The sequence below is a fragment of the Brassica rapa genome, chromosome A09 (genome assembly GCF_000309985.2).
Source record: "Brassica rapa cultivar Chiifu-401-42 chromosome A09, CAAS_Brap_v3.01, whole genome shotgun sequence".
Taxonomy (NCBI): Eukaryota; Viridiplantae; Streptophyta; class Magnoliopsida; order Brassicales; family Brassicaceae; genus Brassica; species Brassica rapa.
Window position 1 is genome coordinate 13,518,538 of NC_024803.2, and position 144,179 is coordinate 13,662,716.

At 33.9% G+C, this 144,179-nt stretch overlaps 14 protein-coding genes, 1 long non-coding RNA gene and 1 pseudogene across 20 annotated transcripts; 11 read left to right on the forward strand and 5 right to left on the reverse strand.

Annotated features, from left to right (window-relative positions):
• Nucleotides 1-2,644: 2,644 nt before the first annotated feature.
• Nucleotides 2,645-7,437, reverse strand: LOC103839152 (ankyrin repeat-containing protein At5g02620). The gene is made up of 5 exons (XM_009115639.3): nt 7,275-7,437; nt 6,444-7,114; nt 6,091-6,240; nt 5,550-5,989; nt 2,645-5,420 (listed from the first exon to the last, which is right to left on the reverse strand). The coding sequence occupies exons 2-5, from the start codon at nt 7,075-7,077 to the stop codon at nt 4,803-4,805; spliced, it is 1,842 nt and encodes a 613-aa protein (XP_009113887.2). The 5' UTR covers nt 7,078-7,114; nt 7,275-7,437; the 3' UTR covers nt 2,645-4,802.
• A 3,078-nt stretch (nt 7,438-10,515) lies between these two features.
• On the forward strand, nt 10,516-11,769 carry LOC103839151. Its single transcript, XR_627285.3, has 2 exons — nt 10,516-10,714; nt 11,464-11,769. It is a non-coding gene; the product is annotated as an uncharacterized LOC103839151 (long non-coding RNA).
• A 6,076-nt stretch (nt 11,770-17,845) lies between these two features.
• LOC103839150 (nucleoside diphosphate kinase 1-like) lies at nt 17,846-18,644 on the forward strand. Its single transcript, NM_001302008.1, has 3 exons — nt 17,846-17,925; nt 18,016-18,064; nt 18,167-18,644. The coding sequence occupies exons 1-3, from the start codon at nt 17,875-17,877 to the stop codon at nt 18,511-18,513; spliced, it is 447 nt and encodes a 148-aa protein (NP_001288937.1). The 5' UTR covers nt 17,846-17,874; the 3' UTR covers nt 18,514-18,644.
• A 311-nt stretch (nt 18,645-18,955) lies between these two features.
• Nucleotides 18,956-25,379, forward strand: LOC103839148 (TIR domain-containing protein). Its single transcript, XM_009115637.3, has 2 exons — nt 18,956-21,653; nt 23,377-25,379. Exons 1-2 carry the CDS (start codon nt 21,172-21,174, stop codon nt 23,687-23,689), a joined length of 795 nt encoding a protein of 264 aa, XP_009113885.1. The 5' UTR covers nt 18,956-21,171; the 3' UTR covers nt 23,690-25,379.
• A 5,283-nt stretch (nt 25,380-30,662) lies between these two features.
• LOC103839146 (F-box/FBD/LRR-repeat protein At2g26030-like) lies at nt 30,663-32,572 on the forward strand. The gene has a single exon (XM_033280968.1). It carries the CDS (start codon nt 31,547-31,549, stop codon nt 32,513-32,515), a length of 969 nt encoding a protein of 322 aa, XP_033136859.1. The 5' UTR covers nt 30,663-31,546; the 3' UTR covers nt 32,516-32,572.
• A 1,764-nt stretch (nt 32,573-34,336) lies between these two features.
• On the forward strand, nt 34,337-37,219 carry LOC103839145 (cysteine-rich receptor-like protein kinase 41). Its single transcript, XM_018654113.2, has 7 exons — nt 34,337-35,215; nt 35,337-35,483; nt 35,579-35,712; nt 35,794-36,004; nt 36,076-36,319; nt 36,399-36,549; nt 36,657-37,219. The coding sequence occupies exons 1-7, from the start codon at nt 34,393-34,395 to the stop codon at nt 36,954-36,956; spliced, it is 2,010 nt and encodes a 669-aa protein (XP_018509629.1). The 5' UTR covers nt 34,337-34,392; the 3' UTR covers nt 36,957-37,219.
• A 2,823-nt stretch (nt 37,220-40,042) lies between these two features.
• LOC103839144 (2-oxoglutarate dehydrogenase, mitochondrial) lies at nt 40,043-44,566 on the reverse strand. Its single transcript, XM_009115634.3, has 8 exons — nt 44,347-44,566; nt 42,377-44,197; nt 41,967-42,299; nt 41,634-41,880; nt 41,003-41,131; nt 40,722-40,937; nt 40,529-40,652; nt 40,043-40,454 (listed from the first exon to the last, which is right to left on the reverse strand). Exons 2-8 carry the CDS (start codon nt 44,155-44,157, stop codon nt 40,225-40,227), a joined length of 3,060 nt encoding a protein of 1,019 aa, XP_009113882.2. The 5' UTR covers nt 44,158-44,197; nt 44,347-44,566; the 3' UTR covers nt 40,043-40,224.
• Nucleotides 44,567-44,819: 253 nt separating this feature from the next.
• LOC103839143 lies at nt 44,820-48,680 on the forward strand (annotated as a pseudogene).
• Nucleotides 48,681-48,935: 255 nt separating this feature from the next.
• LOC103839142 (disease resistance protein RLM3) lies at nt 48,936-52,575 on the forward strand. Its single transcript, XM_009115633.3, is given in 5 exon segments — nt 48,936-49,466; nt 51,303-51,379; nt 51,524-52,061; nt 52,154-52,212; nt 52,215-52,575. Coding segments are annotated over 5 exon segments (1,257 nt in total). The 5' UTR covers nt 48,936-48,993; the 3' UTR covers nt 52,325-52,575.
• Nucleotides 52,576-53,708: 1,133 nt separating this feature from the next.
• Nucleotides 53,709-56,693, forward strand: LOC103839313 (protein LUTEIN DEFICIENT 5, chloroplastic-like). 6 transcript variants are annotated; one of them, XM_033280983.1, is made up of 10 exons: nt 53,752-53,809; nt 53,868-54,176; nt 54,581-54,862; nt 54,940-55,198; nt 55,271-55,357; nt 55,576-55,622; nt 55,785-55,866; nt 55,953-56,090; nt 56,210-56,296; nt 56,397-56,693. In XM_033280983.1, the coding sequence occupies exons 2-4, from the start codon at nt 53,907-53,909 to the stop codon at nt 55,030-55,032; spliced, it is 645 nt and encodes a 214-aa protein (XP_033136874.1). In that variant the 5' UTR covers nt 53,752-53,809; nt 53,868-53,906; the 3' UTR covers nt 55,033-55,198; nt 55,271-55,357; nt 55,576-55,622; nt 55,785-55,866; nt 55,953-56,090; nt 56,210-56,296; nt 56,397-56,693. The 6 variants fall into 6 exon arrangements, with proteins under 6 accessions (XP_033136876.1, XP_018509858.2, XP_033136877.1 ...); XM_033280982.1 differs by having other exon boundaries at nt 53,774-53,813; nt 53,866-54,176; XM_033280985.1 differs by having other exon boundaries at nt 53,709-53,813; nt 53,864-54,176; nt 54,940-55,357.
• A 10,199-nt stretch (nt 56,694-66,892) lies between these two features.
• Nucleotides 66,893-69,195, reverse strand: LOC103839140 (protein PHLOEM PROTEIN 2-LIKE A6-like). Its single transcript, XM_033281009.1, has 4 exons — nt 68,290-69,195; nt 67,778-67,847; nt 67,484-67,704; nt 66,893-67,419 (listed from the first exon to the last, which is right to left on the reverse strand). The coding sequence occupies exons 1-4, from the start codon at nt 68,763-68,765 to the stop codon at nt 67,029-67,031; spliced, it is 1,158 nt and encodes a 385-aa protein (XP_033136900.1). The 5' UTR covers nt 68,766-69,195; the 3' UTR covers nt 66,893-67,028.
• A 42,563-nt stretch (nt 69,196-111,758) lies between these two features.
• Nucleotides 111,759-112,835, forward strand: LOC103839139 (BOI-related E3 ubiquitin-protein ligase 1-like). Its single transcript, XM_009115630.3, has one exon. The coding sequence runs from the start codon at nt 111,763-111,765 to the stop codon at nt 112,735-112,737; it is 975 nt and encodes a 324-aa protein (XP_009113878.2). The 5' UTR covers nt 111,759-111,762; the 3' UTR covers nt 112,738-112,835.
• A 351-nt stretch (nt 112,836-113,186) lies between these two features.
• LOC117128480 (uncharacterized protein At3g43530-like) lies at nt 113,187-114,906 on the forward strand. Its single transcript, XM_033280955.1, has 3 exons — nt 113,187-113,778; nt 113,869-114,057; nt 114,140-114,906. The coding sequence occupies exons 1-3, from the start codon at nt 113,641-113,643 to the stop codon at nt 114,854-114,856; spliced, it is 1,044 nt and encodes a 347-aa protein (XP_033136846.1). The 5' UTR covers nt 113,187-113,640; the 3' UTR covers nt 114,857-114,906.
• On the forward strand, nt 114,851-117,680 carry LOC103833488 (DNA ligase 1). The gene is made up of 2 exons (XM_033280937.1): nt 114,851-115,082; nt 115,157-117,680. Exons 1-2 carry the CDS (start codon nt 115,002-115,004, stop codon nt 117,053-117,055), a joined length of 1,980 nt encoding a protein of 659 aa, XP_033136828.1. The 5' UTR covers nt 114,851-115,001; the 3' UTR covers nt 117,056-117,680.
• A 749-nt stretch (nt 117,681-118,429) lies between these two features.
• Nucleotides 118,430-122,316, reverse strand: LOC103839310. The gene is made up of 2 exons (XM_033280928.1): nt 122,004-122,316; nt 118,430-121,348 (listed from the first exon to the last, which is right to left on the reverse strand). The coding sequence occupies exon 2, from the start codon at nt 121,342-121,344 to the stop codon at nt 118,846-118,848; it is 2,499 nt and encodes an 832-aa protein (XP_033136819.1). The 5' UTR covers nt 121,345-121,348; nt 122,004-122,316; the 3' UTR covers nt 118,430-118,845.
• An 11,345-nt stretch (nt 122,317-133,661) lies between these two features.
• LOC103839309 (otolith matrix protein OMM-64-like) lies at nt 133,662-138,821 on the reverse strand. Its single transcript, XM_009115817.2, has 7 exons — nt 138,618-138,821; nt 138,450-138,533; nt 138,256-138,296; nt 135,884-136,128; nt 135,530-135,790; nt 135,352-135,427; nt 133,662-134,271 (listed from the first exon to the last, which is right to left on the reverse strand). Exons 1-7 carry the CDS (start codon nt 138,819-138,821, stop codon nt 133,662-133,664), a joined length of 1,521 nt encoding a protein of 506 aa, XP_009114065.2.
• Between the last annotated feature and the right edge of the window lie 5,358 nt (nt 138,822-144,179).

Consider the following 144,179-nt stretch of genomic DNA (forward strand, 5'->3'; position numbering starts at 1 on the left):
AAAAAAAAAAGAAAAAAAAAACTACTCAAAGACATTATCCAAATACAGCATTGAATTTCCAGATGAGCGAACAACCAGAGGCTTAATGTCTTCATATGTTAGTGCAAACATTTCTAAGTCCGCGATCTCTCCTAATAGTTCCTGGAGCTGAATTTTGCGGAGGGAATGTTGATTCAATTGATTGTGGAGAAGAGGGGAATTGACGGAAGCTGTCTTCTGTCAATCCATTTGCAGTTACATAGATAACTGATGCTGAATCTCCATATTCAATGAAATCATATCCTTCATAAGCAGGGGTTGGAATGTTTCCTCTGTTCTGTTCTGAAACTGTTTCAACTAAACTCAGTTCATCTGCCGTTACATAGCCTTGTGATGTTGAATCTTCACTTTCTGTGGTATCAGATTCTTCAGAACCGGGACCTGATATGTTTTCTGAAACTGTATCGCCTAAACTCAGTTCATATGAGGTTACATAGCTTTGTGATGTTAAATCTTCACTTTGCATCGAATCAGATCCTTCAGAAGCATGGCTTTGAATGTTTCTTCTGTCTTGATCTAAAATTGTTTCACGCTCATTTGAGAGTACAGATCTCTGTTGTGTTGAGTCTTCACTTTGCATGAAATCAGATCCTTCAGAGTCAGGGTAATGAAGGCTACTTTTGTCTTGTTCTAAAATTGTTTCATCGAAACTCGACTTATCTGCGGGTTTATAACTCTGTGGTGTTGAGTCTTCAGCTTGTATGGAATCAGACCCTTTAGAAGCGGGGATTTGAATGCTTCTTTTGTCTTGCTCTGAAATTGATTCACCAGATGCTGACAAGTACAATTCGTCACTGAGAGAAATAACACTTATTGGACCTACCTGGGCATTAGGGCTGGATTCATTTGATGGTGGGGAAGACGACTCAGAATGAACAATTTGGATACTGCACCTCCTCGACATGGACATCGTGGTAGCACTGCAGCAGAAAAAAGCAAGGAACCTCCGAAACAATGATGCTCTACGTCTACGTGATACGTTTCTGGAAGTATTTCCTCCCGAAGGAAGAGATGGATCATGATCTGATGTGTTTTCATTGATTTCTTCAAGAACTTCAACGATGGTAGCCAAGTTACTTTCCATTCTTTACCTTGTTCTGACTTTGTTAAGAGTTGCCTGAGTATAAATATAACTACATGATTTATTTATTTATTTAGTGACAGACATTAAAAGAGACGAGAGAACATGGAAATTATGTCCAAGAGAAAAGAAATACAAAACAAAAAAAAAACTGAACCAGTCCCGATGCCATAGGCAAATCCATAACCAGGTCTTGTATGACACCACGTCTTAATAGACTTTTAACTTGTCTATCTTATTAGAGGTCAGAGCTTGAACACATTCATGTTCAAGCGTTGAATATCTATCTTATTAATTTAGAGTACTAATTTTATCTCTATAAAAGTTGTCATTTAAATATGAAATGGTTCAATTTATTCTATTAATTAATTTTTGTTTTAGTCTTTTAGACCTAAAATTTATTCTACTATGTTATATTACATTTTTGGACTTATTCAAAATATCTCCTATATATTAAAAGAGAAATATTTTTAAGTTATGATTTTGTAATCAGTGCAGAGGTGTCATCTCCACAGAGCTTCTCACAGACTGAAACTAAAAAATTTATACCTTACTAGAGAAACTAGGATAAGATTTGTGCCTTACGCGGGATAAATTTATATGAAAATTATTTAAGAAATATCGTATGGAAAAAAAATCATATTATTGATCAAAATAATATATTTGGCTCTTAAACAATTTTTTGAAACCTTTTTTGTTAATTACATAATTTGTATATCAATGAACTGATCCCATTTTTAAAAATATTTTAGGTCAAAACATTATTTATCGCATAAAAACCTAACGTTTAGGCCGAAGAATCTCATGCCTACTATTTGGTTACAATGAAACTATATCAGCTCGGTTTTATATCATGATTTAGCAATTTAAAAGTTAATTATAGTTATGAGAAGTTTACGTTCACGTGCCAATCCTATCTATCTTCGATAGTTTTCTCCTTTTTGTATCATTTTGGTTATTGCTCGATATAAATATTGACTTTTGAGTTTATTCTCATTTCTTTCTTTTATTTTGGCATGAGATTTAGAAAATGTTTAAGATTCAAAATTATTAAAGAGATACATACTTAGGTTAAGATCTGCACCTTGTGCAGAGTAAATACTTATTTATATTTTTCTGTATATTATGAAATAATAAAATAATAATTATATATTAAATAACTAAGAAATCAGTTACTATTATGTAATAAATTGGCTTGCACATATAAATCAAATGACCGCTCTTGTTTATTCGCAATCATTTTAGAATAAATAAATCAAAACAATCATTCTTATCTATCGTATATGATATATAATTAAATTTAAACGATATGAAGTATATATATATATATTAACATAAACACCTATTAAAATAAAATTATTTATTTATATGATTTTATTATCATTGTATCTTATTATAGAAAATAATTTAAACATTGATCACAAAATTTTATGTGAGACTTTTAACAGTTTTAGTAATTTATACTCGCTTTGAAAAATTCAAAATATAACATATACAAAAGAATAAAAAATTTTAATATATGATTAATGTAATTTTGTAATTTATTTTAATAATCAAGAATTAAACAAAAATGATAGAATGCATACAAATTATTAGCAAATCTTCATTATTTAAAATTATTAATTACTATATATATATCATAATCACATTAGATAATTATGTAACTTTTATATATAATAAATAAACACATTTCTTTAGTTAATATCATATAATATCATATAGTTGGTATTAAATGTTTATAGTGAGATATAAAAATTGAATTGGACCAACATGTTTTTCAATTTCAATGTGCGGCTGACACGTATGACTAATTAACTACCTAATTGATTGACAAATAAGCAAGAGGTATTTTTTAATTATTACAAAATTGAGGTTACATCTTTTCAAATGTTCATCAATTAATATTTAGAGGATTACATTTTTTGTTACAATGGACCTCTCTTGTCATTATTAAGCTTTCTATAACATAATTAAAAATTAAAAACGCCGAGAAATAAATAACGTGCATCCCCTAATCGTCCAGCAATAAATAACGTCGAGCAATAACTGATTTACCAAATCATCTTGAGAAAATAATATTACAGTTTAAAGTTGAAGGCATTTATAGTACAGTAGAACCTCTATAAATTAATAATATTGAGACTCTATAAATTAATAATGTTGAGACTTTGAAATTTTATAAATTTATAGAGATATTAATTTATAAAAGTTTCTTTATTTAGATTTTTTATTTTAAGATATGTTTATTCTAAGATAAGAAAAATATTTGATTTTAGTGTGTAGAAATTAATTGTTATTTTTTGAAATTGGACATTTATATTAATTTTATTATATTATTTGGAGTATATAATATATATTGCATAGATCTTAAATGTGGTTTTAGATATAATACTACTAAATCTTATCAAAAATATATTAAGTGTTAAGAGAATATAAAAAATACTTCCATTGTGGATATAAAAAATAATAATATAATAATTGGTTTTTACTATATAAAATATGTATACATATAATTATTAATTTATATTTTTAATGAGACCATATATTTACATAGAATTTTTATAAAAATTATTATCTTATTATTTTATCGATTTGTGTTAAATCTTGAACCAGCTCAAGTTTGGACCAGTAAAATTTATTAATTTATAGAAATTATTAATTTATCGAGTATTAATTTATAGATGTTCTACTGTAATAAGATTATTTTCTAAGTATACTCATATATCGTTATTAGTGGCATTTATTTTACTTGGATTATTGTCCAAGTATACCCATTAATTAGATTTTCCATTACTACATGACATTAAATGGGTAAATTATATGGTTATTACATTTAGAAAGGAGAGGAAGTTTTAGTGTGAACACATTTATTATAATGTTTATCTTTTAATATATAAGGGATGACTAGGAAAATATTGGAAAGAGAAAATAGAGAGAGAAACTTAATTCCCCTCATGTTTATAACTGTGGTTCCAATAGTTTATAAAATAGTTTTAACTTTATAGGAAAGCCAAAGACTACTAGGGGATCAGCTATAAAATAACTGTGACTTAATAAACTTCATGGTGTTAATTCTTTTGAAATTTCCCGTGGGAAAGACTTCTAGGGGATCAGCTTACATAATAAAAAAAAAGTAAATATTTTACTTTTCATCTCCTCTACTGTTCATACATGTTATTATTCATCCAAAGACATGCTTTTTTCTTCATTGATACTGCACCTTGACAACGAGTCAAGGACGAACACATCCGAGTAGTGCGTTGCAACAGAAAAAAAAAGCAAGGAACCTTCGATACATTGATGATTGATGCTCTATTTAGTCAAAAAAAAAAAAGCATTGATGCTCTATGTAATACATTGATGTGTTTTTATTATTTTCATCAAGATGGGAGCCAAGTTACTTTCCATTCTTTAGCTTGTTCTGACTTTGTTAAGAGTTGCCGTCCAGGGACGAGTATAAGTTTAAGAACATGATTTATTTATTAGAGACGAGAGAACATGGAAATTACGTCCAAGAGAAGAAAAGCAAAACAGAAAATGAATCAGTCAAGTTGCCATATTCATAATCAGGACCAGGTCTTGTATGGAACCACGTCTTAATAGACTTTTATCTTGAACCAAATAAAACTGAAATTCTAGAAAGCCATATATGCCCTTTCAAGGAAAGTAAAGGCAAGACCTTTCAAAGATATAATCTCCGGCTTCGTGACTGAAAAAGGTACTTGGACCAATAGGCGGAGCGAAGAGTGTCGAACCAAAGCTTAACGTGTAGCAGAGCAAATGACAGAGAGATGATGAAAGCAAGGCAGATGAGGAGAGTAAGGTTCCATGCAAAACTCCAGTCTGGGATCAAGAACAGTGTAGCACTGAAGGATATGACCATACTGTTTATGGAGACAAACAAGGCTAACAGCCCTAACATTAGTCTCGAGGGTAGCGATACCAGAAAATCATCTTCAGCGTACCTTGAAGTGAGGATAGAGAGGAAAATCACTATTGAAATTGATGAAGAAAAAAGAGCAACTGCATCTGACAATAGGAAAACATTGAACCACAGCTTATTCTTAAAGATGGGGAACCCGGTTGTGTCATTAATCCCGCCTGGTACTGTAAAAGGCGCAGCAAAAACCACAGTGGCTATCAAAGTTGAGACGAGCATGCATGAGGTTGCAGTATCTTTCATCCATTTCTCTCCTTCTTTTCGCAGTTCTTTGTGTTGCTCTGTAAAGAGATCTTGTGCCACTTCTCCTTTGCTGTTTTTAGCCTTGATGTATGAATGAGGGACAATCTTTTTCACAGCCTACAATGCAAGAGAGAAGATACCTTTATTTGTTTTGTAAGATACGCTAAACCAAAACTTGAGATATTCTGTATTTTTTTTATTATTATTTTTTTGTTTGAAACATGAAATTCTGTATATTAATATTACCTTGAACCAAAGAAGTTCTCTTTGCATTTGAAGTGCTGCCCCGGACACTATTTGCAAACGACCTGGAGGAGGCAAGCTAGCTACGAGGTGCAACATATTGTTTCTAGTTGAAACCTCCTTATATGCCGCTATCAAATCCTTGATGGAACCAAGTTCGTAAATGATATTAAAGATGCTTTCATGACGGTTTAGTGCAGCAATGTGAAACAGGCTCTGGTTCTTCTCATCTACTTTCCATAGAAGATCAGGATATGCACGGATTAGAATCACTAGAAACTCAACGTTCCCTGATGATGCAGCATCGAAGAGTAACCTCGTTGGTGTCCTAAGTAATTCTGAGACTATGGGCTCAGGTTCCTTCACAACCAATTTCCACATTCTCTCGACCAGTTGATGAGCTAAAGCCATCATTTTATCCTCAAAGAAGAGACCTTCAAAAACTAGATAAGTGAAATGTGAGCAGTTCAAAAGAGCATGTGTGATTATTTCCTATACTAAATGTGTTTATATCGGCAGGGGTATTACAAATTTATGTACTTACTGGAGTTTGCTAGTCTCTTAAAGATATTGAGCTGTCTCTCACGGCCAATTGCTGTAGGTTTCCGGGCCATTAAGTGCAAAGCAATCTCTCTACTACTATTTTGCGAAGTGGCTAACGACTGCTTCCACTCAAACATCCTCAGAGCAACATCTGTTTAAGAGAAATCACACATGTGTCATATATCTCACAGGACAGTAAAAAGGGATTAGAAGTATTGAACAAAAATATCTTTAAATGCTAATACTCTAAGCCTAATACTGCATGATACGAACAGAGGTTGTTTAACAAAAAGACAAGATAAAATAAAATAAATCAACACAATGAGAAAAAAGAAAAAGAAAAAAAAGAGTTACCATAGATATCAGCTCCTATGATTGCATGAAAGAGATCAACAAGCTCGGAAGCACCTAGTCTTTCAAAGTCTGTCTTGTCATAAAGGTACAAAACCATCTCCCTATGTCCAAACAAAGCAGCCATGTAAAGTGGAGTCACTTTTCCATTGCCTCGAATCATTGGAAGATCTTCATTTTTATCGACCATCATTTCAGCAATCTTCTTAGTTCCCGCGGCAGCGGCAAAACAAATCGCTGTGTTGTCATCTTTGTTCTTCAGGGCCAAATCACTTTTACTCATTTCTTTAAGCAGATGTTTCACAAATGTCTTGTGCTTTGTAGCAGCAGCAATGTGAAGAGTCGTCTCCTGATTACGAGTAACTGCTGCACGTACAATATGGTTGTTCTTATCAATTATTACTTTGGCATCTTTCCATTTACCTTTCAGAGCAGCTTGATACAGAGGAACACAGAGATTCAGATAATCCTCTCTTCCAGGGGTGAAAATTTGACTGGGTGATGATGTGTTTGGTAGTGCAATGTGAATGTCCACTCTCACAGCTCCCTGAATGTTCGTTGTTATAGGTTCAGTTGAGTCACCTGGACGTGGTCCTTCAATTTCTTGAGATGGATCGATTCTTTCCAAATTGTTCATCTCTAATGGCCGAACTCAGTAAGGATCTACAAGTGTTCTGGCAGCACCAAAAAAAAAAAAAAAAGAAGTCAAGAAACTCACCAATCAAAAATCAGAAGTCTAGAATTAGCCAAGTTAGAACATAGAATTCTTCAGCTCTCCCTATTAATTGAGTGTCAAGCTAAAGATAAAATGCATAATACTCACTGGCTACCTACCTTCAAAAACCGTCTCAGGCTATCTCCTCCATGGTTGCTAAATAAGCAACTAAGTCAACAATGAGGGAGTGGGACGCTCGTTACTTACATTGACACTGTAGGAAATTAATAATCATACACTATAAAGGAATAATTCCATTCCACAACCTGGCGCATGCTAGCTAGCTGACTTTTTCTTTAGGAATTTCTAAGAAAGATAATAATATGGCTCCAGAAAGATCAGGTACCATGGAATATAAAACCAGAAAGTAGTAAGGCAGGAAGAAAGTCAATGGTTTCTTGTCTACCAGAAATATCGTGTAACAAGAACAAGTCTAAAGCAATTTAATCCCATTTGAACTCGAAATATAATATCCTAGAGAAACCCGTTTCAGAAAAAAAAAACTACAGTTGTTTCTCCAAAGGATCATATTCAGATGCAATGCAAAATAAGTAATAAAGTTAAAGGAATTGTCTAGTAACAATTTTTATTTCATTACTACCAATTTGGAACAAAACACTATGGACTTACAAGGAAAAGAAACATTTGCAATATCAGCCTATTCCCCAAATTAATTAAGATGTGCAAAGCTATATAACAAAGAAACAAAAAATTACAAAAATTACAATGACAAACTGCAAAACCCGTTTATTCTTCTTCTCCTTTGAACAACTAACTAATGATTCAAATGTCATTGTTGTCCATCTGAATGCTGCTCTTTAAAGGCACATAGTCGAAGTGAGTGAGAGCCTGAGAGGAGACGGGAGTTGGTTGGATAATGAGGTATATATGATAACGGCGTCTTAATATTGCTTCAGGTATGGGAAAGGTTCAGGGGCAACATCGATTTTAGAAGCAGATGATGTTTGATCCAAAAATGGTGTTTATCTTTGTGATGTTTGTTGGAATCAATCAAATAAAGAATCTAAAGATAAAAACTTAGATTCTTGAGGTTTAGGAGAAATCTCAAGTGTAAATAAATCTAAGAATCTATAAACTCTTTGTAAGAAGTGTTCTCAGTCTAAAATGAAGAAGGAGAGAATCTTTTGATAAAGAGAGGTATCTCTTTATTTATACAAGGAAGAAGTTAGGGCTTTATAGTAAAATGGGTCTAATTTATTGTCTAATGGGCTTGAGGTAGGATGTAAATCTATTTTTTGATTAAACAATTGGCGCTAGAAAGAGAGGGAAAGGAAAATTTTCTTCAAAATATATCAAATTTGAGAGAATCCTAGATCTAATTTCATCATCTCAAGATAAAGGATGAAGCTTTCTCATGAAAGCTTTGTTTTTGTGGGGGACGGGACTCTCATCAAGAGCCGAGTATTGAAATCATCTTTGAAAAGATAAGTTTCACAATCTCATCTCATTATTAAATCTCGATTTATAATCATAGCAATAACATACACATGCTTAATCTGTGAGAGGAATGAGAATAATAAAAAAAAAATTATATTTTTGACTTTAGGAGAAGAGATGGTCGGCTACGACTCGGGACTCGCCGTCTCTGCTTTCTCGCATCGGTCAAGTGATGATCGGCTACGACTCCGGAGACGGAGGAAGACGTCTAGATAACGACCTGTCTTTCAAAAGCTTGCTCGAGTTGAATTCAGCAGGTCCACGCTTGATGTCTGTCCCAAGACGTGTCTTAACTTGTGATTGAGTACACTCGGAGGTAAAGAGCTTAGCTTCTGATCATCACTCGGATGGAAACGAGACGCATCAACTGTCGCGAGTTAAGATTGCAACGAGCTCAAGACATGATCTCACCATTTCCATCTCACTACCGAGTTCTACATGTTTTGGGAGTTAAGTGAAGCACAGTTCACACCAAGATAAGCTCGGGGACAGCAAGACTTTGTTACTTGCGAGCATGCCGCAACCGGCGCAATCTTCACAAGAACAAAAACGAGATGGAAATGGTGAGACATTGCCGACAAGGAAGCTCGTGCCCAGTAATGGAAGAGGCTTTGATGGAGGATTCCGAGATGGCTTCTATCTACGTCCAGTACTCGGGACGGTCATCACTTGCTTGGCACGAGCGATAGAATAGGAGGAGAGTTCCTCCATGACGAGGAGAAGCATCAATTGGTCATGATCATGCCGACACCAAGCTCCCCGCAAGTTACAACAGAGACCATAGTGGTTTTTGGATAAAGGCGAAGCTTTGCTGTTCATACCATAACGAGATTGAACAAGAACATGATTGTCTTTGGATCCTGATAGATTGCAACAAAGCTCAAGACTTGTTCTTGGCGAAGCTCACGAGCTTGACCTTGCGACCTCGTGATGCTTCAGTCTCCACCGCCACATCTCGAGTTTAATCACCCGCCGAACTCAGCCTGTGCTTGATCTCGGATTCATACGATCTCCTCCTCCTTGGAACATTTATGGCCTCATCTTGCGACCAAGCTTGCGACCTGCTGGGATCAAGGCGTGATATGAGAAAGCCCCAACGTCATCACGTCTCCATCACAAGAAGCTGAGCACTTGAGCTTTCTGTTTACACTCGGGCTCCTGCTTTGCTCTCAAAGTTTCTACTCTGCTCAGATCATAGCATCAGTATCTCAACTGATACAAAGGCGTTTTATTCAAACACAAGAATAAGCTCAGGGGATGATGGGAGTCATGAGGAAAGAAACAACGAGATGCGCAGTCAAACATTGAGCTTCACGTTGCCTCACATACAGCATGACGTCTTGAGCATGACGTGATTCCAACAAGGCTAGTCAATTCATCTCCAACGTCACGATGCTATCTTCTTCAAAGTTGCCAACACATTAAAAAAAAAACGAAGATAAGTTTTCGAACCTTAAAAACCTACATATATTATGTAGAAGTTACGTTGCTAAATAATCACTGGATCATCATCCTCTTATTATGAGCTCCGCCTTGTCTCATAACGTGTTAATTGTCTAGCTTTTTCTTCTCGTGAATATACATGTTAAACATCACTTTACATATGTATATCACGCTTTGACCATATTATATTTATGGTCACAGGAAATCTGATGATCTCATGATGAGCTCGTTGTCACTATGGAGCGTGAAAGACTGAGCCTTCTTGTGGACAAGCCACCGTGAGCAAGCATAAGTTGAGATCAATCTCGGCAGTTACGTGATCCTTACCTCAGATGCTTGTTTCTTCTCCACCTCAAAGACGAGCTCATAGGCTCCGAAGTGGCACGAGATATACGTTCGGTCACAGCAACATACAAGCCAACAACTTGCTCGGCACACTCAACACGAGACTTCGGAGCCAAAGAGAAAAACAGAGCCAACAAACGGTTGCCACCACCATATGTCCTCATGCTTCGGAAGATGGCTCTCAACTACGAGTTTGTCGGAAGCAGCACAAGCCGGCGCTTTCTCACGTCATCATAGCCTGACAAACACACAAGCCAACAACTTGCTCGGCACACACTATCTCAACATGAGACTTCGGGTCGGCAATAGTTCGGTAAACTTATTTTTTACTAGGCACGAGTTTAAATTCAACTTGCTTTTTATTAGGCACGAATTTGCATTAGACTCACTTATTGTTAGACACGAGTTTACAAAAACTCCTCTTTGACTAGGCATGAGTTTACAGAAACTCTCCTTCTACTAGGCACGAGTACTCAGTAAGTTCGCCTCTGTCTCAGCATGAGTCAAGTAAACTTGTCTTTCACTAAGCACAGGTTTAAAGCAAACTCGCCTTTTACTAGGCACAAGTTCGAAGTAAACTCGCCTAAACCATCATAGGCATGAATGTGTCTAGTTTATTGTCTAATAAACCCTATTCGTAAAATTCACAGAGATCGACTTCATCTCTCTCTACGAACTTGGGGGGACTTATTGTTGGGGGTGGATTTACATCCTACCTCAAGCCCATTAGACAATAAATTAGACCCATTTTACTATGAAGCCCTAGCTTCTTCCTTGTATAAATAGAGAAGATACCTCTCTTTATCAAAAGATTCTCTTCTTCTCCATTTTAGACTTAGAACACTTCTTACAAAGAGTTTATAGATTCTTAGATTTATTTACACTTGTAATCCTACATGTAATACAATCTTAAATCAATAAACTCTTTTGATGTTCATTTCTTATTTGATTCTTTTGAGATTTCTCCTAAACTTCAAGAATCTAAGCTTTTATCTTTAGATTCTTTATTTGATTGATTCCAACAAACATCACAAAGATAAACACCATTTTTGGATCAAACAGATGGGTTGGGTTTCTTATATGCTCTCCAACAGAGAGTTTGACCATGGAATGGCGCCATGTTTGGTTACAAGAATCATAAACATTTCAGAAAAGAGTATCGAGCTTGCCAGCTTGGGAACAATCTGTTTGATATAAAATACTGGAGGTCTCTACCTCCTGACCTATGGACATGTCAATCGATAGAAAAATATCAGTTACTGGATATTTTATCGAAAAAATGTCTACTATTAAAAAAAAAACAGAACTAATGTCTACTCTTTTTATTTTATGTATTTGATGTTCCGCAGGCTTAGCTAATTTTGGTTATTTGTACTCCCTTTTTATAGTGTAAATAATATTTCCACTTTGCAAAAATAAAACTGTAGTTTAATTTTATAAAAACGAGAAATTGGCATCAATAATCATAAAAAATATAATTAGAAAATTAATTATAACTATTGGCTAGACTATAATGCGTATATCATGTATTCATTGTTTTTCTGTCCTTTACGCGTCATCTCCTATCACTCCATTTCTTGATTCGCCTTTTTTTTTTTTGCTAAAAGGTAAATATCATTAAAATGAAGGTTCAGATTTTACAAAATAAGATCTAAGATTTGTTACACCTTGGCAAAAAAAAGAAAAAACAAGGTAGTAACAAGGAAGGATTGCCAAAATTTCATCTCATCTCAACGCATCCATTTTGCCATTAGATCGAGAAAATGCTTCCTCCCTCTTCTAGCCGTAATTGTATTTCGCATCTCCTTATCTATGATTCTGAAGATCGCTTCTGGCGGTAATACAATGTGGTTGTGCAGGACATTATTCCTTTGCTTCCAGAGATGATATAAGATGGATTGAGCCGCTAACTTCCTTAGCAAAGAAGGAGCCGATGGAGAATTGCCTCTGATCCAGGAGAGTAGCTCAGACCAGGTGCTAAACATCCTAGGTGGAGGATTTAGCGTCCCAATGCATAGCCCCCAAACTGAAGTACTGTAGCTACAAGACAAGAACAAGTGCTCTCTTGTTTCCATATAGGCAGAGCAAAGGCAGCAAGCAGTAGGGACAGGAAGGCCCCATGAAGCAAGTCTTGCTCTAGTTGGTAATCTATTCATGTTGGCTACCCACATGTTGAAACTGTTTCTCGGAATTGCTCCCTTGAACCATATGAGGTCTGATGCAGTCTGAATCGGCTCCCTTGGCCGGAGATCCTGCCAAGTATTTGATGCATTAAACTTCGGCTCCTCCCTAGAAGTTGTACACCACGTGTATGAATCAGGCACCTCAGAGAAAGTCGGGCAAGGGATGGTAGTGAGATAGGTATGAAGTTCTAGAGCCCTGTTTGATCTCGGCGAGGCGATATTCCAACCAGATGAACTACACGCTTCAGACACAGTACTATGGAGAGGGACTCGGAGCTGACGCGGCGCGTGCTGACCTAAGAAATTAATAAGACTTCCGAAAGGGGTCCAAGCATCATACCAAAAGCTCACACTGTGGCCATTTCCAAGGATTGGTTTAACAAATTGCATCCCAAGCTCCCTCAACTTTAGCAAGTGATTCCAAGTCCAAGAGTTCGAAGTGGAAATCTCTAAAGTCCAGAGACTCTTACCTTGTAAATTGTAACGTCTATTCCATACTGCCCACAACGATTCACTGTCCGAAAAAAGCAGCCAAAGAAATCTGAGGCAGAGCACTTTGTTCCACATTGTTAAACTTCGAATGCCTAGTCCCCCCTCAGCCTTTGGGAGACAGACAGTAGTCCAAGCGATCTTAGCTTTGCCACTAGTATCAGTGTTACCGGACTACAGGAATCTGGAGCAGAGCGACTCAATCCTTTTGATACAACCCTTAGGAAGGATGAAAACCGACATCCAGAAATTGACCGTTCCATAGATGACAGTGGCAATTAATTGCAGCCTTCCAGCGAAAGATAGAGCTTTAACAGACCATGACCGGAAGCGAGCAAGGAGTTTATTGATTAGCGGTTCATACTCTGCAATACGGAGTTTCCTGCTCATGAGGGGAAGCCCCAAATATCTAACCGGAAGAGACCCAGCAGTGAATCCATACGCCGAGATATCATTTGTTTCAGCAACTGTTAGACCCGAGTGATACAACTCTGTTTTGCTAATATTCATGGAGAGGCCGGACCAGGAGGCAAAATCAGAGAGACATTCCGTAATACCATGAAGTGAATCCGCTTTGCCATCGAAAAGCACCATAACATCATCGGCAAACATCAAGTGCGAGATTTTGACTTCAGAAGTTCTAGGGTGGTAACCAATTGAGCCAGATTCATACCTTGAGTAGAGTAGTCGAGAGAGGCCTTCCATGGTAAGAACAAACAGGTAAGGAGACATCGGATCTCCTTGCCTTATACCTCTTGTGCTATTAAAAAAAATCCCGCAGAAGCACCATTGATGGAGACCGAAAACGTAGCCGTCGAGATAGATTGGTAAATCCAGTTGATGAACGTTTCCGGAATTGATAAGGCTCTGAGGATGCCAATAATAAAATCCCACCTTACTGAGTCAAAAGCCTTTTTAAGATCCACTTTTAGCATGGCTTTTGGCTCAGAATTCGAATTACTATACCCTTTAACCAAGTCTGTAGCCAGAAGAACATTCTCAGCCAGCAGACGTGAAGGCATGAAAGCTGATTGAGCCTGAGAGATCACTCTAGGGAGAACGGCCATAAGTCTGATGGAGATCAATTTCGAGATGACTTTATAGACGGTATTCAGACAAGAGATAGGACGAAATTCAGTGGCCGAAGATGCGTTGTTCACCTTTGGAATGAGAATTAAGGTAGTTGCATTCCATTGTCTAAGCATCTGCCCTGATCTAAAAAATTCCCTCACAGCAGCAGTGACCTCCGGGCCAATGACTTGCCAACAGGCGGTGAAGAACTCGGCTGAGTAGCCATCCGGGCCACTGGTTTTATTTCTAGGGAGAGAGAAGAAGACATCCTTGATTTCCTGAGTGGAGAACTCAACTGTAAAGCTAAGTCGATCCTCTGGAGAGCAGCGAAAGTCAAATAGGAGGTTCAAGTCATCTTGCTGAAACATTCGCTGATCAATGTCGCTACCCATAATATTCGAGAAGTAATCCACACAATGATTCTCAATCTCCGAATGATTCTCATATCTGACGCCATTATCATCAGTGAGGAAGTGGATGTGATTAATAGCTTTACGAGCATTGACCATACGATGATAATAAGACGTAGGGGCATCACCATTGCCCAGCCATAAAATTCTTGATCGCTGTAGGAGGAAAGACGCCTCGGCCGCTGCCAAGTCCTGCCACTTTAACTGTGCATCGAGTTCCAAAACAGCATTAGAAGGTGAAGGGTCGTGTAGGGTTGCAGCTTGCCTGAGCAGAAGCCGAGCATGAGCCTCACTGACCCTTTTTTCCAGCTCTGAGTAATTTGCCTTACTGAAGTCTCTGATAAACTTTTTCAGCAGTCTAAGCTTTTCAGACAGAATAAACATTGCAGAGCCTCTAACATTAAAAGAGTACCACATCTCTGTCATAGAGGGAACGAAATCCGGGTTTTGAAGCAAGAAATTATAAAACTTGAAAGGCTTTTTCTTTCTCAGCAGGTTCGGCTTGAGAGAGATGGTTGAGCAAGCATGATCAGAGAAGTCTGGGTTATCAAAGTGAGCCAAGGAGTCCGAAAAAGACTCATACCAAAGATCATTCACCAAAATTCTATCAAGCTTTTTAGCAATCGGGGATGTCTTCCTTTTGTTCCACCAAGTGAAAACCTCACCTCTGAAATGAAGATCTTCCAAGTCGGAGTGAATTAAGCATTGGCTAAGAAGACGCATGTGCTTGTCGATGTTGAGGGACCTCGGGGCGGAGTGTTCCTGTGGTGACAGCGTCTGGTTGAAATCCCCTAAAACAGACCACGGCTTACCCTCAATCAAAGGAGACACAGCGAGCAATTCAATTTCAGCCCAGAGCACAACCCTAAGAGAGGAACTATTTGCTGCATAGATAATAGTGACAATAAGAGGTTCGGGCAGGTCTGGGAGATGGACCTCACAAGTGATCTGTTGCAGAGATTTTGCAAGAACCACAACCTTCACACTTGAGTGCCATAAAATCCAGATCTTCCCAAGCTCCGAGAAAGAGTAGTTATCCGCATAAGACCAGCCAGGGAGCACCGAAGCTACAAGTTTCCCAATCTTAGGTTGCTTGACTCTGGTCTCTATAATACCTCCGAATAATGGTTTATTTTTACGAATCCATTTCTTGAAACCGTTGCGGTGACTAAACTTGTTAAACCCTCGCACGTTCCAACAAAAAAGGTCTGTACACATACTTAAAGATTTGATGGGGCCTTGCCCCGAGATTTATTTCTACCCGAATGTCGATTCTTCATTTTGAAGCTTGGGTCCTTTACATACTCCAGAATCTCTCCCTCCTCCTCGTCAGACCCCGACGAATCAGTATCCGAGGAGTCAGGTTCAGCATCAGAGCAAACAGAGGATGCCCGAGACGCCGGATCACGCGGATGAGTAGTATTTGTAACATCTGTAACATCACCACTCACGCCTTAATCACTTGCATCTGTAACATCACCACCACTGCCGCCATATCAATTGTTTCATTCATCGCCACCATCTTACTTCTATCACCGTCGTCACTGATTGTTTCACTGATCGCCACTATCATGCTTCCATCATTATCGCCATCTTCTTTTACCACCACCGTCACTACCATTTTCTTTCCACCACCACCATTCGTCATCTCTTTACCTTCTCCCATCTTTTTTTTTCTTCTTCCATCTTACGCGGTGGTTTATTTTTTGTGACTAAACCATCTTCTCTACTAATCATATCTCTTTTTTCATTTCGTGATTCTTCTTCTTCTACGATGTAATATTTGTGGTGTTCTATTCTATTTAGTGATGTAGAAATATAATACGATTTTACTATAAGGAACATGTATTATATTTTGATGTTCTAATTCATTTTTATGAATCAATTAATTTATATTTATTGATCAAGACTAAGAAATTACAAGAAAAAACATATCAATACTAGATTATTGATAATCGACAATGGTCATGAATGTGTTAAACACCGTTAACCAGTAATACAAAAGACTATGGGTATGAATGGTGACTAGAGAACGGTGAGGAATAATGCATTCTCTAACATTCTTAAAAACAGTCACCATTTACAAGGAATAATAATTTCTTCTCATTCTCTTTCATTCCTTTTTTTTGTAGAGAATTAAAAAACAAAATTATTTCTTGTTAAAATTAATAAGGAACAACTATTCATTTTTATTCATGTTATTTTATTCGTGAACATTTTTTTTTTATTTGTTTCTCTTGTTTCCCGAATGGTCACCAGTCAGATCCTATACTGTTTAGATAAACATTGTGGTATAGTATTATAGAATATGGATATGGTATTAATTTTCAGAGTTTGGAAAATGAATAATTACAGCGACAACGTCACTAACTCCTCCACAAATCATATGTTCTCCTAGGCCTAATGATTATTATCCTTCGCCTAAGAAAGTGAACAGTTCAAACTAGGCCTGGGCGTTTTTAACTCAACCTGAAGTATACCGACTTTAACCCGAATCGGAAAAATCAAAACTGAACCCGAACTGTTTTACAAAAATATCCGAATGGAACTTATGAACTTAATACTTTTGGACTTTTGTTATAACCCGAACCGAAATCCGAATTAGAATCCGAAGATATCCGAAATTAGTTAAATATGTTAATGTTTTTATATATATTAAGGTGATTTAGATATTTTAGATTATTCAAAATATTTAAGTAGTTTGTTTTATTTGTTATTTTGAATACTTTTAGTTACTTTAGATAGTTTAAATAATTTTTAATTAAATTTGTAAATAATTTATATAATTTGAATTTTTTTGGGTTGATTTTCGAAGTTTTTAAAAATATATTTCTGTACGATTTTAAACATTGGTTAAATCCGGTCTGAACCGAATCCGGAAGAAACGAAACCGAACCCGATCCGATAATTAATAAAAACTGAATGGTACTTATGAGCATAACACTGAAAATTCAAAAATCTAAATCATATGGACCGAAACCGAACGGACCACCGAACGCCTATGTCTAATTCAAACTGAAATATAATATTTTGTTTTGTTATGAATTTGCATTTTTGATTGATAATTTTCTCTAATGGCGTTTGGTTTAAAGGCCCAAACATGTTAACGTTCTAGTTTCAAGTTCGGCTTTATGGGCCTTTGAATAAATGATTGATGAAGTTGTAGAAAATAAACAATATCTTTAGGCCCCCATCAGGCTCAACCCTCTGCATCGAGAGCGCATATTCTCTGCATTTAGGGTTCCTCCTATATAAATCTCTGTCTTCTCTTCACTGCGTCTAGGTATCGCCGACGAGTTTACTGCTACAAAGATCTGACAATGGAGCAAACTTTCATCATGATCAAGCCCGACGGCGTCCAGAGGGGTCTGGTACGTTTCTACTAATCTTCTTCATTGTTTCTGCTATGTAACTTGAGAAACTTGTTTTACCTTTTGACATTATGTCTGCTCCATCTTCAGGTCGGTGAAATCATCTGCAGATTCGAGAAGAAGGGTTTTACTTTGAAAGGTAAATAACTTTCTATAGCTCTGCTTAGTAATGGAATAGATAATATATCTTCTGGCTAGGTTTGTATTCGATGATAGCTGTTTTGATTGGTGGCATGGTCAGGTCTAAAGCTGATCACTGTGGACCGTCCTTTTGCTGAGAAACACTACCAAGATTTGTCTGCCAAGCCTTTCTTCAGTAGCCTTGTTGATTACATCATCTCTGGTCCAGTCGTTGCAATGATCTGGGAGGGGAAGAACGTTGTTTTGACAGGAAGGAAGATCATTGGAGCAACTAACCCTGCTGCTTCTGAACCAGGAACCATCCGGGGCGATTATGCTATTGACATTGGCAGGAACGTGATCCATGGGAGCGACTCAGTGGAGAGTGCTAACAAGGAAGCTGCGTTGTGGTTCCCTGACGGACCTGTCAACTGGCAGAGCAGCCTTCATTCTTGGATCTACGAATGATTCTACCCTTTGTGGTTGTTTGTTACCCTTTTTATCCTTTGGTTATGAATCGAAACATGTCTCTCCGTTCTTTTTGTTAGCTTTGTTACTTGTCTTCTTCCGTGGCAATCTATGAAAACCTATCTTGAATCTTTGTTTTTAAGTTTGAAAATCTCATTTATTCTCTTTCTCTTCGACCAAGAAAGCCTATCTATTTTCATTTTCAGTTGTATCATCGATATCTGAGCTGACATCTTTTATTTTGCACTAGGAATTGTGTACTTGGAACATAAGTTACTCTGTTTTAGGTGAATATCATATACCAACCAACAACAAATTATATTTATCAATATTTGTAACCGATAAGTAGCCTGATCTTCCCTTAATCCCTTTGAACAAATAAAAAAGTAGCTTGATATGCCCGTCAGAATTATGGAGAGCCTTCTTGTATGTATCTTTTTTGGTGCAATCTGGTATTTATTTAGAGAAATTGGTAAAAATACACTTAAAAGCCCATATAATTTGTCATATACTCTTGTTTCCTTTTAATATTTTTTATAACTGTAATACTCTTATCTCTCTCTCTCTTTTTCTTCTAATGTGTTCTAATCTCTTTATCTCTCGTATAGATTCTTCAAATCATCTTCTAATTCACAAATCTTTATTTTTTTTATTCTGATTTTTTTGACACCCATAATGCTAATCTTATTATCTCACCCCAATTTCAATGTTTTCAATTTCGACTCACAATTAACTTTTAGATAATATATACGTTAGTAGGTATTTTATTACTTACCTGATATTATTTAAATTTTAATAGATTCTTAATCGATACATGTATATTTGGGGCTATTTGATAGATAACTAATTAATTGTTAATAGTTTCATTAACTGATATATGATTTATTAGTCAATATTTTTTTTTGATACATAGATTGTTAGATGATACTGAAATTATTAGTTGATATGTTAGTTGGTATGTAGATTGTTACCTGTTATGTAAATATTTAGCTGATAAATCTAGAGTTACTTGTTTTCGATAAAGTATGAGGGTATTTTTGTCCGTACAGTGTCAAAAAATTACTCTTTTTTGGGTTATCTATAATTATGAACATTCAGCTAATTTGGACTTTAATTGGATATATTCCACGCATTTTCCCATTTATTTATCTTGTTGTAAAACTACGACAGCTATCAGAGTAGGTTCGTAAGTTGAATCATGAAAGGAGGTTAAGAAACCTTTATAAGATATCTCCAAGAGTGGAAAAACTTGCGCTGAAGTAAAACGCAATCATTTGGAGGCGATAACCGAAGGACTGGTTACATATGTTGTACATTCCCTCAGTCTGATTTGCCTTCTTACAGTAGTTCTTGGTGAGGTCGTGTTTCCCCTAGTTCTTTTCTGTTGGGTCGTTCAGTCATTGCAAAATCAGCCAAGCTGCGGAAAGCGAGTGGTGAATGGTAAACAATAGATTTAGGATATGATTGTCTATCTTGCATTTGCTTTTACGTTTCTATGTTATAATGACACTAAACAAACGTAAACGCAAAGAATCAGAGACAATTTTTTTTTTCTTTTTTTGCATTTCTATATTTTTTTGGAACTCTCTTTTCAGTCATAGAGATAATGTTTTGAAATTTTTTTTGGGTCAATTTGCTGAATGACTATATTGGAGGAAAATATTAGTTTTGTAGTAGTAAGAAGATAAAAAGAGATAGGAAGAAGGAAGAGTGAGAGTGAAAGGGTTATTGGGTGAAATATAGTTTGTTTTTGGTTATACATTCAAATTTTCCTTTTTTTAGAAGATATTTTTTGATGTTTTATCTAATCTTACTAATTAATAATTATAATTTTCAAAATATAATTGAGTTTAAATTATATAGCTTTTTGGAACAATTAAATTACCTTTTTTTTAAACCTTATCGGCTACCTGGTCGGTCTCGGGAGGAACGCACTTAGTGTTACATAGTGGACTGGATACCACACTGTCTGGCCCGAGCTTGAAATACCTTCCGACTAATGCCAGGGGGTGAACCGAACATCTATTATGATCCACCATGTAAACCTCTTGAACCGAAGCCCAAGTCCAGACTGGCCAAATGACAATAATTTAGTTTCGTGTGGGAATCGAACCCAGAACTGATGTGGGTAACACCAAACCCCAAGAGATTGCCAATAAACTACCACCACTTGGTTAGTTAAATTACTTTTTTTTTTATAATTTTGACCGAAGAACAAATAAATTACTATAGTTTCAATTTGTCAAATAATGTTATTCACAAAAAAAATTATATATAATAAAAAATTAATGTACTTTTAATATATGTTATAAAATGAAAACAAGTTTAAAAATAAATCACAGAAATTAAGTATCATTTTGTTAGTTAATTTGATAACAACTGGCTCATACAGAGAAATCACTTAAAGACGTGGAGCGTAGACCCTGCCAGCAGTGAATGGTTTTACAATATACCAACATTTACGATATTTTATTGCTAATGAGCTGGAAATTACAAAAAGGAATTATAATCGGAAAAAAATATTTGATGTATTATTTTCAGGTGCACATAAGTTCCCAAAGTCTTCGTGTACTATATTTATTAGTTTTGTTTTCCGTTTAATTCAGAAGCAATTCCAAAACACAATTAACATCGTCTCATTTCCTTGACCAACGCTCAATGGTGGATCCAGCACGACCACGACCACCTCAAGTGTTTCTCAATTCAGGCGCAACCGAGTTGCCTGATGATTTCATCAAACATCTCGTGTCGGGCTTGACCGATCTAGGGATACTCAACATTTTCATGGACAGAGACGACTGGTGGGGAAGAGACCTAGACCGTATATTTACCTGCATCGAGGAGTCAACAATCGCGCTCGTTATCTTCTCACCGTCTTATCCAGAGACAGAGTGGTGCTTGGACGAGCTTGTTAAAATGAAGGAACGAGCAAACAACAACAAACTATTGGTAATTCCTATCTTCTTTAACGTGAGCAAGAACGACGTGAGAAACTTTGAGGGAGAGTTTGGAGATCGATTCATGGAGCTGAGAAAAAGATATACGAAATACAAATACGATCCTTTTAGGGTTCAAAGATGGGAAACGTCGGTGATGACTATTTCAAGAATGGAGGCCAGTTTGACGTGGGAAACACAAAGGTATACAACTAATCTATAATTAACCATCGTTTCTTTGCTGGAAAACCGACACAATGAATCATCACTTATAATGCTTATCAGCTTTTTCATTGACCAATTGATTGCTCTTAAAACCAATCTTTTGCTCAACTCTATAATGATTTGTAATTCTATTATAATTTATAAAAAGCTTCATAATAATCAGTGTAATACGTTTTATAATTTCATGTATTCAAAAACAGATTATGCTATTTTTTTTTCAAACAGATTATGCTATTATTAATCATTCACATTTATGATTTTTTAAATATATATATATATATGTACAAATTTAAAAATAAAATAAATAAATTCGCTTATTTGCTATTTTATTATTCAATTATTCTAATATGAGCAATTCTCTCAAATAGTCATTTTTAAATTTTTGTCACAAAAATAGCCTTCAAAAAGGAAAATGATCAAAATAACATCTTTTTATTTTAATTTTTTTTTTTAAAAAATTTGAATCCTTATCCCGAAAAACCAATCTCTTAACTCTAAACTCTAAGTCTAGATTAGTTAACCCTAAGTTAAAAATATATTTTTATATTTTAATAAAACTTATTTTCGTCATTTTCTTCGTTGAAAGTTATTTTTGTGACAAAAACTTAAAAATGACTATCATAGAGAATTTCTATTCTAATATTCATGTGACACTTTAGTCAATATCTCTAATATGATTATTATTGGCTATCAGTACGTTTAATCTATGATGAAAGTTATATCCACATGAAGATCGTATGCATGTAATATAATAATATATATCTTCCTAAGAAACTCAAAAGTATATATAATGATAGATTAAATTTTGGGCAATTCTCTGAAATAGCTATTTTTAAGTTTTTGTCACAAAAATAGTCTTAAAAAAAATGACCTAAATAACCTTTTTTAGTTTGAAATTTTTAATATTTATTTTTTATTTTTAAAAATTTGAAATCCTATCTCCAAAACTCCACCACTTAACTCTAAACTCTAAGTCTAGATTAGTTAACCCTAGGATAAAAATACATTTTTATTCTTTAATAAAACTTATATTGGTCATTTTTTTCATTGATGACTATTTTTTTGACAAAAACCTAAAAAAAGCTTTCCTATAAAATTTCTCTTAATTTTTTTGTTACAAAATAAATATTATTTTATAATTTCAATGCAGTTTTTCATTAGTTGAACTCTTTTACCCTATTTAAATTAAGAAAATAATAAATTATATATAATTTTTATAATTAAATAAAACCAAAACTGAACATTTATCTATTTTTAATTTGTGTGACAAAACAAATGGAATAGTAAAAACATTAATGTGACAAAGTACTAAACTCCAAATCAGTTCTAGTACTAGCATCATCTACTAGTTACCTAACAAATTTCTAAGCTAATATTTTTTCCGTTTTCTAATAGATGATGTTTTAGAATTAAACACAAAAATTAAGAAAATATTTAATTTTAATATTTTTAAACAATAATATCATTAGTTATTCACCTAACTACAATTTAACATATAATAAAAAAGATTGACCATTGGTCATATAATATATCTGTTAAAAAATTTACATTAAAAGTTAAAAAAACATCATTTAATTTGGAACAAAAAGTTTCCCCTAAAATGTTGAGTATTAAAAACCGGAGGAGTATATATCATTAAAATATTTGTTGTCTAATAATGCATACATGTGTACTCATCGGTTTCTTTGACTTGTTTGTGCAGCTCGAGTATCTCTATTGCCATGGATATCATTAGGGAGGTTAACAAGGAGCTAAACATAGCCTCGGATGCGGGATTCTCCTTGCCCTTAGGGTTCCACAAAGATATGCATTCAAAATTGACGAATGGAGAAGTGTTTGTTTCTGCTTTTCTTGTGGCTTTTCTCTTTAGACTCTTCATAGCTCGTCTTCTTTTCACAGATATGACCTTTTTCGGCACTGCAAAGTGGTTAGTAGGTTTCCCAATTGCGATTGTTGTATTATACCAGTTACATTGTGCATTGACACAACAAAACAGACGAGCACCTGATCCTTGATTACTAGAGATCATGAGGTTGGCTGTTTTGTTGTACATCGGTGTGTTATTCTCTACTTTGTTACATTTTCATTGGTTTGTGTGATTTTGAGCATTAGGGAAATTAAGAGATGCGTGCATGTTGCCCTGTTGTTTTGATTTTCTCTTGATAAAGTGTTTATTCGGTTTATGATCGTGTTGAAAAAAACAAAAGCTAGATAGGATTTTACCAGTTTCACTATGGGAGCTCTTGCATCTATCTTGGACCTCTTTGGTCAACATACGCAGGGCTAGCTTTACAAAATTCCACGGCCCTTGGGCAATTTTTTTGTTTATGGGCTTTGTATATGTTTAATTAAAAATTATAGTTAACATAAGTCTTTTTTAAATGAGAAATACCCTAAAAATAGGATAGCAAAAAAAAATATCTCACAAAAGAGCATGAAAATAAAAATAACTAAAATAAGTTTTATTAAAAAGATAATTGACAATTATGTTCTACACTAGGAATGTTTAATCTAGATTTCGGTACGGTTTCAGTTCGGTTTTACAAGATTTAATACCCCTATCCTACTTTATAAATATATTTAATTAAATAAATTTAATTTAAATAATTAAATAAATAAATAAATATATTCGAGTCGCCGGGAACAGCTGAATTTTAAGTGTTCAAAAAACTAATTAAATAAATTAACTAGAAAAAAATTCACATTTTTTTAAAGATCTGTTTTTTTTTTCTTAAAAAAAAGTGTAGGAAGAATTTTTTGAATATGTCCTCAATTTGAGTTTAGGAAGATTTTCATGAATAAATATTATATATTCCAAAATTTATGAAGATATTGATATATATATGTATAATATCTTCATAGATTTCGTAAAATTTTTATAAATGTGAATTTAAAAATACATTAACGTATTAGGAAAACCTTCATGTTTATCCGATTGGACCTAATTACACAAAATGTCACTCACAAATATAGACCAACATATTAGCATTAGTACTCCTACACTTACCCAAAAAAATTGGACGAGCTGCATACAAAAAACCGATTGGAGTTTTGGACTTATATATATATGTTATGTAAAAATGTATAACCTATTTGTCTGATAAATTTTAATATTCTTATGTAGACATATATGTGTACATACGACGACACTAACAAACATATATTTTAGAATGATTATAGTTAGTGTACAAGTAAAAAAAAAAAGTATTAACGATAAAGAGCTCCTCATATTTATTTTCTTGGACGGCCTACAAGAGAACACATAACTCAAGATAATGCATTACAACACTGAAGTGGAATTTTATACATATTTATAACATTTGTTTTTTATACTCTCATCTTAACATGTTACATCAGTATTCAAACATTCATACGTCAAGTATACAAATGTTGCGGTTATGGTTGTTTTAGGGTTATTCCGGTTAGGGATGACGATATTAAAATTCAAAGGGAAAAGTAATGCAGTAATCTTCCCTTGACTTTGTGTTTAAATTGAACTAGAGCCCGTGTCCGCGCTTCGCACGGATTACATGTTTAATTAAAGAACAGTTTAATTAAAATTGGAAGTTTTAAAGTTTCTGAAAGTGTAAGTTAAGTTTTGTTTCTTTTATAATGCGAAGACGTTGGAAGCGGTGATCACTTTTTTTTATAAACTAAAGTAAGTTTGAATAATAAATTATGTTGATGAATTTAATATTCGTAAGAGAAAATAGTATTTGAGTGTGCCTATTTAATTGACGTAGAAAGCTGTAACGTAAATTTTAAAAAAGTTGACTGGTGTCGTTTGCTATGAGGCTTAGGATAGCAATTTATTCCTCTTTTGGAAGCGTTGCATGATATTAATATCGTTGTCAAAGTAGAAGCGCGATCCAGGCGTGGTTGTGAGTGATAGTTTCCCTAAAAAAGTGAAATATTTGTAAGCATTTAGTTTGACATAAACTTTATGTTTAGTTTATTACCTTCATGTAACCGTAGAATGATACTTGTGATGATTACGATTTGGTTTTTCCTGGTAAATATGCAATTTAACTCCCTGAAATTAGACGTCTCCTTGTCCCATAAAGTTAAACGTACCAGTTATCTACAAATAATTATTGTATTATATTTCAATTTTTTTATATTTTCTATATATCTAAGGTATTAGGGTCATTTTGGGCATTTTGCTACATGTCATCTCTACAATTAAAAAAATAAACATGAGACGGATAATTTTATTTAATGTTGGTAATATCTTATGCATCATCTATAAAATAAATATATATTCATATATAACATTCTAGATTTAGTAATATTATTATTTTTATATAATTATACAATTTGTATTACTAAAGCTTTTAAAAATAGGTAATTTTTAAACATCTAAATATCTAATCGTATGATATTTAGTTTCTTATATATCTATAAAATTTTAAAAATATTGTTTAGGCCAAATGTTTGATAATTATACAATTTTATATCATTTTTATTAGTTTTATACAATTTGATATAATATATATCAAATCTATATTAAATTTTATTAAGATAATAGTAAAATCTATAACATTTAATAAAATTTATTTTTAAATATAAGTTAGAACAACATTAAGAGCCTCAATTGAAATAGCATAATAATGGGATGCGTGAGAAGCTTTGTGATTCAACACGCATCCGATCACTGTGGCGAAAGACTAAACAAAAGCATGTAATTTCATAAAATAGAATGAGCTTCTTAGTTTCTTGGTATCATATATCGTAAACGGATATTGGGCTGACTTTAGTATTGACTGAGATTTAAATAAATTGTTTGGGCTTCGTAATTGACATGGATATCAGTCCAGTCTGAGATGAGCTGGTAGATTTATTGGCCAGGAATTTTCTGTCTATGTGGCACACTTTAGAAGCCTCCAAAATAGCTCCTTTTATATAGTAGGATTTCAATGTGAAAACTGTAGTAAAGGAATGTTAAATACTTACAAAAGACAACTTCAATCAAGTAATTTATTTTTTAGTAATTTGTGTTATTATTGATTATATTCAAACAAGTAAATAAGTTAATTTGTATTAATCAAGCCGATATTTACCCCTAAATATAAGACTTATTCTTGGGTTCACCCCCTAGGGTGAACCTAGAACCAACCAATAGAATTATGTTATTTCAAATTTGATATCTTTTATAGAAGGAAACAAAATATTGTCAAGTTATATTATGTTTTAAAAATAAAAAGATAAAAAAATAAAAATAGTAATAATTACAAAAAAAATATTTTTAAGAAAACACTAAACCCTAAATCCTAATCTCTAAACCCTAAACCCGAAACCCTAAACCCTTGGGTAAATACTAAACCCTTGGGTAAATCATAAACTCTAAATCAAAAATACTAAACACTAAAACACTCAAGGTTTTAGGATTTTAGTGTTTTTGATTTAGAGTTTATGATTTATCCAAGTGTTTAGGGTTTACCCAAGAGTTTAGGATTTACCCAAGGGTTTAGGGTTTCGAATTTAGGGTTTAGGGATTATGATTTAGGGTTTAGTGTTTTACTGACGACGTTAACAATATTTTTAAAAAAAAATCTTTTCTTTTGTAACAACTATTTTTTTTACCTTTATATTTTAAAAACATAATATAATTTGACAATATTTTGTTTCCTTTTTTAAAAGATATCAAATTTAAAATAATGAAATCCTATTGGTTGGTGAACCTAGAGATTCACCTTAGGGGGTGAACCCAAGAATAACTCTAAATATAATTCATATTAACATTGCTTCTTTGTGAATCACATTTATATGGCAAACTAGGTGACCGGGCATAAGAAAATTTAAAATATGGAATAAATATTATATAGTTTTTAGAAGTAACAGATTTTACAACATAATACCACCGTTTTTGGGAGAATTCATCAGTCATGGAAAAAAGCTGGTAGTCAATATTTGAGATGGACGAGAGGGAACACAGTAACGTCAGTATGAAGAGGCAGATATTGTGTGTATGTATAATTGCAACATCACAAAATATTTTGTGTGATTAAGAAGATACTTTCATTAAAAAAATGGAATAAATAGTGTATAGTTTTAGAAGTAACATATTTTATATTATCATTAATTAGAATTGTATTGTATATGTGTCGTAATTCTTTATTTAGGTGAATAATATTATTTTTCCATAAATAATAAACAAATATTTATGTAGACATATTAAAAGAAAATATAAAAAAATCAAAATATTATCCATAAATAATATAAATTATGAAGTAAATTTCTCGATAAAGAAAGCAAATTCAATTAGAAACCTGCAAAAAATTAAATAAATTTTGTAAGCAATTTGACGGGTTAACATTATTTGATAGATTTATAAATTTCTAAATTTTATTGAACATGAAATAATATTAAATTGACATACCGTCATCGGTCTCCTAACTTATCTCAACCCATATGACAAATACAAAAAATAAATAATTGTAACAATTTATATATTTTAAAATTTGTATTTGAAAAAAGTAGATTAAAATTACGTACTGTGACTATGGAATATTCTGAAAAATTTGTTTGTAGACAACATTCAATTTTTTTGTCTTCGGCTTCCCTTCTTTACGAGTTATTAGGATTTTTAATCCAGATCTCGACTTAACTCTTGAAAGTGCAACTTTGCCTTGTATTTTGTAAGCATTTTATAAATTATTTTAAAATTATGATAAATTTATTCTTTAAACAACGATAAATAATTTAAAAATAATATTAATAAACATTTTTGGATTTTGTAATATTTAAAATAGTTATTATATAATTATATTCGAACACAATTCATCAAGTAGAGGATAAAACTATTATAATTATTTTATATAAAATTTCGTTCATTTTATTTTATAGGTTATACATATCAAAAGTAATAAATAAAACATTATTAGTCTTTCAATAATTTCGAGAATAGTTTCCATAAATTGTTATTTGTAATATTCGTTAGATTATATGGCAAGTGATGTTAAACATATATATATATAACAATGGCAAATTAAATGGTAGAGTATGTAAACACCTGTTTTCTACCAGCGTGAGTTAGATCACCGCTGTATTTAAGAATCATAAGGGCCTCTACAGGTCTTTCTTCTTCGCCTTCACCATCCCACTTCAGCGGCTTCAGTTGAACCTTCCTGTATATCCCTGAGAAATTTTTTCCCTGCGTCATTCCAAAAGGTTCTCTGCTGTGAGAAAATGATCTCATGAATTAAATAAAAAATGCATAATGCTAGCTTACTTATAAGATAGTATAATCAACAAAAAATGATATAAGATAGTATTACTAAATGATACTATGTAATACTTTACCCGGACAATATTCAAGAAAAAGAGAAAAAGTACTAAAGAACCTCTTCGAGAACTGCTTTAACTTGACGAAGCTTCTCAGCATGATCAATCAAGGTTTTCTGGATCACTATCACTCTCACGACCTGGTCTACATATAAAAAAAAGGAAGACCATATTGTCGTTATCAGTATTCAACACATGGAAAAGATAGACCAGACATGCTTTTTGGAGACAAGACACAAAGAGTTGAGTTCAGGGTTCTAAAGATGAGGAGCCTTTGCGTCTAAACACATTTTTCTTAGCACACAAGCAGCATCGTCGTAATACCTTAATATTATGAGAGGAGAAATTTGTGAATAATACTTTAAAGAATGAAAAGAGAATGTTTGTATTTTAAGATCTTGGGTGTCTCCTATATATATACAGTCGTTTAAAGACACACAATATTTTGCACAATAAATAATAAAATCGTTTAAAGAAGGATATTAAATGTGTATTGTTAAAAAAATGATTTGCATATGATATGATTTTTACTTGCGCAAGTAATCCATATTAGAAAGGTAAGTTATTAAAAACAAACAACCTAATTAGAAACATTAAAATATTTTGTAAGCAATGTTATAAATATGATATCAACATGCGCAAGTTTACCGTTTGAATAATAAGGAAAGTTTTTAATATTTTTCTTAATTCTAAATCTTGCTCAAGGGTAAACTAAATCGATAAAATTTAATGATTTCAACTTGTGCAAGTAATCCATATTGTGAACAAGTGATTTGCATATTTAATGATTTCAACTTGCGCAAGTAATCTATATTAGAAAGGTAAGTTATTAAAAACAAATTTTGTAAATAAGTTATTTGCATATTTAATGATTTCAACTTGCGCAAGTAATCTATATTAGAAATGTAAGTTATTAAAAACAAACAACCTAATTAGTAGGGGTGAGCACTTTACCCGATATCCGAAGTGGCACCCGAACCCGATCCAAAAAACCCGAACTGAAATCCGAACCGAAGTAGCAAAATACCCGAACGGGTATTGAATAAGGAGAGATTGGATACCCGAACCCGAACGGATAATATCCGAACCCGAATGGATATCCGAAGATAACTGAACATATGTAAAATTAACCTTATATTTCTAGTTTACATCTCTCATTTTATATAAAATATTTATATTGATACTACACATACTTTAAGTTCATATGATATACATACAATTACGAAAAAAAATGATTTGCTACTCACTTAAAATGCATGTCAAGTTTTTTATTTCAAAAATTAACAAAAAGTTACATCCGAAATTTAAAAAAAAATAACTAAATTAATGTCTTTTTAGTTTTAAAATGTTATGTCCAAATCTATTAACTATTCAATCTATTAAAAATAAAAAATTAGTTAACTGAAAGTTATATTTTTAAATATAAGAAACTTGAGAAATGAAAATTTTAATTTTTTTTTCAAAATCTAAATATCCGAACCAGATCCGAAATAACCGAATCCGAACTAAAAATACCCGAACCCGACCCGAAGTACAAAAATACCCGAACGGGTTCTACACCTCTATACCGAAATACCCGAAAAATCCGAAATACCCGACCCGAACCCGAACGGATACCCAAGGCTAAACTAAATCGATAATTATTATCCCCTAGCTATATATGGGCTTAACGAAATCGACAATAGTTTTGGGCTTGTCTATATAAGCGATTGATTAAAATAAATGAAAAATAAAATTCAAAAAAATCGACCAATAGATATAATAATTTTTCTGAGAAGCTCTATATTAATCTCATGTCAGCAGAAATCATTAAAGTGACTTCTCTTTTAATATATAGGGGATATTAATTACATATGGGTTAATGACCAAGTGATTGGCAAATTGTTGGCCGTCGAAGATTAAGCAACAAACAGGTCTAAATATTTTTCCCTTAAAACTTTTAAACCTTTTTAGTAATGGTCAGATCACATGAATAATCCAAGTTATCCAACACACTGTCATTATTTTCAAACTAAATGGTTAATATTATCATATAGTTCAATTATTTTAAAATTATCAAAATGAATAAGTATATTCGGTTTGTTTTATGTTTACATAATACATATAATATTTGACAATTACAAACTAATGTGTAATCCAATTTTAATATATACACAAAAATATACAATATAATATATTATATTTTTATTAACACCACAAACTCACCCGCGCATAGCATTTTTAGCACCAAAAATATACATTATAATATATTATATATTAGCTTCAAAAATATACAATATAATAATATTATGCAATATTTATATTTATCAAGTTACTAATTATATGTAATGTACAATTATTTGAAATTGACTATCTAATACTAATTTTATTCCGTGCAAGGCAAAAATCTTATCCTAGTAAATAGTAAAAGGATGAAAATATTGTTTTCTTAAAAAATCTCCAATTGATAGTGTTACAAAAAAAAATATAATTTACCAAAAACTAAAATCTACTTTAGAATCTACAAACAACCAACTTTTTAAGGTTTTGTCTAGGTCAAACATACTTGCGAGACCGGCTATAACGCTAGAATTTAGTTGAGTCTTTTGATGGGTTGCGATAGAATCAGTGCCCTGCCGGATTGTTTGATAACTGAGATACTCTTATGGCTTCCGACCATGGATTCTGTTAAGACAAGCGTTTTATCGACCCGGTGGAGAAACCTATGGCTTGATGTTCCAGGGCTAGACATTAAATTCCTTTCTAGCAATGCTAATACAATCACTAGCTTCATTAAAAGATTTCTGGAATTTAACAGCGATGCACGCCTGCGAAAGTTCAAGATAACGTATGACACGTCCAAGGGTCATGATCCCTTTGGAATCAGAGAGTGGATCGCCACAGCTATAAATCGAGGAGCTCAGCATTTAGATGTGGTTTACACATTTGTTAGGTATATGTCTTTCAAAGAGTTCATGCCTCTAGACATTTATAAGAGCAAGACATTGGTGTCTTTAAAGCTTGTAGAAGTAGGGATGTCTAATCCCGACTTTGTTGTTTCTCTACCTTGTCTGAAGAACATGCATCTTGAAAAAGTTACGTACAGTGGTAAGGATCCTTCATTCATGGAGAAGCTCATCTCAGGCTGTCCGGTTCTTGAAGATCTAACAGTGTTCAGGTCGTCTGATGATAACGTACTGGCTCTTCGTGTGAGATCTAAGAGTCTTAAGAGGTTTAGTGTAAGGTCTAACCGCTGGAGTAGAATCCATAGTAGGGAGTTCGCGCTGGAGATTGATGCTCCGGGACTCAAATATATGAAGTTAGGAGATCAAAAGTCTGAAAGAATCGTGGTGAAGAATCTAAGATCTTTGTTTATGGTCGACATTGATTCCATATTCAATGTTGGACGTAACACTAATTTGGAAATGAAGAAAGATACTATCCGTGATTTTCTCAATGGTATTTCTTGCGTAAGGCATATGATCGTCTCTCAGCTTACTCTGGAGGTATGCACACCTACTCTTGATGCATATATAATAATTAGTCTTCGGATTATTCTTACACTGACAAAAATTTAGTTTAGTTCTTTATGGGCTTCTGACAAAAAAAAAGTTGTGACCTGAAACCGTTATTTTTTTCTTGTTCCGGCAGGTTCTTTATCGTTACCTGGGATCCAATATTCCCATGTTTAACAACTTATATCGTTTAGAAGTGTCTCGCATTGCCCGCTTAGAACACATGTTACCCGATTTTCTTGAGAGTTTCCCGAATCTAAAACACCTCACACTGGTAATTCTAGTTCAAACTTATGATTTTGGCTTACAAATTGTGGAAGTGCACCTGATTTGTCCTTGTCTTTTTGGCAGTGCGTAGTGTATTTGCCCTCGTCTTTTTGGCAGTGCATAATGTATTTGAACCATCTAAACGTGGAAAAACATGAAGGTTCAATTGTGCCTCGGTGCTTACTATCGACCCTCGAGTGTGTTGAGATTAGAGAATTTACAGGAGAAGAAACGAGGACGAAAAAGAAAATAATGAAACAGAAAAAGGAACCTTTGATGAATGTAGCTAGGTATATTCTTGTCAATTCAATAGTCCTCAAGAAGCTCATTTTGATTCTCTCTCCTGCAACCAACCAAATCTCGGATATCGCCAAGGAGCTTCTTACAATCAGAAAAGGGTCTAGCAGATGCAATATCTTCATGGGTTTATTGCACTCTGAATCCGATACACCTTTTCTACAACTTATATGCTAATTAGACATTTCCCAGTACTTACTTGTTTTCCAAAATGATATTGCATTTTCTCATACTCGTGATTTTTTTTTTCTCTGTTAGTTGTTTTGAGTGGAGTAAGAACTGACTTATCCAAATCTGAGAACAATCTTTCTTTTTTTTTGACTATGTGATCTGTTGGTCAACTATCCATGTGCTTTGAACTGTTGGTATGTGAGTTGCCAAAACGATAATTCTTCCTTGTTAAGTTCTTAGCTAGCTTCTTCTTCATGAATGTAAGCTTGATGGTTTCTTTTCTTTTCTTTCTGCATTTCTAAAGATATGTCTAACTTCTCCACAAACATTTTATTTGTGATCATTGTTGGATTTCATTTCTTTATAGTAGCATAATGCTTCTTAATGATCATCCTTATTGCAATAGTTTCACCATCTTGGCTTTCTTCCTTCACCCACAAAATCCTTAGAGTTTTGGTTGGTTCCTCGACTCTTGTGAATTTGTTTATTAAACCTTTGATAGAATGCTCCCAGTGAACTGTGGTTCTATGTCTTCAAACCTCCTTTCTTGCATTTTAATGCGTTTAACAACTCTTGTAAACCTGGTTATTGTAGCTCCTTCGTTTGATCAATTACACCAATGTAAGGATCACTTTTGACACCTAACATATCATCTTCATATGATTTCATCTCATTGTTTAGTTCAGTAATTCTTCTCATGAATTCTTTATTGTTTCTTTCTTTGATTGCTTTGGAGTCAAGAATGTTCTTCTTGGCCTAATCATGTATGTCTTCTACATAAATCATTATACGGACAATCACTTCAGACCTGGTTTGATCAGTTTAGCACATATCTTCTTGAGTTTGGATTCATGTGTAGTGTTAAGGTTTATGGTCTAGAGTTCAGTTTGAATTAGGGCCTAGTTCTATCTTGATGACTATCAATATGCAGTACCAATTGCCCAATTTGATCTAACTCAAAATAAATAAATAAATGAAATTCATAAAAATATATTTCAAAGTCAAATTGTTGATATTAACCTTGATATGTACAAGCTACCACCTCCTTTGACACAATCAACGACACGTCACCGTCAAATTTAAAAGATTTTTTCGAAGACTTTTGGCTTTTCAATTATTTAACTTTTCAGTCAGAGACTTGCGTGTTTCATTTAATTCGTTAAAACACATTGAGAAAACTAAAACATTCAGAATCCACTTTTGTCATGGCAGGTTCTTGTTCTTCTAATCGACCACAAGACCTGTTCATCTTCTTCTTCTTCTTCTTTTTGTTCTTACCATTTCTCAGCTTGGCAGAAGAACCTGTCGTCAACGTAAACGGTTCTGTCTGGGACTTCCCTTCACATTCTTCATCTCCATCCCCACAAAGCACCTTCTCCAAAAACCTTAACAGTCTTGTCGCTTCAATCCCTAATCTACATGCCAACACCTACAACTTCTACAACCTCTCGGTCGGAGACATCTCGGATCAAGATCGAGTAGAAGCCATCGGAGTCTGCAACAGAGTAGTCCTGTCAGTGGATTGTCGTTCCTGCATCTTTCAAGCCGCACTAAATCTAACAACAAGCACCTCTCCACAACATAGAGAAGGTTACTGGAGGTCCACGAATTGTATGTTTCGTTACTCGGACAAACCCATTTTCGGAGTACTCGAAACGAATCCTGTGTTCGAGGCACTAAACCCGAACAAATCAACGGGTGATAGGGACGAGTTCGCTCGGCTACAGATCGAGTTGCTGAACGGATTCAGAAAACGTGCTGCAGCAGGTGGATCTAAGAGGAAGTATGTTCAAGGAAGTGGTCCTGGTCCTAACTCCTCGACATTCTTTGGTGCCGTGATGTGCACGCCGGATTTGTCTGAGAATGATTGTAACGATTGTCTCATTTTTGGTTTCGCAAACGCCACAAAAGGGAGAACAGGGCTCAGATGGTTTTGTCCCAGCTGTAGTTTTCAGATTCAGACCAACTTGAGATTCTTCCTTCATGAGTATGAGTATGAGCTTGATCCACCATCAGACCAAGAACCAGGTAAAACAGATTAACCCTGTTTTGCATAAATATAAATAAAAAACAAAAACAGAGCACTCTGTTTTCCTTACAAAAATTATTTAACTTTTGTGATCTCCAATTATTTTCCTGTTTATGGCAGGTCTTTTAGATAACTGGTCGCAAGGAGTAGACAAAACAGTTATTATACTCGCCACTGTTGGCTCTGTTGTTGGTTTTGCCATATTTGTTGTCTGCCTTTACTTCATATTGAAAAGGAAGAAAAGAAAGGAAAAACAAAGACATGAAGGTGAAACTTTTTAGTCAAAAAATCAAATATTGAGCTCAAAACTATTTTTTCTTGTGAGTTTTGACCTTTTTATGTTTTTGCTGCTTTTGGATCAGGCAAAGATGTTGTAGAGAATCAGATTATAGATGAAAACGTATTGCGACTCGACTTTGATACCATCCGATTAGCAACTGATGACTTCTCTCCTGGCAATCAGCTTGGAGAAGGTGGCTTCGGTGTAGTTTACAAGGTGACTAGATTGAGTGTGTCTAATGTGATCATCTTTATATTACATTTGTTTATGATTTGTATCCGTCTTAATGATCATTAGGGTGTTCTTGATTCTGGAGAAGAGATAGCTGTGAAAAGACTGTCAATGAAATCAGGACAAGGAGACAATGAATTCATAAACGAAGTCTCGTTAGTTGCAAAACTTCATCATCGAAATCTTGTTAGGCTTATAGGTTTCTGCCTTGAGGGACAAGAAAGACTACTCATCTATGACTTATTCAAGAACACAAGCCTTGACCATTTCATATTTGGTACATTTTGATATAATCTCTAGCTCTACTTGTTACATATAGTGACTGATCCAAATTGTTTTATTTCTCAGATAACGATAGGAGAATGGTATTAGAGTGGGAAACACGTTATAAGATAATCGCAGGTGTTGCTCGAGGTCTTCTTTATCTCCATGAAGATTCCCGTTTCAAAGTAATTCATAGAGATCTTAAAGCAAGCAATGTTCTATTGGACGACGCAATGTATCCGAAAATCTCGGATTTTGGAATGGCTAAGTTGTTTGATACAGACCAACCATGTCAGACTAGGTTTACAAGCAGAGTGGCAGGAACCTAGTAAGTTGCCTAGGAATAAAACCATTTAACTTCTATCAGTTCTATAAGAAAATTAATGAATTTTATATTGTTGCTGCAGTGGTTATATGGCTCCAGAATATGCGATGAATGGGAAATTCTCAGTGAAAACTGACGTGTTTAGCTTTGGTGTACTAGTTCTTGAGATCATTACAGGCAAGAGAAATAATTGGTCTCCTGAAGATAAAAGCTCATTGTTCCTCCTTAGCTATGTAAGTGGATGAAAACAGAGTTTTCTGACTCTAAGAGTGAATTTGAGATATTCTAGTTCTAGACTCTAACTTAGTTTGAACTCTTATTTTGGTTAATATTTGAATAGGTATGGAAAAACTGGAGAGAAGGGAGAGTGTTAAACATTGTGGATCCAAGTCTGATTCAGACAAGAGGTCTAAGTGACGAAATCATGAAATGCATTCACATTGGTTTGTTGTGTGTTCAGGAGAAGGCAGAGAGTAGACCAACAATGGCTTCTGTTGTGTTAATGCTCAATGCAAGTTCTTTTACTTTACTGAGACCCTCACAACCTGGTTTCTACCCAGGAGATGGAGAATCAACAAGTGGTTCTCCACCGACGATGACTTTGAATAGTGTTACAATCACAAAGGTAGACCCTCGTTAATTAGTATGTAAAGACAAGAACTAAGAAAGTCAACTTCGGAAAAGTATTCTTGATATCAATTGCTGACCAAAAGATTTGTTTAAGCTTGTGGTCTCAATTGATATTCGCTGTCTGCCTTTGTGGTGAAGATTCAAATCCTTGCTTTGACCGCATAACTCGTGTAATTGTTTCATCGACTCTAACACATATATAAATGCTCTCATTTATGTTAGTACAATCACATTCACATGTTTACGTTATCTTATTTTTAATCTTTTTTCTTATTTCACAATCTTCTTTTCTTCATTCAAATATACTTTTAAAATGGCATTTTATTTTTTGTTTAAAATAGACAACTACAAAATTTTAGATTTTGAAAAGCAGCATAAATTTTATTGTTATAAGAGATTCTCAAAGTAAAAAATTAGAACCCTAATATACTTTTATCAGCTCTTCCTAACCCTTAAGTGTGTGATTTTTAAAATCTGAATTTGTATTGTTGTTTTTAAATAGAACGTGTTTGCGGTATTTTATGTCATCTATCTATAATATTATTTGAGAAATGAATTTTGTTTATTTATCATGTTCTCCATGATTTTAGGCTGAGTCATAGTTTTAACAAATAATTTTAATTAGATTGATAAAAGTTTTGATATATTTAATGAATAATTATATAATTCATTATTAATTATAAATTAATATAATAAAATTATCTCAAAAAAAATTAAAAACGAGTTTGAAGATAGAAAAGATAATTCAATGTATTTATTTTGTGAATGAAATCATCTTTTTGAAAATATCTTCCTCCATAAGAGAAGACTTTCAAAATATTATGTTTTTTTATTTACAACAAGTAATTTTTTTTTTGTCATCAACTTCAAGAGATTCATATTGACTCCATAAACCACACTAGTACAACAAGTAACTTATATTTATAAAATTTTAAAATTAACTATAAATACATTTATTTTTTTCAAGAGTTTCACAGAATTATAACTTTGTTTATATTAACATTTCTTTAAAAAATATTATGTAAAGAAAATGTAATACTATTTTTTAATGAAAACTGTATTTTCCAAAATGATTTGTTTTAATTATAATTATCAAAGTTTGAAAGTTAAAAATCATTTGAAAATAACAAATTGTGATTTTCTAATAAAGAAATAATATTTTATAGCAAAATATTAACTTTATTTTAAAATAAAAATATATTGATTGACTATAGCTTATTTTTCTCTATCATAGCATTTATAAATGAAAATGATAATAGATAGGAAGTGTTCTAATATTATATATTATGTATTAATGTTTTGTTTGTCAACATGGTTGGTCTGTTTGAGTGTTTCTTTGGTTATTATGGAACATATTTTAAAATATAATTATACATATATCTATATTTTTATTTACTTTGATTAATCTAATATATAAAATATAGATTGACTTGTGCTTTTTGATTTATTTTGAGATTTTGTAGCTTTTGGTAATTGCAAGAATTTGGTTTAATAACATCTCTTTATATTAACAATTATCTATTTGTTTATTTAATTAGATAATTTTTATAAATTAATATAATAAAAACTGGTTAAAAATAAGAACATATTTTAAAATATAAAATATTAATGTTGTTATCCAAACTAATTTTTAAATCAATAAAAATTAAAAAATTTGAAAGATTCATAAATAGTATAAATTTAATATTTTATTTCAATTTATTTTATCTTTAAACTAATATGACATTTATTAATAAGTATCCATAAAAGAATTGTGCCAGCATATGCGGACAAAACACCTAGTTTTATTATAAAAATCATCATTTTTATAAAAGAATTATTCGTGGTTCCTTACAACTTATAAAAATTTTGTCTCTTAAATTTTAAAATTTTCATACTTATTGCTGTAAAATTAAAAATAAAATTATTTAATAAATAAAACTAGTATTAAAATTTCCTGTGTTTTAGTATCAATAATTAAAATATATTATATGCATTAGTAGATGGATAACGTTCAATGTCTTTTATTTGTGCAATAACGTTCAATGTCTAAATATGAATCCAATGATATCGATACCTTTCAATGTCTAGTTATAATTTCTTTTAAATTTAGACACATGTTACGTCAAAGTTTGATAGACAAAGACTACCGAGTTCGAAGAGTTCCAAAAAGGGTTGACTTTGGTATAGGACTCCTAGTATTGAGTTTCCTCATATACACTCTTAACCTTTTTCTGCGTCTTTGATACATCTTTCAGAAATTTTATTTTTACCAAACTTTACAAACTACATAAATTCTTATAATTACATCATACCAAATTTATATTGTGATTTGTTTTAGAAAAATTGGCAAATTGCAGATGTGTAGACTATTTCTTATCACAGCCAAAGCAAGTAGATATATTTGATTATCTACATCACAACCAAGCAAAGATTTCATGCTAAGTATGTTTATGTGAGAAAGACATTGATGTCTTTGAATGTTATTAGTTATGCAGCTTCTGATGAGTTTTGAACATTGTTTTATTGAACATTCTTGTGAAAATCATTTGTTTCTATTAAAATTTCAGTTGCAATTAAGGAGCATTTTATAGACTATGTGGATAATCTTTTACATTGCCTAATTCAGTATGGTTATATATCACATTATTCATAATATTTGTTGGGTGTCTTTGCTAAACGAGTTACACATACAAACAGCTATAATTAACTACTTATCATTTTGCACTGATGCATTATCAAAAGGTACACTCGATTTATTATTTTACATTTTTGATGATATAAAGTATATGATATTAGTATATTTCATATCACATGTATCAATTATCATCGTATGATATACGAGTGTAGTATCTGTTAAGATATAGGGGCCACATTAAAGAGAATAGTATTTGAGTTTAGTTGTTCTAACTTAGTTGTCTAAACGTATATAACGACTTCGTTTTCTTAAGAGGGTTTGGTAGAGGAATTTAGGAGGTTGACGACATGAACAAATCTACCTACGTCTTTGAGATCAAATTCTGCAGTGGTTTCGGGTTACAGTTGAAGATCGAAAATTGAGAGTCTTCAAAAAGAAGTTTAAGAGAATAGCAAAAGATGAACCATATAACAAAAAAATGAAGAAAAACAAAAAGTTTTATTAAAAATGAGATGATGTGTATAAAACCTGCAACACAAGACAGGCTCAAAAAAATCAACGGGGCCAAAAAAAATGCAAAGACAAGACTTTGTCAGTGTTGTGTATCACATTGTTCACCGAAACTTCTTATTCAAAGTTCAGCTTAAAAATGAAGATTTTTTCAGCTGATGGGTTCCTTCCCGATGGCTTTCTGGACGAGCTCAGCTTGCTCTTTGACATGGAAAGTGTAGAAACCAGTGGCAGTAGCAGCAGAAGGTCCACGACCAACGTACTTAATGTCTTCCATATCTCCTCTGCCTAAGCTTCTCATTGCTGTCCACAGCCTTGGAGTTATGTAGCTGAATGCTCCCATGTTCATCGCCTCTTCTTGGCACCAAACTATCTCCGCATCTTTTTCATAACAAACCAAAAACCAATTAGTAACACTAGATGTTGCAGACCAAACTATAAACCCAAATGCTTACTTGGATATCTCTTGAGCTCTCGCTGAATGAGATCATATGGGAAAGGACAAAGCTGTTCCACTCTACAAATAGCAACATCGCTTGCCCCAACCTTCTTCCTCTCATCATCAAGCTCGTAATAAACCTGCAAAAAAACCAAGAATGATTCTACTGTCTTTGACTCATCACTTTAATATGAACAAAGGTTGCATACCTTTCCAGAGCAGAGTACCAATCTTCTGATGCCTTCTTCAAGATCAGAGTGATCGTTCTGATCCTTGATCAATCTCTTGAACCTAGTTCCTTGCTTGTCAAAACCTGGGTGGCCTTGGACATCATCAAACTCTGAGAGGTTTGATTTGCAGTCCTTGTGACGGAGCAAGTTCTTTGGTGCCATTACAATCAGAGGCTTGCGGAAGTCTCTGTGTATCTGCATGGTGTGTAATAACATTGAGACATTGTAAAATGGAAACAACACTTTGAAATAGCTCTTACCTGTCGACGCAGAACATGAAAATAGTTGGCAGGAGTGGTGGCATTGACAATCTGCCAATTGCATTCTTGGATTTGCTTTCTCATTGTAGGTTCCATGTCTGGTATGACATAGGGGTTGTCATCACTCATCTGTAATACAAGACCATGGGAATTCATTAGAACCAAAAAAGAAAATCAGGAGCTGATTAAGACCAAGTGAACTGAAAAAATGTAAAAATGTTCAAGAAATTGGTAGACACATTTTGTAGAAGATTAGCGACTAGGACAATTATTCAGCCTCGGCATTAACGAATTATTGATTTATTTTATATACATTTTACATTTATATAAGATACTTTAGATTTTAAATTTAATCATAAAATTATTTTAATGAATTATCAAAACTAGTTATACAAAACAAAATAAATTAGACAAATTTATGGATTTGTACTCACTTTGTTGCTTGATTTAACAAAGTGAGACTAATTTATATCGATTTAAACTGATTTTAATAGATTTAGAACAATTTAAACCGATTGGAGTCATATAAATGGCTAGGCCGGCTAGACTGATTTTTAGAACCATACAAAAATTTATCTATTCAATATGGCAATCACAAGACGGTGAAAAAAGAAATTTGGATGGAGTTTACCTGAAGGTAACGTTCCAGCCTGGCACTTGAATGTTCAGGGCCCTGACCATCATATCCATGGGGAAGTAGCACAACAAGCCCGGTTTGACGCAGCCACTTGGCTTCTCCACTGCTGATGAACTGATCAAATATCACCTGAGCTCCATTGGCAAAGTCTCCAAACTGAGCTTCCCATAGCACCAACGAGTTTGGGCTTTCCATTGAGTAACCCAACTCAAACCCAAGGACTCCAAACTCTGAAAGAGAACTGCATAACAACAACGCAAAAACGTCTTAGCACATCTTTTACAACAAGATTTGAGCATGACTATCACTGAGGAGAAGGAAAAGTACCTGTTGCTGACAGTGAACATCTCAGGATCCTGATTCATGACGAGATGGTCCAGAGGACAATACTCTTCTCCAGTTTCCTGGTCATGAAGCACAGAATGACGATGACTGAAGGTTCCTCTTTCCACATCTTGACCACTTAAACGGACATGGTTGCCTTCCACAACTAATGTAGCTAAAGCAAGAGCTTCCGCAAGCGCCCAGTCAATACCTTCTCCCGTTTCAATCATCTGAGCACGCTGTTCATAAACTTTCTTCACCGCTCTGTGAGGCTTGAAGTTTTCAGGAAGCGACGAAATCGCCTTGCCAACAGTCTTAAGTATCTCTGGCTTCACGCTGCAAAAAGAGTGTAAGAGTTTAAGTGCCAATAGAGAATTCAAGAAAAGAAAAGAAAAGGACAAAACTCTACTCACCCTGTGTTTCTAACACGAGAGATCTGCTCAGGAGACTTGAACCCAGCCCAATTGGTCGAAAGCCAATCACGCTTCTTAGACAGATAATCTTTACTAGCAACAAACTCTTCACTGAGAATAGTGTTAACCTTCTCCTGTATCCTGTCAATATCCTGCTGCGATATCTCGCCGCACTCCAAGAGCTTCTTGTGGTATATCTGAAGCGTCGAGGGATGGTTCTTGATCACCTTGTACATTTTCGGCTGAGTGAAAGACGGTTCATCAATCTCATTATGCCCAAACCTCCTGTAACAAACCAAATCAACCACAACGTCGGAATGAAACGTCTGACGCCACTCAGCAGCAAGCTCACAGGCGTGCACAACAGCTTCAACATCGTCACCATTCACATGGAAGATGGGGGCACTCAAGGCCTTGGCGACATCGGTACAGTACTGAGAAGATCTCCCAGCTCTCGGATCCGTGGTGAACGCCACTTGGTTGTTCACCACAATGTGGATAGTACCACCAGTGGTGTAGTTAGGGAGAGCGCTAAGATGAAGCGTCTCGTAAACCACTCCTTGTCCAGCGAAACTACCGTCTCCGTGGATCAAAATCCCCAAGTTCTTGGTCCTGTCCATGTCCTTGGAGTAGTACTGCTTCGCTCTTGTTTTACCCACAACAACTGAATCTGCAGCTTCTAAATGACTCGGGTTTGCAACCAACGAGAGATGGATCTTCTTCCCACCTCTCGTGGGCCTATCATAAGAGGTTCCCAAGTGGTACTTAACATCACCCGTTCCGGTGTATCCAACTTCATCAACCGGCCTTATCCCGCCGCTGAACTCGCTGAAGATCTGACGTAACGGCTTCCTAACGACATTACCCAAAACGTTCAACCTCCCTCTGTGAGACATTCCGATAACAATGCTCTCAACGCCGAGATCCGCCGCCCTGTCAAACATCTCCTTCATCCCCGGGATCAGCGACTCTCCACCTTCGAGCCCGAACCTCTTAGCAGTGGTCCACTTGGTAGCTAAGAAATTCTCAAACTGAGTGCTCCACGCCAGCCTGTCGAGAATCACTTCACGCCGCTCCCTGTTGTATCTCCAGGGAGTGGGCGTCTCGATCTTTTCTCTAAGCCAGTTACATTTATCCCGATCCGCAATGTGCATATACTCAAAACCTATACTCCCACAGTAAGCCTGCTGGAGCCTCGCCAAAATGGAGCGGAGCGTCTGCACGGGACGGTTCTCGGACATGAACCCGGACATCTGCCAGACTCCCAAGAAGAACTCTCTGTCGAGATCAGCCTCTGTGAATCCGTATAGAGCCAAGTCAAGATCCTCGGGGATCTCTCTTTGTTCGAGACCTAAGGGATCCAAGTTGGCTTTCATGTGGCCGTTGACCTGATAGGCTCTGACGAGCAGCAAGAGATTCATACTCTCTTGGATAGTTTGGCCGGAGATGCCTGGCGAGGTCGCGGCTTGACCGACGAAGTTACGAAAGAAATTGTCCCAGGACTCGTCGACGCTGGTGGGATCGGATTCCCAGGCTCTTTGGAGCTCCTCGAGGTAGACGCTGCTGGTGCCATCTAAGAAGCTGTCTGTTAGTTTGGAGAGGGGGACGGCTCGGGGGATAGGAGCGGTGGTGCTCTGTGGGTTTGGTCTGTGGAGAGATGAGTGGAAGGAACGGGTTTGAGAAGGGAGGGAGCGTGTTCTTGTGGCGTATGAAGTGCCCTGATTTAGGATCCTTCGTACGGCAAGCTTTGTCACATTCGAGCCGGCTCGAAACCACACCATCTTCACCAGATCACCACCAAAAGCTTTCAACTTTCAATACCTACGAATAGAGAATCAGGAAAGAACGAATAAAAGAGAAGTCTTTTTCTTTTTTAATGAGAATCATATTCGAGAAATCAAGATGAGGCAAGATTCGATAGATCTGTATTGTTTGATTAAGAAGGATTCATGAGGAAGGGAGAGAGTTACCTGGAGGCGGAGGAGAAGACCGAACCAAAGAAATGTAACAATGAGGAGGAAGAGAGGGAGGGTTTTTTAATTTTATTGTAATGGAATTTGATTATATTTATTGCAAATGCGAACTTTTACGGTAATAAAGATATATGGTGTGTTGATTTTTCTGTGGAAGATATGTCAAATAAATACCATAAAGTGAGAAGAAGAAGAAGAAGAAGGTTGAATGTGATTTACTGAATATTTATTTCTGCTAAAAATGGATTTTATTAGGCGAATATATTATTATTATTAAATAAATGGATGGACTTTGGAGGGTGGCTACTGGCTAGGAGATGCGGAATGGGTCCGATTCCGTATGAAACGCCGTTCGTCTATTTGTCAAAAGTCCAGTTTTCTCGGAAAACCTTTGACAGTCCCCAAGGTTCAGCTTCTAGAAACAGATGCAGCTTCTAACTCATTTCTCGGAAGTCTATGAAATAGACCCGACGGTGCCGAACCATTTGTCCTCACACTTCCACTTTACTACGTAAATGCCCTTCCCACACATGGGCAGTGCTAAATGCAACACCACTATGCAATTGCCTGTTTCCACGTGTGTTTCTCAATCAGCCTCCTACCTCTCTGTCTCTTGGGTTTTTGAAAAGCTTCAATATTTTTATTTTATAAAAAATTTAAACTTGTCGGTTTAAATTAAACATTGGTTTGATTTCAAGTCGGTTTTGATTCGGTTTATTTGTGCTTAATTTGTTATTCGTTTTAAACCTTCATAAAGCAAATTTGGTGGGGCTTATTGGATTAGGGATTTCATAAAAAATTAGGATTTTGTCAAATTCTCCTTTATTGAATATGGTATTTATAAAAACCTTTACAAATCTATGGTTATTGGATATAGCATTTGTAAAAATCCTATCAAATCTCTTCTTATTGGAAAATATGGATTTTATCAATAGGTTGTTCAAAAAAAAAAGGATTTCATCAATAGAATTCATAAAAAGTTCTTCTGGGTTATTAGAAAACGTCATTTACCCCTTAAATTCAGTAAGAAAGAATACCATCTACATAGATGGTATTATAAAAAAAAAATCAACAAGAAGAGATAGTTTGGATTATTCGGAAACATGTATTCTTCTTCGTTCTATCCTTGCGTGGAAGACGAAGCTTGAATTTTTTGTTTGGTCTGAGCATGGCTACAGTAACAATACAAAAGGATTGAAATTGACTGTAACAGAGAACAAAACCTCTCGACATACCATTTGTTCCTATACTTCCAGTGGAAAGTTCTTCAAGATGAAAAAGTTTCATCTCCTCTGTCTTGAGTCTTCATCTTTGCAAAACTGAAATAAACAGTCAACTTTGTTTATGATATAGGAAAGATCTCTCTGCTCTTCTTTGGTATGTGCAACACTGGGAACGATATAACAAAGCTTTCATCGATCTGAAACCCTGGAGTTTTTGGTTAAAGACCCGACCTTTCATCACATTCCATGTCTACGGATCTGGAGGTTAACATCATTCGTTGTCAGCACGGTCTTTCTTTTACATTGGCTTATCCTTAATTGCTTCTTTCTCCATCTTCTTCTTGTTAGCTTCGGCTTGCTTTTCATTTCTTCTCGAGATTCGATGAACGTTTTCATGAAAAGATCACTGCAGATAGGAACAGTGATCAGAATAGGAATGATTAGTTGCATTTATCACATAATGGCTTTAACCAATCTAGAAGAAGAGACTTTGTGCATGTACCTTGTTCAAAAGGACACCATGGAATCTGCATTCGTCCCTGTAAATTAGAAATCAGTATTTGGACTGGATTATATACTTCGAAGACCTCAAAGGGTATAAGTAATTAGCTATATATAACTCACCGATTCTTTATATAATGAAGTAAGCAACCTCGCTTCTGCTTCAGCAATATTGTTAGATATCACTGATTCTTTATATAAGGAAGTAACGAATTAGTCCTCATCTCCTCTTATCGCCAACTGCAAATACATAGGAGTTATCCTCGATCTTTGCTTGCATTCCCAGTGTTTAAACTACTAAAGATGCTTATGGCTAACTTAACTTGCTCCTTAAATGGCTTGGTTTCAGGACTAGACTTCAGCCGAAGATCCAAAACATCTGGCGTGTTTTTCAGTCTCACCAAAAAGAGACGATGGAGATGCAAGAGCCAAAGAATGAAAACATAGAGGTTATACTTAGCCGGATCATGCTATTCGTATTATATACAAGTTTTTGTTTTGGGACAGACTTGCGTCCAAGTTTGACCATGCGTCCAACATATTATGTTGAACCTTTTTGTACTCTCCAAACTATTGAAACAACGTTTTTAAATTTTCATCATATAATGGAGACTTGTTCAATTCTGCAAACATAATGGAGACTTGTTCACTCTTCTTTCTGTGTACAAAGGTGGGCATCGAGAAAGAAAAAATAAATTGGTGTTGGAAAATAGTCTGAATGGTTAATTTTATTATTGAAATATTAAAGACAGATCTTACCAAATCCTACCAAATTATCCTACTAAATCCCCAACAGAATCCTTGAATTCAACTAAAACCTCTATGAATTCCACCAAAACTTAAATCTTCAAAACCTTCTCAAACCCCTATTCCAATAAGGCCCCTTGGTTTTGGGTTTTGTTTACTTATCTTATTGTCCTTCTCAAATTTGCTCCAAAAGCCAATAGAATCGACTGTGAGTTCTTCAAATCCCTTCTTGATCTTTTCATGTAAAATCTGTTTCTTATCGTCTGAAACCCTAAAAATTTTGGGAGAATTGAGAAAACTCATGGCATATTATTAGATCAAAACTTTTAATATGTGTTATTTTTTAAATAAAATTTAGGGTTTTGTCTGGTGATGGGGTATGACAGAATAAGCGCACTGCCGGATTGTTTGATAACTCAGATACTCTTATGGCTTCCAACCAGAGATTCTATTAAGACAAGCGTTCTATCAACCAGATGGAGAAATCTCTGGCTTGATGTTCCAGGACTTGATTTACACTCCAATGACTTGGATTGTTTCTCCAAAGCTGCCACTAACAACTTCGGTAACTGCTTTCTGAAGGTTAACCATCAGACGCGCCTGCAAAAGTTCAAGATCAACTATGATAACTATAACTCGTTTGGAAATCCCTCTCAGATCAGGGAGTGGATCGTCACAGCTGTTGATCATCGCGGGATTCAGCATTTAGATGCTGAGGACCAGAGTGCAAAGTGTTACATTTGTTTCCTGCCTGTGAATATATATAACAGCAAGACATTGGTATCCTTGAAACTCCAACACGTAGTAGCGCCTAAGAATCCAGAGTATGTGTTTTCTCTACCTTGTCTCAAGATCATGCACCTAAAAAAAGTTCGTTACGGTAAAGGTGGCCATTTATTTATGGAGAAGCTAATCTCAGGCTGTCATGTTCTTGAAGAACTTAATTTGGTAAGATATTAGTATGGTTCGATGAAAACTCTGTGCATGAGGTCTCAGACTCTGAAGATCTTCTGTTTAATATTTCATCCGGTAAGGAGTGGTACTGAAGGTTCGGTCAAGATTGATGCTCCAAGACTCAAGTATATGAGTTTTAGCGATATGATTGTGGTGAAGAATCTGAATTCCTTGCTCAAGATAGACATTGATACTGACTTTAATATCAAGCCTCTAATTTTGTTATCCGAGGTTTTAAGTAAGAGAGATATTATCCATGAGTTTCTCACTGGTATTGCTAGTGTGACACATGATTATCTCTCAGCCTACTCTAGAGGTATATTATGTGACACTTTGACATTTATTTTTATATTAAAAGATTCTCACCTCTAACCTTGTTTTTCTTCTTGCAGGTCCTTTATCATTATTCTAAACTAGGACCGTTTCCCAAATTCCAAAACCTATCTCATTTGCAGGCTGCATTCTCCAGCTCATCATTACCACTGTTGTCAGTATTTCTTGAAAGCTGCTCGAATCTGAAAAGCCTCGTATTGGTAAGAATCAAACTTGAGCCTATATTTTTACATTGTGGAACTATTGTAATGATTGAGCATTTTTTTTATTTATTTGTAGGACTTTTCTGTTTCAACGGAGCCAGAGCAGAAGATGGATCTCACCAAGGTGCCTCAGTGTTTAATATCAACTTTGGAGCGTGTTGAGATTAACAAACTGAATATGTGGGAGGGACCTGGAATGAAACTAGCGACTTAATTTATTATGAATTCAGCAGTCCTCAAGAAACTCAGTCTCAATGATTCTGATCTGACTAAACAGGAAATAAATTTCTACAATGGCGTTTTTATATTGATAAGAAGTTCTCGAAAATGTCAAGTTTTCTTTGACGACATGCCGTTGATAATGTGCTAGGGAGAAACTGAGCAACATCAGTATGGGAACTAAAAAACTCTTGTCATTGCTTTTCTGTTTTGATTCTTTACGCTAGATAATAATTTTTATGCTTTAGAAACTCTTGTAGCTGCTTTGCATTGTGATCTATTATTTGACCATTCTGCTTATGGACGTTTTAAAGCAGAATATTAATTATGCTTTTTCATAATAATATATAAAGTTTGACAAAAAAAATCAAGTTGTACATAATGTGAGATACCCTTTCTCCAATTTTCATATGGTTGACTTTATTTAACTTTTGAAATGACGTCTTATTGAAGAAGTGGTTCCAATGACAGTGTCCGGTGAAGAAGTCCCACCGCAGCACCAAGTTTTCATCAACTATAGAGGAGACGAGCTGCGGAAAAGCTTCCTCGGGTTCGTAGTGAAAGCCATGCGAGAAGCAAAGATCAACGTCTTCACAGACGAAATAGAAGTCAAAGGTAGAGATCTACAGAATCTTTTCAGGAGGATCGAAGAATCCAGAGTCGCTGTTGCGATCTTGTCTGAAAGATACACTGAATCTAGTTGGTGCTTGGATGAACTAGTGAAGATGAAAGAGCAGATGGACCAAGACAAGCTCGTTGTGATTCCAATTTTTTACAGATTGGATGCTACCAACTGTAAGAGGCTCGTTGGAACTTTCGGTGACAATTTCAGGAATCTGGAGAGAGAGTATCGGAGCGAGCCTGAGAGAGTCAAGAAATGGAAAGAAGCTTTGATCTCTATTCCCCAGAAGGTTGGCTTGACTTTGGAAGGACACAGGTATTTCTAAATTTTGAGTAGACCTCTGTCAATGGGAAATGAATCCCTAACCTTTTAAACTTCTACTATGCGAACCAAGAGTGTTAACTTTTATCCAATATGTTAACTCCTAGTTGCTTCTAAATATTGATTTAGGCTAGGCATGGGCATTCGGGGTCCCAATCAGGTTTCGGTTTTATCCATTCGGATTTCGGTTTTTTGGGTTTATCAAAATCAACCACATTCGGGTTATATAAAAGTTCGGTTCGGGTTCTATCGGGTTCGGGTCGGGGTTAGTAAATCTTTAAAAACCCATTGTACTTTCGGGTTCGGGTCCCAATCGGTTCTTTGGTTTAAAAATACATGATTTGTACCTATTTTGTAACTAAAACATAAATGAAATCGGTTCTTCGGATTTAAAATACATGATTTTACATATTTGCCAAAACATAAGTAAAATCGATTCAAAAAAAAAAAAACATCAAACGTGATCATTCAAAATCAAGCGAAAGATAAACATAGTTAGTGATATAAAAAAAAAACCATATAAATGAAACCATAAAACAAAAAATAAGTTCTCATGAAATGAGAAACATTATTCAATAAAAACAAAACTAAAATCTAAAAACTTCAGGCATCAACCACCACATTCCACCATCAACCTTCATGTAACAGATAATTATTTTAGAAGTTCAATAATATCTTAAAGTATTTTGGATACATATTAAAAATTAAGATCATATTTGGTAGAAGTTCTTTTTGTGATTTTAAATGTTTCGGGTTCTATCGGATATCTATTTAGGTCCGGGTTCGGTTCGGATAATACCCATAACCCAAAATACCAAAAAACAGGATCTATTCGATATTTATGTCGGGTTCGGATCGGTTCGGATTCATTTTTATTGGATCGGATTCGGTTCGGATTTTCGGGTTCGGTTTATTTGCCCAGCCCTAATTTAGGCTTGACTGTTTGCATAGCTTTTATAAAAAGAAACCTAAGAGCATCTGTATCAGTGAACTTTGAGGGAGTTCATAACTTTAATTTTTATTTTTTTTTATTTTTTTTCGTTTGATTTTTTAAAAATAAAAAATAAAAAAAGAAAATAAGCGGACCAATCGCGGGCCGCCACGTGGCATAGGGCCCGCGGTACAGTGATGAGCCAGGTTCATCCCAGTGAATCTGCAGGAGCTGAGTTCACAAAAATGAGAATATTTTAATATATTTTTTTTGGGAAATATGTGAACCTCAATGTAGATGCCCTAATAACTCAAAAAATTGTTAATAATAATAATAGAAATTATTGAGAAAATACGTATATTTATTCGTAGAGTTAAGCACAAATATTTTTTTCACCTTATTGTATAAATGATATTTATAAACAAAAGTTTGTATGAATTTTTATTTTATATAAAAATAGCATTTTCTTTAATTTTCATTGATAAAAGTAGCAAGTTATGCAAAAACAAAATTATTGAAAACTTATATATTATGAATTTTTGGTTTGTGTGTGACTTGAAAACACTAGTTTCCTTGAATTTTAATAAATCTTTTTGTTAAAAAATCTTGAATGGCTAGTAATTTTTTTTCTCAAACTAAAACTAAAATATGAATCTTAAAAGGTTAGTTAAGTGTTAAAAAAAATAACAAAATATGCATACAATCAAAGCAGGGTCACTTGAACAAATTCTGTAATAATAAGGTTAGTTAAGTTAAAAAAATAAGGGAATAATAATATATGCATACAATCAAAGCAGGGTTGCTTGAACAAATTCTGTTACAAGGTTTCGAATTCTTTATAGCATAACTCTTCTAGGGGTTATAAATTTTTTAAAGAATTTCTCTCTGGTTAATGCCAGGGATGAGTCTGAGTTGGTCGATTCAATCGTTAAGGAGGTGAAGAAAGTTCTAATCGATGTTTCAAACAAGAAAAGAGTTAAATTCTAACAATTCCAACAACATAGAAAGTTACTTATAAGATGTGTGGTATGTTGCTTGCTTGTCAAGTATGATTGAGTTTTTAAAAGTTGTAGTGAGATCCATAATTGTGTATTTTTGTGTGTGTGTGTGTGTGTTTCAGGTCAGTCCACAAATCACCGAACCCAAACTGACATCATATCATCATTTGAGCCTCTTGTGGCAGAGCTGGACCGACTACCATCACGTCTCCCTCAAGTGTTTGTCAGTTTCTGCAAAGAGGAGCTTGGCGACAACTTTGTCAGACATCTCGCGTGGGCTTTGAGAGAATTAGGGATCAATGTACTCATGGACAGCTACAACCGTAGAGGAAAAGAGGACGAACAACAACAAGTATTCACGAATATAGAGAAGTCGAATATCGTTCTAGCCATCTTCTCAAAAAGGTACTCGGAATCAGATAGGTGCTTGAACGAGCTTGTGAAGATGGAAGAGCTTACAAAGGAAGGAAAACTCGTGGTCATCCCCGTCTTCTACAATGTGAAAACAAACGAAGTGAGAAGACTCCAAGGAGAGTTTGGAATCCATTTTGCAGATTCAGTGAAGAGGTTTTCTATGGAGCCAATGATGGTCCAGAGCTGGGAGGAAGCTTTGAATTTTATTATCAAAAGGAGTACTGGCTTAAGCTTGGAAAGACACAGGTATTAGAAAATAAAAATTATCAATTCTTTTGTTTTATAGCAAGACTTTGTGTTTGGTCATCTGAATCAGTTTCGTTCACTCATGTGTTCAGAAACGAATTTGCTCTTGTTGCTGCTATTGTTAAAGAAGTTACAAGATTGCTACCAAGCTCTCGAAGAATGAGAAGAAGAAGGAGATTAGGGATTGGAGAAGTTTTTATCAGGGCTTTAACAGCGACTTTTCTATTTGCTCTCTTCATATCCCCTATACGTCGTACCCCTGATGTGAACTTTCTCAAAATTGGTAACTTGCTAGTTGGGTTTCCGTTTTTGGTTGTTGTCTTGCACAAAATTCTATGTTAACAAAAACAACAAAACAAAACTTTAATTGGACTTATATACTACATTTCTTTTTGTTGTAGCTGTAAGTCTTTGCTTCTTCCTTATGAAACCAAAACTTATCGACTAAACAATTCTGTTTTGGAAAGAAGTTTCATTCGTTCGTCTATGAAATTCTGGTGGTATATTATGATCACACCTCCGTTTTTTAAGTTAATGAAAAAGTGAAGTTGGGTTTTGAGTAACACAAAGAAGACTTCAGCTGCTAAAGTTTTCCTAGTTTAAAAAGTTATCAACATGGTTTGCTAAAACAGATCACAACTTGTCTTCGAAATTTGAATTTATCTTTCAACTCTTTATAATTATCTCCGGTAAACCGAGTATTGTCTTTGGATTACTAGTTTAATAATTGTATAATGTATGTAGTTGGTGAACAGATACACCGATAAGAATCAATCTATGATGTCGATCAACATGCATATGAAGTAAAATAATACAAGTCTAAAAAAAAAAGTCAAAACAATACTGTAGTATTTGGATACAAACACGACTTTTATTAAGCTATAATTTATATAAATTGATAAGACTCCAAAGTACTATTTGTATAAATCTGTAAATCCAATGTTGATTACAGTTTGTAAAGAGAAGTATGATCTCATCGCGATCGTAACTGACTTCTCCACGTCATCACTCTCCAACTCCAGCTCAGCATCATTCTCTTCTTGATCTAACTCCTCGTCCAAAGTCGCTGATCACTCTTCTTTCCTCGTATACGCCTTCAGTGGCCTATCATAAATCAATACAATACTAAAAGGAGAATAAGGGCTCCTCTCATGCTGTCCACGTCCTCAATAATAATCAACCAATAAGGTGTCTTTTTTTCTCCACGTCAGCGAGGGATGGGCTGTTTTGTTTCCTTGATCCGTAAGATGTAAAATTTAGCAAAATTTAGCGCAAAGGCCCAATCCAAAATAAACCGAGCAAAACTCATAAACATTGTCTTTTCCTCTTTCTCACCTTCGTCAATTTTCTACGTTTCTTCCCCAGTGTATCTAAGCCATAAATTGAACCTCTAATAACATAAACGATTGATTTGCTTCATTATCGTCTCCACCTCTCTCCTTAACTGCGAAAATCAATCATAGTATTCTAACCTTCTGCCTTGTTTGATTGGTTCCATGTCAGTCGGCTTCCTTAAAATATATTGGATTCTTCTTCTTCCCTGGAAAATTGAAGGTGCTTCCTCTTTTTTCCCTCTCTCTTACTTCTTAATTGTTATCATAACTAAATTGGATATGCGATTCGATCTAATTTAGGGTTTTAGTTTCAATATTATCTCAATTTCGTTCATACCACAACACTGTTTCTGGCTTCTAAAAAGAAAAGCTCTCAATATCTTATTTTTCTCTGCCACAGAAACACCTAGAAATAACCAGAGAGAGAGAGAGAGAGAGAGAGAGAGAGAGAGAGAGAGAGAGAGAGAGAGAGAGAGAGAGAGAGAGAGAGCTAAAGGGGTTTCGAGTGAAGATGAAGGAGATGCAGGCAATAGAGACGTCACAGCCGACGGTGGCTCCTCCGGCGAAGCACAGCCGACAGCTTGGAGCTCAGCTGTCGGGAAGCATGAGTTTCAGCAGCCAAATGTCGAATGAAGACGAGGAGATGTCGAGGACGGCTTTGTCTGCTATCATGGCGAAAGAAGAGGAGATCGAGAAGAATAAGATGGAGATTAGGGAAAGGGTTCAAGCTCAGCTTGGTCGTGTCGAAGAGGAGACTAAGCGTCTCGCTTTTATCCGTGAGGTATAACATCTTTCTCTTCCTCATCTTTTTTTTTTTTTTTGAGAATCATGTTTTAGTTTTGTTTCTTACATAGAAAAACTCAAATTAAGATATAAAAATTGGACATATGGGGGGGTTATTGCAGTGAAGCTATGTGGTTTTGATTCATGTTTAGGTGGAGATTTGTTGGACCCCAAGTATTGAAATTTTCAAGATCTGACATTTACATTGAACAAAAAATAGCTTCTTTTTTGTTTTTTCTTTTAAATTATAAGTAAAGATTGGGACTTTTGTGAGTGTTTCCACTTTTGTATCACTAATTGTAAAACCCATTTGGTAAAAATGAGATTTGTGGATCAAAGTTCTTTCCTTTTTATGAAAACTACCATGATTAAGAAGCTTAATGGTTTGAATTGTATATTTAGGAACTTGAAGGTTTAGCTGAACCCATGAGGAAAGAAGTTGCTTTGGCCAGGAAGAAGATTGATTCTGTCAACAAAGAGTTAAAGAATGGTTTATCTAAGCTTGGAGTTCCCAGAAATGTTCTGGATTTGATGTTTGATTGGACCGGAGCTAACGAAGATTACCTCAAGGTTCCAGAGGCTAAAGGGTCTATTCAGGCTGTCCGTAACGAAGCTTTCTTCATCCCTATCTATGAGCTTTTCCTTACTTACGGTGGTATCTTCAGGTTGACCTTTGGTCCAAAGGTGTGTGTTTTACGCTTTATATTGATTGAGGATAGTTCTGATTCCAATCATTTATATGTTCTTGGTTTTGTCCGTAGTCGTTCTTGATCGTGTCGGATCCTTCTATTGCTAAGCATATATTAAAAGACAACGCCAAAGCTTACTCCAAGGTAAAAAACAATACACACTAACAATTTAGCAACCAATGGTCTTTATAGCTTTACAGATTGGGATTCTAAGTTGCAGCAGACGATGGTAGAGATGTTTCCTTTAAGATCAGCAGATGCTGCTTATGGAAAGATCAAAGCTATGCTCTCTACTCTTGGTGATCCTTTTACTCGGATCATTAGCCCAAAGGTATTGCTTCCTCCATGAATGTGTTCTTTGATGTTGGTTTTGGCCTTTAAGACACATCTTGTGACCATGTAGGAGTACCAAAGTTTCAGAATTGGTAGTGATGGGAACCTGCAAGGTGTTGGTCTGTTCATAAACTCAGAACCAGAAACAGGTCGCCTGGTTAGTAACAAGACACACATCTTGATGAGACCAACGTAGCATGAAGTAGATAGATGTTGTTTCATGGTAGAGAGATCAATGTAGGTTGTTATGTCTTGCATAGAAGGTAGCCCGCACCTCAAACCATGGACGATTATTTACGGTGCCAAAAGCAAAACGCTGATCACAGTTTCACCGTTTCTTTCTCATACAGCTTTGTTTTGTCTGTCTTTGACCAGATTCGCCTCCCTATTGATGAAGACCGGTGAACACAAACGTCTAGGAGGTACCATTTCTCACTATAGCATAACTACACTGCTAATCGTAAAGTTAAAATGTTTACCGTATTGTTTGTTATCGGTTACCAATGTGATAGTTATTCTATCATCATTTCAAAAAACGAATATGCTTATATTTAAGGCCGTGGGTTTGTCTTGCGTGTTTGCAGAAACTACGACCCGACCTGAGCTTACGCGCTCTCGAAGCTAGCCAACGTTCTCCACACCATAGAGCTTTCCCGGATTCTCCATGTAATTAGTCATTAAATCCCTTTTATTAACTTTTTTTTTCTAACAATATAATATGACTTCTGACAATTTGACTAATCACTGTATAGAAAATGGATGCTAATGTAACTGTAAACTGTGTTCATCCTGGAATCGTGAGAACGCGTCTCATAAGAGACGGCGGAGACGGCCTCATCACTGATTTTGTCTTTTTCTAGACCTCCAAGCTTTTGAAGTCTGTTCCTCAGGTATCGAAGTCAAATCAATACTTGATCGATTTTCATTTATAAATCATATATTCAAAATTATCCAAATTAACGTACGACATCATAAAAATAGCTTACTGATCCCTGTTAATTATTTATAGGCAGCAGCAACGACATGCTACGTAGCAGCGAGTCCAAGATTGAGGAACGTGTGCGGCAAATACTTTTCAGACTGTAATGATGGTTTTGTATGATCTCATTCTCTCTCTCTCTCTTTACTTTTTGTTAGTTTAGCTTAGTCTTCCTCATGCTCAAGTTATATACTTTTTACTTGATTACTTTATATAGGTCAGCGTTCTTACGGAAAATGGACACACTAAGGATGATCTCAAGCTCCCTACAGATGAATCTAGGGGTGGGCGTTCGGGTACCCGTTCGGGTTCGGATCGGGTATTTCGGATTTTCGGGTATTTCGGTATAGAGGTGTAGGACCCGTTTGGGTATTTCTATACTTCGGGTCGGGTTCGGGTATTTTTAGTTCGGTTTCGGTTATTTCGGATCGGGTTCGGATATTTAGATTTTGAAAAAAAATTAAATTTTTCATTTCTTAAATTTCTTGTATTTAAGAATATAAATTTTACTTAACTTTTTTTTATTTTTAATAGATTAAATGGTTAATAGATTTGGACATAACATTTTAAAACTAAAAATGCATTAATTTAGTTATTGTTTTAAAATTTTGGATGTAACTTTTTGTTAATTTTTGAAATAAAAAACTTGACATGCTTTTTAAGTGAGTACCAAATCATTTTTTCCGTAATTGCATGTATATCATATGAACTTAAAGTATGTGTAGTATTAATATAAATATTTTATATAAAATAAGAGATGTAAACTAGAAATATAAGGTTAATTATACATATGTTCGGTTATCTTCGGATATCCATTCGGGTTCGGATATTATCCATTCGGGTTCGGGTATCCAATCTCTCCTAATTCAATACCCGTTCGGGTATTTTGCTACTTCGGTTCGGATTTCGGTTCGGGTTTTTCGGATCGGGTTCGGGTGCCACTTCGGATATCGGGTAAAGTGCCCACCCCTAGATGAATCTCTACTCACACAAATTAATCTCTAAATATCGTTCTTGATTGCTCCCAAAGTCTCAGATCTGTGATACTCTATTGTAATCCATTGAAGGAGACATGATGGATTAACTGATGACGAAATTACCAAAAGAACTCTAGAGGAAGATGAAATTATCAATGCTTTTTTGATGTATCCTTTGGAAATACCAATATTTGGGCTACATTTTCCTGCAAGAACACCCTCAGATTCTACAGAAGGTAAAGATAAAATGAGAATATATGTTTTGATAATCCTTTTCCAATTCTTTTTACAAGCTTGAATAGTGGTTTTCATTGTACACAGGGATAACAAGATCCGAGTGTTAAAAACAGAGCATCATACCCAGCATTTGACTCTTAAACAGATACATAAAATGGACTACCTTTTTCAGGCGCCTCATGGCAAAACAAGTTTATGGCGTTTTTAAAACTGGTATGATTTGTTTCACAGTCTCTTAAAGTAATACTTTAGACATTCTCTCTATGGTCCAGGAAGCAAAACTTGATGGCCAAATAAACGGTCCGTCTATGCTCATAACCTGAATGGAACACAGTAAATCATCTTCAAACTCTTTTGTTTATTCATTTTTCATGTTTTTTAGGCAATATCTCAGTTTGTTCAGGTACGTTCACCTGAATCCTGAGATTTACATCAATCCAAAGAAACGTCAACCTTCAGGATGGGAGGTATATACATATAACAGATTTGTGGCGCATTCAACAATTAAACTGTCTTTGTGATTTGTAGTTGATGTTGCAAAAGAGTAACTAAACATGGTCAGGTTCATTCTACAGGGATACATGCCAAAACCAGGTACATTCCTTCTTTTTTGTTTATGAAGCGGTCTTTGTCCCGGGAAAGATTTTGCCAAGATCAAGATTTCCATTTTTCTTCATCTTTAACCACTGAAGATGGGTTTAACTACGCTATCGTTGAGGATGTGGGTTATGAGTTCAAAACTATCCAGCTGAATCAGCTGGTGAGAAGGGTTCTGTCTTGCTTTGATCCCAAGAAATTCTCTGTAGCCGTGCACTAGACTGTTGGAGTGAACACGTACAAGCCGGAAATTAGTGTATACTTGGAAGATTAGGGGTGCAGAGAGAGGACATCTAAGTCTCTAGGAGAAGAGAATGGACCAGTGATGTATCATACTGATATGATACAAGGAACATGGGAAGGAGCTGGTACCTGCACAATAAGAATAAGAGAAGACAGTTACTTTCAAGAGAAGAGTATAAATAAGAGGGAGGATTGTTATTAAGAGTTAGTTGGTGAGTCTTGGCCTTGCTTCTCTATTGAGAGCAAGATTGTAATTAGCTTAGTACTCTGGTTTGTAGAGGCTAAGATAGGGAGTTTGAGCGGTTATTCATTAAATATACATCATTGTTCTATCACATACGTTTGAGAAGCTTGGCAAGTAGTGTGTGTCGCTTAGATCTACCTTGAAGTGGGACTGGAGCAGCAGTAACAAAAGAACACGAGGGGATCTAGCAGAACTTTATGTAAACTATTTTTGAGCTCTCTGTTTTTGAAGTAATAAAATAATGATTTGTGAAGTTGAGGTGTTCCCTTCACAAGCATGTGTGTTGTGTTTTCGTACTCTAAAGTCTACAAGTTGGCTTTAATATATGGAATACTATTATGATTTATCGTTTTCCCATTACTTATATGTTTTTTCTTTGGTTATCGAGGATTGAATGAAAAAAAAAGGACAATATACTTGGATCACACTCCAGCGATATTAATCTTGAAGTTTAGCATCTGTACAAATCATACAAACATTGGTTCCTTACTAACACATGTTCTTCTTGCTGGTTCACATTATCTTCAAAGTCATTAACTTCCTATCAATAGTGCAACCTGCACTATCAAAAATCTTAACTCAAACTCATATCTAACAGGGAAATAAAATTTTGAGCTGAATAGAATTATTAGGATATTGAAATTTGAAAACTTATGTTATTCATTAATAATCCTACCTATTAAAAATAGAATAAATATGCATGTTTAACCATTTGCGAGTGTGCATTCCTCTATTAATAAATTTAGAAATAATTGTTTATGCACTTCGTCGTTATGTTCGGCTTAACAACAATGTGAACTTAGGCTTGCAAAGTTGATTTGTTTTACCCTTTTTCTATTAGTGTAACCAAAAAATAAACTTTGATTAGTTTTAGGGCGATCCTCCCAAATATATGTTTGTAAGTCTTTCTCACAAAAAGAGTTTTCAAGAAAAATAAGACACTTCTACTCCTTGATATATACATATATATATAATAATAAAAAATACATATATTTTCTTATAATTTTTGATTATATGTTTTTATTTTCGAAATTTTTATAAAAATATTGAATCTTTTTTCAAAAAAAAAAATTAATTTTTTCTAATTTTCTTTTTGAAATTCGAAAATACTTTTTGAAACTATTTTTAAATTTTTTCTATTTTTAAAATTTGTTTACCCCACCCCTTAACTCTAAAACCAAAGTCCAGGGTTAGATAACTTTAAGGTTATAAAGGTATATTTACTCTTCAATAAAATTTCTTACAGTCACTTTTTTTAGAAGCTATTTTGTGAAAATTAAATTAAAAGGGTTATCCTATTAATTTTCTCTTAGTTTTATATATCTTTTCGAAAAACAAGTTAAATTTGCTAAAACCTCACTAAAAAAAATATTATGAGAACAAAAATACAAGTTAGAGTTCAAAGTTTATTATTCATTTCGTAACAAATAATTATTACTAAATGAAATTTTCCAAAAAAAATATGATAGTTAGGAATACTAATCACTAAACATCTAAACTTATACAAAATGCTCAAGGCAGAGTAAACCAGAATAATATTTAATAACAATGTGATCAGTGAAGAGGTAAGTCAAAAACTTATGATCAAGTTTTCTGATTTTAAAAATGTGAACAATGGTATAGTAAAAATATTTCTTTGTGTGCTTGAGTTAATGAAAGATGTTATAGTTGCTTAAAAATCATTGAAAATTAGAATGTCTATAAGATTTTAAGATACCATGTTGGTCATAAATACGAATCCCAAAATATATAAATACTTACATGAATTAACCATATACAATATTTTTTTAAAAAAAATCAATTTATATGAAGTTATATGAAGTTTCAAATGAAATAGAAAAAATACAAAAAAGTTATATCATCCAATTTATAAAGTCAGGAGAGGCAACGACAGAAAAAAAAAATAACAACAAACTATATTACTCCTCTTTAGTGTGTTAATTATCAAAATCAATTTGGTTTTATTATACCTATTTTATAATATCAAAATAGATGGTATATAGTGTAAAAATTTATCGTTTAAATTTGTTAGAAGAAGCAAATAAAAAATAAAATAATTGTTTAGTTCAAATTTATTAAAAGTACAACTAATTAATATTTATATAAAACAAAAATACAAGCTCAAGCAAACAAATTATATAATAATAAAAAAAAATTAATAAATTTAAAAAGTACAAACCGCACGTAGCGCCGTGAAAACATCTAGTATTCGTAACTACGTTTGATTGGCCGCATGGCTCTACTTCCCAGAAGTTTTCCCCTAAATTATAATCGAAGTGTGGAAGACTTCCCAATTCATAAAGTATTTCCATAGGTTAATCATATAACCCAAGTGTCGAATTAAAGTATGCAACTGTGAATAACTAGAAATATGAAAGATACTTTTTTTTTTTTTTTTATTATGAAAGATACTTGACTTGTTCATAACTTCATATCACTGAAAACTGAGATCTCGAACGCGGTAAGACCAGAATCAAGTCATTTAATCTGTCATTACACGCATCACAAACGATAAAAGTTCTTACTACTGGAAATTTTATTAATTCGTCTATAAAATTATAGTGGTATATTATCTTCATTTTTTGGAATACCTCTGTTTTTTAAGTAAATGGAAATGAACCGATGCTGAGTTTTGAGTAACCGAAATAAGACTTCAGCAGTTCAGCTGCTAAACTTTGCCTAGTTTAATAAGTTGTCAACATGCATGGTTCACTAAAACAGATCACAACTTGTCTTCGAAATTTGAATATATCTTTTAACTCTTATCATTTTCTCCGGTCAAAACCGAGTTTTGTCTTTGGATGACTCATTTAATAATTTATAACGTATATAGTTGGCGAACAGATACATCGAATCAGTTTCAGTCTATGATGTCGATCAACATGCATATGTAAACTAATACCTTATATATGAAAGGAGAAACATTGTAATAAATTTGTTCACAATATGATAAACACGGGAAAGCTTCACAGCGATTTGAAAATAAACACGATGACGTGTCATGTGTAGAGAGATTCTCAGCCAAATTCTACATAAATATGTTCATACTATGTACTTTAAATTTTGGTTTTAGATATAAAACTCATATGTAAGGTTCCAATAAAATTTACACTATCAAAATTTTTCGATTCAAATTAAAACGACTAATGAAACGCAAGTTCAATTATATATATTATTTTTATTATTTACGGATAGGCTGGTCAAAATATTCGTAATTTTTTTTATTTGATTCATGATCTTTCATGTGTTATTTTGAATAAAAATGTCATTTAATATTGATTAACAAGTATTTTTATATATTTACTAACCACTTTTATATACTTTACATACACATACATATGGACATTGACGTGAACACTTATATAACTAAATATTCACGACAAGAAGTATCTAATTCTCTTGGAAGTTAAAATATTCTTTTTTTAATGCGTCTTTCACTATCGACCAAATTGTAGTGAAATGATTTGTTTTAATAATTTTTATTTCATTTTTTTAAGTATTATATGTTTATAGACTATAATATGAAACCATTGATTCGACATCAAGACTATTTAAAATTCATATAACCTGAAACCAAACAAATAATAATAATTTTTTGTTATCACCGAAAAAACCGAACAAACTAAAATAAACATTGATTTAGAATTATAACTATATTTTAGGAGATTAAAAACAAAAAAAACAACCTAAAACCGAACCGATATCTAGATTAAAAAGTTTAATGCCTCCTTATTAATAATCTGCGCCCTGCGCGGATGAATTTTTTTAAAAAATATATTGTACTTAAATATTATAAAAATATATATTGTTCTTATCAATAACCATTTTTACATTTGATTAGAGGTGGACATTTGAGTACCATTTGGTTCGATTCAGATCCTTGTGTGTTTGGTTCGGTTTGGATTTTTGTGGGTTTGGTTTGGGTTTGGTTCAGATAACCTATTAATTTTTTTTCAAAATTTAAAGTTTATATATACTTTTAATTTTTCAAAATCTAAATCTAAAAATAAAAATAATATATAACATATAACTTTGAATAATGTATGCCGAAATACTTAAACTTAACATAAAAATTAGTTTAGCTTAAATATTTGGATAGGAAATCAATAGATATTTTAAGTATTTTAGGTATTATAAGTATCGCTTAGCTATTTTAAACATGTACTTATAACTATTTGTATATATTTCTAAGTATTTTGGACAACTTAAAAACGTCTTATATATTTTGAATATTCCTTTAGATATTAAATTAAAAATAATTAATGTATTTAAGTATTTGGATACCTAAAATATTTCAGTTTGGATCGAGTTCGGTTCCGGTTCTCTAGATACTAAAATTTTGAACTCATTCAGATATATTCATTTGTATCTTGTTATAATAAAACAATTAAGACATTGATCACAAAAATTTCAAAGGGATTTTTAACATTTTTTGTAATTTAAAATCGTTTTAAAAATTCAAAATATAACATATAAGAAAAAATCTATTTTTTTATTATATGGTTAATGTGATTGTTTAATTTATTTTTATAATATAAAATTAAACAAAAATGAGGAACAATGAAAAATGGATATCAAATCTTTATTATTCATAATCATTAATTGCCATTTATATGTTAATCATATTTGGTAACTCCGTAGTTTTTATTTAAGGAAAAAAATATACGCTTCTTATATTTTGGGTTAATATAATATTCCTTAGTAATTGAATTTTGGACCAACATTTTTTTCAATTGACTTTTTAGTTGCCACATAAAATTAATTGACATGTAAGACTCTTTTGTAACTATTACAAAGTATTGGTTACAACTTTTTAAATATTTCTCTATTAATATATAGGAGATTTGGATACAACCCCGATTTTTATTAACCTATAATTTATATAAATATTGGTTACTATGTTTGATTGGCCGCATGGGTCCACTTCCCAAAAGTCTTCCCCTGAATTATAATCGAAGTGTGGAAGACTTCCCAATTCTTAAAGTATTTCCATAGGTTAATCACATAACCCAAGTGTCGAATAAAAATTTGCAATTGTGAATAACTTGAAACTAGGATAAGACCCGCGCCTTGCGCGGGATTAAGTTATTATTTTTATTATATTTTGGAGAATGAAACAATAGTTTGGCATCATTTGGATTAGGGGTGTTCAATCCGGATATCGGGTTGGTTTCGGTTCGGTTCGGTTTTTTCGGTATTTCGGTTAGTAAAATATAACTACTATTCTAAATCCATATTTACTTTGACTTTAATCTTTCATGTACTTTTCAAAGATTTCAACTGGACGACTAAATTGATCAGCCAATCTTGTTGCTTTAAATCATTAGTATTTATATATATATATATATATATTATTTAGTTTGAATATTTATTAAATAAAAATTCATATGCGTTATATTTTATGATCATTTGTAACTTATTATAACAAAAAATAATTTATTGATCATAAAATTTTCAGAGTGAGAATCTTCAAATTTCTAATAATATATAGACGTCTTGAAAAATTCAAAATATAACATATAAGAAAAATATAAATGTTTTTATTATATATTTAATGTGATTTTTTAATATCTTTCAATAATATAAAATAAAAAAAAAGAACTAAGATACCAAAATTGTTATCAAATATTTCTTATTCATAATAATTAATTTTCATATATACGTTAATCATATTAGGTAATTTCGTAGCTTCTAATTAAGGAAAGTGCAAAACAAAAATTTGGTAGATTATTTATCAATTCAATAGTTAGTTTATAAAAAATATAATGTAAGTTAAGATGGACCAACCTATTTTTCTAAGAATAGTATATTTTATACTGTAATTTATTAAATGAGAATTTATAATCATACAGTTCTATGATCATTCATATCATTTTATAACTGAATATTTAAATCATCTATAACAAAATTTTCAATGTGAAATCTTTAATAAGTTTATAATTTATAAATGTTTTTGAAAATTCATTGAAAGTTTTAATATTAAAATATTTATGTAATCTTATGGTATATAGTTTAATATATATATATATATATATATATATATGTTTTATTATTAAATGATATTTTTTACTCAAATGGTTTTAAAATCATGTGTATCTTCTTATAATATTAAATAAAAGTTCATATTTATACAATTTTATGATCATTTGTAACTTATTATGACAAAAAAAAAAATCTATTGATCACAAAATTTTCAGAGTGGGATCTTCAAATTTACAGACGTTTTGAAAAATTCAAAATATAACATATAAGAAAAAATATAAATGGTTTTATTATATATTTAATGTGAATTTTTAATATATTTTAATAATATAAAATTAAAAAAAAAAGAACTAAGATACAAAAATTGTTATCAAATATTTATTATTTATAATAATTAATTTTCACATATACGTTAATCATATTAGGTAATTTCGTATCTTTTATTTAAGGAAAGAGCAAAACATTTTTTGGTACGTTATTTATCAATTCGATAGTTAGTTTAATAAAAAGTGTAATATAAGTTAAGATGATTCAACCTATTTTTCTAAGAATAGTATATTTTGTATAGTTATTTATTATATAAGAATTTATAATCATACGGTTCTATGATCATTCATATCGTTTTTAACAAAATATTTAGATCATCGATAACAAAATTTTCAATCTGAAATCTTTAATAAGTTTATAATTTATAAATGTTCTTGAAAATTCATTGAAAGTTTTAATATTAAAATATTTATGTAATCTTATGGTATATAGTGTTTAATCTATATATATATATTTATTTTATTATTAAATGATATTTTTTACTCATATGGTTTTAAAATCATGTGTATCTTCTTATCATAAAAATATTAAACCATTGATCATTAATTTTTAACATAATAATTTTAATAGTTTTAGTCATTTATTGTCGTTTTTAAAAATTCAAAATATAACATATACGAAAAAATCTAAATTTTATTTTTATAGCTAATTTGATTGTTTAATTTATTTTAATAATATAAAATTTAACAAAAAATGATGGAGGAGATATAAATTGTTATCAAATCTTTATTATTAAAATCATTAATTGTCATATATTTATTAGTCATTTATGGTAATTCCGTATGTTTTATTTAAGGAAAGAAAATATCATATCATATCATTATATCATATAGTTTGACCAACTTATGTATCTAACAACATATAAAAATCGAATGTGGACCTACTTATTTTTCAATTGAATGTAATTGACTACCTAATTGAGTGACACCTATGCATTGGGGCATCTTTTAATTAATACAAAATTGAGGTTACATCTTTTCAAATGTTCCTCAATTAATATATAAGGGATGTGAAAGATAATTGGCTTGTTCATAGCTTCATATCACTGAAAAGTAAAAACTGAGATCTCGAACGCGGTGAGACCAGAATCAAGTCATTACATGCATCAGAAACGATAAAAGTTCTTCTTACTAATGATTTTTTTTTTTCAAAAAGAAAAAAAAAACACTATGCATAACAAACAACTGAAATCAAAGATGACAAGATTTATGGGAATTCCATTTTTATAATTCTAAATAGGTTAATTTTAAATACTCAGACAATCTTAGTATTGAAAGAAGCAACGAATACAAGTTGAGATTAAATTCTAGTTGTTGTATACTCCCTCAAATAACCCTTAATTAATATAACTCGATAACAACTTCCTCTTGATGATTTGATAGATCATCTTCAAGACTTCAACTAGCACCCCAAGCTAATTTATTTGTTACCCACGCAAAATTTTAAATTCGGGGCAACTTAAATTCGGCACACCTTAAGAATAAATGCTTTCTGTTAAAACGACATTTATTGGGGGAGATATAGAACACCTATACGAATTAGTGGATTACTAACGTGATTGAAGGGTTAAGATGATTTTAAGGGACACCATGAAGTGATATCGTAGAAATTTTCACCAGTCATCTAAATCACTTCAGAACCATTCAGAAATCCTCACATAAAATGCAAAACGCAAAAAATAAATTAAAAATGTAAAATACGAATAAGGAAATTGTAACATACTAGTAAAATGAATTCCACCTCTTTTTGTACACTGCATGGGAAATGAAGAACGACCTTTGTCTTAGACCTATACATTCAGCTAGCCAGTCTCCATTTATTTTCACTTGTTCTAGTACTCGCTAGTCCCTTAACTATATAGTGTGAAACAAATTTGATCTTGATTCTTGTGCCGATGAATACTTCCTATGACCACATCATTTGATTATTTCATGTTCAAGAAATGTACTTCTTTGGTTTCAATATATATATATGATAGAAACCTCGCATCAGAAGTGAAAAAAATAATATGTAAGACATATGACCAAATACTTTGCATTGTGTATTGTTAACACATATGGGTTGTACAATTTGGGCTTTGGTTTATTTTATTATACACTTTTCTTCTGGTTTTTAATTTTGTTATATTATTTGAAAGAATATCTTGAAAAAAATGCTGTTTTATTTTACTGGAATAATATTAAAAAAATAGACAAGTAGAAAGATATCCCATCTTCTTCGCTTTGTAGTTTGTGCGCATTAATTAGTTCGTGGGACGAATTGCAACGCCTTTGACGACGAGACCCTTTTTCTTATCATCAGTCACGTGCTGAAACATGGTGAAAGTGATCTTTGCCGGCTTGTTTCTCGGCGGCGCCACAAAAACTCCGGCTAGAATATCCACCCAGTTGTGGCCTATGTAGTCCTTGAGGCTCTCATTACGATCCACCCGATTGTCGTCGCTCCCATCGTGTTGTTCCACCTTTAGCTTCAAGGTCACTGGTTGCTCCCATCCAATTGCGTTATCTTCTAATTTCACTAGAAAAACTGCCTCATACTTTGCTCCTGGTGTTAGATCGCTGGTGTCGTCATACGTTCCTACTATTTTTAGCCAATGAATTTTAATCATCTTGGCAACTTCAAGTTCCTCATAGCTGAAAACAATAATTACATCAATCAATGAAAACACTAGAGTGAATGAGGAAAAGTGATTTTTACTTTGGCGCTTCGTTGATAAAAATCCAAGCCCATTTTTGACTATTGTCATAATGAGTGATCTGTAGCTGTCTTGCAGGAATTATGGAAGGGACCATATAACCTCCTTGAAGAGTTACTTCTCTATCTAAGTTTTTTGCAGGAACCAGAGAAACTCCTTGGTTTTTTTTTTTTTTTTTTTTTTTTTTTTTTTTTTTTTTTTGAAACTCCTTGGTTTTTCGTTTCTTTTTCTAGTTTCCTTGCAGGGACCATGGAACCTCCACGATGATTCTCTTCTCTTGTCGGGGTTCCTTTCACAGCCATATAATCCAGCAACCTCTGAATCTCAACGACTAATGAGTTTATGAATTCGTTATCAGTTCTGTCACTGTCATATCATAAAAGTGAGATATATTAACAAGCTTATTCTTTCAAGACATTTGGTTCCGTGTCCTACAAGAAAGATTTATCTGCTTCTCTGACTGAAATCAGAATTTGAAACTTGCAAGATAGAAAAGCATAAGATTCTAGATGTATCTACTTGAATACTACTCACTCCATTTCTTGAAAAGTATCATTTTGACAATCTTCACAGAAATCAAAACTGATTAAATTTTATTTATATCCTTAATAATTATATTTATTTAACCATTATTAATTTATCAATATTTGAATTTAAAATAATATTCTTTTATTTGATAAGAAAAAGTGCCAAAACACTTTTTTTGTGAAACAGAGTAAACTTTTAAACTATGAAGATTAGTTGTATAACTGTATAAGTTTAGAACTATCCGCTATGCAAGAACAACAAAAAAAAAAGTAGGTTTTACCTTTGTTCTGACAGGGGCATGCCTTTTATGTCAGGAACAGACACTAAAGCTTCCTCCCATTTCTTAGTTCTTTCTGGCTGGTGTTTATGTCTGCGCTGCATATCCCTGAACTTATCGCCAAAATCTTGTCGAAGTTCTTTCACGACGGAAGGAGATAGATTATAGAAGATGGGAATCACTCTGAGACGACCTTGGTCCTTACGTTCCTTCATCTTGGCCAGCTCATCCAAACACCAATCTGAATCGGCGTAGTTCTTTGAGAAGATTACCAGTGCGATCTCGGACTCTTCTATCCTTGTAAACAGGTTCGCTAGGTCTGCACCCAATAACTCATTCTCGTCTATGAAGACATTTATATTCGCTCTTCTCAAAGCAGGGTCCAGAAAGCTTATGAAGTGTTTGCGCACATCTTCGCCCCGGAAACTGATGAACACTTGCGGCCCCTTTAGGGGTTTCGCCGATGAAGAAGGAGCCATGTGAGAGCTTTTTCTTTTTGAGGGAAAGGGAGAGTTTTTGTTGATTGTTGTTTGACCTTTTGTGTTTTGTCAACTTGCTGTAAACGTAAAAGGCTAACCCAACGTCCTAATATAATTGAAATCTCGATGTAATGTTAATATTTAAGTTGTCAACATGTAACTAAAAAAAAAAAGATTAACAACTTGTTTTAGGAATTTGAATGGGTCTTATAACTACGTCGACATCTCCCGGTCAAAATCGAGTATTTCTTGGAAGACTGATTTTTTTTTTGAGTAATTCTTGGGTTCACCCCCTAGGGTGAACCTCTAGATTCACCAACCAATAGTGTTTAATTATTTGATATTTGATATCTTTTAAAAAATGAAACAACATTGAATTTTCAAATAAGATTATCTTTTTAAAATAAAACAATAAAAATACATAAAAATAGTTACAAAAACTAAATAAATAAATATTTTTAAGTCTTTAGCAAAATACTAAACCCTATATCCTAAATCTTAAACCCTAAACCCTAAACCTTAAATTTTGGATAAACTCTAAACGTTTGAAAATCTTAAACCCTAAATCATACATTAAAAACTAAATTTTAATAACACTAAACCCTAAATCCTAATCACTAAACCCTAAACCCTTGGGTAAACACTGAACCCTTGGATAAATCATAAACTCTAGAGTTTAATTTTAAATATTTTTGATTTACAGTTTATGATTTATCCAAGGGTTCAGGGTTTACCCAAGGGTTTAGGGTTTAGTGATTAGGATTTAGGGTTTAGTGTTATTAAAATTTAGTTTTTAATGTATGATTTAGGGTTTAAGATTTTCAAACGTTTAGAGTTTATCCAAAGTTTAAGGTTTAGGGTTTAGGGTTTAAGATTTAGGGTATAGGGTTTAGTATTTTGCTGAAGACTTAAATATATTTATTTATTTATTTTTTGTAACTATTTTTATGTAATTTTATTGTTTTATTTTAAAAAGATAATCTTATTTAGAAATTTAATATTGTTTTCTTTTTTAAAAGATATCAAATATCAAATACTCAAACACTATTGGTTGGTGAACCCAAGAATTGCTCTTTTTTTTTGGTTAAAACCTAGACTAATTTTACTTAACATTTGTTATGGGTAATTATTTTATTTGTTTTGTAATGGGTAAATTTTTGTTATCAATACCGAGTTATAATGAAATATAATCATTTCATGATGAAAAAAATCAGAATTTAAATATGGACTAAACTTCAAACGCTTTCACAACTACGTTACTTATAATTGGCCACTGTGGAGTAAGAATACTCTGTTTTCACATGCTTTAGAAATTAATATGATTTTTTTCATGCCAGTTGTTTGATATTTTGATTGGTTGCATGTGTCTTAGTCCCTCAAAGTCCGTCTTCATATTATAATCCAATTGTCAAAGACCCAAGTGTCGAATTCATAATTTCAACATGCCTAAAAATTAAGAAATACCAATATCGAGAAGTGGACATGTTCACATTAATGGAGAATTGAGCTCTGGAACGCGGGGAGACCAGATTCAAGGGACACAGTATGCCACTGCATACTTACATACGATATCGTTATCTATTATATAGTTGAAATTTATTTTTACACAATAAGATACTTAAAAGAGCATCATTAACCCTAGAACTCCATAAGGGTCTCTTAATAACTTTTTAAGTATTAAATGTTAGTTAAGAATTTAGTTAAGAGACACCAATATTTTTGTTCTCCAATTAATTAGTCTCTTAATCAAGAGTTCTTTAAAAAAAATATATAAAACATTGTTTACCAGGGGATCATCCGTGTAGAGGGAAACAATGAGACCGAGGGATCATCCGTGTTGCTCAGTGGAGATATGGCCAGACCAATCTGTCAAACAAATGCTAACTTTTAAATAGTTCAGGACCATACCAAACAACAACTAACTAACCTGAGAAGATAAACTTAGGCAGATACATATAAAGAGGTATGACATTATACCACTATTGAATGAATCTCCGTTGAATGTGGTAACTGAATTAATCATACTTAGTTCTTTGATTTCATTTGCGAGCTACGAATCTGGTTATTAGAAAAAGACACGAAAACTAAGTCACAAAACAGAAGAAAGTTCAGGTGATGAGAATATTAAGCAAATAGAGCAAAAGTTCACAATACCTGAGCAGCGAGGGCCGCACTGTCATACTTATAACTAAACGGTGTGCTTTCAACTCCTTCAGCCCCTTTGAGTAATTCTTGAAGCTGAGCTATTAGGTCAGACAACCTCCCATGTCTCAGTACAATCGAAACAGAGACACCTGGAACATACAAAACAGAACCAATCATCAAGTTACACGAATCATAAATGTGAAAAAGAAGCTGTGAAAACAGAAAAAAAACATAGTCAAAGAGAAGTTGACTCTTCTTGGAGTTGGACTAGGGGGCGTTGGAGGCATTTTGCTGACAACGGAATCTTCAGGGGAGAGATTGGTTGTTCTAGAAGGTATCTCCAAAGAGAGATTGTTGCGTCTCCATTGTTGAACGTTTTCAGAAGTCTCTTCTCTTATAGCAGAGGAGGATCCTTCTTCAGCGTTCTTATTAAGAACAAAGATGAAAGTAAAGATGAAAGTAAAGAAAAGAGTTTATATGAGAACTTAAACAAACACAACTGTCAAGTGCAGGAGTTGTTTACCAAAAAAAAAAAAGGATAAAGAAGGTATGGCAAGAGGCAACTACACTCGTCTCCTAGGCCGTATCTTCTCCTAAAATACAAGCAAATATTTAATTAAGAATCAATTCCATCGCCATCGTCGTTCGTTAAGAATCAATTCCCCAGAAGCGATTCTCTCTGTTCCTGATGCCTCTTGCCATCTCAAAGTTTCTTCTTCTTAGCTTCGATCGATCCTGTATATCACAAGAGCCACCGCCGATTTGCTTCTCCCCTCGGTTTCTCCTCCATCACGGTGACGCGTGTCCAAGAAGAACCGTCTTTTTTGGTGCTCAATTAAGAGACGTCGCTTAAGGTAAATCATTTTTTCCTTTTATTTTTAATCATAATTACATCTAAATACCCACGTAAGAGACCCTGATAGTCATGTTCTTAACGATCATTGTTTTGAGTCGTGGAGTTTAGGTTTCGTCTGGGGTCAGGAATTTGTAGGATTAAACAGAATCTAAAGTCGCTTTGTCTCAGCCTTCGAGGTTTCTGCTTCTGTGTGTGAAGTCTGACTTTGCGGCGTTGTTCTAGCCAGGGGCCGATCTAAAAACTTATTTAGGCTGTAGCACCTAAATATTTAATTATCATAAAATAATTAATATAATATATATATGAAATAAAATTAAAAAAAGGAGATTAAACTGAAATAGTTTATGACATTCAAAACATAAAACTCTAAAAATAATTAAAATTCTCTAAGCAAATCCGTTTTATATTTCTCTCTCTTCTTTTTCAATGAAATGCTTAAATCCTAGTTCATATGGATTTACAAGCAAAAATAGATTTTTCTTTTATTCTTATTGTAAAAGATACTTTTTTTATCCCCACAATAACTAAACTATTAACTCTACTTTATATTAATTATATTAAAAACTTTATATGATAATTTTATCATTGTTATTTTTTTTTGTTATTTTAAAATCCATATTGCATAAGTTTTGGTTTCATATATGTTTTTCTTTATTATTTGCATAATTTTATATTTATAATAAAAATAAAATATTTTTTTTTTAACAACCTTGATTTCATTGAATTAAATAGTATAAGGATGATACAAGAAATTAAACAACCATGAAGGAGGAATTTTAAAAATTATACTATCGTTTCTTTCCATCTTCATCCTCTTCGCCATGCAATCTGCTGCTTGATTCCTTTCTCTGTTAACATGATCCAAAGAACACTCTGGCAATAATAGAATCCAGTGTCTGATGTCGTATACCAAATTACCAAGCTCCAGATTATCTTGATAACCATTTACAATATTCACCAGTTGTTGGTTATCTCCTTCAAACCAAACGTTTCTCAATCCTTGAATCCATACCTGTTGCACTGCATATAAAAATGCATTAGCTTCACCTTCTAGTGATGTTGAAATCCCAGTTAATTTTGCTCCTCCAGAAGAAACAAATTTTCCTGTATGATCCCGAATAATCCACCCAATACCCGTCTCTGCCTCATCTCTTTTGTAACTACAATCAAAGTTACATTTAAACCAATTCAAAGGAGGTGGTTCCCATGTTGATGGTCGTGAAGATCTTTCCTGATTGCTCCCATTCCTTTTCACATTCAACACCCATTCTTCATTTGCTTCTTTTGCACGTCTTGCATCCTCAATAGGATTAACGTTCCGTTTATTGAAAATAAACTCATTACGAGATTTCCAAACATACCATAATGTCCAAAAAGATTGCAACCGTAGATCATCATTCTCATTCAAATCATCCATCAGCTTGAAAAGCAATGAAATGTTATCTTCAAGATTATCTGAAAATTGACTAACCAGAGGATTATCTGAGCATCTCCATATTGCGAAAGCATGAGGACATTTGAAAAGAGCATGATTGATCGTTTCTTCTTCATAGCAACATCTTTGGCAGGTAGGATCCAAGTTAATACCTCGAGTACAAAGTTGTACATAGGTAGGAACAGCACCTGATAATACATTCCACAAGAATTGTTTAATCTTAGGTAGGAGTTTAAGCTTCCAAACTTCATTCTTCAAAGTAACTGAACCAAGTGGTCTCTGAACTATTTCTTCCTCACTGGGGTCGTGAATTGCAGCCCAATATCCTGATTTTACCGTGTAAGACAAGTCTTTAGTATACGGCCAAATCAATCTATCCTTAACTGCAAACTTCGACAATTTTATTCTCTTTATCTCCTCCACATCCTGAGCACTAAATAGTTGATCCAGTAGAGTAGAGTTCCAGGTTCTTGTGTCTTGATGAATCAAATCTGATACCATAAGATCTTCATGACCCGTAATTATTTGTATCTTCCTAGGAGGATTCGATGGCAACCAATGATCAAACCAAACACTCGTATCTTTACCATCAGCAATCAACATACGAGAACCTTTACAAAGTAACTTTTTCCCAGCTTGAATAGACTTCCAGCCATAAGATGCATTCGTTGTATTCGACGTCTGTAAAAATGACGACGAATAATAATATCTACCTTTATAAAGTCTACTCAAGAGGGAGTTCGGGTTCTGTTGAATCCTCCAAGCTTGCTTAGCCAAGAGAGCCAGATTGAATGACATTAGATCTCTAAATCCCATTCCTCCTTCCTTCTTAGGGAGACACATTTTCTTCCAAGAAACCCAAGGGATTTTTCTCTTATCATTATTGTGTCCCCACCAGAACTCTTGTAACAAAGAATTTATTTCCTCACAGGTTGTCTTAGGGAGAAGAAAACAAGTCATTGGATATACCGGTTTAGATTGGAGAACTGACTTTATAAGAACTTCCTTCCCAGCTTGAGACAGAAATTGGTTATACCAAGGTTTGATCTGATTCTTAACCTTCTGAACAATTCCTTCAAACTCCGTAACCTTACTGCGACCTATTTGTTCAGGAAGACCCAAGTATTTTCCACCACCACCCACTTTTTGAATTTTTAAGATACTCTGAATGTTATCCCGAGTCAGTTGATCTATTCTACTTCCAAAGATAATAGAAGATTTATCCAAATTTACTTTCTGACCTGAAACTTGTTCATATCTATGCAGGATCTGAGCCATACACTGAGCATCCTTAACCGTAGCTTTGCAGAAAAATAAAGAATCATCAGCAAAAAGGAGGTGACTAACCACTGGACAGTTTCTTGCTAGCTTCATGCCTTGGTAAAGATTTGCTTGTTGAGCAGAATCCAACATTTGACTCAATACTTCTGCGCATAGCAAAAACAAATAAGGCGAGAGAGCATCGCCCTGTCTGATGCCTCGAGTTGGTTTGAAAAAACCATATGGAACTCCATTAACCAAAACAGAATAAGACACAGATTTTACACACACCATAATTAAATGAATCCATCTTCTATCAAATCCCATTGATTCCATGGCTGATTCAAGAAAGCCCCACTCCACTCTATCATATGCCTTACTTATGTCAGTCTTGATAGCCATATATTGCTGCGAGCAATCCTTCTTTGTCTTTAGGCCATGCATCAGTTCATGAGCAACAAGAACGTTATCTGAGATCTGCCGGTCAGGTACAAAAGCGGCTTGAGATTCTGAAATAATGTTTCCCAAACATTTCTGTAATCTCAAGCATAAAATTTTGGATATCAACTTATAAGCTACTGAGCATAAGCTGATAGGACGAAAATCTCTCATATTATTAGCATCCACAGACTTCGGGATCAAGCAGATATTAGTATGATTGAGATTAGGTTCCATCTCTCCAGTGAGGAAGAAACGATGGACCATACTACAAACATCATTACCAATAATGCTCCAGAACTGCTGATAGAAAGATGCTGTGAAGCCGTCTGGGCTAGGAGCACGATCAGATCCTATGAGGGATAAAGCAGTTTTAATCTCCTCATCAGAAACTGGGGAAAGGAGATCTCTATTCATATCATCAGTAACTTTCTTGGTGATATTAGGAAGCACAGCTGATAGTGGAACAGTAGTAGAACAAGTAAACATCTCAGAAAAATATTCCTCCGCAATTTTTCCAATAGTTTCATCTTGTGAATGAAGAACTCCGTTTTTATCAAGCATTCCTTTGATTTTATTTTGATTTTTCTTCATCTTAGTCAAGACATGATAGAATCTAGTACTGCGATCTCCAAGGTTTAGCCATCTATTTCTGCTTTTTAATCTCCAGTATTCCTCCTCATCACGAAAAGCTTTATTTAGCTGAACCCGAAGCTCTTGAATACACTCAATGGTTACTGTATTATTCCTTAGGGCCTGATCAATATGTCCTCTTAACTCTTGAATTCTCACTGCTGAATTTGTTTTATTTTCACGCTTCCATTGAATCATCTTCCTCCTGCAGAAGTCTAGTTTAGATGACCATCCCTCCATTGTATCTGTGTGTTGCCAAGCGTCAGAGATAACTTCAACAAAATCATGTTCTTCAAATAATCTCTTATCATATCGAAACATTCCTTTGCGAGCACGAGCTTGATAATCAATACTGATAATCATAGGCCTATGATCAGATTCAGCCAATTCCAAATATTCTGTTTCTGAGATAGGGTATCTTTGCTTCCATTCAGAATTAACCAAAACCCTGTCAAGGCAGCATTCAATGACTTCTGTTCTTCTTCTTCCAACCCAACTAAACTGATTTCCTTTGAATTGTAAATCCTCCATGCCACATATCTGAATCATTGTATTAAAATTCTGAACACTACTCAAAGATCTGACTCGACCTCCTTTCTTCTCCTCTGGACTAGTTATCTCATTACAGTCTCCACAAATCATCCAAGCTCCAGTACGGGAGATAGCTAATCTTTGTAACCGTTCCCATAGAAGATGACGATATTTAGGATTTGGATGACCATAAATACAAGACAAGTAAAACTGAAAAGCTTTATATTGAACTTGAAGATCAATCATACGTACATCAGAAGAAACACAGGAAACAGAAACATAATCTTTCCATAAAACAACTAAACCACCACTAAGACCTTCGGGGGGAACTAAAATCATATGATCATAACCCAAATAAACCCCGATGTCACGCACATAATCATTCTTTTGCTTTGTCTCAATCAGGAACAACATATCTGGGAGATACAACCTTTGCATCTCCTTTAGACGTCGAACTGTCAGGCGTTGCCCCAAGCCTCGACAGTTCCACACCTCAACTCTCATGGTTCCTCTGGTGGTACCGGGCCCACCGCGCCTCTGTCAATTGGGGGAACAGACTCCTGTTCCATATCGTCACCGTAGTCTCTCTGAATTTTGCTGAGAGCACCATAGTCCGAGCACATATTGACTTCATTCACAGGATGTTTATCAACAGTAACCACACCAGTTCACAACAATAATAAAAATAAAATATTATTTACTGTTTTAATGATTTTGATTATTAATTTACATTTTCAATATTTAAAATAATACCAACATTGTTAACTGCCAATATCTCTACGGCCAACAATCTTAAACGAAAACCATTACCAAAGATTGATTAATCTATAACTATTTTTCTCAAAGACTTTCTCCACTCTTTATTATTTGCCATTACTTTTTTTTTGACAGCAAACATTCACAAACCCATGTAGACTCTGTAAACTAAGACGGCAACTCGACATCCATATGTACGACGAAAGACGGCTGGTTCCGAGCACTGCTTGCCAAACGATCCGCCTTTATGTTTTCCGTCCTAGGTACATGAACGATATCTGAGTTGGTGAAAATTCTTAAAAGCATAATGTCTTCTAGGTAACTTTCAAATGATGACCATTACTTTCATCTCATGTTGAACCGGAAAGGAAAAAAAAAAGTTGTAACTGCCTAAGATTTTTGTCAATTTTGTAGTTGAGAACTGGATATAACTTTTATATTCAAGGTAAAACAAATCATATTTTTTCTTCTGATATACTTTTTTTTTTGTAAGGATTGATTTGGAATCAAATCCTTTAAGAAAAACAATTGTGTTGTTTTAGGCTCTAAGTATTTATTTAAGGGAAAATCAAAAAAACGCTTAAAGTAACTCTCATAGATACTTTAAACCTTCAACTTTTTTGACTAGCATTTAAACATTCAACTTGACATCTTTATCACAAAAAACATTAAATTTGGCTTACTTATTCATCAAGTAAAAAAGGTGACTCGAATGGTTCATTTACAAGTAAAAACTGATGATGTGTGAGTTTCAAATAAATTCAAAAATAATAAATTAACAAAAAAAAATATTTAAATAAAAATGAGAAAATAAATAATTCTTCAAAAAATCTTCTTTTTTTAAAAAGAGTTTTTTTTCTTAAACTAAAAACATTCAAATAAGTTTTATAAATTGTCTGAAAACATTCGGATTGGTTGTTTTCGGATTTGGGTTTTTAGATCTTAGACATTTAGAAATAACTAGATATTTGAAATTTTTTGGTTCGGGTTCGGGTTCGGGTTCGGATTGGTTTTTTTCTGGATTTAGGTAGGTTCGAAATTTTTTGAATCTTAGAAATTTAAATCTAACTAGATACTTGTAATTTTCGGATCTATAGCAAGTGGGTCAGATTCATGTATTTAAAATTGGGAAAAAATTCAAAATACTCAAATTTTATCAAAATTTAGCGGAAATTAATCATATCTTCTAAAATTTTGCAATAACCAAAATAAATTATTAATAACTAAAATTGAATATTTTTAAACTCTAAATTTATCATTTAAAATTTAATATTGCTTTAATATGTTATAAAACTAATAATAAATATTACAAACAAAAATATATTACAACTAAAAAATAGAAAACAGAACACACAAAGTCATAGTTTTGGATATTCATTTTTCGTCGGCTATAACTCGGTACTTATCGGATCTGACCTCTTCATGTTAGTTCTTTTTGGGACTGAATATATTTGAATCGGTTCTTTTTGGTTTCAGTTCTTTCGAATAGAGAAATTTGGACCTAACTAGGTATTTGTAAATTCTCGATTCAGTTTCAGACTAATTATTTTCAGGTTGCTTCCAGTTCGAATTTTCGGATCCGGATAAAATGCACATACCTAGTCTGGAACATTCTAAATTAAACGCTCACAACTCAAAGTCTCCTTTAGTGTCAAAAAGTCCATATATAATCTTGTCAAGTTCTAATATTATATCTTTCGTTCGAAGTGATTCTATTTAAACATTGAAGGATCCGAGCGGCTCGTTGGTTTTCATGAGTTTGTATGATATGTTGACTCCAACACCTATTTCATTATATCCGGGTAAAAGTAAACAGTTTTGGAAGTTACAATCACAGTTAATAGGTATATAAAAGTCACTTAACAAGCTCACCAAATCTTGGGTATGCTGGTTCAATTGGCACGATTTCGATCTTCTGAAGGGATTATGTATGTCAACGAAAGTATGCCCTGGATTTACTTGTTGAAACGGGTTTAGTGGATCCTTCTATCAAATATTCCAAAGATAAAGGTGGAGAACGTGTCGATGTTCAAGCTTATAGACATCTTATTTGTTGTCTGATGTACTTGCAGATTGTTGACCTGATATTACATTGGAGAAGATCGTAAGAATAATTTTAATTTTAATGACAAAGTGTGTAATAAAATAGTATTTGATTGAATTCATTTTTATTTCATAAAAATTGTTTGGTTTAAATTAAACGCTGGTTTGATTTCAAATCGGTCTGATTCGGTTTATTTGTTCGTAAGATTTTTTCGCATAAACGTTCACAAAGCAAATTTGCCATCTTTTTGTCCTTCTCAAATTTCTCCAAAAGCCAATAGAATCGACTGTAGGTTCTTGAAATCCCTTCTCGATATTTTTCATGTAAAATCTGTTTCTTATCAACCTGAAAACCCTAAAAAGTTGGGTGAATTGAGAAAACTCATGGCATATTATTTGATCAGAACTTTTAATTTGTGTTGTTTCTTTAATAAAATTTAGGGTTTTGTCTAGTGATGGGGTACGTACGATAGAATAAGCGCACTGCTGGTTTGTTTGATAACTCAGATACTCTTATGGCTTCCAACCAGATATTCTATTAAGATAAGCGTTCTATCAACTAGATGGAGAAATCTCTGGCTTGATGTTCCAGGACTTGATTTACACTTCAATGACTTGGATTGTTTCTCCAAAGTTGCCACTAACAACTTCGATCGGTAACAGCTTTCTTGAACCGTCAGACGCGCCTGCACAAGTTCAAGATCAACTATGATAACTATAAAACTCTTTTGTAAATCTCTCTCAGATAACGGAGTGGATCGTCACAGCTGTTGATCATCGCGGGATTCAGCATCTAGATGTTGGGGACCAGAATGCAACAAGTTACATTTGTTTCTTGCCTGTGAATATTTATCAAAGCAAGACACTGGTATCCTTGAAACTCCAACGGGTAGTACCACCTAAGAATCCGGAGTTTGTTTTTTTTCTCTACCTTGTCCCAAGATCATGCACCTAAAAATAATTCGTTACGGTAAAGGTGGCCATATTATCTTGTAGTTGTCCCATCGTTCGATTCCATGCAGCTAGTCGTAATTAAGTATCGTAGTTATTGAAACCAAACTCGATGTTGCAACTCAAACTCAAGAACTCAAACTCTTTATTAATCTCAAAGCTCTAGAAAATAGTTCTCAAAAAACTAAAGCTTGTAATCTCACAAGTTATGCCACAAGATTAGCATCTCCTTATATAGCACATATAAGATCCTAAACTCATTAGGTAATATATCTTGTAGATAACTCTCAATATCTTTTACTCCTAATCTCATTAGGAGTTAACTTATAACTCAAGTTAAGCTTAGGTCAACAATCTCCCCCTTAAGCTTAGCATCTCTATCTCTCATATCATGAACTCCAATGAAGCTTCTCATCTCCTTAAACTTTAACCTTCCAAGCGCTTTGGTTAAGATATCAGCCTTCTGCTCCTTGCCGGCTACATGACTCACGGCTACAAGTCCCTCTTCTACACATTCTCTAATGAAATGAAATCGCTTGTGTATATGCTTGCTTCTCCCATGAAAGACCGGGTTCTTTGTCAAAGAAATCGCTGACTTGTTATCAATACGGATCAATGCTTTCTTCGAACCACTTGTTATCTCGCCTAGGAGCTCTTGTAACCAGATGCCTTGCTTTGCAGCCTCTGTCGCTGCCATGAACTCGGCCTCACAAGACGAGAGAGCTACAATATCTTGTTTTGTTGAGCACCAAGAGACCGGACACTCATTTAGATAAAAGATGTGTCCCGTTGTGCTTCTACCATCATCAGGGTCTACATTGTAGCTGCTGTCGCTGTATCCCACAAGCCCTCTTTCACTATTACGTTTGTAATATAGACCAAACGAGCAGCTTCCTCGCAAGTACCTGAGCACTTGTTTCAATGCTAACGCATGTGTCTCCTTAGGCTGATGCATATATCGACTCAACACTCCTACACAATAAGCTAGATCAGGGCGTGTATGAATTAAATACCGTAGACACCCAATATTTCTTCTAAACTCTTTCTCATTAGCATCGCTTTCTTCTTTTGCTTTAGATAGCTTCAAGCCCGGATCCATTGGTATCTGAACTGCATTGCACTCATGCATCCCTGCCTCCTCTAAGATCTTGGCCGCATATCTCTCTTGTTTCAATGTAATACCGTCACTAGATTGAATCACTTCAATCCCGAGATAGTACGAGAGTTGGCCGAGATCAGTCATCTCAAACTTAGTTGCCATCTCTGCTTTGAAGTCTTGTATAACATTTATACTTGAACCAGTGACTAAGAGATCATCTACATACACTGCCACCAGAAGTTGATGCGCGTTTGTTTCTTTTCTAAACAATGACGGCTCTTTAGAACATTTCCTGAAGTTTAGCTCCTTTAGTATCGTCTTTAGCTTAATATTCCAAGCCCTTGGTGATTGTTTCAAACCGTAAAGAGCTTTATGTAACCTGTAAACCTTCTCTTCACTTCCCTTTACTTTGAAACCTTCAGGTTGTGAAACATAAACTTCTTCAATCAAGTCTCCATGAAGGAAAGCTGTTTTTACATCAAGGTGATGAATCTCCCAACCATTTGTTGCTGCCAAAGCTATGATCACACGCACGTTTCTATTCTTGCAACCGGAGCAAATACCTCTTCAAAGTCCACACCATATCGTTGCACATAACCCTTGGCTACAAGTCTAGCCTTGTATTTACTTATACTCCCATCTGCATTTCGCTTTATTTTGAACACCCATTTCAAACCTATAGCTTTACAACCCATAGGAAGGTCTACAAGCGTCCATGTCTTATTCTTCTTTATGGATAAGATCTCATCCTCACACGCATCTCTCCACACTTTCTCTCCTTTTGCCTCATTCCAGTTCCAAGGTTCTTCATTAATAGCTAGTAGAAGTCTTTCTGTCTCCATAACTTCAGACATTAGCACATAATCATCCAAATAGCTTGGTTTTGAACTGACTCTTGTCGATCTTCTTGGCAAGCTCTCTGTTTCTTCCTCTGTTTCCTCCTCTGTTTCCTCTGCTTCACTGTTTTCTTCTCTCTTATCTTCATCGTTTTCTTCTTCTTTAGCCTTAGCCTCTATTTCTTTACCAAGATCAGGTAACATAACATCAAAGCTTACCTCAGACGCATTATCTGTAGTTTTATTCCATCTCCAAGCTTTATCCTCAGTGAAGATTACGTCTCGGCTGATCACTATTCTACGTTTCACAGGATCATATAGGCGATAGGCTTTAGAGCCTGGTTCGACTCCGAGATGTACTAGTTCCCGTGACCTATCTTCTAGCTTCTTGAGATGTGGTGTATCCTTCTTTGCATAACAAACGCAACCAAAAACTCTTAAGTGCCCCACATTAGGCTTCTTCTTCTTAAAGCTTTCATATGGACTAATATCTTTCAGCGTTCGTGTAGCAACCCTATTTATCAAATAGGTTGAGTGTCTCACAGCTTCTCCCCACATATAGTTTGGTATTTTCATATGTTTCATGATGCTCCTGGTCATCTCCATTAGCGTCCTATTTCGTCTCTCCACAACCCCATTCTGTTGTGGTGAGTATGGAGCTGTTAAGTGACGTCTTACTCCATTATTATCACAGAAAACTTGAAACTCTTGAGACGTGAACTCTCCTCCCCTGTCTGTGCGTAGAGTCTGTATCGAGGCCTTGGTTTCTTGCTCAATCAACCGTTTAAAACGTTTAAAACGATCAAAGGCTTCGCTCTTTTCCTTCAAAAGAATCGTCCACATGTATCTCGAATGATCATCAATCAAAACGAAAATATACCTGCTTCCTCCCGCAGTTGATGGTGAGATAGGTCCACAGAGATCACCGTGTAGTAGTTCAAGAATATTCGTGGCGCGGTAGGCTGTTGATTTTGGAAAAGATGCTCTCGTTTGCTTCCCCATAAGGCACGACGCACATGTTTGTTTTTCAACGCCAAAACTTGGCATGCCGGTAACCATCTCTTTGTTCATCATTGCCTTCATAGAGTCTATTCCCACATGTCCAAGACGGGAGTGCCATAAGCTTGAGTCGCTTACTTTCTCTACATGAAAACACTCTGTACTCTCAACCTCCATTGTGACTTTATATAATCGGTTTCTTGATCTAACAGACTTGACTAACAGATTCCCTTCTTTATCACGGATGGTTAGATAGTTATCTCTCATCCTAACATCACAACCTGATTCTGTAGCCTGACCAAGGCTGATTATATTACTTCTTAGCTCCGGAATATAGTACACATCAGCCAATGTTTTCCGTTTCCCGTCTTTTCCAATGAATAAAATTGAGCCCTTTCCTTTGATGTCGATCCTTGAATCATCACCAAACCGTACTTTTCCACTTATCTTCTCGTTCAGCTTTGTGAAGTAGTTTCGATTGCCAGTCATGTGATTACTAGCCCCATTGTCTAAGTACCAGATATTATCAGCTCCGGATTGTGTCTCAAACTTGCTTGGCATTACTTTATCTTCATTAAGATAGATTAGCTCATGCATCATCAGCTCCTCAGCTTCGTGTGTGCTATCACTCATTCTCCTGTGTTTCTTGAAGCTTAAGTAACCTGTCAGGACAATCATATACATAATGACCGGTTTTGTCACAACGATAACACACGATGCGAGATGCATCTCTTCCTTGAGTCCAGTTACCACGACCATTAGAGCGTCCTCTTCCTCTTCCTCGTCCGTTATAGCGACCACCTTGACCTCCTCTTCCTCTTCCATAGCTATCTTGTGATCCTCTATTTTCACTATTAGCATATAAAAGTTTTCCTTGATCCTCTGTTTCCTCTTCAACCTTAGTCCTCTCTTCATAAGCTTTTAACCTTCCCACAATATCCTCAAAGCTTGTTGTATTGAGGTTAAGAACTTGTTCTAACGCAGGTATGATATGAATGTAATTCTTCTTTGGAAGACTGCTTAGAAACTTCTTCACAAGTTTCGATTCTTCAATAACTTCCCCTAAGGCTTCAGATTTTGAGGATATTTCCGCAAGCTTACCAGAGAACTCATCTATGGTTTCTGTATCCTTCATCCTCATACGATTGAACTCATCCATCAGTGTTTGAAGTCTTGCCTCTCGGACCCTATCAGCTCCTATGTTCCTTGATTTGATCGCCTCCCATACTTCTTTTGCAGTTTTTAAGTTACCAACTTGTAAGATTAGTGATTCAGGAATTGATTGAAACAGGAACGCTCGAGCTATATCACTCTTGTCGTTGTTATCATCTCCTGGATCAATCGACTCCCAAACCTTATGCACCTTGAGCAGGACATTCATACGCATACTCCATACTGTGTAATTAGTGGTGGTAAGCATGGGACATTGGATGGCCGAGGGACCACTCGTCTTTGGTTTGAATGTAGTCACCGTTAAATCTCCCATGTTTCTCTCTTTGATTTCTTGAACGATTTGATTTCAATATAGAAGCTCTGATACCACGTATTGAAACCAAACTCGATGTTGCAACTCAAACTCAAGAACTCAAGAACTCAAACTCTTTATTAATCTCAAAGCTCTAGAAAATAGTTCTCAAAAAACTAAAGCTTGTAATCTCACAAGTTATGCCACAAGATTAGCATCTCCTTATATAGCACATATAAGATCCTAAACTCATTAGGTAATATATCTTGTAGATAACTCTCAATATCTTTTACTCCTAATCTCATTAGGAGTTAACTTATAACTCAAGTTAAGCTTAGGTCAACAGTAGTATAAGTATACATAATTTCTTTTCCATTTCGTGTACGTTTCTTTACTATACTACCGAAAACAACTAAATTGTGTAAAATATTACATATTATCTTTTGCTCTGTAACACTGCTATTTTGTTCACTGCATATTCTGTTTTATAAGCATACACTACTTACCATTAATTTGGTCTTCTGCTTTTGTTCGTCAGGTTTTTCATGGATGAGTTGGAGCTTTCATTCACAGATTAGATCGACATCGTCACCACTGTCTGAGTTTTGGGAGTATTTTGTGATCAAAAAACTTCTCCCAAAATCCTAACCTTCTCTTCTTCTGAAACCGCAAGCTTGCCACCGCAGTTACAGCTGAGGTGGCGAGGAGCATCACCCGGGCCGATTCGCCTCCACATCACACGGGCTAGGAGCATCACCCCGGTCGACGGCGTTACAGCTCCGTGCATCCTTCTCAATCTGATATTTGTCATTGAGTGAAGACGAACCATGAAAACCTGTAAGTTCCGATCTCGGGTTCAAAGACAAGGTATGAGATGAACAAGGAGTGTATTTGTGTACTATATGAAATGGGACATATTGTCTTTCCTTTAAATTTGGCTCTTCTCTTATTTACCATGTTTATTACTCCAATATATAATGTACTATTTACTATCTTATAATTCTTTCGATGCTTGAAAAAAAGGGTTCAATCTTGTTCATTGTTTGTTTCATGTTCTATTGATATGAGTTTTATATCGGTGTATATATTTGTTTATATTAGTGTGTATATGATTTTGTAAAGAGAAATAATATATTGAACGTAAATGGAATAGAACTTAGGGCAATTCTCTCAAATAGCCATTTTTAAGTTTTTGTCACAAAAATAGTCTTCAAGAAAGAAAATGACCAAAATAGCCCTTTTTATTTTGAAAATTTTAATTTTTAAAAATTTAAAACTCTATCCTTAAAACCACACCCCTTAAATCTAAACCCTAAGTCTAGATTAGTTAACCCTAAGTCTAGATTAGTTAATCCTAGGGTATAAATGTATTTTTATCCTTTAATAAAACTTATTTTAGTCAATTTCTTCTTTGTGAGCTATTTTTGTGACAAAAACTTAAAAATGGCTATCCTAGAAATTTTTTCTAGAATTTATTATGACATCAAATAAAACAAAATACAAAGTGATGTTGAATGGAGTGATATTCATATGATGTTGTCTCTTCCCTCTTTTCTCTAATGTCGTCAATCTTCATTTCTTTCGCTACAGTCAATATGAATTTGGTGTAAGCATTACTTCATTTCCTGCAATCATGGACACTTCAAATTTTGAACAATATGTACTGTGCTATATCGTTTGTCACCTTTTCTATTTTATATTCTCATGTAGAAAGAAAATGCATCTTACTGACATTTCAAAATTTGAGCTTAGTTTATGAAAGATTGAAATTGACATTGGATTATGGTTTATATTTTCGTGTAGGGTTTAATGATTAGTGGCTAGGGTTTAGTTTATGGAAGATTGGGATTGACATTGGATTAGGGTTTATATTTCCGTGTAGGGTTTAGTGATTAATTGATAGGGTTTAGTTTATGTACGATTGGGGTTGACATTGGGGAAATCATTACCACCTTCCATGCAATCATAGACATTTCATATTTTCACCAATATGTATTATGTTATTTATTTTGTTCCATTTTATTTGGGTAAGGGTTTAGTGATTAAAGTTTAGGGTTTAGTATTTAGAAGGAAAAGGGGTATGGTTGAAGTCATCATTAACTTCTTTCGATGCAATCAAAGACATTTCATAGTTTCAATAATATGTACTATGTTATTTATTTTGTTCAATTCTATTTGGATTTTTGGTTTATATTTGGTTTTATGGTTTATATTTGGGTCTAGATTTACTGATTTAAGTGTAGGGTTTAGTATTTATGGGTTGGCGTGGGATTAAAAATTGGGGTTGGGATATGTTAGTATTTAAGGGTTGTAGGTGAGGTTATCATCCCATACTATTTCGGTGATATAGAATAAAACACTCAGTATATATGTATGTGGTCAATAAAGGTATACGTGGATGGCTCATCCTTCTTTCATTTGGAATAATATTCATGTGTTTACTTTAATTCATCAATACTTGGCCTCCGGTCAAAATTCACTCCCATCTGCCCCCAAAATGCTTTCATGTCATCCGTTACCTCAACCAACAGATTCTCGAGATTATTCAGATACTCGCAGTTTAGGCCAATTATCTCTTTAAGTTCATGCAGAGAAAACCTTACCGGTTGAACACCTACAAGACTCCAGAACTCATACTTCTTCTTTCACTCAAGCTGAAAATACAGTATATAGTGCATTAGCCTTGAAGCCAATCCAAACTTCATTTTGTGGAACTTTAAGAACACTCCTAATCTCGAGTTCTTAAGCTCCTCCCATCCATCTGCCTCGAGTGCTTCTTTAAGATCAGGGAAGACCTTGCTTTCATTGCTGTAGTAGGCAATGCTTTTAGTCAGAAAAGATTCCTTCCCTAGAATATACAGCCTCTGTGAGAAATCAAGCTTATCCATTTTGAAACCTGCAGCAAAAAAATACAAACAAAGAATTATACAAAAGAAGTCTGCAAACGAATAACAAAGTCTACATGAGAAGCCTACAATTCAAAATAAAATTTACAAGAGAAGTCTACCATTCAAAATGAAGTCTACACAAAAAAAGTCTATAATTCAAAAATGAAGCCAACAGTAGACAACAATTCAAAAACAAATGTCTACATACCAACAATGATGTCTACCTTAAAGTAGACTGACCGGAAGCAGAAAATGGATTCGAGAGAAACTAATAGGTTAGATAACAAACTAATGCATATTTAGATAAGTCAACTAGTTAGGTTATCAGTTAATTGAGAGAAGACATAGAGAGATGAAGTACTGTTCATTCGCCGGAAAAATGAAGCACAGTTCCTTTGCCGGCTAGAGTAGAAGCCGTGAGACTGACAGGAAGCAAAGATTTGGACGAGAAGCACCGTTCTTCAGAAGTCGCAGGCTCAGATCTGAAATTTTTTTTTGTAAAAGTGGTTATTTTTTAGCGACGGAGCGGAAGAAACTGAAGACATTTAACTTACCAGGGCGAGGGAGCAGACGTCGACTAGTTTAAGCGGCGAAAACAGCGTGGCTAGAGTTCGCCGGAAATCTCCCCAAAAATCACCATGAGAGAGAACGGCGTGGCTAGGGTGTAGACTACATTTATTTTTGTTGTAGCTGTAAGTCTTTGCTTCCTCATTTGGAAATCTAGACTTATCGACTAAACAACTCTGTTTTGGAAACATGTTTCATTCATTCGTCTATAAAATTCTAGTGGTATATTATGATCATACCTCCGTTTTTTAAGTTAATGAAATAGTGATGTTGGGTTTTGAGTAACACAAAGAAGACTTCAGCTGCTAAACTTTGCCTAGTTCTATAAGTTGTCAACATGGTTTGCTAAAACAGATCACAATATGTCTCCGAAATTTGAATTTATCTCTTATTATTATCTCCGGTCAAAACCGAATATTGTCTTCTTCTTTTCTTTCCACAAACCGAGTATTTTCTTTGGATGACTTCCTCAAATAACCCTTAACTAATCTGACCGATAAAGAATAATAGACAAAGACAACATAAATCTAATGATATTAATAGTGATATAGGTTTAATTAATAATATATTTTCTATCAAAATCATTACTTTATACGAGATAAATAATAACATACAAAGAAACAGTAAATAAAAACAAATTAATAAATAATTTTATAGATATATTTGGTAAATTAATTTTAAAATTAAGTTATGGTTGTAAAAAAATAAGTCCTAAAATATTAGTAGCTAGATCAAGTAGAAAAGCTATTAAAAAAAAAATACCAACAAACAATATACAATCATATTTTTATTTTATAAGTATGTCCTTTAAATTTTAAATATGAAAGTATGCTTTAAACCAAAGTTCAAATTTTCCTTTAGCAGGCACGGGTCTGCCCATAAACTTAATTTGTTCACTCACTAACACTTAAACAAATTTCTTTTTATTTTCAAAATCCACTAAACAAAACAAAGTAAAACCCCCAAAACACACAAAATTACTTCTACACTTGTCGGGGTAAATGACAAGACGTTTACACTTATATCGAATAGATCATTTATCCCCTGTATTTGTTTAAGATTATATTATTGGTAAACCCCTTTGTTATGTACTCACTCCGTTTTTTAATATAATTCGTTTTACAGCTATACACATAGATTAAAAAATAATTAATTTCTTATATTTTTGAAACAAAAACATTATTAATTATTTATCTAACCACAATTTAACCAATAGAAAAATAGAAGATATATTATCATTGGTCAGATATCATTAATTATTAATAAATGTTACATAGAAAACCGAAAACGACGTATAATTTAAAACAAAAAATATCTCTAAAACGACTTATATTGAAAAACGGAGAAAGTATTTTATATGCGTGCATGCATCTTAACGGATCATATTAAACTGTACGTTTCTACAGATTAGCATTTTGCTGGCTCATATTGATTTTGACATCTAGCTAATTATCTTAGAATTCTTAATTGGATTCAATAACTTATAATAGCCGCCTAAGATTGCCATTTAATTTGGGCTGCTTGAACATATTCAATGTTTTGTTTTCATCAACCCTAAGAAAAAAAATCTTTACTCGAGGCTTAATTGGAAATGGTATCTTTATTTTTTAAAGAAAAACTCTAAAAAACTATTGATATTATTTTGCGACTGAAACATTCAAAAAAAAATTGGCAACAACATATGTGATTATGTACGGTGGTTTCTAATTATCTTTTTGTTTAATTTCTTATAAATTAGTAACTAATATCGCATATGCAAATTAATATAAAAGTTGACTTGTTCGGTATAACTTATACAGTGTTTGCCAACATTATCTGAATTTGGAAATTAAGCAAACAGACAGGTAACATATGTATAGTCTCCACAAATTCATAAAGTGGTGTTGATTAGTATTAGTGATTAGTCTAAGTAGGTGGAGAGAAGCTTCCCGATTGTCTCTCATGACTAATAGTGATTGTTAACAGTGCTCATTTGAGCATTACTTAAAGCAGATTATATTCAAGATTAGCACACTGGTATTTTTCCGTCCGAATCATGACAAGGTATATATGCAAACAATTAAGTAAATCATGATAGTGTTTCAACTTTATGAATAATAGTATACTTTATACTATTGGGACTGGATCTGAATCCGTGTCGTTAAACACTTATGGAGTGCTATATAATCATTCTACTCAGATTGGTGGGGAGGTAATTACTAAACTTTAACCTAACGGATTAAACTATATTTTAAAAATTAAACTATTGAAAATCATTCACTTGGTTTAAGCTGTAGTCTGTTTTCAGTTAGAAAAATAATCTAAACTCCAAATTCTAAACCTAAAAAGTATAAACATTAAACTAGACACTTCTTTTCGAAAGCTTAAGGCTTCAGAGTAATAAATTTAACAATTAAACAGACTACAACTTGAAACCAAAACCGAGTTAATGTATGATTTAAGCAAATAAAAAAAAAAGTTAATGCATAGATGGTATTTGTAAAAAAGAAATTAAAACAACTATGTACAAAGATTCAAAATAAACTGACAGAATGCTAAGCCTTCAGTTAAAAGAAAAAAAACTGACAGAATGCTTTCCATATTTCAAGATTACTCATATTCTACGAGAGCAAAATCGGATTTCTGATTTTTTAGCTAGGATGGCAAGATCGTTTTATAGAGATCTTCATTTTGTTGGTTGTTCTATTCCAGTTTAGTTATCCAGACCGTTTCAAGTTTGAGTAATAAAATAGTTTTTTGTTTTAAAAAAAAAAACTGACTGAAACCTGAAACAAGTCGGAAGAAAATCCTAGTATAAAAACAGGTTGACAGATGTGAACATTAAGATACTTTCATTAAACGGTGGGTCCTTCTATCTACTATAATGGGCTTGATTTCTTATTTTTATAGTCTTTAAAACGGTGGGTTTTTAGTTCAATCTTTAGACTTTTGTCTCGAGGACTTGGCACAGACAGAGGACGAAAAAGAAAATTTATACAGGTGGAGAAACTAAAAGATGAGATGGACCATGCTTGACTCCGTCTCTTAACTGTGTTCTTAAATTTTCTTAGATTTTAATTAAAAAAACTAAAAACTGTCTCTTAAATAAGAGATATAAGAGTCCTCTCTTCACCGGAATATATAAAAATAAAAATAAAAAATATCAAATCATGAATTAAAAACACCGGCTAAAAAACCGGAGTTAATCATGCTTTGAGTAGCCATAAGGGGACGTACAATTATCATTAATTCTTTTTTTCCTTTTCTTACAATAAACAATTTTTAAATTGAAATAATTACAATAACTAAAAATAAATTAAGAGGCAATAGGGCTGTTTGTTTGGCCGACGCAGCTACTTGCGGCTACGGCTATATTTTTGTTCGTTTGGTAGACGCAGCTACTTGCGTCCGAACGTTTCGGCATAACGCTGCATCTAGCATCAATCAATTTTGAACGCTGATAAAATTAGCATGGTCAAAGTTATGCGGTCAGAAACATAAATTACATAGTTGCCTTTCAACAATTTCACTATTTACAGAAAAACCTAATCCTAATTAGACACAGCCGCTCTCTCTTTGAGCTTCGTCACCCAAGTTTCATCCTCGAGCACTGGTTTCGACCTCGAGCTCTTTCATCTCTTCGTGCTCGAGCTCTTCGACCAAACCCATCTCTTCTTTTTCTTTTTCTTGTCTTTGTTCTCTGTTTTTGAAGTAACTGTCTTTGTTTTTTTGTGTTTCATATGAGTTTTTGAGAATGGGTTTTGGATCCAAGAGCCTTAAAATTCATGTCATCTTGCTTCAGCTTCGTCTTCACCTTTCCTTGTTTATAAGAATCATGGTCTACAAAAAAAACCAAATGAGCTATTAGATTATGCTCTTGTTTAGTTGTTACTTGAACGATGTGTGTTTCATCTCTACCAATGTTTGGTATATGAGCTTGGTTCTTGTGAAACTGTATGCATATGACTTTTGTCTATGGACTTAGCCTTTCAATGGACATACATATTAGATGTAGAATAATTGCAGAACAATTACATTGCAGATTGTACTGCATATTTTTACTATTCAGCTACTTTATTGCAGGACAAAAATAAATTTATATAAAAGTAAATATCTGCATGCAGATTGATTTTATCCATTAAACTTTTGATCTGCATTAAGGTAAAAAAAGAGCTGGAAATTATGCAGATGACTAATGATTTTTTTTTATTGATTATTGATAAGAATTTACTTTATTAATTCATGCTATTCATTTTCAAACCATCAAATCTTTGAAAATAAGATTAATATTTTCATTTTATGATATAATTTTTTTGAAAAGGAATTTAGCTTATAAAATTAGAAATACATTTACATAAATTATATATTTAACATATTCATAATTTTATATATTATGTTGACAATAAATAGTATATCAAAAAAATGTTTACAATAAATAGTCATACATGTTACAATAAATCTTTTTTTATGACCATGGTATCCGGATGCTCCGAGAGAGATCCGACTAGCGCCTAATGACCGTCCACCAAAAATCTTGGCATAGCTTGCCGGGAAACCCGCCGAAGGCATCCATGGAGACTTGTGATCACCCCATGTTAATCCACTAGTGGCCGCATGCAGCTTGGACATGGGCTTTTCTGTATTGGGTCCAAAGGTCCCTCAAGATAATCACCACAAATCCACCAGCAGCCGCGCATCGAACCATGCACGTGTCAGGTAAGACACTAAAGTGTGACACTTCCGTTTGCCACTAGACCACTAACACGTGGTTATATAATAAATCAAATGTTGAAAATAAATCATATATTACATTTCCATTGATAGAAAAAAAATATTATACTTTATTTAATTTTTTTTCTTGCTAAGAAATAATATTTTAAATTAATTAATAGTTGGTTATAAATTTTTATTTTATATAGCTTAGTTAAATGAATTTAAATATATTATTTGGTAATTTATATTTTACTATTTATACTTAAGAATTTATAATTTAGATATTTAATTTTAATGTAGCTTCTAAATTTTATAGCTTCACAACATATAATAATTTAATATATACAGAAATATATTTATAGTTAGTTTATATTTCTACTTACATATGCATGTTATTTTGTATCTTCTAAGATTTTATACCTTCACAATTATTATAGAAATGTATTTATATTTTGTTTACATATATTTACTTACATATGCATGTTATTTTGTATCTTTTAAAATTTATAACTTCATAATTAAAATATTTAATACTTATATATATATATATATAATTAGCTTTATTTTTATTTGATAATAATTAACATATAACAAATAATATATATATATATCTCTATTATATATAAGAAATTTTAATTTTAGATATTTAGTTAACATTCTTTTACTTATTAATATTTAATATAATGATGATTCAATAATTGAGATAAATAGTTAGATCTGTATTTGTTTTGCATTTTCTGTTTGATCTGCATTTGTTCTGTATGATATGAGTTTTATGTTTGATCTGCGTTATTTCGTTATGCGTACTATTCGAAGCCTTAGTAATAGTTGCTCTGGGGTTGTCTTTGATTTGATCTATGCGTAGCCCCTAGCCTGAGATGATCTATCATGGGTTTTGAGAAAAAAAGCACTAGTATAAAAGAGTTAAAAGAGGAATAATATACAAATCAGAAGTACGTTTTTGTATTTGGGACTATTAAGTATTAACTATATTTGATTCATAGTAGTCATCTTTTTTTTTGTCAACCCATTTCTAGTAGTCATCTAGAATGTGAAATTTTTTCATTTATATTTATTTTTTAAATTTGCATATCTTCTTAGCTACATATGTACTAAACTACTGTTTAAGTGTTTTTCCTTTTTTGTAAATGAACTGTTTTAAGTGTTTATCACCAATTATGTCTCTATCCCATATTACGCTCTTACGAGATATATCGATTTTGGTAGCAGAATATATGCTTTACACATTTTAGACTAAAAGCTCTACACTTGTTCAATAATAATGTTGATGCAACCTCAATAAGTTTTCAATTTGGTTAGCTTTTATTGTTCAACACTTTAAAAGTTTTTAAATTATATAAAATATAAGTTAAGGTATCAGTTTCTGCAAACGAGTCTATCTTCAATCTCAAGAAAAGCAAGAAATTATAAGATACTTAAACACGATTTTTTTTGGAGATCCTAATTTGATGCATATGAACGAGCAAACTCTTATAATTTATTAGTAAGTACAAGTGTACAACTCTAACAATGCGTGCGTGTGGTGATCAAGTTCCTCTGTATTCGTGTTTTCGTTGTCATTCGTTAATGGTGGCATGTGAATGTGATGATTAATTATATTTATATCTAAGCTATCCATATCCTTCCCTTTCTCCTAATAAAATATAATAACCTACAGAACTTAATGACAATTTGGTCATATGATTAAGTTTTACAGGTCCTTTGAATAAGTAACTAATTAAACATTATGCTGACACAATCATACAGACAAACTACCCTTAAGTTCTGATCAGTCTCCACTAATTATATTATTTTATTGTTTTGCATGTGTTTCTAAAAGAGCACAAAATCATACCTAATATGCTCTCCGTTCTCCAACTAAGACACTAATTTTATATACATTTTATCGTATATTACACAGTGAGTGGAAACTCTAGATTACTTCCTAGATTGTAATATCTTGATTAATTTAAGAAGATGCTTTGATTATTTGGTGATTATATTATACATATATTATATCCCATTATTCTGTCTTCCGACATTGTTTTATGGCAATCATACACAATATATATATAGCTTTTGATTTTTTCCTTTGATTTAAACTGTAGATTTTATGTCTTTAACTTTAAATTTTATTGCTGTAGGTTTATTTCAAAGCTTTAAAAGTACTAAACCTAAAGTTGAAGAAAAATTGATGTCTAAAGCCATTATATTTTTTTTTAAAGATTTTGGACTCTAACTTTAGTTTTTATTAATAAAACTTGATTGCTTTAATTTTATTGTTCTAAAGAAAATTATGGATGTGTAGAGCACTACTCACAGCCAACACCAATCACCGTGCTAGAGCATATATCACCTCCATTGTGTATGATTGCCATAAAATAAATATATGCTCTAGCACGGTGATTGGTGTTGGCTGTGAGTATTCTACATAGCCATAATTCTCTCTAGAACAATAAAATCAAAACAATCAAGCTTTATTAATAAAAACTAAAGCTAGAGCCCAAAATCTTTAAAAGGAAATATTATGGTTTTAGAAATCAATTTTTTTACAGCTTTAGGTTTAGTGCTTTTAAAACTTTGAAATAAACCTACAGCAATAAAATTTAATATTAAATCCACAAAATCTACAGCTTAAATCTTAAAGCAAAAAATCTAAAACTACAGCATCTATCAATCAACCCTTCTTCACACTATAAAACAACAAAAAAACCTCGCAAGAACAAATTGATATTAACTATTTTTAGTCATATTCCACGAGGGAAATTAGGCCAAATAACAAACAAAAAAATTACAATTCACTAAATAACCACAACCCCCACCCTCTCTTTTCTTTTCTCTTTCTATCTCTCTTTACCTTCTTACTATAAATCTAATTTTCCCCTTTTTTATGGTTATTCTACAAATAAGCCCATTCCACAATCCCATATCGCATAGCATCTAATATCAAGTTTTTTTGAAGAAAAAAATAGTATATCTAATATTAACCTGTTGTAGTCTAAAGCTTTTTTTCTTTTGGTGGATGAAAAGTTGTTTTCTATTATTTTGTTTGAAACAACTATTGGATATAAATGAAAAAATATCTAAAATGAATATATATATATATAGCAACTTTTTAATCAGTCATGTGTAGATTAGTGTAATCTGGCATATAATAAAACTATATAGCAAAAAAAACTACCTTAGTCTAGTGGTATAAACTCCAGAAAATGGTTTTTTGAAAGCATTTAAAAAAAAAAATACTTACCCAAGGCGAAATGCCTAGCCAATTGAGTAAAAATTATTATATACTGTACTAGTATATAAAAGACAGACGGTGGTGGAATACGAAGAATCCATCAATCTTCATATATGCCACCTTTTCTGATGGCATCTCCATTTATGATTTTCCACCAATTTTGTTTTTCTTATAATATAGTTCATCTGTTTTTTTCTTCACACTTCAAAATTTTATGTACAGATTAAAAATATTTATTTTTAGGCATCTTTTAAACAAAAGTATCATTAATTCTAACTACATTTTAACCAATAAAAGTTAAACTCCAGAATATAAAGTCATATAGCATAAAAATTAATAAATTTTACATTAAAATAAAAAAAATGTCATGTAATTTTAAACAAAAAAATCTTCAAAACGTTATTGTTAGCTTTATTAAAAATTTAAAAAATGTAAAGATTTTACAATGTGAAAATATAAAATGTCATGTAATTTGAAACAAAAAAATCTTCAAAACGTTACTGCTAGCTGTATTTGAAACAGAAAATTTACAATGAAAATTAGAAAACAAAAGGAGTATTATACAAATTACTACGTATATATACAGGTGAGTATCTTTATTTTGCCAGTGCTTTAGGGAATTTAGACAATGCTAGCAAGTCTCAGACACATTATCTTAGTGGGGATCACGGTTCCCATAACTTTCTTTATTTTGAATTTCTTTAATCATTTTGAATTCTTTATTATTTCCTTTTACTGTGCTTTAGGATCAATGACCTAAAAAGTTTGTGCAGAAGTGGATGGCGACGGGGACCAATTTGATTATTTCAACAATTCAGATTTGGTTACATCAATCTCTGTCTTTTCTATATACATGAAAATTTGTAAAATCCAAAAACATTAAATAGTGAAAAAGGACAGAAAAATGGTACCTAAACATATACATGTGTTTAAGGGGCGTGAAAGTGTCCCGTGAATATTTTTTCTATTATTTTTTTTTTGCAAAATCACAAAAGAAAAGAAAAACATTAAATATTGAAAAAGACAACGAGCTGAGAAATGTGATGAGCAACTCATCCACGATGTGAAGGAACCTAAATTTTAAAATACTGACATTATAATTCATAATAAAAAGAACAACAATTTGTTAAAGACAATTCACTGTCATCATAATTATTATCTTGTGGGCGCGTTTTCGCAAATACAAAGGTTGAAAGAATGATCTTGGAAACGGCTCTAGTACTCGTTGTCTTGTTCTTGTCTACACTTTTATTCAATAATCAACTTACCAATTATCAGTATATAGATGAAACTACAACTTAGACACGGAAATGCGCTCATAAATGTAGTGGGTATGCCATTAGCTCGGGTATTGACACAAGGACTAACCTATATATAAGACTTGGTTGGTAGAGTGTGGTTTTAGTTTTATTGCTTTAGAGTTGTAAGCTGTAAAAAGATTTTGTTTTAACTGTCGATATTGTTTCTGTAGATTTACATCATAGATTTATGAAAAATTGATTTCTAAAGCCAATATGCTATTTATTTGAACTTTTGGGCTCTACATTTAAATTATTTTACTAAATCATGATTAGTAAATTAATGTAAATATTAAAAGAGCTGTAGAAAGCACTTAAAAAACCTACTAGTTCCCCTAATAATCCTAATCTGTAACTATATATGTCGATTACTAGTAGAATTTATATGTAAATGTAAATCAAAATACGCATTAAATCATATCTAGATAGTATTGAACTTTTTGAGTAGGTTGTATATTGCAAAATACAAACAGTCGGTTTTGTTTTGTATACACAGAAAAGTTAATATGTGTATGAATTCAGGATTATATAACAGATTTTGATAAGTACTAGAAAAATCAAGTATATTTCAAATTTATCAAATATAAAACTTAGTCTAATAGCATGAATAACGAGTTTAGTTTTATTTTTGCTGATGGTTATAATTAATGATCATACATAGTGTATGACACTCCTAACCACTCTCTTTTGTCATATTCTCCCACAACTTCATTACAGTGCTTCAACCTCCTCTCTTCAACTTCTCTTCTCCCCACTACATTTATTCAGAATGAAGTTAGTTTAAGTGGTTGCAAAGATGATTTTGTTATTTAATTTGTTACTCTGAAATCGAACATGAACCAAAATTGGTATATATATATATATATATATATATATTTTGTAGAAACACTGACTGTGTCATTACATTTATCTCATATGTAGAACAACTAAGCGTTAGGGTTTGAGATCTTAAGCTAAAATTTGTTTTTAGTCATCCGCGAGAAATTCTATTATACAATGTTTTCTTGTCTTACGATTCTGAAATTTGAGCGTCATTTCTAATTTCAGATATGCTCTCATAGATGAAATATTATTAATCTTGTATCAAAATTGAATAATAGTTTATATATTAATATATAAAGAATATACAGTTTGTAAGTAAATCCTAAACTCTAGTATATAAAGAATATAGTTTGTGTAAGTAAATCCTAAACTCTAGTCCCGGACCTTGAAACTATATCTTACTTCTAAAAGCGAATTTAGAATCCCCAAACCGTAAAACCCTAAATATATCAGCTTACCTTTACCTAAAATGGTAGTATCTATTTATAAGGCTCGAAATTTAAATCTTTTCCTTACTTTTACACACCGACGGCTGCAAGATTTTTTCAAAAAAATTAATTATATTTTTTTCTTGCTGACACATGTTTATATGTATTCGTCTATATATATATATATGTAATATTATTTTAAAAGTCAGTTTTCTATGTGTCGCTCTCACGTTAACTCTCACGATGGTTGATAACACTGTTACCTTTAATGGATTAAAAATCTTACACTTAATATACTATTATTTATTTATTTTATTTAGTTTCCTTTTTATAATTTTCCAAAAAACATATACATATAATAAAAAAAGGAAAACATTTCTAAAGTTAAAAAAAAATTGAAAAACGAAAATATATGTATATATAAATATGATTTCATAAAAAGGGAAAATTCACAAAATAGTAATATTACATCTAAAAGTATTTTTAATTAACATAAAATATACTTTTGAAGTAATAAAATACTTTCTTTATATTTATATTTTCTTAGATGAAAAATATAAATTTGTATATAATGTGATTTCTAAAAACAATTTACACTGATAATCTCGATATTAGAAAAAGATATATTATTTCTTTTAGAACATAATTTTAAACAATACAAAAAATTCAAAGTAATAGAAATATTATAATTAGTATTATTGAAATATTTTATTTATTTTTCATATATTTATTTGACTTTAATATCTTTCAGTTACAGCAAAAAATAACGATAAAGTATATTTTACTTATATAATATTATTTTTAAATACAATCATAATTTTGTTTACTGCTTACTTAAGAGATATTAAAAACTAAAAAGAAAATTTTAAAATAAATATCATTTGATCAAATAGTTACAAAATAGTTTAATGAGATAGATATACTATATTTTATCATTATTAAAGTTATTTGTTTTCTTAATATTAAATTTGCTTTAGAATTTTATGTTTTTATGTTTGTGGAACTTAATACATAACCAAAATACCAAAGCAAATCTGAATTATCATTTTAAAATTATGTAAAATAAATTTCAGTTTACATTCAACAAATCAAAGGCATAAAATTATTTAGAATTTATAAAAAAAAAGATTTATTATTGAAAATATTGATATGTCTTCGTGAACTTCCAAAAATGTATCAACTACTTATGCATGTACTTCTTATTGATCATCGCTTTATTTTAATATATATTTTTTAAAAACATCAACATATAGTTTGATAAATATTATAAAATAAATACACATTTAAATGATAATTAAAATTGATTTCATTTGACTTAATTATAATAAAAAGTAATTATACTTAATTTTGAATTTGAAAGAATATATGTAACTCAATATACTCACAACATGAATGACTCGACTCATCCAACTTATATTCAAAATCAAAGATCTAACTACAATAAAAAATACTAGTTTTATAATAAGAATCTATTTATTTTATACATATAAATTACATGATGATTCAAAACACATTAATAATTACAAAATAAATATTAACTAATTGTCACAATATAATTATATATATATATATACATGAGACTTCAGAATATTATCTTTATATTAATTTATGTAATTTGAAATAAAACACTTTAGTTTATTTTTTATTTCATTGTAAGCACAATATATCATAAGTTATACAAAATCTTCATAATATATATACATGTCTAAGAAAACAACCATATAATTTCAATTCAGAGATGAAATCTAATTTACCTAAATAATAATTAGATCGGAGTGTAAAAACAATAAAACCGATTAGATGTAATATATAAAAAATCATATATATAATTAAAATAATATAATATTATTAATATAAATGATGTATATAAATTATAAATTAATTTAAAATTAAAAGTAAATAGCAATCAATTTTTATAATATATTTACTCTAAAAATATTATATCGTGCATAAGCACAGAAAAATCACCTGGTATATATATATACATAGAAAGAAGAGCTTTTGATACATAGATTCAGCTATGTATCTAACAGGGACTAAAAGACATTAGTAGACAGGGACACGCGTGAATGAGTCTACGGACATAAGACAGACCTTTCTCCCGTCGTCCACCTATTTATCCCAACATCTAATTTTTTTTTTTTTTCGAAACACCAGCATCTAATTTTAAATCTATTTTTCGTACTGTTGAAACATTATCGGATAATTCTCAGTATTTTATTACACGATTACTTTGATTTATTTATGGTTATTAAAAAAAGGAAAAGAGAGAACGACAAATCTTTTCCAGCAAAGCATGAAAAGAAAGTTCTTTTTCGTTTCACCAAAATAGTAAAACAAAGGTTCACACCAAAACGTGGCATCGACTTTTTTTACCAAAAGTTCCATAATAGTTATGAAACAATATGAACTTTTTTGTCAACTGGAAACAAAATGAATATGTAATATTTTTTAGTTTAGGAAATTGTTTTACATCAATACAAAATATAATAAATATAAATATAAGTTTATCTTAGCTTAGTTATAAATAAAATAAATAATTGAATACCGATTATAAATACTAAAAACAGTTTATCTATCAAACGTATAAGTGTACATTAAAATAAATTAATAACATTTTATCTTCTAAATTTCATCATTTACTGTGACTTTTCTTTTTTTAATGTTTGTCTGAAATTAAATTATTTTATACTGTTTAAATAGTGTTTAATTGAAGAATAAAATAGTTTAATATATACATAGGGTGTGATTGTCACCTGCTAACATAATTGAGAATAACAAAAGTGGTGTAACTGAGAGTAAAGTAGTAGAGTAAACAAATTATTTTCAAAAAAGAAAAAAAAAAGATTTGGTTTAAGCATTATTCTCTTCAAAAGCCATGAGGAAAAAATATAACACTTTTTAAATATAAACCAATTTAAAATATCAAAACTTTTTCACCTGATTGGTAACTTTAACAGCTGAAGGAAGAAGAATAGGTTTCTCGCTAAAATATTTCGCTAACAGTTATATTCTAGTTGACGACACTTCAAGCCATGCTACATTTAGTTACATTTGAATATTTTCTTAATATGTGAAATAAAAAAAAATTATCTTGATAAAAATCACTTTTCTGTTGAATTTCCAAATAGCATAAAATTTGTATGACGTTTTACTCTTATTTTAAATCTTATAAATGGCATTTCTCTCTTGATAAGTTTCATTACAGATGTAAATAATAATTATACTCTTATTTTATAGTTATACTTAAAATAAATAAAAAAATTAAATAATTCCTTTTTAAAATGAAATTTTCCAAAATTGTAAACAGTTTTTCTTTAAATAAAATATAGTAAGACCTTCATGAATATGTATGGTATTATAACATTCCGGTTTGTGGTATATGTTAAATGATTTAAGGAAATTGATTTGATTATTTATGTCACCAAAGTGCACTTTCTTTTTTAGACACACATTTAAGAAAAACAGAATTAAACGTGTCAAAGAAGAAGTAATAGAAGGATGAGTGATATATCGAGTAATGATTGGTGATATCGTGCGAGTGAAACCAAAGCACTGAGAAATATCATGTGGTGATTAAAGAGTTAGTAAACAAGACAATCGAATCTCCAAAAAATTAACGCACCGTCCATTGCACGGAATGTAACCACATCCCGAATGAATGGACGTGGAAGATCCATTAGCCATGGATGGACAGAGAGTTATAAGTGCATGGTACCTTAAGCGAATCCAGACGAGTGTGGGGTCCTATGAGGACTCATACTAACACAGATTATGATCATGGAACGCAACGAGAACGTTGTATTCTTTGAAAGAGAGTGAATTATAACATCTCGGTTTGTGGTATATGTTAAAAAAAAAATTGATTTGAATATTTAAGTCATTAAAGTGCACTTGATACATCAAAAAAGAACTTCATAATTAAACATACTTGAGTTAGAGTAATGGAAGGATGTGTTACTTATCAAAAAATAATTCGTGATATCCTGTGAGTAAGGCCTCACGCGGAGAAAATTCATGTGGTGATTGTATGGTCAATAAACAAAATTTTCGAAGCTCGTAACAACTAATGCACCATACGTCGCACAGAATAGAACCCAAATGCCAAGTAAGCAGGCATAAGAGGTCTATTATCCGTGGATAATCAGAGCATTACATTTATATATTTTTAAATTTGAGTTTAGATAGACCTTCTTAAATATGTATATCTTCATGTTAAATATAATATCTTCGTAAAATTTAGAAAGATATTAGAAATATGTATAACATCTTCATAATTTTTTATAAGAAATGTGTATTTAAATACATTCTTAAATTTGGATTTAATAAGATAATTGTGAATATATACTTATGAATATCTTATTAAATTTTAATTGTATGCCTATTTAATAAGATATTCTTATATATTGATAATATCTTCCTAAAATTATTGGAAGAACTTCATAAATTTGATATCTAAATTTAAAAAAAAAATATTATACATAGTTAAAAACATCTTTCTATATTTTCAATTATATATTGAGTAATGTTTTCTAAATATTCATATAAATTAAATTTAAGAAAATAACACATATTTAGGAAGAACTTCTTAAATTGACCTACAAGTTAAATTTAAGAAGTCTATTTATACATTTATTAAAGCATTCTTAAATTGGGAGTTTATTTTACAAATTAATAAAAAAAATATCCTACATGTTCATGTTCATGAAAATTTTCCTGAACTCAAATTTAGGAAATAATATTATACATACTCAAAAAAGTTTTCCTAAAATTTTATTAGGAAAAAATGCTTTTATAAAAAATGTCTTAATTTTATTTTTGAAACAAAAATATTTTGAAAAAAAATTTGTAAAGAAAATCGTTTTTTATTTTCTAATTTTAGTATTTATTTATATATGTATAATAATTAGTTAATTAAAATTATTAATGAAGATAAAAATTTCATTTATTAATAAAATCTATTTTAATTACTTTAAAAATTAAATACTATTTGGGGATGAAAAAAAGAGTTATTTAGAAGATTTGCCTTTGTGTTCTAGATTTGAAGTTTTGAACCATTTTGTTTTCTCGGAGTAAAGCTATTTAAAACTATCCACTATTTAAAAGTATAAATACTAGTTTAAAAAGTATAAATCCGAAAAACCATGAGTTTAAAAAAAACTATTTTATTGAATTATCGAACAAACCATGTGTATATCGTTCGATGTTTCTACTTTTAATTAATGTTTTAGATATCGTTCAAAAGTATTAATGAATTCAAACCTATGTATTGCGTCTACAGCAATAATATTTGAGTTTCTCTCTCAGTTCTGTTCCCTCTCTAAAATCCTACACAGAGAAAGAGAGAAAGCTCTGTTTTGGTTCGCCGGATCCTCTCTGGTTTACTTTTCCCGTTTATCGGGCTGTTAACTCTGGGAAGAAAAAGTTTCTTCAGTTCTTCTTCGCCGGTTTTTGTTTCTGGGAAGCGATAGCTTCGCTTTCTCCGGCTTACTTCGGGTCCTTTTCCCGGTTCCGTCCGATCAAGGCCTCTTGTGCTTCTTTGTTCAATTGACTCTCGGATCTCTCAGTTTTGATTCGATTGATGTCGATTGACTATCCTTCTAGTGGTTTTTGATCTTATCGTTTCGGTTTTATAACTTGAATCTGATGGAAGGCCGTTCGGTCTGAGCAGTTTCTCGTTTGGTTTGGTTATGGATTAATGAAAGCTCACCGTCGAAGGGTCAAGCGGTAAAGGAGGAAGAGTTGGATGCGGTTCTTAAATCCGTTTAATGGAAGTTTCGATGGCTCTAGATGAGATCTCGCGACAGTCTCGATGATGCTCTCCGTTGGAAAAAGTCCATGCAAAAAATATGGGTGAGGTGATTTCAAACTCCGGTGAGTTCTGGCGAAACTACTGATGGTTTCGTTTTCTCCGGCCACGGCGTAGTGACCGGATGACGCGTGTCTCTGGAAGGGGTATGTTTCAACACATGGACGTCCATGCGCGTCTTCGTCACGCGTGGAGTAGGGTGGCGCCAATCGGTTAACGGGTTGGACTAGACTCAATGTTTTCTTTAATTTGCTTTTTTGTTTTGGGTTTTATGAATGTATATGGGCTCTCTTGAGACTTAGTTCATTAATAAAATAATAGATGATAAAAAAAAGAAAAAAACCTATGTATTACGTCTTGTATATAGAAAGAAAAACTACAATTGAGTGACTGACGAGAAAGAAAATAAAAGTAAAGAACAAAATATATACAGTTCAGTTTTTCAGTAATGCATGACGTGACAAGCGTGAAGAGGAACTAACACGTGTAGCATTTGCAACGTGCCAGCCTCTGACCTTATTATTTGTTGTCTACTGTTTCATTCACAGAGTTAATTAAAAAGGAAACATAGGAAATTTACGGAAGTACCCCTTAAGATTCTGAAATGATGGACACTAACCAATCATATCATTGTTCAAATATTTGGTTAGTAAAATAAATCATTCTTTTATTTTTTGCAAGATGCGTTTTAATTTTTCTCTTAACTATTTTTGCTTAATGATTCCTAATTTTCGTCTAGTCAAATCAAAACTGAAAAATCTTTAAATTAGGCAGATTTATTTTCCTTATGTTATGCCCTAGAAAATAACAAGATTGAAAATTACATTTCTGCATAAGATACTACACACGGGAACATATCATATTTCAAATTTGAGTAAAGAAAAAAAAAGGTCTTCTCATAACTACGGTAACACTTTTTTTGGTCGAACATTATTGACAAAGAAAATATACATATATATTCTATGGACACACGATAAGTTAATAACACTAGAAGTCAAGTCAATCAAAAAAGATATATATGATGGTCATATGTGTGCTGGTGCTTGTTCTGATTATACTAATAAACTAGTTTAAGATCCGCGCGCGGAATGAATGCTATATACTAATGTTTATCTATTATTATTTATTTGTATTCATGTATATAATTAAATTAGAGTAAAGACATAAATCAAAACAATATATTTTGTTTATTTATGATATTTTTTGGTAAATTAATTAAAACAATCATTTTATTTATTTTATATGGTATATAACTAAATTTCAATGACATGGACATAGATATATAGTATATTTTAATATAAATATTTATTATTAAAAATTCATATTCATATGATAACACAAAATTTCTAATGTGCGATTTTTAATGCAAATTTTAAAATTAAAAATATTAAGGTTTCAATACTTTTTCAATACAAATTTAGAAATTGTTATATTTAAGTATTTCATATGTTATATAGTTAATTTTAAACTATATTAATATATAATATGAATGTCTAGTAAATGAGATTTCATATTCATACGATTTATGGTCATTTATATCTTGTTATTACCAAAAAAAATTAAATCATTGATTGCAAAATTTTACTGTGACACAAAATTTTACTATGACATATTTAACGTTTTTAGTCATTTATAGTCGTTTTAAAAATTCAAAATATAACTTATAAGAAAAAAAATAATTTTATAATTATATGATTAATGTGGTTGTTTAATATCTTTTAATGATATAAAATTAAACAAAAAAGAGTTAAGATACAAAAATCATTATCAAATATTTATTATTCATAATTATTGATTGTCATATATACGTTAATCATATTAGGCAATTCTGTAGCTTTTATTTAAGGAGAGTGCAAGAATATTCTTTTGTACACTATTTATCAATTTAATAATTAGTTTAATAAAAAATATTTTATAAGTTAAGATGAACCAACCAATTTTTCTAAGAATTCTGAATTTCATTCTCATGGTGACACGTGTCTACAAAAAAATATTGTAATGTTTCTCAATTAATATATAAGGGATAATTTAATAATGTAAAGTTGGAAACCATTAATTATTCTGTTTCTAAAAATAAAATAATATGAACAAATCTCTTTATTTAAATATTTTGACCTTATAAACAATGAACAAAAAAGAAACCAACCTTTAAGGATCAAATGGCGACAAAAAAAGCGAAACAAAAACGGTTCTTTTTCCTTTCATTTCTCGCCACGATCTGCGTGGTTGATGATGATTTCTTCAATATTGGGGTGGTTTTCTGTTCGAAATCAACCACAATGTTGTCTATCCCCACGATCTCCTCAGACAAAAATCGTGATGAAGTGGTTCCAAAACAGTTATGTTGGCATTGGGTATTTAAGAGAAGGCTGAGATGGTTAAATTTATATCAACCTCTCTCGATCTTCACAGCAAAAATTCACTTTCATCTTTGGAGATTTCTCACTTTCTTTATGGCGGACAATATCCGACGTTCCATACAAGACATAAATCTCGGTGCTGACGATGAACCTTTTGTTTTACCACCGGAGGTGGTTCGACAGGCGGAGGAGGAGAACCGCTTCATCCTAATTGGCCGACCTGTGATGCCAAGGAAACAAAATCTACGTGCAATTGTGGCAAATATGCCACGAACTTGGGGCATTGATGGTTTGGTGCGCGGAAGAATCATTGAACACAGACGATTTCAATTCGTGTTCCCTTCGGAGGAGGCCATGGATATGGTAACTAGAAGAGGCCCCTGGGCGTATGCTGATCGTATGTTGGTTCTTCAACGATGGACACCTATGATGGATATGGAGATGCTCAACTTCATTCCGTTCTGGATCCAAATCAGAGGCATTCCTTTCCAATACATGAACCGGTCGGTGATCGTCAACATAGCAAGAGTACTAGGGGAGTACATACAAATGGATTACAACGAGGAGAATGGTAGCAGACTGGAGTTTGTCAGGGTTCGTTTGAACTGGAATGTGAATAATCCTCTCAAGTTTCAGCGAAACTTTCAATTTGTTCCTGGGGTTAATACCCTTCTTAGGATCCAATATGAGAGACTTCGAGGTTTTTGCGAGGTCTGTGGGTTGATTACGCATGACTCTGGTGCTTGTCTGATCCAAAATGGAGGTGCGGGTCAAAATGATGATAATGACAGTGGTGGTGATGAGGCAGACGTAGAGCTGGTTCCAAACCAAGGGGTGATCATTGCAGAGATCAATGAGGAGAACAATCAAGAAGAACCTGTGGCAGATATTGGAGCTGAGGGACAAAATGTGGAGGCTGAAGCGGAACCGGTGGATGTGGATCAGGTGGAATACGAGAGGAATATCAGAGAGTGGGAAGAGGAAAATGGTGAAGATCATCTCTGGGATGGAGAAGGGAAGCAAACGATGTTTTCCAGTGAGATGAATCTGGGAGAAATGTATCATACGCTTTATCCCGATGGTCAACACTTTCCAAGGGAGATCACAAGTGAAGCAATTCTTAAGAGAAAGGCGTGGCTTCTGTCCTCTACTGATAACACTGCAAAGTTCCACACTGGCGAGACTAGTGGAACAAGTGGAGCAAAACGCAAGAAAGGAAGTGTAATGGAACATTATGAGAAGGAAACAAATGCTGCTGAAACTACGGTTGAGTCCAACATTGTGAGAGGCGCGGTGGGCCCTGAACCACCTCTTCCACCATGAAGACAGCATGTTGGAACTGTCGAGGTCTAGGCAATGACTCGACAGTTCGACGCCTTAAGGAGATAAATCGGAAGTATCTCCTGGACATAATATGCCTATCCGAAACCAAGCAGCAAGATGATATTATCCGTGATGTTGGCGCTCAGTTAGATTGTTTGTCTTATGTTTCAGTTCCCCCTCTCGGCTTAAGTGGAGGTTTAGTTATCTTTTGGAAGTCTCATGTTCAGTTGCAAGTGCTGTTTCAATCCCCTAATGTAATCGATTGTCAAGTTCAAATTAATGGAAGTTGTTTCTATTTGACGTTTGTATATGGTCATCCTAACCCAACATTCCGTCACCATACGTGGGAGAAACTTGAGAGACTTGCAGTAAGTAGAAGAAATGAATCATGGATGGCATTAGGGGATTTTAATGAGATACTGGGGAATCATGAGAAGATAGGAGGCAGAATACGTCCTGAAGCCAGCTTTGTCAATTTCAGAACAATGATGAGGCAGTGTGATTTTACAGATTTACCTTCGGTAGGGAACAGATTCTCATGGGCAGGTCGACGAGGTAATGAAGTGATTGAATGTTGCTTAGACAGAGTAATGGCTACATCTAGATGGTTTTCAGAGTTTCCAGCATCTGAGACTGTGTTTTTGGAACTTGGAGAATCGGATCATAGACCACTCATAACATATCTCTCGGCAGAACGAGAACATCCAAGGAGAAGATTTATCTATGATAGTCGTATGATAAACAAGGAAGGTTTTAAAGATACAGTCTATAGAGGATGGAAAGGATCTGGTCAAACTAGCTTTCTTCAAATTCCTCTTACTGATCGCATAAGTAGATGTAGACAACACATCTCTACCTGGAAACGGCATAACAGAACAAATGCTGAGGAACAAATAGCAATTCTGAGAACAAGATTGGATTCTGCAATGAGATCATCAACGACGTCTTTGGATACTACAAATGCGATTAGAGAGGAATTGAATCAGGCGTATTTAGAAGAAGAGATTTTTTGGAAGCAGAAAAGTAGGGTAATGTGGTTGAGAGCTGGCGATAGAAATACAAGTTACTTTCATTCTGTCTCTCGAACGAGAAGAATCAAAAGCACACTTTCGTCTATACAAGATGAGAATGGAGTGGTTCATCGTGGACAGAAAAACATAGCTAAAGTTGCTGAGACATATTTCACCAAGCTTTTTACTTCACAGAATGATATTGCTAGTCAGTTCTCTACAGTCTTTGATGGATTTTCTGCAAGGGTGGATGTGGATATGAATATGGATCTGATTCAGGATATCACCGAGGAAGAAATCAAGACGGCAATTTTTGAAATTGGTCCTCACAAAACACCTGGTCCAGATGGATTTTCTGCAGTCTTCTATCATCAGAATTGGGATATTGTCAAAGAGGAGATTATGAAAGAAGTCAAGCAGTTCTTTGATTCGGGTATATTTGATGAGAAGATGAATCACACTAATTTGTGTTTGATACCAAAAATATATCCTCCATCTGGTATGACAGAATTTCGCCCCATTGCACTCTGCAACGTAACGTATAAGATCATATCAAAGATCCTTATCAACAGATTGAAGAAGCATCTCAGTAACATCATCACAGAGAACCAGACGGCTTTCATTCCAGGAAGAATGATTTCAGACAATATCATTGTTGCTCATGAGATTTTCCATAGTCTCAAAGCAAGGAAGCGTCAGGCAAATTCATATATGGCGGTCAAAACGGACATCACCAAAGCTTATGATCGTCTAGAATGGGATTTCTTGAAGGAGACAATGATAAGAATGGGCTTTCACCAAAAATGGATACAATGGATCATGACCTGTGTTACTTCAGTTAGATTTGCTGTTTTAATCAATGGAGTACCGGAAGGCCATATTACTCCAAAGAGAGGATTAAGACAAGGTGATCCTCTGTCCCCATATTTATTCATCCTCTGTGCAGAAGTTTTATCTCATTTGATGAACAAAGCAATGGGAGATCGAGCTCTTTTGGGTGTTAAAGTTGCAACAAATGCGCCTGCAGTGAATCATTTATTATTTGCTGATGATTCACTGTTCTTCTCCCTAGCTAACCCAAAGGCAGGAAGAAGATTGAAAGAGATTCTGAATCAATATGAAGCTGTCTCAGGTCAAGCGGTTAATCTTCAAAAATCTTCTATCACCTTTGGGAGTAAAGTTTCTGAGGATACAAAGCGAAGAATGAGAAGTTTACTGGGGATACATAATGAAGGAGGTAATGGAAAATATTTGGGTCTTCCAGAGCAGTTTGGAAGGAAAAAGAGCGAGATGTTTCAATACATAATCAACAAGGTGAAGGCTGCAACACAAGGATGGAATAAGAAGTTTCTTTCACATGGTGGTAAAGAAGTTTTATTAAAGGCGGTTGCACTTGCCATGCCCATATTTTCCATGAATGTTTTTCGACTCCCTCGAGATATATGTGATGAAATAAACTCCATTCTTGCTAAGTTTTGGTGGGGTTCAGGAGATAAAACAGGAATGCATTGGTATAGCTGGAAAAGAGTGTCGGTACCAAAGAGAGAAGGGGGACTGGGATTTAGAGATCTAGAGAAATTTAATCAAGCTCTTCTTGGTAAACAAGTCTGGCGGATCATACAGAATCCTCAGTGTCTAATGGCCAGAATCATCAAAGCTCGATATTTCCCTGATGGAAATATTTTCACAGCAACTATTAAAAGGAAATCCTCCTATGCTTGGAAGTCTCTGATTTATGGGCGAGATCTTTTAAAGAGGGGTATGCGGTTTATTATTGGAGATGGGTCTACGGTTAACATGTGGGCTGATCCGTGGTTACCAGTTCATCCACCGAGAGCTCCTAGATCACGCAATGGAACTCAGGCACTTGAAAGTGTTAGAAATTATATGCTAGAGGATGGTACTGGATGGAATATAGATAAACTCAGAGATAATGTTGTCCCTGAAGATGTGGAGGTGATTTTATCATTGAAGATTAGCTCAAATGCTCAGTTGGATTTGTTGGGGTGGCATTATACGGATGATGGTATATATACTGTTAAATCAGGCTATTGGTTGAGTACTCATTTGCCAGACAATGACATTATTGAACCAATATGGGGAGATCCGTTGATCAAGCAAAGAGTGTGGAAAATGAATTCTCCCCCGAAGATCAAGCATTTTCTATGGAAGACATTATCAAGATCTTTGGCGGTTGGAAGTAATCTCAAGAGGAGACATATTACTAGATATGATCAATGTATGCGATGTTGCTCTGCTATTGAAACAGAACAACATATGCTATTTGATTGCCCGTATGCTCAAAAGATTTGGCGTGCATCAGGTATATCTAGTAATATCATTAATGGCTCGTATAGCACTCTAGAGGAGAAGATAGAGGCATGCCTTACTTGTAATAGATCATCATCCTTGACTCACATTAAAGATTTGCCGATTTACTTGTTATGGAGGATATGGAAGAGCAGAAATATGATGATGTTTCAACAACGAAATATACAGTGGTGGTCTGTGATTCATCAAGCTAATGCGGATGCTGCAGAATGGTCAAAATATAGTCAAGAAGAAGTGTGTAATGGTACAAGACGGGTAACAAAACAGAGCATCAATTGGCAAAGACCAAGAGAAGGTTGGATGAAATGCAATTTCGATGGATCTTTCTACAACACAGCTACACAAAGTAGAGCTGGATGGGTCGTGCGAGATAACTTTGGAAGTTTTAAATTTGCGGCTAAGGTAGTTGGTAACAAAGTCTCATCGCCATTAGAAGGAGAATTCCAAGCACTTTTATTAGCAATGCAGCATTGTTGGGTCAGAGGATTAAAAAAGGTGTGTTTTGAAGGAGATAATCAACAGGTGATAGACACAATCAATTCGCGGAAGCTACAGTTTGATCTATATAATTGGGTCAGAGAAATAAGATGGTGGAGCCGCAAATTTGAAGATAGCGAATTTCGTTGGATTGGAAGACAAGGAAATATGGTAGCAGATAAACTAGCAAAAGATCCTATTCCTAATGGTGGTTTATTTATATGTTATAATTTAGTACCTGTTGCTATTTCTACATTTCTACATAAGGATTATGTATGTTCTTCTAATATATAATAAAATTAGATTGATGTTAAAAAAAAAAAAAAAAAAAAAAAAAAAAAAAAAAAAATATTTTGACCTTTTAATGTCTCTCTCCTCGTTATATAAAACCATCTTCCTTTGTTATCGTAGCCACAACCCTCTCTCAACTACATCTCTTAACATGAACAACCAAATCATCGCCGACGATTTTCCGGTGACACTGGGAGACCGGCAGTTACAATACATGCAGTCTCGCGCCATAGATCTGATTCAAACCGCACCAAGCTTCAATAAATATCATTTCAACCAATCTCCCGTGATGTTAAAACGACAGAGAGATTATGCGTTTGACTCCGAAGCTCTAATGACAGCTCGGAAACGTAGGTCCGTTGCGTTTGTCCCGCCGCAGTCTCTAATTGAGGCACAACTCGTTTCTCAAATCCAGCAGCAACAAACAGATATCGATCTGTTCGTCGCTCAGCAAACGCAAACGCTCAGATTGGAGTTAGAAGCGAGGCAGAGAACGCAAACGTTGTCCTTAGTGTCAGCGGTTCAGTCCGTGATTGTCAAAAAGCTTAAACAGAGAGACGACGAGATTGTCCGAATGGGTAAACTAAACTATGTCTTGCAAGAGCGAGTGAAGAGTCTCTACGTCGAGAATCAGATCTTGCGTGACCTCGCTCATACCAATGAAGCTACAGCTAAAACTCTCCGGTCAAATCTTGAACATGTTCTCGCTCAGGTCGACGAGTTACCGGCGACCGCAGCAACCGGCGGAGATGTTTTTCATCCTCCGGTAGAAGAGGATGCTGTATCGAGCTGCGGAAGCTGCGACGGTGCTGATGGTAATGATTTCACGGCGGGGACAGGAGGATGTAAACGGTGCGGTGAAAGGACGGCTAGTGTGTTGGTGCTGCCTTGCCGTCACTTGTGTTTGTGTACAGTTTGTGGATCGGCTCTGTTACAGGCGTGCCCTGTATGCGATACGGTCATGAATGCTAGTGTTCATGTTAACATGTGATGAGACTCATGACCCATTTTTAATTTTTTAGTTTTCTTTTTAGTGAAGGATTTAATAGCATAGTAAAAGTAATACTATTATAATTTTTTGGAGATTAACTCCAGATGCCCCTTTGACTCACAAAAAATGCTCAGATCTCCCATCAATAAAATATAATTTTATATTTATTTATTTTAAAATAGGAAAATAGGCTAAATACATCTACAACCCTAACAAAGTTACATAATTACATGATCCAACCAGTCAAACCCGGCCCACCCAAACAGAAACGGGTATAACCCTTTCCTAAATCTAAACTCTGCGTTTAGACAGAAAAGAAAAAAAAAAAATTTGTCGTTCTCTCCTCTCTTTCTCCTCGCGTTCTTCGTGTTCTTCCGATCCACATTCTTTCTGATTTCCAGAAACTCTCGGCTTCATCGTTTCTTCTTCTCCTTCGTCTCTTCTTCTGTTCTAATCAAGACTTCATCTTCTGAATCGACATCCTTCATTCGGGTAAGTTATTTTTTGACCTTGATTTCTTTATATCTTGTATCTAGGTCAGATAAAATTTAGGGAAAACTTGTAAATTGTAGTCGAAAAGTTTGGTAATAGTTTTGTAAGCGAGATTGTGGTTTGAAATTGGGGAAAACAGCTTGAAACTGTAGAATTGGTATAAATTGAAAAAAAAAAACAAGAGCTCGCGATTTTATGGGTTCTTTCTTACTGGATCCAATTGGTTTTCCTGGTTTATTATTTGTGATATGAAACCGAAATCTCTTTGACTGTTAGGATAAATGTAAACTGAAATGGAGTAGGTGATTTATTGAATGAATGAAAGGTTTGAGATTAGGTAAAGTAATAATTCTAGATTATGCCTAAATGTGTGTTGTTGTGTTGTTTTTGGATGTTCAGAGGAAGTAGATAATGGCAGGTAACCGTGGAGGAAAAAAAAAGACTACAAAGAAAAGTGGAAAATCCACAACAGCTCCTGTTGCTGAAGAGCATGTGGAAGAGCTATCAGACGGAAACAATAGTGATGATATGTGTGACCCCCCCTCTGAGGTATAATATTCTTTTGGTTTTAGTTGAATAAAGTGTCACTGGTTGTGTGTGTATTGGTTCTATTCTAATTAAGTGATGATATGTGTACAGGGAATGAATGGCCTAAAAAGAAAGCGTACATTTACTGGAGGTGGAGTCTCCAGTAGAACTAGAGCTAGAAAAGCGGTATCAAATAGGAATGAGCCGGTTAGAGAAGAGAGTAATCCAGTGAGAGGAACGACTGTAGTTTCGCTCTCACTTGATACCGAAAGTGAAGGCATATCTGCTGTTTCCTCCAAGGTAATTTTTGCATTCATTTTAATCATTTATTTTATTAGTCTTACTAGTAAAAAATGACTAATACATATATATTTGATTGCAGGAAAGACAACCACCACAGCCCCTTGAAATGTACTTCAAAAACACACAGTACCTGAAGACTTGCAAGATTCAGACCAAGTGCCGTGTGAAGAACACAGTTGATGTGATTAAGGAACTTAAAGAGGAGGTCGGCTGGTTCACGAGTCATCCTCAGTTTTGTCATTTCTTCCACATGCCTGAAGAAGAATTCCTGAAGCTCCAAGGAATGTGGATGTTACTGCTGCACACCATTCGTATTGAAGGAGAAGATGCTGCATGGTTTGGGGTGAATGGTGTGCCCATCCGCTACTCTATGAGGGAGCATGCCCTCATCTCTGGCTTGGACTGCCATGAGTATCCGAGTGGACATCTGAAGCTCGGAGGTACTAAGTTTATGGATTATTACTTCGGTGATAAGAAGAAGATCACCATAGTAGATGTGAAACAGAAGCTGCAATCTATGGGGACAGCATGTAATGATAGATTGAAGATGGCTGTCCTGTTCTTCCTTGGTCGGATTATCAGAGGAACGACGAAGGATTCTGCAGCATTAGACCCGTTCATTTTAAGGATAGTGGACGATTTGGATGTTTGCAGAACATTTCCTTGGGGTCGTCTAACATTTGATGATGCAATGAAGGAGATTAAGCATGTAATGGAGCTTCTGAAGGGTGAAGTGCACCATGCAACCGGCTTTAATGGATTCATAATTCCATTAGAGGTAAAACACACAATTTAGCATTAACTGAAATTTTTGTTATTTATTACTGAAAATCTGACACTATGACACTTCATTTGTGTAAGTTTTGGCTTTTGAGTGTATTCCTAAGCTGGGAAAAAAATTTCGAATCTCTTCAGACGGCGCCAGTGGAGATTGTCCTAGGATGTGCAAGAGTCGGTTTACAAAGAGTAGCATGAAGGGCTATCCTTTGGAAGAAATATATGCTGCTTTTGGAAACACAAAGGTATATATTTATTTTATTTAATAGAAAATAGCAGAATATTTAAACTGATAAAGCAATGAATGTTTTATTTCCAGGTTATTAACAGTGTGTTGGTTCCAACGGTGGATGAGGAAACTTTGCTGGCTCGTATCATTGATCAGGAGCCAGAGTATCAGCGTGAGGGTAGCACAAGTGATAGGTGGAACTACTGGCTAAATGTGAAGCAGAAGAAGATTTGGTGGAAAGAACTTTATGAGTCTGATGTTGCTGCACGAAAGTTTACAAAGACGAAAGACAAAGAAAAGGTGACGATTGTAGAAGGTTCATCTTCTAATTCTGGTTTGGAGTCGATGTTGAAAGGTGTGGAAGAGAGGATTGTGAAGGCCATGGAAGAAGGATTTTCTGGAATTAATTTAATGGTAGAGACAAAGCTGGAGGCTATGAACTTGAGGATGGGTAAACTTGAGAAGAACCAGCGAGTTTTGAAGAAAAAGGTTAAGAAAATAGAAGACAAGTTGACTTCTATTGAAAGCAAGGGAAATGAGGATGAGGAATATAGACAGTGGAATGATTTTGATTATGGTAGAGATCATGGGAAGGATAGAGAGATGGCTGAGGCAGAGAAGGCTGAGACAGGGAATAAAAACAGTGAGAAGGGTGAGGAAGATGAGGAAAACAGTGGGAAAGATGAGGAAGACGAGAAAACCAGTGAGAAGGGTGAAGAAGAGAAAGACCAAGAACATGAAAAAGACAAAGAAAACAGTGACTCCGTTGAGAAAGGCGAAGAATACGTGGAGGAATCAGATGAAGAAAATTCTCTGTTAAGGCTACATGAAAGAGTGAGAGTACAAGCGGAAGAATTTTGGAGGACAGTTGATGATGAATCTGAGGCTGAGAAAGAGGCTGAGAAAGAGGCTGAGGAAGAGGGTGAGGAAGAGGCTGAGAAAGAGGTTCAAGAAGAGAAAGAGGGTGAGGAAGAGGCTGAGAAAGAGGCTGAGAAAGAGGTTGAGAAAGAGGTTCAAGAAGAGAAAGAGGCTGAGAAAGAGGTTCAAGAAGAGAAAGAGGGTGAGGAAGAGGCTGAGAAAGAGGTTCAAGAAGAGAAAGAGGCTGAGAAAGAAGAATCCAAGGGAACTCCTACCTCTACCGAAGTAATAGTCATTACACCACGTGGTAGAACTAAAGCAGCAGCTGCGAGGAAAGCAATCTCTATATCACCAGAGATTGTTGTGGTAACAGGGATTGCTGAGCTAGCTGAGAAAGAGGTTGAGGTAGAAGCTACTCAGACAGAGCAAGAAGCTATTCAGACTGACATTGTTGAGAAAGAGACTGAGGTTACTGAGAAAGATGCTGAGGTAGCTGAGAAAGAGGATCAAGATGTGGAGAAAGAGGAGGAAACAGCAGAGGAAAGTGACTCTTATCCTGATGTCGATCAAGATGTGGAGGAAAAAACAGAAGAGAGTGAAGATGTGGAGGAAGAGGAGGAAAAAACAGAAGAGAGTGAAGATAATCTTGTGGAGAGTCCCTCTGAGAAACATGATGAGCTAGCTGAGAAGTCAGTTGAATCTGATGTCGATCTAGATGTGGAGGAAGAGGAGGAAAAAGCTGACGAAATTGAAGATAATCTTGTGGAGAGTCCCGCTAAGAAACAGACTGAGCTAGCTGAGAAGTCAGTTGAGGTAGAATTAAAGACTATGCGCAAGCCTAAGGTCAAGGTCATAGCAGTGCCGTATGGCATTCCCAGAGCTGAGAGACTAGCAAAAATGAGAGCTGATGCTGAAAAAAAGAAAGCTAAAGCTGAAAAAAAGAAAGCTAAAGCTGATGGGGCACCTAAGAAGAAAGGCAGGCCGAAGAAGACTGATGCTACATTGAAGCCATGTACGCCGCTGCCGGAGAAAAGAAAAAGTGAACCATCACGGTGGGTGCAGTCTCCTTTCACTGAGGGAAAGACTGATGAGCTAGAAGTGCCAAAGAAGAAGCTTAAAACAAAAACCTAAAATGCTTATGTTATGTATATGTATTATTCAAGTTAGGATGTTATGTTTCTGCCTAAAATGCTTCTCTTGAACTTGTTAGGATGTTATGTTTCTGCTTCTGGATGTTATGTTATGTTTCTGGATGTTTTATGCTTTTTAAACAGGTGTGGTAACTCAAAATTACAGGGGAAACTCTGGTCAAAATTTTGGAAAAATACTTTATAATTTTGAAAAAAATTACTTTGATTAAAATTTGGAAAAATACTCCATGTAAAACGTGCATGGATAAAAAATGCACATGTAAAACGTGCAGCCGTCATATATTTTGATATTATATTTTGATAACACTTAGTAATTCTCGGTAAGCTTCAAGGACTTAGTAATTCTACCTTACACATAGTAATCTTTTGGTAATTTTTAGGTTTATCTAGTAAAACCCTGAGAAAATGAGCTTTTTTGTAGTAAAACTGATGCTTTTACACTATAATAATCATTAAAAAAGATATTTTCAGAAGACACTTGCCAGGAATACGTATTTTTTTAAATTTTCCTTACTATGGTCTAACCATTCATACAATAACAATGAAAGTTAAGAGAGTATTTTGAAAAAATGAAAAGATTTTTCTTAAACTGCTGAAATAATCATAAAAAATAGTCTTAATATATATTTAGTAAGTAACTAGTCTACAAACTGATATATAATCATAAAATATATATCGATTCTACATACTAAACATAAATACTCATACTAATATATATTAGGCGTGGGCATTCGGGGTCCCAATCGGGTTTCGGTTTTATCCATTCGGGTTTTGGTTTTTCGGGTTTATCAAAATCAACCCCATTCGGGTTATATAAAAGTTCGGTTCGGGACCGGTTCGGGTTATATCGGGTTCGGGTCGGGGTTAGTAAATCTTCAAAGAACCGGTATAACCCATTGTACTTTCGGGTTCGGGTCCCAATCGGTTCTTCGGTTTAAAAATACATGATTTGTACCTATTTTGTAACTAAAACATAAATGAAATCGGTTCTTCAGATTTAAAATACATGATTTGTACATATTTTAATAGCCAAAACATAAGTAAAATCGATTCAAAAATAAGAAAAAACATCAAACGTGATCATTCAAAATCAAGCGAAAGATAAACATAGTTAGTGAAATAAAGAAAACAGATAAATGAAATCATAAAACAAAAACTAAGTTCTCATGAAATGAGAAACACTATTTAATGAAAACAAAACCAAAATAAAAAAAACTTTAGGTTTCAACCGCTACATTCCACCATCAACCTTTATCTAATAGATAATTATTTTAGAAGTTCAATAATATCTTAAAGTATTTTGGATACATATTAAGAATTAAGATCATATTTGGTAGAAGTTCTTTTTGTTATTATAAATGTTTCGGGTTCTATCGGATATCCATTTAGGTCCGGATTCGGTTCGGATAATACCCATAACCCAATATACCAAAAAACAAAATCCATTCGGTATTTATGTCGGGTTCGGATCGGTTCGGATTCATTTTCATCGGATCGGGTTCGGTTCGGATTTTCGGGTTCGGTTTATTTGCCCAGCCCTAATATATATGTAGTCCAAATAACACATAGTAATCTATAGTAGTCCTAGTAGTTCAAATAACACATAGTAATTCCAGAAATACAGGTGGTCCAAATAACACATAGTAAACCAGTAATCCTAGTAGTTCAAATAACACATAGTAATTCTAGCAATTCAGGTAGTCCAAATAACACATAGTAGTTCCAGTAGTCCTAGTAGTCGGAATAGCACAATGAAACAAATTTCAACAATCAAACACCTGAACCTGAACCACTTCCACATTCAAAATACGCTGCCATACCTCTTCCTCTGGCTCTGCCTGTGTCTGTGCCTGTGGCTCTCCCTCTTCCACTCCCTCTGCCTCTTTTTCCTCTTCCACGAGCTTCTCCTGCTGATGGTTTCCTTGTTTGTTGTGGTTTTCCTTTCTTGACTTCAAATTCTGGAGGAAGTACTTTCTTTGCTCTAATTTCTTCTGGTATAACCCAATCAGACATATGAGGAACAAGATATATTGTCCTGTGATAAGCCAAAGCCCATTGCTCTACCAAATAGTACTTAGAACAATACTCAGATAGATGGAGTTCCTTTCCCGCTTTCTCAGTCATGAATGTGGCAGCAGCTACTGCATGAACACATGGATATTTGTCTTTATCAAATTGCCCACAGGTGCACGTGTTCATAGCCATGTCCACGGTATAACGCTTCCCGTCACTACCATGCACACTGTACTCGAGATGGAAGCTGTTTAACTCATCAACCCGAAGAAACCCTGCATCAACACATCTTTTAGTCATTTCTTCCTCCACTATAGGCACAAGCTTCAGTGCGGGTGGCATTTCAGCTGCCTCTTTCCTGTGCTTGTTAAACCATTCAGCAATTTTTCCAATGATAAAATCAAACATTGGAAGTAAGGTGAACTTTCTTGCGTCTTTAATAACACCGTTAAAAGATTCAGCTGAATTGGTGGTGTCAACATTGTACCTAACTCCTTCAAAGTAACATCTAGCCCATTTCTTTTTTTCACAACTTTTGTCAAGATACTCCGCTGCACTAGGATATTTCCTGCCAAAAGCGTCATAAAGGACCAAGAACTCCGCCTCTGTATAAGCGTGTGCGCACTCCATAAACTTAAATGCATATGTTTCTCTGTTGTTACGGACGTAGCCTTTAACATTTTGAGACAGATGCCATATACAATAACCATGAGCGGCCTGAGGGAACACTTGATATACTGCCTTGATCAAGCCTTTGTTTCTGTCCGAAAGAAACACCAATCCAGGGAGATCCGATATCACTGATTTCAACTGTTCCATAAACCATAGCCAACTCTCATATTTCTCACCATCAGCAACACCAAACGCAATTGGGTAGTGGTGATGATTGGGATCCTGAGCAGTCGCAACAAATAACACTCCACCATAAACAGTCTTCAGGTGTGTTGCATCCACAACAAGGACTTTTCTCATCGCGCGGAATCCTTCTATGCTAGCTCCCAAAGCCCAAAATAGATACTTAAATTTTTTGCCCTCATCCACAACCACACGAGTTATTGTGTCAGGATTCACCTGCTCCAGCATGTGCATATAACAATATAATAAAGAATAACTCTCTTCAGGAGTTCCGCGCACTTTATTAGCAGCTAGTCTTCTTCCTCTATATGCCGTTGTGTATGATACTTCCACAGCAACTCTCTGATGAACCAAATCGATCAGAGCATTGGGACGTGGTGTGTCAAAACTTCCAGGATAATCTTGGGCCAGGATAGATGCAACGATTTGTTGTGTGCCTCTCCTTCTATTAGGCAGTGTTCTTGTGGTAACAACAGAACATCTATGCTGCTTGATGTAACTTCTAACTGACCAAAGATCTGAATTCGTTAACTTTGCAACACGCACAAACCACTTGCAGCTTTCTTTGGCTCCTCGGCATTTTATCACATATCTCTTAGTATCCGACTTAATTACCTCATACTCAAAACACTTCACATGTGACGCCGCCTGAATATGAGTTTGCGCTTCCTCCTTGGTTCTAAATTCTTGATCTAAAACCAAATCCATACCATCATCCCACTCCTTATAGACAACTGGTGTGACTTCAACTGAGGGTCCTGCTTCTCTTTCGGTGGCATTCTCATGCATCTCAATGTCTTCGTAAAGTGTAAGCACACCACCAGTACCTTCATTATCAGTTGCATCCTTCTCAGTACCTTCTTCATCACCACCCTCTGTCTCAATAGCCTCTGTCTCAATAGCCTCTGTATCAATAGCTTCTGTATCAGTAGCCTCTCTATCAGTAGCCCCTCTTTCAGTAGCCTCTCTATCAGTGGCCTCTCTATCAGTAGCCCCTCTTTCAGTAGCCTCTCTATCCGATAGACTGCCATAGAAATCAGTGTCATCATCCCTTTTGTTGAACTCCACATGTAGAACACTTCTACAATTCTCTTGATTTACTTGCATTAGATAACAAAAAACGTCTTCATCTTCCCAGATATATGATGGCTTGTTCGAATACATTACCATTGGAAAGTAACTAATCTTCGCTTCCATCTTATAGTCATCTACCTTTATCTTTCTGCAAATACGCTCAACCAAAACAGAACGTGTGATCTCATCCACTGATTTCTTCAACACAATAGTGTGAATTTCATCTTCCCCTTCACAATCTCCCGAAATCCATTTCATTTCAACCCCATCTTTAATATAATATCCTCCATAATCAAAACAAATGATTGTACAATGCGGATTTTGCATTTTCCTGAAATAAAATGAATTATAATTAGAATTAGCATTATTAAGAAGTTTAAATTTAATTCTCACGTAAAATTTTACTGTTAGCATTCTTACTAATACTAATTTTTTCCAATACTATATATGTAGTAATACCAGTAATACTAGTAATATTTGTAAACATAGTAATACCAGTAGTATCAGTAATACCACGTTGTCTTAGTAAAACGGGTTATCTTAGTAATACCCAGAAATTATCCTTGCACTAATTAATCAACTTTTTAGTCCGATTTTGTTCGGATTTTGCATTACCCATGTTATATAATTCATATTAATGAAATTACACCGAAGAAATCATCAAAACGAGCTCAAAACGTACATAAAATATACCCTAAAACCAATAAATACAGTTTACAAAATCCTTTTAAATCTCTTAAAATTTGCATTCAACCTTTCTTTTGTTACACTAGCCGATATATACACTTATTTTTATAAGTTTTCCAGCAAAAATTTCATCAAAAACGGACATAAATTAAACCCGAAATTCATATACACAGTTTTTAAATTCATTTTTTTTTCTTTCGAATTTTTATCAATTCTTACCTTTTTAGGTTACCCATGGTTTACACAAACATTTAAAAGATATTTCACACAAAATTTCATGAAAAACGGACAAGAATTACCTGATGTTAAAGCTTCAAAATCGCCAATGAAGGATGGGGAAGAAGAGCTCTTCACGCGGACAGAGGAGAGAGGAGAGGGAACATGAAGACATGTGGGCCAAGGCAAATCTGATTGGTTAAGGTTGTTTGTGGATCCCATTTGGTTGTTGTGTTTGGTTGAGTGTATTTAATTGAAAAATTAAATGAATTAATGAGGTGGAGAAGAAATATATTAAAGAAAGAAAGGTTAGTATAGGGAATTCAAAGACAAAGGGGTAATGGGAAAAGAGAAGGGACAAGAAGAATGAAATTTTTTCCAAAAGGGCATCTGGAGTTAATCTCCTAATTTTTTGGGATATTTAATTATGGAATTGATTTATTTGCTTAAAGCTTTGTACAACCGTTAGTAATTTCTTCATTCGTACGTAAGTATATTACTCTTTATCCGTTTCCAAAGACTTTTTTGTTCAGAGAAAAATCATCCATACAACCATATCCAAAAAAAATATAACGTTTAATCAATTATAAATGTATACAACTACAGTTAAATCATATCTTATGATTCTGACCAATAGAAGTGAATTTTGTTTGATATTCGAAATCTATCACTATTAACTTTTTTTTTTTTAGCCATCCGATTATATTAATAGATCAAAGCGCAAAGGGTTAAAGCTCAAACAAAAACATACAGAAAAACAAAAAACAAACACAAAACCCCAGAAACAATAGGGCAGCCCAACACATATCAGACCAAACAAACACACGCGTAAAGAGATCAGTACATGTGGAACACGTGTCTGTACCTCAGAACACGCGTCATTTCTCTTCCACCGTTTTCGCCACTTCGAAATTCTACGCCGGAAACCGAATCAACGATGCACCGAAACACTGTACCACACCAGCGTCACCCCCGCGTCACACCATCCTCCACCATCTTCTCCGACTTAATAGTCACCACTAGACCAAACAAAGCACTTGACCATCGGAATCCACCGGGACCTCAACCACAACCACCGAAAAACCACCTCCAACTACTGTATTGGAGGTTTAGGAGATTCAGCAGCAAACCATATAGCCTGAGTTTCAAAGAGCATCAATCGATTGGAACCGAGATCTCATCCAAACTCAGATCACCAAACGTAATCAATTAGTTAGCATCAAGCGGCTAACAAAAAAGAACCTGAAAAACAGAACACGCCGAACCAAACCCCATACCCCATGATCTTCACATCACAACATCAAACTCCAACAGAGATCAAAATCATCCACGCCGGAGGGTTCCATCAAGAAGAGCGCAAACCACCAGAGTCCAAAGCCGGCTCCACAGTATCAGGGGGACCACCGTATACCAGAGACGAAGTCTTCTTGCCAGGAAACTACATTGTCGGAAGGATATCGCCGACTAGGGAATCACCACGACTCTCTCTCACTCTCAAGGTTTTAAGAGAGAGAATCTATCATTCCCCATTCTTCTATCGTGTTATTATTAACTAATAGTATGTTTATTAAAAAATTTTAAAAAATTTAACCAACATGCCTTGATAGTAGCATTTGAAGGATAACCCCAATACGATGAATTCACAGTTTGATTCTTATTGATTACCAGATAATTTAACATTGCACTTCTAGAATCCATAGAATAGCTGGTTGGGGTTATATACTCCACAAATAAAAAACTAACAAAAATTATTATATACTCCAGAAAAGATGGAAGTAATATACTTTTTTTAATCAGTGGGATCTTATTTTTAGTAAAGTGTATTTTAAAATTAATAATATGTTAAGTTACCGCCACCGGATATCTTGTTCAAATCGCAGAATGATGCAATTCTCGTAATTTTATAGTCGAACTTACCAACCGGATAATGACACGCTTAGCAAATTAACAGTTTAACACTGCATGCAAGGTTACATAACGGAGTGATTCGCCATAAGTTGTAAATAAAAATTTGAAATCTAGAATGTATATCATGTTTTGTAATTCTTAACGTTGTATGCACGTGAAAATAAAGAAATGTGTAGAATTGAATAGTGGAATCACAGTAAAAAAGAAAGCTTGTTTAAAAAAACGAGTGGATTTCTTGAAACAACATTAACAATATATACTAGGTGATAATCCGCGTTCTGCATGGCACGAGTAAATTTAAAAGTATTATAACTTTTAATATGTAGACATAAGAAAAATTAAAGTCAAAATAAGAAAAATATATGTAAGAAAGTACGGGTTATAGCTAAAAATTTTAGTAAGTTAATATAAATTTATATGCGATAGACTTTAAAATTAAATTATATATTTGTTTGCATAAAGATAAATTATAAATATAAGATTAAATGAAACATAAGCAATAGTATAATAAAATATAAAAGGAACAATGTATCAAAAAACAAAAGAAAATGAAAAATAGAGATAAAATAACTGCTGTCAATAATGTCTTGAGAAGTCTTCGTTTGCAATCATATTATAAGCAATAGCGAAGAGATAATCTTGAGAAATTAAAAATATTATTTAACAAAATATGTGAATGCATGTATTACCTCAATCGTAAAGCATCAATTTTTGGAACACGAGTGGGATCGAAGATAATTTTGGAAAACTCATCAATGTTAGTAACCTTCTTAAGTCGGCCTTATTATGGAAGATGAAAAATATTAGCAAGATATACATATGATCAAATAGGTAACAAAATGAAGTTCTGGTCACGCAAACTTAATTTCACAAATATTCTCCGGTCGATTAAGGTAAGTGTAAATGAAAGATGGACAATTTGGAATTCGTTAAATCCGTGATATAGAAAGTATTTCAATTCTAAGAATTTTGTTTCCTTGAATACACTAACATTCTCAATTTTTTTTGTATAATATATTCGATACCGTGATCAAATCAATTGTATTTCCTTTAAAATTTGAAGCATTAAGTTTTGGGAATAATCCATTATTTACGTTGAATTGAATCTAAAAGATCATAAAACGATTTGAAGCTAATATTAGTTTTTCAAAACATTATGAAAACATGGTTAACTTGTTGCAGGATTAGATATGAACTGCAACATTGGTTATGATATATTCTTACAAATCGGCGTATCAAGCTAAAAGAACCAATTCAATCCGTAAAGAACAGATTATAAAGAAGTTTAAAGAACTAATTATTTACTCAAGTGTAATGGATTATAAACACGCGTATATTTTATTGCCTTATTTAAATAAACCAATTCCAAGTTTTCGAACAAACAATAAAGTATCTCTTTGAATGGTAATTAAATGTTGTCTTATTTAAATATTCGCTTTTTTAAATCCGAATATAATGTAATGTTGATCAAAAATCTTATATTATAATGTAATGACCATTGGCATTTGTTTGTAATTAGTCTACTTGAGAAAGGACTTTTAAAAAAATGAGGTGAGAGAGCATATGGTGATGACACCTAGGAAATGGTACACATGTAATAAACACATGAAGCCAAAGTTATTTTTTATCAATACTCCTCAAATATTAAAAAAGGGATTATCTATTAAAACGAAAATCATAACTTATTTCATGTGTGATATTTCATTTTAGATAAAAAAAATTTTAAAATCATCACATGTAAATATAACCACAAATATATCTTATTAATATCTTAATAACATCAACAATATACTATCTTTAAAGACAATCTCAAATTTGTTTACTATTAATACACGCTAAATTTAAAAATCTTATTTATTAAAATAAAAGTCATGAATTCTTTCATGTCTGAGATTTCATTTTGGACAATCTATTAAAAAATCATCACATTTAAATATAATCACAAATATATCTTATTAATATCTTAATAAAATAAACAATATGCTAAATTCAAAAATATGTATTCAAGACCAATAAATTAAATATAATTAATTATACCAGCTGATTTATAAAAAATATTTTAACCTATTAATCTAATAATTATTAATAACATATATAATTATTTTGTAAGTCATTAACTATTTTGTAGGTCAGGTCATTAACAAAAACAAATTCATATGTTATGCAGTCATAACATATGATTATAGATACATATGATTGTGTATATTATTTTTAGTATTATGTTACGCAACCATAACATATGATTAGTGTTATTATTTTGATGATGTCAAAAAAAGTATCACAACAAGTGACTGTTCTTTAATATTATTAACAATTTTTTATCAAATTTATATCATTCTAAAACATATAATATAATTCATTTATAATTATATAACTAAATTTAAATATATTTAATAATGTATATTTAATACTATTCTCTAGAATGCTGTTCAAACGTTAAATCTAAATTGAAAAATAATTTGAAATATAAAATAAATTTAATCTATATAATAGAGAAAATATAACATATTTTGTCTGTTAAACAAATGTATATAAAAATATAAATGTACTAATATATATATATATAATCAACTAAATGACACTATTTCCATTTTTTACTTTTAAATTTGATTTGTTCAGAGAAATTAAAGAAAAATTATAATTTTCTGTTTTATGTAACCAAAAACATCATTAACTATTCACTTAATCATAATTCAACAAATAAAAATGCTAACTGGAGAATATAAAAGTTATATAAAAAGAAAAATGAATAAACTTGCCTTAAAAATTGAAAATGTCATCTGATTTGCAGTGAAAAAACTCTAAAACGTCATATATTAAAAACAAAATGAATATATTATACAAACAAAAACATTAGAAAATTTTCTGCTTTGTATAAAATTATCAAGTTACACGTTACTTATCTAATATATCAATTTAATTGTTTCACCATGCAATACCGAATTACGCATCCAACACAGATTACAACTTCACCAATTCAATTTGAAAAAACACTGAACACAGTTGCGCGGATCAAATAGTGTTTTAATGGAGATGCCCTTACTGGTTTGGTTTATTCTAAACAGAATTCGTTTCTGAAATCGTCTTTATCGGTTTGGTTTTGAACTTGAAAGCACGTCCCATCGTGTGCTATAAGGATATTTGTTGACATTATTATCGTCATTATTATTGATATTAGAAAATATCTACGCTTATTTTCCTGGAAACTTCAATGGAAGCCAAAGATGAAAGTTGCAAAAGACGACACAATAATTGAATTGGGAAACGAAATTTTGAAGTCTTTCCAAAACATGTGCGGTGGACCGGTGGTCCTTGGCCCTTTACTTATTCTCTGGCCAATCAATTGCATTTACATATAACAAAAATAGGAAAAAAACATATATTGCTCTTAGTTTCAGGAAGTTATTGAGTAATTTAAATCGAACTTAATCTATACTATTAAAAGAGAAACATTCTGAAAAAATCTACTTATAAAAAGCTGTTGGACACTTTCATTAGATTAACATTTTTTTGGTATTCCCTTATTTATCTCTAACAATAAGTAATTCAATATTCAATAACATTATATACTATATCATTCACTTATTTTTACTTCTTCTATGAGTTAATCATATAATTTACAATATTTTTAAACGAGAACATGCTTGCGAATTCACATTATCATTAAAATTATTGAAGATTTTGTCATTCATAATTGGTAAGCTCCATTTTCATCTACACAAATCTTACGTGTAGATGACAAATCAAATAGTTTTTTTAAGTTTTGCGTATTATTATAAAATATATGAGAATTATAATTAATTTTTTAAAAAATATTATCAAAATTTTCTAAGTTTTTATCGGGTCAACCTGCGTCGGTTCACGGGTTAATGGCATGATTTTCGGTTTTATCGGATTTTTAATTAATAGGTTTTCCTTAAATCTGAATTTTTGGAAACATATCAGTTGGTATAATCATGATAAAATATTACATGAAGAATATAAGCCAGTTCATATTATATACGGCCACCAGTTTACTGGTCCAATTGCATGTCAGAATCAAATATGAAAACAATGCTTATATCTTAATTCGTCAATAAACTACATATGTATTCCTACTAAAAGGAGTTAAATCATTTTCAAAAATAAAATATTTTCAAAAACAATGCTTATATCTTATTTCAATGTTTCACGATTGGTTTCAGTTTTTTGGTTCTAAAGATATAGGATTTGCTCAATTATTTATGAAAGTCAGTTTAATGTAGGTTTCGTTTTTCTTCTTCAGTTTACTACAGTTTAGTTCGCGGTTTGGGATAAATGTACACAAATCTATACACTATATATATTATGTAGAAATTCATTTAAATATATATTTAATTTTGAAAACAAACCCGCCTTTTTAAGCGCGGGTCAAAATCTAGTTGAATATTATTCCTGAATTATCTTTGTTTGATTCACTTCTGGTTACGGATTGTTTACATTTAAAAGCTTTGGGATTTAACTTTCACTCAAAATGTCATTAAGGATTTTTCTAGTTAGTGTATGTATATTGGTACCTATACAAATTTACCTAACTATTAATGTTGTTCTTAACAAAATTTGATTATTTATTATAACATTTTTACCAAAAAAAAAATATATTGGTACCTATATAATATATATTTTAATAATATTGGTACCTATATAATATATATAATTTCATTATATTGAAATATATTGGTACCTATACAGAAACACCCTAGAGATTATTTTCCATTTTTTGATAATATATTTTAATACTTAAAAGTATTAAAATACTTGTTTTAAAATTTCATAAATTTGACATTAAAATCTATAACATAACAAGTGTATGTAACGTTTCTTATAAATTGCCAGAATCTTTCAAAACTAAAACGTTTTTAATATTTCTTTTGTTTTATGTTTAACATCATCCAACGTCCATTAAATCAAGACTGTATGGTCGTCATGTAAAACTGATACAAGAAAAAGGAACATAAAACTATATAAAAGATGGATAAACTGAAAATACTTTTGCTAATCCACCAGCTGCTTGATTAAAATGTCGAGGAACCCATATGATATAATCTCTGCCTTCTCCGGCTTCTATTGTAAATATAAATCGAGTTATGCACAGCGAATTTAATTTCTCCTCCTGATGATACCAATTTGAACACTGTTTTTATAATGAGAAACTTATGATGTTAATCCTTTAAATTGCTACTTTCTAAAATGTAATGTGTATATATGTCCCAATCACCAATAATGAAATTGTCCAGTGATGTTGAACATACAAAAACGTAAATATATTCATTTTCTAACACGAATCAAATCTCGCTATCACCAACTAATAAAAGCAGTAGTCTGAATTTGATACCTTCAACGACATTTACAATTCGAAATCATTATTATTTATCATGTAAACTTTTAAAATTGGAGTCGTATCTTGTGCAATGCATATAGACAAAAGACCTAATCATTATTGATACGACTGGATCAGATAATAAAATAAGTGAATTCAAATATATGTACTACATTTAAATTGCATATCAGAACGCCATTCTGTGTAAATTCACTTTTTTTTTTTATGTTTGCGTCCAAAAGACGTTATAAATTCTTAATCCATACACTTTTTTTAATCAGTTTTAATGTTTACTGGATAGTAATCCGCATTTTGCCCGGAATAAAGTGTCCATATTAATATTAAAATTATATATTATGATTATGTATAACATAAAATATATTTTAAAAGATAGTTAGATAGAACTAATTAGGCTTCGAATGGGATGCTGATAGAAAAAATGCAGATGAAATATTAATAGCAGATCATGCAGAATATATACGGATTTATTAGAAAAGTGGGTCGCGTAGAAGTTATGAATTTGGGTTTTGGGTCCGTGATAGTTTTTATTGGGCATTTGGGTCGCGACCTTTTGCGATCCTATAAAAGTTATGCTGCAAAGACTTATCAACCCATTCTCTAGCTGATAAATAACGACATTGCCACTCTCTTCTTTACACGTGAGACAGACCAGCGCGAACCCAAAGACTTCTCTGCAGTTAATTCTCATCCGCAAACCACCGCGGTAATTAAACAGCTTTCTTCTCCTCTCACTCTTTCTCTCTCCATCAAATTATTCGTCTCACCTAAAAGTAAAAATGAAAAGTTTTTTTGTTCTTAGCTCTCGTGACGAGTAAGAACAACTTACAGCTCCGATTTCTGTGTAGCATGCCCTGTTCTTAGCTCTCGTGACGAGTGAGAGCAGCTTTCAGCTCTGATGGTATCACAATCGAACGCCGCAGGATCTTCTGGTCGTCGCCGTCGAGCAAACACACCGAAAGCTAAACCCGTCTCCCGATCTAAGAAGACGAAGCGGTACCCAGGTTCCTTTTGATGTTCTTACTTTACAGTTTATTTTTAAAATGCTATTCAGACATTAGTTTGCGACTCACTCTGTCTTCGCTTTAAATTCTGCATGTCATCACCGGAATGCAGTTGCTTTTTCTGAACATTAGTTTGCGACTCCGTTAAACTGTCTTTGATATTGGGTTCCCTTTTACTAAATACGAAATCATCTTGTTTTGTAGTTTCCGACTCCGACGACGATAAAACGCCCTCCTCCATGGATTCCACGGCACCGACATCTCCACCGGTTAATGCCGTTGATGGCGGCTCATCGACAAAATTCCCTAGAAGGCTGTTTGCTCCGGGATTTTACCCCACGAAATTGCGGCTGAACATTTACTCCAAGGCCAATGTCATTGCCTCTGTTGCGTCCGCCCTAAAAGGTTCTTTGGCCATGGACCGATTACTCTGCTCTCAGTTTAGAAAACTCTTTCGGCTACCTGTTGCTCGATGCCCGAACTCAACCAAGCTCATTGGCAGCCTTCACTGCCGGCAGCTTATTACGATTCGAAAATATGAACTTTGGTTATCATCCTCTTCGTTTCTCCCTAGATAAATTTAAGGAAATAACTGGCTTGAACTGCGGCGTATTCGATGTTGAAGACTCAGAATCTGAGGTTAATGAACCAAGTAGTATGTAGAAGCAACTCTTTGATACAACGGTAGGTGAAATAACTGTGGTTCAGGTGCTTAAGATGCTAGAGAACCCATATCTTGCGGATTGGAAACGAGTTCCTTTGGCTCAGATACCGTTGGTTGACGTGGTTTTGTGTTGTACTAATAAAATACTCAACTTCACCCCTAAATATGTCGAAATGCTCAGCAACCTGGATTCTTTCATGAATTATCCATGAGAGAGGACCTCGTTTTTATACACCATATCTCATTTTTTGCCTCCCCCGGTTAGTGTCCAAACCCCTGACCCGCTGCACGCACTACGGATCCGGTTATCTCAAAAGACAACCGCATGCTATGGCTTTCCACTAGCTCTCCAGTTGCTTGCTTTTGAAGCGGTTCCTCAGCTGTTGGCCAGAATTCCCGATGCGGATAACACAAATGATTTTTTGGATAACCCTTCGTGTTGTGGAAACACCGTGGTTATCCTCAGCAAAAACGACATTGTCGCTGTCGAATGAGAGACAGATGTAAGTTCCTTCTCTTTTATATTATTTACAAGAGCTTATTTATGTAGCATTCTTTAATTGATTCCTATTATCTGCCTTTGTAGGCTATTGTAGAGTTTAGCCTCGTCCCCGAAGCTGAGCAACACTTCTGGTTGGACGAGGTTGAAGACACGAATGTAACTCGTTTAGTCGACCACATCCGTTCTGGTCATACATTTAGAACTGAAGATTTTGAAGGTGGAGACATGTCATTTGGTAAAGACAATGCAACTCCGGAAGGCAAACCTCAAGGTGTACCCCTTAGACAGCGTACTCTACGACCACGTAAACGTGCTACTGTTGTTATTGAAGACCTAACGACTCCCGAACACAACAAACCCGACGTTCCGCCTGAATCAGGAAGGTCTCCAAACGAAGATTTGAAATCGTGGATTCAATTGCAGTTTCAAAACTTTAAGAATGGGATATACGAGCGCTTAGACCAGTTTGAGAAAACATTATGCGATCACTTCGGTGTGCCCCTACTTAACATCCACAACAAAGGCAAGAGGAAGGTGGGAGAAGATGATCATGGATACTCAGGTTCTCCGAAAAGTGTCGAGAACCAGTATAAAAAGCACCGGCCAAATCGGAAATCAAGAAACGTAAATTCAGCGGTTCCTAAGCCTGGACATGAAATGCATTCGTATCCACTTCGCTCTGCAGACGGCTTAGAGGTACACCCAATTTAACAAGTTTAAAATTTAACATATTCTGATGTTTTCAGATAATGTATATGTAATTTAAAAGCCACTTTTGTAAGTTAGTTATTTTTTTCTTATCTTGAACTATAATAACATGGATTTTAAGACTTTGTGTTTATACATTATATACTTTCATGTCGCATTGACAATTTGATATTAGGGTAGATTATATTATTTGAATCTCAGCTAAGAAATAACAATATTTGTGTGTTACCCAAAATTCAGGGAACCATAGAAAACACACAACCTGGCTTCGGCAGGGAGACTCGTGAGAAAAACGAGAATTCAGCTGTCAGTGAGTTTAATCCAAAACATGCTTCAACTGCTTCTACTTGCCTAATTAAAAACTCATCAACCTTGACGATTCATGAAATCGCTGCTATCAAGAAAAAGACGTTTCCATACTCCTTCACAACGAATGCTAGGGTATCGGAATTGCAGGAAAAGCTCAAATAAATCTATCGGTGAAGGTCAACGTCGGGTATATCTCGAGCAAAGAAGATATTTATCGGCAAGAGTAGACCACCTCACGGAGCACATCATTTGTTTACCTCCACATTTCAAACCACATTATGAGTGTATGTTGAGGGTCTACAAAACTGAGTTTGGAAAACGTACACCACTGGGTGGTGATGATGGTGCATCCTCATCAGGTAACTAGTCAGACTTATTTAAGATTGCAAGTTAATCATGTTGTTAGTGTCTTATGTTGTTAGTGTCTTATGTTGTTACCTCTACATTTCAAACCACATTATGAGTGTATGTTGAGAGTCTACAAAACTGAGTTTAGAAAACATACACCATTGGGTGGTGATGATGATGCATCTTCATCGGGTGCCTAGTCAGACTTATTCAATATTGCAAGTTCATCATGTTGTTAGTGTCTTATGTTGTTAGTGTCTTATGTTGTTACCTCCACATTTCAAACCACATTATGAGTGTATGTTGAGGGTCTACAAAACTGAGCATGGAAAACGTACACCACTGGGTGGTGATGATGGTGCATCCTCAACGAGTAACTAGTCAGACTTATTGAAGATTGCAAGTTCATCATGTTGTTAGTATCTTATGTTGTTAGTGTCTTATTTTGTTATTGTCATGTTTGTAAGTGTCATGTTTGTTAGTGTCATGCTGTTACTGTTTTTATAATTGAATGACTTTCATTTTAGATGCAATTAGTAGATAATTTATAAAAACTTACAAATTACAAAACTAATATAAATAACTATTAGATTTACAAACTCTTATAAACCTCCTTTAGCAACTAGCCGTGTGAGTGTAGTATAGTTCCTGGGAGAAAAAGATCTCAAAAATTTCTAATTTTAAAATGAACAAACGAAATTAGTAAACTGACAAGCATTGATTGACTATCTTTTAGATCGGCGCTAACATTCTCAAAGCATTTAGAACTCGACGACACTTTATCATCATAAGAAGTTTCTAGAAATGAAACCGGACTTGGTTGATCTCCTTCGTTGGAGCTTTCATCGAAGAATGATTTACAGTCTCAGTCCGCATGCTTGAGATATCTAGAACATCAGTAAACAATTAGATACATGTCACAACAAACATGTATATTCATGTTTAGAGATAGAGATGTAAGTTGATGCTCCAGTGCTTGTTTACAAGATCAGTTAAAGAAGTGACAGTTGACAAATCAAGAGTTTCAGAAGACATAACCGTATTGCTATCAACAAAAAGATCAATTAGGTTTGTCAAGACATAGCCGTCATCTTTATCTTCATTTCCACCGTCACCGTCACCTTCATCTTCAACTTCATCTTCAGCATCATCATCATCTTCATTTTCATATTCATCATCATTATCAACATAGTCCTCGTCATCTTCAACCTTATCTTCATCTTCAACGTGATCTCTTTTGTTTTCTTCTGAAACTGCTTCAATGTTAGCCCTCTTTTCCTTCTCTTGTAGCGTATAGTTTTGTTGATGCATATTATCCGGATTAACCCCACAAAAGGCATCTTCAGCTGCTTCAACGTGAGCCCGCTTTTTACTTCCATTCTCCACTACTGTTCCTAGTGCACAACGCTTTTGCTTCTCTTGTTGTAGCATATTACCCGAAGCCGGATTAACCCCATCTACAGCCGCTCCACTATCTTTATCCTTCGAACCTTGCACCCCTTCAGCCGTCTGTGAGTTTAATCCAAAAGATGCTTCAACTGCTTCTACTTGCCTAATTAAAAACTCATCAACCTTGACGATTCAAGAAATTGCTGCTATCAAGAAAAACACGTTTCCATACTCCTTCGCAGCGAATGCTAGGGTATCAGAATTGTAGGAAAAGCTCAAATCTATCAGTGAAGGTCAACGTCGGGTATATCTCGAGCAAAGAAGATATTTATCGGCAAGAGTAGACCACCTCACGAAGCACATCATTTGTTTACCTCCACATTTCAAACTACATCATGAGTGTATGTTGAGGGTCTACAAAACTGAGCTTGAAAAACGTACACCACTGGGTGGTGATGATGGTGCATCCTCTTCGGGTAACTATTCATACTTATTTAAGATTGCAACTTCATCATGTTGTTAGTGTCTTATGTTGTTACTTCCACATTTTAAACCACATTATGAGTGTATGTTGAGGGTCTACAAAACTGAGTTTGGAAAACATACACCACTGGGTGGTGATGAAAGTGCATCCTCATCGGGTAACTAGTCAGACTTATTCAAGAATGCAAGTTCATCATGTTGTTATTGTCTTATGTTGTTTGTGTCTTATGTTGTTACCTCCACATTTCAAACCACATTATGTGTATGTTGAGGGTCTACAAAACTGAGCATGGAAAACGTACACCACTGGGTGGGGATGATGGTGCATCCTCAACGGGTAACTAATCAGACTTATTTAAGATTGCAAGTTTATCATGTTGTTAGTGTCTTATGTTGTTAGTGTTTTATGTTGTTATTGTCATGTTTGTTAGTGTCATGCTGTTACTGTTTTTATAATTGAATGACTTTCATTTTAGATGCAATTAGTAGATAATTTATAAAAACTAACAAATTACAAAACCAATATAAATAACTATTAGATTTACAAAACCTTATAAACCTCCTTTAGCAACTAGCCGTGTGAGTGTAGTATAGTTCCTGGGAGAAGAAGATCTCAAAAATTTCTAATTTAAAAATGAACAAACGAAATCAGTAAACTGACAAGCATTGATTGACTATCTTTTAGATCAGCGCTAACATTCTCAAAGCAGTTAGAACTCGATGACACTTTATCATCATAAAAAGTTTCTAGAACTGAAACCGGACTTGGTTGATCTCCTTCCTTGGAGCTTTCATCGAAGAATGATTTGCAATCTCAGTCGGCATGCTTGAGATATCTAGAACATCAGTAAATAATTAGATACATGTCACAACAAACATGTATATTCATGTTTAGAGATAGAAATGTAAGTTGATGCTCCAGTGCTCGTTTACAAGACCAGTTAAAGAAGTGACAGTTGACAAATCAGGAGTTTCAGAAGACATAGCCGTCTTGATATCATCAGAAGGATCAATTAGATTTGTCAAGACATAGCCGTCATTTTTATCTTCATTTCCACCGTCACCGTCACCTTCATCTTTATCTTCATTTTCAGCATCATCATCATCTTCATTTTCATCTTCATATTCATCTTCATTATCAACATAGTCCTCGTCATCTTTATCTTTATCTTCATCGTCATCTTTATCTTCATCTTCATCTTCAACGTGATCTCTTTTATTTTTTTCCAAAACTGCTTCAACGTTAGCCCTCTTTTACTTCTCTTGTAGCGTATAGTTTTGTTGATGCATACTATCCAGATTAACCTCACAAACGGCATCTTCAGCTGTTTCAACGTGAGCCCGCTTTTTACTTCCATTCTCCACTCCTGTTCCTAGTGCACAACTCTTTTGCTTATCTTGTTGTAGCATATTGCCCGAGGCCGGATTAACCCCATCTACAGCCGCTCCACTATCTTTATCCTTCGAACCTTCCACCCCTTCCCCTTCAGCCGTCTGTGAGTTCAATCCAAAAGATGTTTCAACTGCTTCTACTTGCCTAATTAAAAACTTATCAATCTTGACGATTCAAGAAATCGCTGCAATAAAGAAGAAGACGTTTCCATACTCCTTCGCAGCGAACACTAGGGTATCGGAATTGCAGGAAAAGCTCAAATCTATCGATGAAGGTCAACGTCGGGTATATCTCGAGCAAAGAATATATTTATCGGCAAGAATAGACCACCTCACGGAGCACATCATTTGTTTACCTCCACATTTCAAACCACATTATGAGTGTATGTTGAGGGTTTACAAAACTGAGCTTGGAAAACGTACACCACTGGGTGGTGATGATGGTGCATCCTCATCGAGTAACTAGTTAGACTTATTCAAGATTGCAAGTTCATCATGTTGTTAGTGTCTTATGTTGTTAGTGTCTTATGTTGTTACCTCCACATTTCAAACCACATTATGAATGTATGTTGAGGGTCTAGAAAACTGAGTTTGGAAAACGTACACCACTGGGTGGTGATGATGGTGCATCCTCATCGGATAACTAGTCAGATTTATTTAAGATTGCAAGTTGATCATGTTGTTAGTGTCTTATGTTGTTAGTGTCTTATGTTGTTACCTCCACATTTCAAACCACATTATGAGTGTATAGTGAGGATCTACAAAACTGAGTTTAGAAAACATACACCATTAGGTGGTGATGATGGTGCATCCTCATCGAATAACTAGTTAGACATATTCAAGATTGCAAGTTCATTATGTTGTTAGTGTCTTATATATGTTGTTACCTCCACATTTCAAACCACATTATGAGTGTGTGTTGAGGGTCTACAAAACTGAGCATGGAAAACGTACACCACTGGGTGGTGATGATGGTGCATCCTCAACGGGTAACTAATCAGACTTATTTAAGATTGCAAGTTCATCATGTTGTTTGTGTCTTATGTTGTTAGTGTCTTATGTTGTTATTGTCATGTTTGTTAGTGTCATGTTTGTTAGTGTCATGCTGTTACTGTTTTTATAATTGAATGACTTTAATTTTAGATGCAATTAGTAGATAATTTATAAAAACTTACAAATTATAAAACCAATATAAATAACTACTAGATTTACAAACCCTTATAAACCTCCTTTAGCAACTAGCCGTGTGTGTGTACTATAGTTCCTAGGGGAAGAAGATCTCAAAATTTTCTAATTTTAAAATGAACAAACGAAATTAGTGAACTGACAAGCATTGATTGACTATCTTTTAAATCAGCGCTAACATTCTCAAAGCATTCAGAACTCGATGACACATTATCATCATAAGAAGCTTCTAGAACTAAAACCGGACTTGGTTGATCTCCTTCCTTGGAGCTTTCATCGAAGAATGATTTATAGTCTCAGTCGGCATGCTTGAGATATCTAGAACATCAGTAAACAATTAGATACATGTCACAACAAACATGTATATTCACGTTTAAAGGTTGAGATGTAAGTTGATGCTCTAGTGTTCGCTTACATGATCAGTTAAAGAAGTGACAGTTGTTTAATCATGAGTTTCAGAAGACATAGCCGTCTTGATATCATCAGAAGGATCAATTAGATTTGTCAAGACATAGCCGTCTTGACAAATCAGGAGTTTGGGAAGACATAGCCGTCTTGATAACCATTCCAAGTGATGCATCTATTTGCCATACTATTATAGAGAATGAGAAGTTTTTTTGGTGTATTGAGTTGGTGAGTTGGTATAAGACTGATACCATTAAATAGAGGAATTCCACTAAGAAGGCGATGAGTTAAATGTTAAAGTTAATGTTCTACCAACCTTTGAAACCTTTTTCACAGCGCGAGATTTAAAATATCTGTACAAGGTTGTTAGGTTAAAAGTATTGGTGGAACATTTACTTCATAATTAAAATCACACGGTTTCAATTATCAACCTCACTGGCAAGCACCTTTACTCCTGCCTCACAACATAATATGGCGGACGGAGTAGGACAGACAGTTTATAAGAAACTTGTTTATCACAAAATTTAGATTATTATGTTTGAAGTACTACCTCAACAATAACTGATCTTTTTTTATTTACTGGTAATTATATGCATCTGTGTTTTGTTGAACTGTTGTTTAATATTATTTAAGCTACAATTTTATTGTCTTGATTATATATGTACAAGTATAAGGTGTATACCGTTTATGGTCGTACACCTCAACCGTATCTTGTCGGTTGACCTGCAACAATCAGTGATCAGAGAATTATAACTGTTTGAACTTAGTATTTAATATAGTGTACAATTATACTTGAAAGTTAATGGCATCATAATTTCAAAAAGGGTTCCTCCAAGTTCCATGGAATAGTGTTCCTCGTTAGATTGATCAAGGCACCGGTTCCTTGCATGTAATCTTCTTGTGACCTTCCTTAAAACACCTAGAACACTTGTTCAGCTTCTTCTTTTTCCTCGGGCCCTCCTATAAACGAAAAAAGTAGTTAGAAATGAAAGCGTTCAATGGATTTCAATAAGTATTAAGGCAAGGTATAAACAAAGGTTTTACCGCATAATCGGAGGCTCCAAGTTTTCTTTTAATGCCTGGCTTTCCCTTCGTTCTTTTCGTCTTTGGTGGATAAAGGTCGACCTTTAGTATATCTGCGGAAATATTAATATCCTTTGGATTTGGAACCGGTAATATTATACCCTTAACTGTTTCAGACCAAGTATCTTTGACATGGTATTGTGAAACAAGCAACGCGTACTCCATCTTCCGAAAAGAAGCAGCGGTAATAGCGTGTCGGCATGGCAACCCAAGCATCTGGAATTCAAGGCAGGACCAAGTTCGTTTCTCTAAATCAACAACAAAGCTGTATTTGGATGGCTTGTGTGTAACTTCAAACTACCAAGTAGAACATGGCAAAAAAAGAAGGCCAGTTGACAACACTAACTGTTCGACCACTATTTCATCAATTATCTTTAGAATATTTTCCTGCATTTTACTAATATAGTAGCGCCTGCACTCGAACCATCTAGTTAACATCCGTCTTATAAACTCTAGCAGTGCCATTATAGGGCTATCACGCGCTGGCAACAACGCCTTATTCAACGATTCAACTATATTTGAAGTCATCAAGTTAAACCTAGTTCCTTCGAAATGTGAACGTGTCCATAACTTTTTGTCGATTTTCTCCAAGTAATCCCAACATCTCCAATCCGTGAGATTTATAAGGTCATATATCTTTTGAAATTCAGAAACTTTGAAAGCATCTGCTGCCCTGGCCACCATTTGCTTCTGATCCATTCTTTTGTACTTATCGCCCACGTTACGCTTAAGGTGTTCAAGACAAATACCATGGTGTGCAGATGGATACCATTTATCTTTAGCTGCAAATATAGCGGCGCATCTGTCGAAAATTATTGTTAATTCACAACTATCTTCTACAATTGTTGACAACCTTTCGAAGAACCACTTCTAAGAATCTGAGTTCTCGCTATCCACTACTGTGAAAGCAATAGGGAATACACGGCAGTCTGCGTCTTGACCGCTAGCACTAAGCAATACCCCTTTGTATTTCCTAAACATGTGGGTGCCGTCCACCACAAGGACCTTACGCAAATGCTGCCACCCATCGATACAAGCCTTCAGTGACATGAATGCATACATGAACCTCAATTTTCCTTCTCTATCAAGTTTGGTTTTAATATCCGTGATTGTTCCAGGATTTGTTAATTTCAGTACGTGCAAGTACTGTGGTAACATCTTGTAAGACATTTCCTCTGTTCCTTGGGAAGACGCAATTGCTAGTTCCTTAGCTTTCCAAGCTTTCTTGTACGTGCATGTATAGTTGAATTCCGTTCTCAGTACTTCCGGCAGCTCAATAGCACGAGGTCCACAGTGAAGTCTTTCGTATTTCGAGCGCAGAAGAGCAGCAAGAACTCTAGATGTTCCATGTTTTTTGTACTGCCCTCGCACATCAGATGTGCATTGATGTCCCAAACTTGCATTCTTCACAAAATACGTAGGATAATCACCCACTTGCTTAACACATACCCTCCAAGTACACTTTTTATCAACGCATTTAGCCGTGACGTACCGTTTGCAATGCCTGAACTTGAACCTGCACACCTCCGCGAGTGCATAGATCGACATCGTCAACTTAAACTGCGCTTTGTCCTTAAACTGCCTTCCAACAAATATATCAGAGTCCTCCTTATTGAAGTCGATATCCTGCGGTTGGAACTCGATTCCTTCTATATCATTAAACACAAGAACTGCATCATTATATCCATACATTTCTGAAACTTGTATCCCTTTCATGAAAGCCTCTCCACCCTGAAATTGTGAACTTATTCTTACATGAGGATCCACAAACAGGTCCTCATCTTTGATCACACGGCTGTGTGTGTTATGCTTTTCTGGTGGATTAGCCTCACCAAGATCAATACTTGCACCTGTATTTGTTTCATCCGACTGTGTACAACTAACGGTTACAGAAGTGGATGGAAAATGTTTTCTTGGGATGCATGCTTCGCCACCCTCAAAATCTGTAGTTTAGGTGAAAGGAGGACTAGCAAACTCATCATCAGCTTCGATTATTCGGTTGTGTTTGTTGTATTGTTTATGTGGTGTAACAAGAACAATATGATCACTTTCGCCAGAAGGAGTTTCATCATTGTGATCACATGAAAAGGTTCTTGTCTTCGTTGCTCCTCCACCATGAACTTCTGTAGCGTCGGTAAGAGTAGGATCAAACTACTCATCATCATCTTCGATCACGTGGCTGCGTTTCTCGTTTCATTGTGGTGGTGTAACCAAAACAACATTGCCAACATCAGCGTTCCTGGTTGCAAAGGTCAGTGCACACCTTACAGTTTCAGAGGACGATTTGGTGAAACGACGATCAACAAAATCATCGTCGTGGTTTTGTTGGTTTCTATCTTTTGGTGGAGTTATATTAACAACATCGACGCTTCCGCAGATATCAGAATCTTCGGTGTACGAAAAGTCAATGATTCGTGAGGTACATACGAAATCCCTTAGGTTGTCTGTGTTGTCTTCGTAATGTCTCATATTGCAACACTGTTTGCCTGACGAAGATCCACCTTGGCCGTTGGCCTCTTCAAGACCCTTGACCTCTAACTTTGGTGACCACAGAACGCTCATAATCGTTACGACCAGACCGTCCACCACGCCCTCCTTTTGATGGACATCCATCAAAATCATCATCTTCGTCTCTCTCACAATCATTTCCAACAAATTCATGCCAGCCATTATAATCATAATCCTCGTCATCTTCATCTTCATCTTCATTTCCAATGTCATCTTTATCTTCATTTTCACAGTCACCTTCATCTTCATCTTCATCTTCAGCATCATCTTCATCTTCATCTTCATCTTCATTATGAACATAGTCCTCGTCATCTTCATCTTCCTCGTCATCTTCATCTTCATCTTCATCTTCATCTTCTTTTGCAACGTGATCTCTTTTGTTTTCTTCCGAAACTGCTTCAACGTTAGCCCTCTTTTCCTTCTCTTGTAGCGTACAGTTTTGTTGATGCATATTATCCGGATTAGCCCCACAAACGGCATCTTCAGCTGCTTAACGTGAGCCCGCTTTTTACTTTCATTCTCCACTACTGTTCCTAGTGCACAGCTCTTTTGTTTCTCTTGTTGTAGCATATTACCCGAAGCCGGATTAACCCCATCTACAGCGGCTCTACTATCTTTATCCTTCAAACCTTGCACCCCTTCAGTCGTCTGTGAGTTCAATCCAAATGATGCTTCATCTGCTTCTACTTACCTAATTAAAAACTCATCATCATCCATTCCGAGTGATGCATCCATTTGCGACAAGATATCTTGTTTGGACATTAAAAGACTTGTCTGTCCTATGAAGAACCTTGAATATTTTATAATCAGTGGTGGTTGCTATCTCCACTGGTGCGGCCCTTTTACCAACCATTTCACTCTCTCCATCAATTAGCCAATAACACATTTCGACCTCTAAATCTCTTCCCAATAAACCATAAGAAGCAAGAATAATATCTTTCAAACCGTTAACGCCCTTGATTTGCAAGAAGTCGACTGCTCTACCCATTCTCTCATTATCTATCTTGAAATCCCAACCACCATTATCATACTTTATCCACCGACCGGCCATAACAACAACGTGTGACCGTGAGTTTCCTACACCCCAACGAACAATTACAAATAAAATTATAGGAACAAAAACGCAAAGATTCGGCAATGTCGAAGGGAGATAGTGTACCTTCTTTGGTGTTGCTACTGCTCGCCTGAGATTTACCACAAAAACTTCCACCGGAGCCACGTACACCGCTATTAGTTTCCAACATTTTCAGATCTGGTGGATGCATTTCGCTGAACAGAACTTAGATAGAATATATCTCAGCTCTTCTACTAGGAATTCTTTGCATTATCCACCAGGCCATATCCACTAATTATTTTATTAATTTTATCACCAAGGATTGTACGGCTAGTTAAATGGCGCAAAAAATAGCGGCAAAAATACCCGGATTTACCTAGGTAAAAAAGCATTTCACCTTCGCCGACGGGATGAAAAAAAAAACTAAACCACCGAGTCTGACCGCCGAGTTTCGCACGTGCGAAAAAGTCTTTGAGTTGCGTGGAGATGTCGGTGTGGGTTAAGTTATGTGGGTTGCAAAGTATAAGTTATTGGGTCGAAAAGCTAAAAAGGTCATAAATTATTTATCTCTCGTATAGGTAAGCAAATACCCAATAAAAACTTGGGCCGACTCATTCTCATAATTAAAAACTATATGTGACCCTCGTATATAACAGACCCGAATATATACAGACCATTAGTTATACAGATCAATTGTCCTGGTCTTTTTTCTCTTATTTGCATATCAAACATTTTAACACTAACACTTATCTGCATGCAGTTTATGTATTATTTTAATATATATTTTTTTCCTGCATATAAAAAGATGAATGGCAAATAAAATACAGTCCATTCTGCATCAAAAAGGTACTGCAATTATTCTGCATTTGGAGTGTGTTTCATTCAAACCCTAAATGTATGATTGTTATCAGGCGAAGCCAAAGACTTTTTATAATGGGTTTACAATATAAAATTTAATATATGGTGTTTGCAAGTTTGAGAAGAAACTTTAGAAAATAATTTTTTTTTATATTTCGCCTATCACGTTGTAGTAGTTATGGACTTAGGGGTTTAACACATAAAATCGAAAAAATGTGGATCAATAACATATTATAAACAAAATAATAATTGTGTGAAATAAAAAGGTATGGGTCCTTTAAATTTAGAAGACACAGTTGCATATACAAAAAATTGAAGGTTGTTCCAGATACGACCAGCACGTGAGACTTGCTGGTGGTTCGTTCCTGGAAGTTTCTTCTCAGCTTCAAGGTTGTCTAATACAGAGCTCTCATGGCGGCGAAAGTGGTGACACTCGGATGCTTATATTGCTTGCTCGAGAAGACTAATACACCAAGCCGAAACGATTTATAGTGATTCAGTCTCCTCAAAACAGATATCACCTCATCGAGCAGTAACAAAACCGAATACGACATATTTATCTAGAAATTGATTTTCAACGTCCTCTTTCAGTAAAGAGAGGCGGTTCTCAAGAATGTGAGTGCTCTGCTAAATGCATGAAAGAAGGTATGGAGAAAATGATTCTTTTATTAACACTTGGCATCGTACTAAAGTTTCATCGCTTTGTCGTCTCTACGGATCTATCGACTTAATGGTGATAGATCAGATGGATTACCGTTTTTAACATAAACGTGTAGAGGAATAAGGAATCTTTATTGATGCTATGATTATATTGAGAGGATTGATAAATTAAGTAATCGAACTTGAAGTTGAAGGTTTATCACGTAAAAATGTTCGTCGAGAAAAATATAGATGGTATGAAATTCGTTTTAAAGGAATGTTAGTGTGAATGCATTAAATTAAGTAATCGAACTTGAAGTTGAAGGTTAAGCATTTTACTAAATAAAAGTTTCTCGTGAAACCATATCACGACGTCATATTCCTGCCAATAAACTTTTAAGGTAAGTTCTAAAAGTGTTTCTCCTTTAATATATAGGAGATGTTTCCATAGGTAACTGGGTATT

Excerpts from the sequence above, each read along its gene's own strand:
- LOC103839309 (XM_009115817.2), bottom strand. The coding sequence starts at position 138,821 with ATGGAGTACGCGTTGCTTGTTTCACAATACCATGTCAAAGATACTTGG. Across the intron at positions 138,534-138,617 it reads TTGGAGCCTCCGATTATGCG|GAGGGCCCGAGGAAAAAGAA; the intron begins GTAAAACCTTTG and ends TTTCGTTTATAG. Across the intron at positions 134,272-135,351 it reads AAGGAGATCAACCAAGTCCG|GCAAGTAGAAGCAGTTGAAG; the intron begins GTTTCAGTTCTA and ends GTTTTTAATTAG.
- LOC103839310 (XM_033280928.1), bottom strand. The coding sequence starts at position 121,344 with ATGCAAAATCCGCATTGTACAATCATTTGTTTTGATTATGGAGGATAT.
- LOC103839144 (XM_009115634.3), bottom strand. The coding sequence starts at position 44,157 with ATGGTGTGGTTTCGAGCCGGCTCGAATGTGACAAAGCTTGCCGTACGA. Across the intron at positions 42,300-42,376 it reads TCTCGTGTTAGAAACACAGG|CGTGAAGCCAGAGATACTTA; the intron begins GTGAGTAGAGTT and ends CTCTTTTTGCAG. Across the intron at positions 41,132-41,633 it reads GGCTGGAACGTTACCTTCAG|ATGAGTGATGACAACCCCTA; the intron begins GTAAACTCCATC and ends CTTGTATTACAG.
- LOC103839152 (XM_009115639.3), bottom strand. The coding sequence starts at position 7,077 with ATGAACAATTTGGAAAGAATCGATCCATCTCAAGAAATTGAAGGACCA. Across the intron at positions 6,241-6,443 it reads CATAGGAGCTGATATCTATG|ATGTTGCTCTGAGGATGTTT; the intron begins GTAACTCTTTTT and ends TCTCTTAAACAG. Across the intron at positions 5,990-6,090 it reads TAAGAGACTAGCAAACTCCA|TTTTTGAAGGTCTCTTCTTT; the intron begins GTAAGTACATAA and ends TCACTTATCTAG.
- LOC103839140 (XM_033281009.1), bottom strand. The coding sequence starts at position 68,765 with ATGGCTCCTTCTTCATCGGCGAAACCCCTAAAGGGGCCGCAAGTGTTC. Across the intron at positions 67,848-68,289 it reads ATGCCCCTGTCAGAACAAAG|TGACAGAACTGATAACGAAT; the intron begins GTAAAACCTACT and ends ATGATATGACAG. Across the intron at positions 67,420-67,483 it reads TTTATCAACGAAGCGCCAAA|CTATGAGGAACTTGAAGTTG; the intron begins GTAAAAATCACT and ends TATTGTTTTCAG.
- LOC103833488 (XM_033280937.1), top strand. The coding sequence starts at position 115,002 with ATGTGCAAGAGTCGGTTTACAAAGAGTAGCATGAAGGGCTATCCTTTG. Across the intron at positions 115,083-115,156 it reads CTGCTTTTGGAAACACAAAG|GTTATTAACAGTGTGTTGGT; the intron begins GTATATATTTAT and ends TTTTATTTCCAG.
- LOC103839313 (XM_033280985.1), top strand. The coding sequence starts at position 53,907 with ATGAAGGAGATGCAGGCAATAGAGACGTCACAGCCGACGGTGGCTCCT. Across the intron at positions 54,177-54,580 it reads GTCTCGCTTTTATCCGTGAG|GAACTTGAAGGTTTAGCTGA; the intron begins GTATAACATCTT and ends TTGTATATTTAG. Across the intron at positions 54,863-54,939 it reads GGTTGACCTTTGGTCCAAAG|TCGTTCTTGATCGTGTCGGA; the intron begins GTGTGTGTTTTA and ends TTTTGTCCGTAG.
- LOC117128480 (XM_033280955.1), top strand. The coding sequence starts at position 113,641 with ATGGCAGGTAACCGTGGAGGAAAAAAAAAGACTACAAAGAAAAGTGGA. Across the intron at positions 113,779-113,868 it reads TGTGTGACCCCCCCTCTGAG|GGAATGAATGGCCTAAAAAG; the intron begins GTATAATATTCT and ends ATATGTGTACAG. Across the intron at positions 114,058-114,139 it reads TATCTGCTGTTTCCTCCAAG|GAAAGACAACCACCACAGCC; the intron begins GTAATTTTTGCA and ends ATTTGATTGCAG.
- LOC103839139 (XM_009115630.3), top strand. The coding sequence starts at position 111,763 with ATGTTAAAAAAAAAAAAAAAAAAAAAAAAAAAAAAAAAAAAATATTTT.
- LOC103839148 (XM_009115637.3), top strand. The coding sequence starts at position 21,172 with ATGGTGGATCCAGCACGACCACGACCACCTCAAGTGTTTCTCAATTCA. Across the intron at positions 21,654-23,376 it reads TTGACGTGGGAAACACAAAG|CTCGAGTATCTCTATTGCCA; the intron begins GTATACAACTAA and ends TTGTTTGTGCAG.
- LOC103839145 (XM_018654113.2), top strand. The coding sequence starts at position 34,393 with ATGGCAGGTTCTTGTTCTTCTAATCGACCACAAGACCTGTTCATCTTC. Across the intron at positions 36,005-36,075 it reads CCTTGACCATTTCATATTTG|ATAACGATAGGAGAATGGTA; the intron begins GTACATTTTGAT and ends TTTATTTCTCAG. Across the intron at positions 36,550-36,656 it reads CATTGTTCCTCCTTAGCTAT|GTATGGAAAAACTGGAGAGA; the intron begins GTAAGTGGATGA and ends ATATTTGAATAG.
- LOC103839146 (XM_033280968.1), top strand. The coding sequence starts at position 31,547 with ATGGGTTGCGATAGAATCAGTGCCCTGCCGGATTGTTTGATAACTGAG.
- LOC103839150 (NM_001302008.1), top strand. The coding sequence starts at position 17,875 with ATGGAGCAAACTTTCATCATGATCAAGCCCGACGGCGTCCAGAGGGGT. Across the intron at positions 17,926-18,015 it reads ACGGCGTCCAGAGGGGTCTG|GTCGGTGAAATCATCTGCAG; the intron begins GTACGTTTCTAC and ends CTCCATCTTCAG. Across the intron at positions 18,065-18,166 it reads GAAGGGTTTTACTTTGAAAG|GTCTAAAGCTGATCACTGTG; the intron begins GTAAATAACTTT and ends TGGCATGGTCAG.